At 38.0% G+C, this 144,179-nt stretch overlaps 1 long non-coding RNA gene across 1 annotated transcript; it reads right to left on the bottom strand.

The window, feature by feature from the left end:
- Positions 1-70,704: 70,704 nt before the first annotated feature.
- Positions 70,705-135,899, bottom strand: LOC135299265 (uncharacterized). The gene is made up of 4 exons (XR_010361279.1): positions 135,743-135,899; positions 73,166-73,239; positions 71,611-71,665; positions 70,705-71,495 (listed from the first exon to the last, which is right to left on the bottom strand). It is a non-coding gene; the product is annotated as an uncharacterized LOC135299265 (long non-coding RNA).
- Positions 135,900-144,179: the final 8,280 nt, after the last annotated feature.

Here is a 144,179-nt window from a genome sequence, read left to right as displayed (position 1 = left end):
ATCAAAAGTCACGAGATGCCGTCAAGTGCAGGGATATGGACCAAAGATAGCCCAATTGGTCCCCATTGAAATCGCAAGATTTCGTTTCCCGTCCCGAAAGGAAATGAAATTTCCTTTCGGGACGGGAAACGAAATCTTGCGTCCCAGGAAAGAAAGGCTTCCAAACACTCCGGAAAGGAGATACGATCAAACGAAATGCGACTGAAAAAAAACCCAAAAACTCAGAATTTTCCGAGATTCACTGACTACAAGGAAATGGTCTGGGAGGAAATGAGATGCAGCCCAAAAGACAAAAAGATGCCCAAACTAACCGGACAGATACAGCAAAACAGGGGAAAATATCAAGGAGGAGGACAAATCCCGCAGGGGAAAATAACAGAGCCATGGACTGGATCCTGAAATAATTAAAAAAAAAAAAATTATGAGATTTAGTGAAAAGAAGAAATGGACCGGGATGATAGGAGGTGCAGTGCAAAGGGCCAAAACATGCCACAATTAACAGGACTGATGTATCAAAAGGATGGGAAAATATCAAGAAGGAAGGCAAATCCCGGAGGGGAAAATATCAGAGCCAAGGCATGGATCCTGAAAAAATTAAAAAAAAAAAAATTTTCACCCCAGTCATAACCATCAAAAGTCACGAGATGCCGTCAAGTGCAGGGATATGGACCAAAGATAGCCCAATTGGTCACCATTGAAATCGCAAGATTTCGTTTCCCGTCCCGAAAGGAAATGAAATTTCCTTTCGGGACGGGAAACGAAATCTTGCGTCCCAGGAAAGAAAGGCTTCCAAACACTCCGGAAAGGAGATACGATCAAACGAAATGCGACTGAAAAAAAACCCAAAAACTCAGAATTTTCCGAGATTCACTGACTACAAGGAAATGGTCTGGGAGGAAATGAGATGCAGCCCAAAAGACAAAAAGATGCCCAAACTAACCGGACAGATACGGCAAAACAGGGGAAAATATCAAGGAGGAGGACAAATCCCGGAGGGGAAAATAACAGAGCCATGAACTGGATCCTGAAAAAATTAAAAAAAAAAAAATTATGAGATTTAGTGAAAAGAAGAAATGGTCCGGGATGATAGGAGGTGCAGTGCAAAGGGCCAAAACATGCCACAATTAACAGGACTGATGTATCAAAAGGAGGGGAAAATATCAAGAAGGAAGGCAAATCCCGGAGGGGAAAATATCAGAGCCAAGGCATGGATCCTGAAAAAATTAAAAAAAAAAAAATTTTCACCCCAGTCATAACCATCAAAAGTCACGAGATGCCGTCAAGTGCAGGGATATGGACCAAAGATAGCCCAATTGGTCCCCATTGAAATCGCAAGATTTCGTTTCCCGTCCCGAAAGGAAATGAAATTTCCTTTCGGGACGGGAAACGAAATCTTGCGTCCCAGGAAAGAAAGGCTTCCAAACACTCCGGAAAGGAGATACGATCAAACGAAATGCGACTGAAAAAAAACCCAAAAACTCAGAATTTTCCGAGATTCACTGACTACAAGGAAATGGTCTGGGAGGAAATGAGATGCAGCCCAAAAGACAAAAAGATGCCCAAACTAACCGGACAGATACAGCAAAACAGGGGAAAATATCAAGGAGGAGGACAAATCCCGCAGGGGAAAATAACAGAGCCATGGACTGGATCCTGAAAAAATTAAAAAAAAAAAAATTATGAGATTTAGTGAAAAGAAGAAATGGTCCGGGATGATAGGAGGTGCAGTGCAAAGGGCCAAAACATGCCACAATTAACAGGACTGATGTATCAAAAGGAGGGGAAAATATCAAGAAGGAAGGCAAATCCCGGAGGGGAAAATATCAGAGCCAAGGCATGGATCCTGAAAAAATTAAAAAAAAAAAAATTTTCACCCCAGTCATAACCATCAAAAGTCACGAGATGCCGTCAAGTGCAGGGATATGGACCAAAGATAGCCCAATTGGTCCCCATTGAAATCGCAAGATTTCGTTTCCCGTCCCGAAAGGAAATTTCATTTCCTTTCGGGACGGGAAACGAAATCTTGCGTCCCAGGAAAGAAAGGCTTCCAAACACTCCGGAAAGGAGATACGATCAAACGAAATGCGACTGAAAAAAAACCCAAAAACTCAGAATTTTCCGAGATTCACTGACTACAAGGAAATGGTCTGGGAGGAAATGAGATGCAGCCCAAAAGACAAAAAGATGCCCAAACTAACCGGACAGATACAGCAAAACAGGGGAAAATATCAAGGAGGAGGACAAATCCCGGAGGGGAAAATAACAGAGCCATGAACTGGATCCTGAAAAAATTAAAAAAAAAAAAATTATGAGATTTAGTGAAAAGAAGAAATGGTCCGGGATGATAGGAGGTGCAGTGCAAAGGGCCAAAACATGCCACAATTAACAGGACTGATGTATCAAAAGGAGGGGAAAATATCAAGAAGGAAGGCAAATCCCGGAGGGGAAAATATCAGAGCCAAGGCATGGATCCTGAAAAAATTAAAAAAAAAAAAATTTTCACCCCAGTCATAACCATCAAAAGTCACGAGATGCCGTCAAGTGCAGGGATATGGACCAAAGATAGCCCAATTGGTCCCCATTGAAATCGCAAGATTTCGTTTCCCGTCCCGAAAGGAAATGAAATTTCCTTTTGGGACGGGAAACGAAATCTTGCGTCCCAGGAAAGAAAGGCTTCCAAACACTCCGGAAAGGAGATACGATCAAACGAAATGCGACTGAAAAAAAACCCAAAAACTCAGAATTTTCCGAGATTCACTGACTACAAGGAAATGGTCTGGGAGGAAATGAGATGCAGCCCAAAAGACAAAAAGATGCCCAAACTAACCGGACAGATACAGCAAAACAGGGGAAAATATCAAGGAGGAGGACAAATCCCGGAGGGGAAAATAACAGAGCCATGGACTGGATCCTGAAATAATTAAAAAAAAAAAAATTATGAGATTTAGTGAAAAGAAGAAATGGACCGGGATGATAGGAGGTGCAGTGCAAAGGGCCAAAACATGCCACAATTAACAGGACTGATGTATCAAAAGGAGGGGAAAATATCAAGAAGGAAGGCAAATCCCGGAGGGGAAAATATCAGAGCCAAGGCATGGATCCTGAAAAAATTAAAAAAAAAAAAATTTTCACCCCAGTCATAACCATCAAAAGTCACGAGATGCCGTCAAGTGCAGGGATATGGACCAAAGATAGCCCAATTGGTCCCCATTGAAATCGCAAGATTTCGTTTCCCGTCCCGAAAGGAAATGAAATTTCCTTTCGGGACGGGAAACGAAATCTTGCGTCCCAGGAACGAAAGGCTTCCAAACACCCCGGAAAGGAGATACGATCAAACGAAATGCGACTGAAAAAAAACCCAAAAACTCAGAATTTTCCGAGATTCACTGACTACAAGGAAATGGTCTGGGAGGAAATGAGATGCAGCCCAAAAGACAAAAAGATGCCCAAACTAACCGGACAGATACTGCAAAACAGGGGAAAATATCAAGGAGGAGGACAAATCCCGGAGGGGAAAATAACAGAGACATGGACTGGAGCCTGAAAAAATTAAAAAAAAAAAAATTATGAGATTTAGTGAAAAGAAGAAATGGACCAGTATGATATGAGGTGCAGTGCAAAGGGCCAAAACATGCCACAATTAACAGGGCTGATGTATCAAAAGGATGGGAAAAATATCAAGAAGGAAGGCAAATCCCGGAGGGGAAAATATCAGAGCCAAGGTATGGATCCTGAAAAAATTAAAAAAAAAAAAATTTTCACCCCAGTCATAACCATCAAAAGTCACGAGATGCCGTCAAGTGCAGGGATATGGACCAAAGATAGCCCAATTGGTCCCCATTGAAATCGCAAGATTTCGTTTCCCGTCCCGAAAGGAAATGAAATTTCCTTTCGGGACGGGAAACGAAATCTTGCGTCCCAGGAAAGAAAGGCTTCCAAACACTCCGGAAAGGAGATACGATCAAACGAAATGCGACTGAAAAAAAACCCAAAAACTCAGAATTTTCCGAGATTCACTGACTACAAGGAAATGGTCTGGGAGGAAATGAGATGCAGCCCAAAAGACAAAAAGATGCCCAAACTAACCGGACAGATACAGCAAAACAGGGGAAAATATCAAGGAGGAGGACAAATCCCGGAGGGGAAAATAACAGAGCCATGGACTGGATCCTGAAAAAATTAAAAAAAAAAAAATTATGAGATTTAGTGAAAAGAAGAAATGGACCAGTATGATATGAGGTGCAGTGCAAAGGGCCAAAACATGCCACAATTAACAGGACTGATGTATCAAAAGGAGGGGAAAATATCAAGAAGGAAGGCAAATCCCGGAGGGGAAAATATCAGAGCCAAGGCATGGATCCTGAAAAAATTAAAAAAAAAAAAATTTTCACCCCAGTCATAACCATCAAAAGTCACGAGATGCCGTCAAGTGCAGGGATATGGACCAAAGATAGCCCAATTGGTCCCCATTGAAATCGCAAGATTTCGTTTCCCGTCCCGAAAGGAAATTTCATTTCCTTTCGGGACGGGAAACGAAATCTTGCGTCCCAGGAAAGAAAGGCTTCCAAACACTCCGGAAAGGAGATACGATCAAACGAAATGCGACTGAAAAAAAACCCAAAAACTCAGAATTTTCCGAGATTCACTGACTACAAGGAAATGGTCTGGGAGGAAATGAGATGCAGCCCAAAAGACAAAAAGATGCCCAAACTAACCGGACAGATACAGCAAAACAGGGGAAAATATCAAGGAGGAGGACAAATCCCGCAGGGGAAAATAACAGAGCCATGGACTGGATCCTGAAATAATTAAAAAAAAAAAAATTATGAGATTTAGTGAAAAGAAGAAATGGACCGGGATGATAGGAGGTGCAGTGCAAAGGGCCAAAACATGCCACAATTAACAGGACTGATGTATCAAAAGGAGGGGAAAATATCAAGAAGGAAGGCAAATCCCGGAGGGGAAAATATCAGAGCCAAGGCATGGATCCTGAAAAAATTAAAAAAAAAAAAATTTTCACCCCAGTCATAACCATCAAAAGTCACGAGATGCCGTCAAGTGCAGGGATATGGACCAAAGATAGCCCAATTGGTCCCCATTGAAATCGCAAGATTTCGTTTCCCGTCCCGAAAGGAAATGAAATTTCCTTTCGGGACGGGAAACGAAATCTTGCGTCCCAGGAAAGAAAGGCTTCCAAACACTCCGGAAAGGAGATACGATCAAACGAAATGCGACTGAAAAAAAACCCAAAAACTCAGAATTTTCCGAGATTCACTGACTACAAGGAAATGGTCTGGGAGGAAATGAGATGCAGCCCAAAAGACAAAAAGATGCCCAAACTAACCGGACAGATACAGCAAAACAGGGGAAAATATCAAGGAGGAGGACAAATCCCGGAGGGGAAAATAACAGAGCCATGGACTGGATCCTGAAATAATTAAAAAAAAAAAAATTATGAGATTTAGTGAAAAGAAGAAATGGACCGGGATGATATGAGGTGCAGTGCAAAGGGCCAAAACATGCCACAATTAACAGGACTGATGTATCAAAAGGAGGGGAAAATATCAAGAAGGAAGGCAAATCCCGGAGGGGAAAATATCAGAGCCAAGGCATGGATCCTGAAAAAATTAAAAAAAAAAAAATTTTCACCCCAGTCATAACCATCAAAAGTCACGAGATGCCGTCAAGTGCAGGGATATGGACCAAAGATAGCCCAATTGGTCCCCATTGAAATCGCAAGATTTCGTTTCCCGTCCCGAAAGGAAATGAAATTTCCTTTCGGGACGGGAAACGAAATCTTGCGTCCCAGGAAAGAAAGGCTTCCAAACACTCCGGAAAGGAGATACGATCAAACGAAATGCGACTGAAAAAAAACCCAAAAACTCAGAATTTTCCGAGATTCACTGACTACAAGGAAATGGTCTGGGAGGAAATGAGATGCAGCCCAAAAGACAAAAAGATGCCCAAACTAACCGGACAGATACAGCAAAACAGGGGAAAATATCAAGGAGGAGGACAAATCCCGGAGGGGAAAATAACAGAGCCATGGACTGGATCCTGAAAAAATTAAAAAAAAAAAAATTATGAGATTTAGTGAAAAGAAGAAATGGACCAGTATGATATGAGGTGCAGTGCAAAGGGCCAAAACATGCCACAATTAACAGGACTGATGTATCAAAAGGAGGGGAAAATATCAAGAAGGAAGGCAAATCCCGGAGGGGAAAATATCAGAGCCAAGGCATGGATCCTGAAAAAATTAAAAAAAAAAAAATTTTCACCCCAGTCATAACCATCAAAAGTCACGAGATGCCGTCAAGTGCAGGGATATGGACCAAAGATAGCCCAATTGGTCCCCATTGAAATCGCAAGATTTCGTTTCCCGTCCCGAAAGGAAATGAAATTTCCTTTCGGGACGGGAAACGAAATCTTGCGTCCCAGGAACGAAAGGCTTCCAAACACCCCGGAAAGGAGATACGATCAAACGAAATGCGACTGAAAAAAAACCCAAAAACTCAGAATTTTCCGAGATTCACTGACTACAAGGAAATGGTCTGGGAGGAAATGAGATGCAGCCCAAAAGACAAAAAGATGCCCAAACTAACCGGACAGATACTGCAAAACAGGGGAAAATATCAAGAAGGAAGACAAATCCCGGAGGGGAAAATAACAGAGCCATGGACTGGATCCTGAAAAAATTAAAAAAAAAAAAAATTATGAGATTTAGTGAAAAGAAGAAATGGACCAGTATGATATGAGGTGCAGTGCAAAGGGCCAAAACATGCCACAATTAACAGGACTGATGTATCAAAAGGAGGGGAAAATATCAAGAAGGAAGGCAAATCCCGGAGGGGAAAATATCAGAGCCAAGGCATGGATCCTGAAAAAATTTAAAAAAAAAAATTTTCACCCCAGTCATAACCATCAAAAGTCACGAGATGCCGTCAAGTGCAGGGATATGGACCAAAGATAGCCCAATTGGTCCCCATTGAAATCGCAAGATTTCGTTTCCCGTCCCGAAAGGAAATGAAATTTCCTTTCGGGACGGGAAACGAAATCTTGCGTCCCAGGAACGAAAGGCTTCCAAACACTCCGGAAAGGAGATATGATCAAACGAAATGCGACTGAAAAAAAACCCAAAAACTCAGAATTTTCCGAGATTCACTGACTACAAGGAAATGGTCTGGGAGGAAATGAGATGCAGCCCAAAAGACAAAAAGATGCCCAAACTAACCGGACAGATACAGCAAAACAGGGGAAAATATCAAGGAGGAGGACAAATCCCGCAGGGGAAAATAACAGAGCCAAGGCATGGATCCTGAAAAAATTTAAAAAAAAAAAATTATGAGATTTAGTGAAAAGAAGAAATGGACCAGTATGATATGAGGTGCAGTGCAAAGGGCCAAAACATGCCACAATTAACAGGACTGATGTATCAAAAGGAGGGGAAAATATCAAGAAGGAAGGCAAATCCCGGAGGGGAAAATATCAGAGCCAAGGCATGGATCCTGAAAAAATTTAAAAAAAAAAAATTTTCACCCCAGTCATAACCATCAAAATTCACGAGATGCCGTCAAGTGTAGGGATATGGACCAAAGATAGCCCAATTGGTCCCCATTGAAATCGCAAGATTTCGTTTCCCGTCCCGAAAGGAAATGAAATTTCCTTTCGGGACGGGAAACGAAATCTTGCGTCCCAGGAACGAAAGGCTTCCAAACACTCCGGAAGGAGATACGATCAAACGAAATGCGACTGAAAAAAAACCTAAAAAACTCAGAATTTTCCGAGATTTAGTGACTACGAGGAAATGGTCTGGGAGGAAATGAGGTGCAGCAGAAAAGACAAAAAAGATGCCCAAACTAACCGGACAGATACGGCAAAACAGGGGAAAATATCAAGAAGGACGACAAATCCCGGAGGGGAAAATATCAGAGCCAAGGAATGGATCCTGAAAAAATAAAAAAAAAATAAATTATGAGATTTAGTGAAAAGAAGAAAATGGACCGGGATGATATGAGGTGCCGTGCAAAGGGCCAAAACATGCCACAATTAACAGGACTGATGTATCAAAAGGAGGGGAAAATATCAAGGAGGAATACAGAACTTAGAAGGGAAGATGTGAGTCCCATGGCATGGATACTGAAAAAAATAATAAAAATTCACCCAAGTCAATGCTATCAAAAGTCATGAGATACCGTCAAGTGCAGGGATATGGACCAAAGATAGCCCAATTGGTCACCATTGAAATCGCAAGATTTCGTTTCCCGTCCCAAAAGGAAATGAAATTTCCTTTCGGGACGGGAAATGAAATCTTGCGTCCCAGGAAAGAAAGGCTTCCAAACACACCGGAAAGGAGATACGATCAAATGAAATGCGACTGAAAAAAAACCTAAAAAACTCAGAATTTTCCGAGATTTAGTGACTACGAGGAAATGGTCTGGGAGGAAATGAGGTGCAGCAGAAAAGACAAAAAGATGCCCAAACTAACCGGACAGATACTGCAAAACAGGGGAAAATATCAAGGAGGAGGACAAATCCCGGAGGGGAAAATAACAGAGCCATGAATTGGATCCTGAAAAAATTAAAAAAAAAAAAATTATGAGATTTAGTGAAAAGAAGAAATGGACCAGGATGATATGAGGTGCAGTGCAAAGGGCCAAAACATGCCACAATTAACAGGACTGATGTATCAAAAGGAGGGGAAAATATCAAGAAGGAAGGCAAATCCCGGAGGGGAAAATATCAGAGCCAAGGCATGGATCCTGAAAAAATTAAAAAAAAAAAAAATTTCACCCCAGTCATAACCATCAAAAGTCACGAGATGCCGTCAAGTGCAGGGATATGGACCAAAGATAGCCCAATTGGTCACCATTGAAATCGCAAGATTTCGTTTCCCGTCCCGAAAGGAAATGAAATTTCCTTTCGGGACGGGAAACGAAATCTTGCGTCCCAGGAACGAAAGGCTTCCAAACACTCCGGAAAGGAGATACGATCAAACGAAATGCGACTGAAAAAAACCCCAAAAACTCAGAATTTTCCGACATTCACTGACTACAAGGAAATGGTCTGGGAGGAAATGAGATGCAGCCCAAAAGACAAAAAGATGCCCAAACTAACCGGACAGATACGGCAAAACAGGGGAAAATATCAAGGAGGAGGACAAATCCCGGAGGGGAAAATAACAGAGCCATGAACTGGATCCTGAAAAAATTAAAAAAAAAAAAATTATGAGATTTAGTGAAAAGAAGAAATGGTCCGGGATGATAGGAGGTGCAGTGCAAAGGGCCAAAACATGCCACAATTAACAGGACTGATGTATCAAAAGGAGGGGAAAATATCAAGAAGGAAGGCAAATCCCGGAGGGGAAAATATCAGAGCCAAGGCATGGATCCTGAAAAAATTAAAAAAAAAAAAAATTTCACCCCACTCATAACCATCAAAAGTCACGAGATGCCGTCAAGTGCAGGGATATGGACCAAAGATAGCCCAATTGGTCACCATTGAAATCGCAAGATTTCGTTTCCCGTCCCGAAAGGAAATGAAATTTCCTTTCGGGACGGGAAACGAAATCTTGCGTCCCAGGAACGAAAGGCTTCCAAACACTCCGGAAAGGAGATACGATCAAATGAAATGCGACTGAAAAAAACCTAAAAAACTCAGAATTTTCCGAGATTTAGTGACTACGAGGAAATGGTCTGGGAGGAAATGAGGTGCAGCAGAAAAGACAAAAAAGATGCCCAAACTAACCGGACAGATACGGCAAAACAGGGGAAAATATCAAGAAGGAAGACAAATCCCGGAGGTGAAAATATCAGAGCCAAGGCATGGATCCTGAAAAAATTAAAAAAAAATAAATTATGAGATTTAGTGAAAAGAAGAAAATGGACCGGGATGATATGAGGTGCAGTGCAAAGGGCCAAAACATGCCACAATTAACAGGACTGATGTATCAAAAGGAGGGGAAAATATCAAGAAGGAAGGCAAATCCCGGAGGGGAAAATATCAGAGCCAAGGCATGGATCCTGAAAAAATTAAAAAAAAAAAAATTTTCACCCCAGTCATAACCATCAAAAGTCACGAGATGCCGTCAAGTGCAGGGATATGGACCAAAGATAGCCCAATTGGTCCCCATTGAAATCGCAAGATTTCGTTTCCCGTCCCGAAAGGAAATGAAATTTCCTTTCGGGACGGGAAACGAAATCTTGCGTCCCAGGAACGAAAGGCTTCCAAACACTCCGGAAAGGAGATACGATCAAATGAAATGCGACTGAAAAAAAACCCAAAAACTCAGAATTTTCCGAGATTTAGTGACTACGAGGAAATGGTCTGGGAGGAAATGAGGTGCAGCAGAAAAGACAAAAAAGATGCCCAAACTAACCGGACAGATACTGCAAAACAGGGGAAAATATCAAGGAGGAGGACAAATCCCGGAAAGGAAAATAACAGAGCCATGGATTGGATCCTGAAAAAATTAAAAAAAAAAAAAATTATGAGATTTAGTGAAGAGAAGAAATGGACCGGGATGATATGAGGTGCAGTGCAAAGGGCCAAAACATGCCACAATTAACAGGACTGATGTATCAAAAGGAGGGGAAAATATCAAGAAGGAAGGCAAATCCCGGAGGAGAAAATATCAGAGCCAAGGCATGGATCCTGAAAAAATTAAAAAAAAAAAAATTTTCACCCCAGTCATAACCATCAAAAGTCACGAGATGCCGTCAAGTGCAGGGATATGGACCAAAGATAGCCCAATTGGTCCCCATTGAAATCGCAAGATTTCGTTTCCCGTCCGAAAGGAAATGAAATTTCCTTTCGGGACGGGAAACGAAATCTTGCGTCCCAGGAACGAAAGGCTTCCAAACACTCCGGAAAGGAGATACGATCAAATGAAATGCGACTGAAAAAAAACCTAAAAAACTCAGAATTTTCCGAGATTTAGTGACTACGAGGAAATGGTCTGGGAGGAAATGAAGTGCAGCAGAAAAGACAAAAAAGATGCCCAAACTAACCGGACAGATACTGCAAAACAGGGGAAAATATCAAGGAGGAGGACAAATCCCGGAGGGGAAAATAACAGAGCCATGAATTGGATCCTGAAAAAATTAAAAAAAAAAAAATTATGAGATTTAGTGAAAAGAAGAAATGGACCAGGATGATATGAGGTGCAGTGCAAAGGGCCAAAACATGCCACAATTAACAGGACTGATGTATCAAAAGGAGGGGAAAATATCAAGAAGGAAGGCAAATCCCGGAGGGGAAAATATCAGAGCCAAGGCATGGATCCTGAAAAAATTAAAAAAAAAAAAAATTTCACCCCACTCATAACCATCAAAAGTCACGAGATGCCGTCAAGTGCAGGGATATGGACCAAAGATAGCCCAATTGGTCACCATTGAAATCGCAAGATTTCGTTTCCCGTCCCGAAAGGAAATGAAATTTCCTTTCGGGACGGGAAACGAAATCTTGCGTCCCAGGAACGAAAGGCTTCCAAACACTCCAGAAAGGAGATACGATCAAACGAAATGCGACTGAAAAAAAACCCAAAAACTCAGAATTTTCCGACATTCACTGACTACAAGGAAATGGTCTGGGAGGAAATGAGATGCAGCCCAAAAGACAAAAAGATGCCCAAACTAACCGGACAGATACGGCAAAACAGGGGAAAATATCAAGGAGGAGGACAAATCCCGGAGGGGAAAATAACAGAGCCATGAACTGGATCCTGAAAAAATTAAAAAAAAAAAAATTATGAGATTTAGTGAAAAGAAGAAATGGTCCGGGATGATAGGAGGTGCAGTGCAAAGGGCCAAAACATGCCACAATTAACAGGACTGATGTATCAAAAGGAGGGGAAAATATCAAGAAGGAAGGCAAATCCCGGAGGGGAAAATATCAGAGCCAAGGCATGGATCCTGAAAAAATTAAAAAAAAAAAAATTTTCACCCCAGTCATAACCATCAAAAGTCACGAGATGCCGTCAAGTGCAGGGATATGGACCAAAGATAGCCCAATTGGTCCCCATTGAAATCGCAAGATTTCGTTTCCCGTCCCGAAAGGAAATGAAATTTCCTTTCGGGACGGGAAACGAAATCTTGCGTCCCAGGAAAGAAAGGCTTCCAAACACTCCGGAAAGGAGATACGATCAAACGAAATGCGACTGAAAAAAAACCCAAAAACTCAGAATTTTCCGAGATTCACTGACTACAAGGAAATGGTCTGGGAGGAAATGAGATGCAGCCCAAAAGACAAAAAGATGCCCAAACTAACCGGACAGATACAGCAAAACAGGGGAAAATATCAAGGAGGAGGACAAATCCCGGAGGGGAAAATAACAGAGCCATGGACTGGATCCTGAAAAAATTAAAAAAAAAAAAATTATGAGATTTAGTGAAAAGAAGAAATGGTCCGGGATGATAGGAGGTGCAGTGCAAAGGGCCAAAACATGCCACAATTAACAGGACTGATGTATCAAAAGGAGGGGAAAATATCAAGAAGGAAGGCAAATCCCGGAGGGGAAAATATCAGAGCCAAGGCATGGATCCTGAAAAAATTAAAAAAAAAAAAATTTTCACCCCAGTCATAACCATCAAAAGTCACGAGATGCCGTCAAGTGCAGGGATATGGACCAAAGATAGCCCAATTGGTCCCCATTGAAATCGCAAGATTTCGTTTCCCGTCCCGAAAGGAAATTTCATTTCCTTTCGGGACGGGAAACGAAATCTTGCGTCCCAGGAAAGAAAGGCTTCCAAACACTCCGGAAAGGAGATACGATCAAACGAAATGCGACTGAAAAAAAACCCAAAAACTCAGAATTTTCCGAGATTCACTGACTACAAGGAAATGGTCTGGGAGGAAATGAGATGCAGCCCAAAAGACAAAAAGATGCCCAAACTAACCGGACAGATACAGCAAAACAGGGGAAAATATCAAGGAGGAGGACAAATCCCGCAGGGGAAAATAACAGAGCCATGGACTGGATCCTGAAATAATTAAAAAAAAAAAAATTATGAGATTTAGTGAAAAGAAGAAATGGACCGGGATGATAGGAGGTGCAGTGCAAAGGGCCAAAACATGCCACAATTAACAGGACTGATGTATCAAAAGGAGGGGAAAATATCAAGAAGGAAGGCAAATCCCGGAGGGGAAAATATCAGAGCCAAGGCATGGATCCTGAAAAAATTAAAAAAAAAAAAATTTTCACCCCAGTCATAACCATCAAAAGTCACGAGATGCCGTCAAGTGCAGGGATATGGACCAAAGATAGCCCAATTGGTCCCCATTGAAATCGCAAGATTTCGTTTCCCGTCCGAAAGGAAATGAAATTTCCTTTCGGGACGGGAAACGAAATCTTGCGTCCCAGGAACGAAAGGCTTCCAAACACTCCAGAAAGGAGATACGATCAAACGAAATGCGACTGAAAAAAAACCCAAAAACTCAGAATTTTCCGACATTCACTGACTACAAGGAAATGGTCTGGGAGGAAATGAGATGCAGCCCAAAAGACAAAAAGATGCCCAAACTAACCGGACAGATACGGCAAAACAGGGGAAAATATCAAGGAGGAGGACAAATCCCGGAGGGGAAAATAACAGAGCCATGAACTGGATCCTGAAAAAATTAAAAAAAAAAAAATTATGAGATTTAGTGAAAAGAAGAAATGGTCCGGGATGATAGGAGGTGCAGTGCAAAGGGCCAAAACATGCCACAATTAACAGGACTGATGTATCAAAAGGAGGGGAAAATATCAAGAAGGAAGGCAAATCCCGGAGGGGAAAATATCAGAGCCAAGGCATGGATCCTGAAAAAATTAAAAAAAAAAAAATTTTCACCCCAGTCATAACCATCAAAAGTCACGAGATGCCGTCAAGTGCAGGGATATGGACCAAAGATAGCCCAATTGGTCCCCATTGAAATCGCAAGATTTCGTTTCCCGTCCCGAAAGGAAATGAAATTTCCTTTCGGGACGGGAAACGAAATCTTGCGTCCCAGGAAAGAAAGGCTTCCAAACACTCCGGAAAGGAGATACGATCAAACGAAATGCGACTGAAAAAAAACCCAAAAACTCAGAATTTTCCGAGATTCACTGACTACAAGGAAATGGTCTGGGAGGAAATGAGATGCAGCCCAAAAGACAAAAAGATGCCCAAACTAACCGGACAGATACAGCAAAACAGGGGAAAATATCAAGGAGGAGGACAAATCCCGGAGGGGAAAATAACAGAGCCATGGACTGGATCCTGAAAAAATTAAAAAAAAAAAAATTATGAGATTTAGTGAAAAGAAGAAATGGTCCGGGATGATAGGAGGTGCAGTGCAAAGGGCCAAAACATGCCACAATTAACAGGACTGATGTATCAAAAGGAGGGGAAAATATCAAGAAGGAAGGCAAATCCCGGAGGGGAAAATATCAGAGCCAAGGCATGGATCCTGAAAAAATTAAAAAAAAAAAAATTTTCACCCCAGTCATAACCATCAAAAGTCACGAGATGCCGTCAAGTGCAGGGATATGGACCAAAGATAGCCCAATTGGTCCCCATTGAAATCGCAAGATTTCGTTTCCCGTCCCGAAAGGAAATGAAATTTCCTTTCGGGACGGGAAACGAAATCTTGCGTCCCAGGAAAGAAAGGCTTCCAAACACTCCGGAAAGGAGATACGATCAAACGAAATGCGACTGAAAAAAAACCCAAAAACTCAGAATTTTCCGAGATTCACTGACTACAAGGAAATGGTCTGGGAGGAAATGAGATGCAGCCCAAAAGACAAAAAGATGCCCAAACTAACCGGACAGATACAGCAAAACAGGGGAAAATATCAAGGAGGAGGACAAATCCCGCAGGGGAAAATAACAGAGCCATGGACTGGATCCTGAAATAATTAAAAAAAAAAAAATTATGAGATTTAGTGAAAAGAAGAAATGGACCGGGATGATAGGAGGTGCAGTGCAAAGGGCCAAAACATGCCACAATTAACAGGACTGATGTATCAAAAGGAGGGGAAAATATCAAGAAGGAAGGCAAATCCCGGAGGGGAAAATATCAGAGCCAAGGCATGGATCCTGAAAAAATTAAAAAAAAAAAAATTTTCACCCCAGTCATAACCATCAAAAGTCACGAGATGCCGTCAAGTGCAGGGATATGGACCAAAGATAGCCCAATTGGTCACCATTGAAATCGCAAGATTTCGTTTCCCGTCCCGAAAGGAAATGAAATTTCCTTTTGGGACGGGAAACGAAATCTTGCGTCCCAGGAAAGAAAGGCTTCCAAACACTCCGGAAAGGAGATACGATCAAACGAAATGCGACTGAAAAAAAACCCAAAAACTCAGAATTTTCCGAGATTCACTGACTACAAGGAAATGGTCTGGGAGGAAATGAGATGCAGCCCAAAAGACAAAAAGATGCCCAAACTAACCGGACAGATACGGCAAAACAGGGGAAAATATCAAGGAGGAGGACAAATCCCGGAGGGGAAAATAACAGAGCCATGAACTGGATCCTGAAAAAATTAAAAAAAAAAAAATTATGAGATTTAGTGAAAAGAAGAAATGGTCCGGGATGATAGGAGGTGCAGTGCAAAGGGCCAAAACATGCCACAATTAACAGGACTGATGTATCAAAAGGAGGGGAAAATATCAAGAAGGAAGGCAAATCCCGGAGGGGAAAATATCAGAGCCAAGGCATGGATCCTGAAAAAATTAAAAAAAAAAAAATTTTCACCCCAGTCATAACCATCAAAAGTCACGAGATGCCGTCAAGTGCAGGGATATGGACCAAAGATAGCCCAATTGGTCCCCATTGAAATCGCAAGATTTCGTTTCCCGTCCCGAAAGGAAATTTCATTTCCTTTCGGGACGGGAAACGAAATCTTGCGTCCCAGGAAAGAAAGGCTTCCAAACACTCCGGAAAGGAGATACGATCAAACGAAATGCGACTGAAAAAAAACCCAAAAACTCAGAATTTTCCGAGATTCACTGACTACAAGGAAATGGTCTGGGAGGAAATGAGATGCAGCCCAAAAGACAAAAAGATGCCCAAACTAACCGGACAGATACAGCAAAACAGGGGAAAATATCAAGGAGGAGGACAAATCCCGGAGGGGAAAATAACAGAGCCATGGACTGGATCCTGAAAAAATTAAAAAAAAAAAAATTATGAGATTTAGTGAAAAGAAGAAATGGTCCGGGATGATAGGAGGTGCAGTGCAAAGGGCCAAAACATGCCACAATTAACAGGACTGATGTATCAAAAGGAGGGGAAAATATCAAGAAGGAAGGCAAATCCCGGAGGGGAAAATATCAGAGCCAAGGCATGGATCCTGAAAAAATTAAAAAAAAAAAAATTTTCACCCCAGTCATAACCATCAAAAGTCACGAGATGCCGTCAAGTGCAGGGATATGGACCAAAGATAGCCCAATTGGTCCCCATTGAAATCGCAAGATTTCGTTTCCCGTCCCAAAAGGAAATGAAATTTCCTTTTGGGACGGGAAACGAAATCTTGCGTCCCAGGAAAGAAAGGCTTCCAAACACTCCGGAAAGGAGATACGATCAAACGAAATGCGACTGAAAAAAAACCCAAAAACTCAGAATTTTCCGAGATTCACTGACTACAAGGAAATGGTCTGGGAGGAAATGAGATGCAGCCCAAAAGACAAAAAGATGCCCAAACTAACCGGACAGATACAGCAAAACAGGGGAAAATATCAAGGAGGAGGACAAATCCCGCAGGGGAAAATAACAGAGCCATGGACTGGATCCTGAAATAATTAAAAAAAAAAAAATTATGAGATTTAGTGAAAAGAAGAAATGGACCGGGATGATAGGAGGTGCAGTGCAAAGGGCCAAAACATGCCACAATTAACAGGACTGATGTATCAAAAGGAGGGGAAAATATCAAGAAGGAAGGCAAATCCCGGAGGGGAAAATATCAGAGCCAAGGCATGGATCCTGAAAAAATTAAAAAAAAAAAAATTTTCACCCCAGTCATAACCATCAAAAGTCACGAGATGCCGTCAAGTGCAGGGATATGGACCAAAGATAGCCCAATTGGTCCCCATTGAAATCGCAAGATTTCGTTTCCCGTCCCGAAAGGAAATGAAATTTCCTTTCGGGACGGGAAACGAAATCTTGCGTCCCAGGAAAGAAAGGCTTCCAAACACTCCGGAAAGGAGATACGATCAAACGAAATGCGACTGAAAAAAAACCCAAAAACTCAGAATTTTCCGAGATTCACTGACTACAAGGAAATGGTCTGGGAGGAAATGAGATGCAGCCCAAAAGACAAAAAGATGCCCAAACTAACCGGACAGATACAGCAAAACAGGGGAAAATATCAAGGAGGAGGACAAATCCCGGAGGGGAAAATAACAGAGCCATGGACTGGATCCTGAAAAAATTAAAAAAAAAAAAATTATGAGATTTAGTGAAAAGAAGAAATGGACCAGTATGATATGAGGTGCAGTGCAAAGGGCCAAAACATGCCACAATTAACAGGACTGATGTATCAAAAGGAGGGGAAAATATCAAGAAGGAAGGCAAATCCCGGAGGGGAAAATATCAGAGCCAAGGCATGGATCCTGAAAAAATTAAAAAAAAAAAAATTTTCACCCCAGTCATAACCATCAAAAGTCACGAGATGCCGTCAAGTGCAGGGATATGGACCAAAGATAGCCCAATTGGTCCCCATTGAAATCGCAAGATTTCGTTTCCCGTCCCGAAAGGAAATGAAATTTCCTTTCGGGACGGGAAACGAAATCTTGCGTCCCAGGAACGAAAGGCTTCCAAACACCCCGGAAAGGAGATACGATCAAACGAAATGCGACTGAAAAAAAACCCAAAAACTCAGAATTTTCCGAGATTCACTGACTACAAGGAAATGGTCTGGGAGGAAATGAGATGCAGCCCAAAAGACAAAAAGATGCCCAAACTAACCGGACAGATACAGCAAAACAGGGGAAAATATCAAGGAGGAGGACAAATCCCGGAGGGGAAAATAACAGAGCCATGGACTGGATCCTGAAATAATTAAAAAAAAAAAAATTATGAGATTTAGTGAAAAGAAGAAATGGACCGGGATGATATGAGGTGCAGTGCAAAGGGCCAAAACATGCCACAATTAACAGGACTGATGTATCAAAAGGAGGGGAAAATATCAAGAAGGAAGGCAAATCCCGGAGGGGAAAATATCAGAGCCAAGGCATGGATCCTGAAAAAATTAAAAAAAAAAAAATTTTCACCCCAGTCATAACCATCAAAAGTCACGAGATGCCGTCAAGTGCAGGGATATGGACCAAAGATAGCCCAATTGGTCCCCATTGAAATCGCAAGATTTCGTTTCCCGTCCCGAAAGGAAATGAAATTTCCTTTCGGGACGGGAAACGAAATCTTGCGTCCCAGGAAAGAAAGGCTTCCAAACACTCCGGAAAGGAGATACGATCAAACGAAATGCGACTGAAAAAAAACCCAAAAACTCAGAATTTTCCGAGATTCACTGACTACAAGGAAATGGTCTGGGAGGAAATGAGATGCAGCCCAAAAGACAAAAAGATGCCCAAACTAACCGGACAGATACAGCAAAACAGGGGAAAATATCAAGGAGGAGGACAAATCCCGGAGGGGAAAATAACAGAGCCATGGACTGGATCCTGAAAAAATTAAAAAAAAAAAAATTATGAGATTTAGTGAAAAGAAGAAATGGACCAGTATGATATGAGGTGCAGTGCAAAGGGCCAAAACATGCCACAATTAACAGGACTGATGTATCAAAAGGAGGGGAAAATATCAAGAAGGAAGGCAAATCCCGGAGGGGAAAATATCAGAGCCAAGGCATGGATCCTGAAAAAATTAAAAAAAAAAAAATTTTCACCCCAGTCATAACCATCAAAAGTCACGAGATGCCGTCAAGTGCAGGGATATGGACCAAAGATAGCCCAATTGGTCCCCATTGAAATCGCAAGATTTCGTTTCCCGTCCCGAAAGGAAATGAAATTTCCTTTCGGGACGGGAAACGAAATCTTGCGTCCCAGGAAAGAAAGGCTTCCAAACACTCCGGAAAGGAGATACGATCAAACGAAATGCGACTGAAAAAAAACCCAAAAACTCAGAATTTTCCGAGATTCACTGACTACAAGGAAATGGTCTGGGAGGAAATGAGATGCAGCCCAAAAGACAAAAAGATGCCCAAACTAACCGGACAGATACAGCAAAACAGGGGAAAATATCAAGGAGGAGGACAAATCCCGCAGGGGAAAATAACAGAGCCATGGACTGGATCCTGAAATAATTAAAAAAAAAAAAATTATGAGATTTAGTGAAAAGAAGAAATGGACCGGGATGATAGGAGGTGCAGTGCAAAGGGCCAAAACATGCCACAATTAACAGGACTGATGTATCAAAAGGAGGGGAAAATATCAAGAAGGAAGGCAAATCCCGGAGGGGAAAATATCAGAGCCAAGGCATGGATCCTGAAAAAATTAAAAAAAAAAAAATTTTCACCCCAGTCATAACCATCAAAAGTCACGAGATGCCGTCAAGTGCAGGGATATGGACCAAAGATAGCCCAATTGGTCCCCATTGAAATCGCAAGATTTCGTTTCCCGTCCCGAAAGGAAATGAAATTTCCTTTCGGGACGGGAAACGAAATCTTGCGTCCCAGGAAAGAAAGGCTTCCAAACACTCCGGAAAGGAGATACGATCAAACGAAATGCGACTGAAAAAAAACCCAAAAACTCAGAATTTTCCGAGATTCACTGACTACAAGGAAATGGTCTGGGAGGAAATGAGATGCAGCCCAAAAGACAAAAAGATGCCCAAACTAACCGGACAGATACAGCAAAACAGGGGAAAATATCAAGGAGGAGGACAAATCCCGGAGGGGAAAATAACAGAGCCATGGACTGGATCCTGAAATAATTAAAAAAAAAAAAATTATGAGATTTAGTGAAAAGAAGAAATGGACCGGGATGATATGAGGTGCAGTGCAAAGGGCCAAAACATGCCACAATTAACAGGACTGATGTATCAAAAGGAGGGGAAAATATCAAGAAGGAAGGCAAATCCCGGAGGGGAAAATATCAGAGCCAAGGCATGGATCCTGAAAAAATTAAAAAAAAAAAAATTTTCACCCCAGTCATAACCATCAAAAGTCACGAGATGCCGTCAAGTGCAGGGATATGGACCAAAGATAGCCCAATTGGTCCCCATTGAAATCGCAAGATTTCGTTTCCCGTCCCGAAAGGAAATGAAATTTCCTTTCGGGACGGGAAACGAAATCTTGCGTCCCAGGAAAGAAAGGCTTCCAAACACTCCGGAAAGGAGATACGATCAAACGAAATGCGACTGAAAAAAAACCCAAAAACTCAGAATTTTCCGAGATTCACTGACTACAAGGAAATGGTCTGGGAGGAAATGAGATGCAGCCCAAAAGACAAAAAGATGCCCAAACTAACCGGACAGATACAGCAAAACAGGGGAAAATATCAAGGAGGAGGACAAATCCCGGAGGGGAAAATAACAGAGCCATGGACTGGATCCTGAAAAAATTAAAAAAAAAAAAATTATGAGATTTAGTGAAAAGAAGAAATGGACCAGTATGATATGAGGTGCAGTGCAAAGGGCCAAAACATGCCACAATTAACAGGACTGATGTATCAAAAGGAGGGGAAAATATCAAGAAGGAAGGCAAATCCGGGAGGGGAAAATATCAGAGCCAAGGCATGGATCCTGAAAAAATTAAAAAAAAAAAAATTTTCACCCCAGTCATAACCATCAAAAGTCACGAGATGCCGTCAAGTGCAGGGATATGGACCAAAGATAGCCCAATTGGTCCCCATTGAAATCGCAAGATTTCGTTTCCCGTCCCGAAAGGAAATGAAATTTCCTTTCGGGACGGGAAACGAAATCTTGCGTCCCAGGAACAAAAGGCTTCCAAACACCCCGGAAAGGAGATACGATCAAACGAAATGCGACTGAAAAAAAACCCAAAAACTCAGAATTTTCCGAGATTCACTGACTACAAGGAAATGGTCTGGGAGGAAATGAGATGCAGCCCAAAAGACAAAAAGATGCCCAAACTAACCGGACAGATACTGCAAAACAGGGGAAAATATCAAGAAGGAAGACAAATCCCGGAGGGGAAAATAACAGAGCCATGGACTGGATCCTGAAAAAATTAAAAAAAAAAAAAATTATGAGATTTAGTGAAAAGAAGAAATGGACCAGTATGATATGAGGTGCAGTGCAAAGGGCCAAAACATGCCACAATTAACAGGACTGATGTATCAAAAGGAGGGGAAAATATCAAGAAGGAAGGCAAATCCCGGAGGGGAAAATATCAGAGCCAAGGCATGGATCCTGAAAAAATTTAAAAAAAAAAATTTTCACCCCAGTCATAACCATCAAAAGTCACGAGATGCCGTCAAGTGCAGGGATATGGACCAAAGATAGCCCAATTGGTCCCCATTGAAATCGCAAGATTTCGTTTCCCGTCCCGAAAGGAAATGAAATTTCCTTTCGGGACGGGAAACGAAATCTTGCGTCCCAGGAACGAAAGGCTTCCAAACACTCCGGAAAGGAGATATGATCAAACGAAATGCGACTGAAAAAAAACCCAAAAACTCAGAATTTTCCGAGATTCACTGACTACAAGGAAATGGTCTGGGAGGAAATGAGATGCAGCCCAAAAGACAAAAAGATGCCCAAACTAACCGGACAGATACTGCAAAACAGGGGAAAATATCAAGGAGGAGGACAAATCCCGCAGGGGAAAATAACAGAGCCAAGGCATGGATCCTGAAAAAATTTAAAAAAAAAAAATTATGAGATTTAGTGAAAAGAAGAAATGGACCAGTATGATATGAGGTGCAGTGCAAAGGGCCAAAACATGCCACAATTAACAGGACTGATGTATCAAAAGGAGGGGAAAATATCAAGAAGGAAGGCAAATCCCGGAGGGGAAAATATCAGAGCCAAGGCATGGATCCTGAAAAAATTTAAAAAAAAAAAATTTTCACCCCAGTCATAACCATCAAAATTCACGAGATGCCGTCAAGTGTAGGGATATGGACCAAAGATAGCCCAATTGGTCCCCATTGAAATCGCAAGATTTCGTTTCCCGTCCCGAAAGGAAATGAAATTTCCTTTCGGGACGGGAAACGAAATCTTGCGTCCCAGGAACGAAAGGCTTCCAAACACTCCGGAAGGAGATACGATCAAACGAAATGCGACTGAAAAAAAACCTAAAAAACTCAGAATTTTCCGAGATTTAGTGACTACGAGGAAATGGTCTGGGAGGAAATGAGGTGCAGCAGAAAAGACAAAAAAGATGCCCAAACTAACCGGACAGATACGGCAAAACAGGGGAAAATATCAAGAAGGACGACAAATCCCGGAGGGGAAAATATCAGAGCCAAGGAATGGATCCTGAAAAAATAAAAAAAAAATAAATTATGAGATTTAGTGAAAAGAAGAAAATGGACCGGGATGATATGAGGTGCCGTGCAAAGGGCCAAAACATGCCACAATTAACAGGACTGATGTATCAAAAGGAGGGGAAAATATCAAGGAGGAATACAGAACTTAGAAGGGAAGATGTGAGTCCCATGGCATGGATACTGAAAAAAATAATAAAAATTCACCCAAGTCAATGCTATCAAAAGTCATGAGATACCGTCAAGTGCAGGGATATGGACCAAAGATAGCCCAATTGGTCACCATTGAAATCGCAAGATTTCGTTTCCCGTCCCAAAAGGAAATGAAATTTCCTTTCGGGACGGGAAACGAAATCTTGCGTCCCAGGAAAGAAAGGCTTCCAAACACACCGGAAAGGAGATACGATCAAATGAAATGCGACTGAAAAAAAACCTAAAAAATTCAGAATTTTCCGAGATTTAGTGACTACGAGGAAATGGTCTGGGAGGAAATGAGGTGCAGCAGAAAAGACAAAAAGATGCCCAAACTAACCGGACAGATACTGCAAAACAGGGGAAAATATCAAGGAGGAGGACAAATCCCGGAGGGGAAAATAACAGAGCCATGAATTGGATCCTGAAAAAATTAAAAAAAAAAAAATTATGAGATTTAGTGAAAAGAAGAAATGGACCAGGATGATATGAGGTGCAGTGCAAAGGGCCAAAACATGCCACAATTAACAGGACTGATGTATCAAAAGGAGGGGAAAATATCAAGAAGGAAGGCAAATCCCGGAGGGGAAAATATCAGAGCCAAGGCATGGATCCTGAAAAAATTAAAAAAAAAAAAAATTTCACCCCAGTCATAACCATCAAAAGTCACGAGATGCCGTCAAGTGCAGGGATATGGACCAAAGATAGCCCAATTGGTCACCATTGAAATCGCAAGATTTCGTTTCCCGTCCCGAAAGGAAATGAAATTTCCTTTCGGGACGGGAAACGAAATCTTGCGTCCCAGGAACGAAAGGCTTCCAAACACTCCGGAAAGGAGATACGATCAAACGAAATGCGACTGAAAAAAACCCCAAAAACTCAGAATTTTCCGACATTCACTGACTACAAGGAAATGGTCTGGGAGGAAATGAGATGCAGCCCAAAAGACAAAAAGATGCCCAAACTAACCGGACAGATACGGCAAAACAGGGGAAAATATCAAGGAGGAGGACAAATCCCGGAGGGGAAAATAACAGAGCCATGAACTGGATCCTGAAAAAATTAAAAAAAAAAAAATTATGAGATTTAGTGAAAAGAAGAAATGGTCCGGGATGATAGGAGGTGCAGTGCAAAGGGCCAAAACATGCCACAATTAACAGGACTGATGTATCAAAAGGAGGGGAAAATATCAAGAAGGAAGGCAAATCCCGGAGGGGAAAATATCAGAGCCAAGGCATGGATCCTGAAAAAATTTAAAAAAAAAAAATTTTCACCCCAGTCATAACCATCAAAAGTCACGAGATGCCGTCAAGTGCAGGGATATGGACCAAAGATAGCCCAATTGGTCCCCATTGAAATCGCAAGATTTCGTTTCCCGTCCCGAAAGGAAATGAAATTTCCTTTCGGGACGGGAAACGAAATCTTGCGTCCCAGGAACGAAAGGCTTCCAAACACTCCGGAAAGGAGATACGATCAAACGAAATGCGACTGAAAAAAAACCCAAAAACTCAGAATTTTCCGAGATTCACTGACTACAAGGAAATGGTCTGGGAGGAAATGAGATGCAGCCCAAAAGACAAAAAGATGCCCAAACTAACCGGACAGATACAGCAAAACAGGGGAAAATATCAAGGAGGAGGACAAATCCCGGAGGGGAAAATAACAGAGCCATGGACTGGATCCTGAAAAAATTAAAAAAAAAAAATTATGAGATTTAGTGAAAAGAAGAAATGGTCCGGGATGATAGGAGGTGCAGTGCAAAGGGCCAAAACATGCCACAATTAACAGGACTGATGTATCAAAAGGAGGGGAAAATATCAAGAAGGAAGGCAAATCCCGGAGGGGAAAATATCAGAGCCAAGGCATGGATCCTGAAAAAATTAAAAAAAAAAAAATTTTCACCCCAGTCATAACCATCAAAAGTCACGAGATGCCGTCAAGTGCAGGGATATGGACCAAAGATAGCCCAATTGGTCCCCATTGAAATCGCAAGATTTCGTTTCCCGTCCCGAAAGGAAATGAAATTTCCTTTCGGGACGGGAAACGAAATCTTGCGTCCCAGGAAAGAAAGGCTTCCAAACACTCCGGAAAGGAGATACGATCAAACGAAATGCGACTGAAAAAAAACCCAAAAACTCAGAATTTTCCGAGATTCACTGACTACAAGGAAATGGTCTGGGAGGAAATGAGATGCAGCCCAAAAGACAAAAAGATGCCCAAACTAACCGGACAGATACGGCAAAACAGGGGAAAATATCAAGAAGGACGACAAATCCCGGAGGGGAAAATAACAGAGCCAAGGCATGGATCCTGAAAAAATTTAAAAAAAAAAAATTATGAGATTTAGTGAAAAGAAGAAATGGACCAGTATGATATGAGGTGCAGTGCAAAGGGCCAAAACATGCCACAATTAACAGGACTGATGTATCAAAAGGAGGGGAAAATATCAAGAAGGAAGGCAAATCCCGGAGGGGAAAATATCAGAGCCAAGGCATGGATCCTGAAAAAATTTAAAAAAAAAAAATTTTCACCCCAGTCATAACCATCAAAATTCACGAGATGCCGTCAAGTGTAGGGATATGGACCAAAGATAGCCCAATTGGTCACCATTGAAATCGCAAGATTTCGTTTCCCGTCCCGAAAGGAAATTTCATTTCCTTTCGGGACGGGAAACGAAATCTTGCGTCCCAGGAACGATAGGCTTCCAAACACTCCGGAAGGAGATACGATCAAACGAAATGCGACTGAAAAAAAACCTAAAAAACTCAGAATTTTCCGAGATTTAGTGACTACGAGGAAATGGTCTGGGAGGAAATGAGGTGCAGCAGAAAAGACAAAAAAGATGCCCAAACTAACCGGACAGATACGGCAAAACAGGGGAAAATATCAAGAAGGACGACAAATCCCGGAGGGGAAAATATCAGAGCCAAGGAATGGATCCTGAAAAAATAAAAAAAAAATAAATTATGAGATTTAGTGAAAAGAAGAAAATGGACCGGGATGATATGAGGTGCCGTGCAAAGGGCCAAAACATGCCACAATTAACAGGACTGATGTATCAAAAGGAGGGGAAAATATCAAGGAGGAATACAGAACTTAGAAGGGAAGATGTGAGTCCCATGGCATGGATACTGAAAAAAATAATAAAAATTCACCCAAGTCAATGCTATCAAAAGTCATGAGATACCGTCAAGTGCAGGGATATGGACCAAAGATAGCCCAATTGGTCACCATTGAAATCGCAAGATTTCGTTTCCCGTCCCAAAAGGAAATGAAATTTCCTTTCGGGACGGGAAACGAAATCTTGCGTCCCAGGAAAGAAAGGCTTCCAAACACACCGGAAAGGAGATACGATCAAATGAAATGCGACTGAAAAAAAACCTAAAAAACTCAGAATTTTCCGAGATTTAGTGACTACGAGGAAATGGTCTGGGAGGAAATGAGGTGCAGCAGAAAAGACAAAAAGATGCCCAAACTAACCGGACAGATACTGCAAAACAGGGGAAAATATCAAGGAGGAGGACAAATCCCGGAGGGGAAAATAACAGAGCCATGAATTGGATCCTGAAAAAATTAAAAAAAAAAAAATTATGAGATTTAGTGAAAAGAAGAAATGGACCAGGATGATATGAGGTGCAGTGCAAAGGGCCAAAACATGCCACAATTAACAGGACTGATGTATCAAAAGGAGGGGAAAATATCAAGAAGGAAGGCAAATCCCGGAGGGGAAAATATCAGAGCCAAGGCATGGATCCTGAAAAAATTAAAAAAAAAAAAAATTTCACCCCAGTCATAACCATCAAAAGTCACGAGATACCGTCAAGTGCAGGGATATGGACCAAAGATAGCCCAATTGGTCACCATTGAAATCGCAAGATTTCGTTTCCCGTCCCAAAAGGAAATGAAATTTCCTTTCGGGACGGGAAACGAAATCTTGCGTCCCAGGAAAGAAAGGCTTCCAAACACTCCGGAAAGGAGATACGATCAAACGAAATGCGACTGAAAAAAAACCCAAAAACTCAGAATTTTCCGAGATTCACTGACTACAAGGAAATGGTCTGGGAGGAAATGAGATGCAGCCCAAAAGACAAAAAGATGCCCAAACTAACCGGACAGATACAGCAAAACAGGGGAAAATATCAAGGAGGAGGACAAATCCCGGAGGGGAAAATAACAGAGCCATGGACTGGATCCTGAAAAAATTAAAAAAAAAAAATTATGAGATTTAGTGAAAAGAAGAAATGGTCCGGGATGATAGGAGGTGCAGTGCAAAGGGCCAAAACATGCCACAATTAACAGGACTGATGTATCAAAAGGAGGGGAAAATATCAAGAAGGAAGGCAAATCCCGGAGGGGAAAATATCAGAGCCAAGGCATGGATCCTGAAAAAATTAAAAAAAAAAAAATTTTCACCCCAGTCATAACCATCAAAAGTCACGAGATGCCGTCAAGTGCAGGGATATGGACCAAAGATAGCCCAATTGGTCCCCATTGAAATCGCAAGATTTCGTTTCCCGTCCCGAAAGGAAATGAAATTTCCTTTCGGGACGGGAAACGAAATCTTGCGTCCCAGGAAAGAAAGGCTTCCAAACACTCCGGAAAGGAGATACGATCAAACGAAATGCGACTGAAAAAAAACCCAAAAACTCAGAATTTTCCGAGATTCACTGACTACAAGGAAATGGTCTGGGAGGAAATGAGATGCAGCCCAAAAGACAAAAAGATGCCCAAACTAACCGGACAGATACTGCAAAACAGGGGAAAATATCAAGGAGGAGGACAAATCCTGGAGGGGAAAATAACAGAGCCAAGGCATGGATCCTGAAAAAATTTAAAAAAAAAAAATTATGAGATTTAGTGAAAAGAAGAAATGGACCAGTATGATATGAGGTGCAGTGCAAAGGGCCAAAACATGCCACAATTAACAGGACTGATGTATCAAAAGGAGGGGAAAATATCAAGAAGGAAGGCAAATCCCGGAGGGGAAAATATCAGAGCCAAGGCATGGATCCTGAAAAAATTTAAAAAAAAAAAATTTTCACCCCAGTCATAACCATCAAAATTCACGAGATGCCGTCAAGTGTAGGGATATGGACCAAAGATAGCCCAATTGGTCACCATTGAAATCGCAAGATTTCGTTTCCCGTCCCGAAAGGAAATGAAATTTCCTTTCGGGACGGGAAACGAAATCTTGCGTCCCAGGAACGATAGGCTTCCAAACACTCCGGAAGGAGATACGATCAAACGAAATGCGACTGAAAAAAAACCTAAAAAACTCAGAATTTTCCGAGATTTAGTGACTACGAGGAAATGGTCTGGGAGGAAATGAGGTGCAGCAGAAAAGACAAAAAAGATGCCCAAACTAACCGGACAGATACGGCAAAACAGGGGAAAATATCAAGAAGGACGACAAATCCCGGAGGGGAAAATATCAGAGCCAAGGAATGGATCCTGAAAAAATAAAAAAAAAATAAATTATGAGATTTAGTGAAAAGAAGAAAATGGACCGGGATGATATGAGGTGCCGTGCAAAGGGCCAAAACATGCCACAATTAACAGGACTGATGTATCAAAAGGAGGGGAAAATATCAAGGAGGAATACAGAACTTAGAAGGGAAGATGTGAGTCCCATGGCATGGATACTGAAAAAAATAATAAAAATTCACCCAAGTCAATGCTATCAAAAGTCATGAGATACCGTCAAGTGCAGGGATATGGACCAAAGATAGCCCAATTGGTCACCATTGAAATCGCAAGATTTCGTTTCCCGTCCCAAAAGGAAATGAAATTTCCTTTCGGGACGGGAAACGAAATCTTGCGTCCCAGGAAAGAAAGGCTTCCAAACACACCGGAAAGGAGATACGATCAAATGAAATGCGACTGAAAAAAAACCTAAAAAACTCAGAATTTTCCGAGATTTAGTGACTACGAGGAAATGGTCTGGGAGGAAATGAGGTGCAGCAGAAAAGACAAAAAGATGCCCAAACTAACCGGACAGATACTGCAAAACAGGGGAAAATATCAAGGAGGAGGACAAATCCCGGAGGGGAAAATAACAGAGCCATGAATTGGATCCTGAAAAAATTAAAAAAAAAAAAATTATGAGATTTAGTGAAAAGAAGAAATGGACCAGGATGATATGAGGTGCAGTGCAAAGGGCCAAAACATGCCACAATTAACAGGACTGATGTATCAAAAGGAGGGGAAAATATCAAGAAGGAAGGCAAATCCCGGAGGGGAAAATATCAGAGCCAAGGCATGGATCCTGAAAAAATTAAAAAAAAAAAAAATTTCACCCCAGTCATAACCATCAAAAGTCACGAGATACCGTCAAGTGCAGGGATATGGACCAAAGATAGCCCAATTGGTCACCATTGAAATCGCAAGATTTCGTTTCCCGTCCCAAAAGGAAATGAAATTTCCTTTCGGGACGGGAAACGAAATCTTGCGTCCCAGGAAAGAAAGGCTTCCAAACACACCGGAAAGGAGATACGATCAAATGAAATGCGACTGAAAAAAAACCTAAAAAACTCAGAATTTTCCGAGATTTAGTGACTACGAGGAAATGGTCTGGGAGGAAATGAGGTGCAGCAGAAAAGACAAAAAGATGCCCAAACTAACCGGACAGATACTGCAAAACAGGGGAAAATATCAAGGAGGAGGACAAATCCCGGAGGGGAAAATAACAGAGCCATGAATTGGATCCTGAAAAAATTAAAAAAAAAAAAATTATGAGATTTAGTGAAAAGAAGAAATGGACCAGGATGATATGAGGTGCAGTGCAAAGGGCCAAAACATGCCACAATTAACAGGACTGATGTATCAAAAGGAGGGGAAAATATCAAGAAGGAAGGCAAATCCCGGAGGGGAAAATATCAGAGCCAAGGCATGGATCCTGAAAAAATTAAAAAAAAAAAAAATTTCACCCCAGTCATAACCATCAAAAGTCACGAGATGCCGTCAAGTGCAGGGATATGGACCAAAGATAGCCCAATTGGTCACCATTGAAATCGCAAGATTTCGTTTCCCGTCCCAAAAGGAAATGAAATTTCCTTTCGGGACGGGAAACGAAATCTTGCGTCCCAGGAACGAAAGGCTTCCAAACACTCCGGAAAGGAGATACGATCAAACGAAATGCGACTGAAAAAAACCCCAAAAACTCAGAATTTTCCGACATTCACTGACTACAAGGAAATGGTCTGGGAGGAAATGAGATGCAGCCCAAAAGACAAAAAGATGCCCAAACTAACCGGACAGATACGGCAAAACAGGGGAAAATATCAAGGAGGAGGACAAATCCCGGAGGGGAAAATAACAGAGCCATGAACTGGATCCTGAAAAAATTAAAAAAAAAAAAATTATGAGATTTAGTGAAAAGAAGAAATGGTCCGGGATGATAGGAGGTGCAGTGCAAAGGGCCAAAACATGCCACAATTAACAGGACTGATGTATCAAAAGGAGGGGAAAATATCAAGAAGGAAGGCAAATCCCGGAGGGGAAAATATCAGAGCCAAGGCATGGATCCTGAAAAAATTTAAAAAAAAAAATTTTCACCCCAGTCATAACCATCAAAAGTCACGAGATGCCGTCAAGTGCAGGGATATGGACCAAAGATAGCCCAATTGGTCCCCATTGAAATCGCAAGATTTCGTTTCCCGTCCCGAAAGGAAATGAAATTTCCTTTCGGGACGGGAAACGAAATCTTGCGTCCCAGGAAAGAAAGGCTTCCAAACACTCCGGAAAGGAGATACGATCAAACGAAATGCGACTGAAAAAAAACCCAAAAACTCAGAATTTTCCGAGATTCACTGACTACAAGGAAATGGTCTGGGAGGAAATGAGATGCAGCCCAAAAGACAAAAAGATGCCCAAACTAACCGGACAGATACAGCAAAACAGGGGAAAATATCAAGGAGGAGGACAAATCCCGGAGGGGAAAATAACAGAGCCATGGACTGGATCCTGAAAAAATTAAAAAAAAAAAAATTATGAGATTTAGTGAAAAGAAGAAATGGTCCGGGATGATAGGAGGTGCAGTGCAAAGGGCCAAAACATGCCACAATTAACAGGACTGATGTATCAAAAGGAGGGGAAAATATCAAGAAGGAAGGCAAATCCCGGAGGGGAAAATATCAGAGCCAAGGCATGGATCCTGAAAAAATTAAAAAAAAAAAAATTTTCACCCCAGTCATAACCATCAAAAGTCACGAGATGCCGTCAAGTGCAGGGATATGGACCAAAGATAGCCCAATTGGTCCCCATTGAAATCGCAAGATTTCGTTTCCCGTCCCGAAAGGAAATGAAATTTCCTTTCGGGACGGGAAACGAAATCTTGCGTCCCAGGAACGAAAGGCTTCCAAACACTCCGGAAAGGAGATACGATCAAACGAAATGCGACTGAAAAAAAACCCAAAAACTCAGAATTTTCCGAGATTCACTGACTACAAGGAAATGGTCTGGGAGGAAATGAGATGCAGCCCAAAAGACAAAAAGATGCCCAAACTAACCGGACAGATACAGCAAAACAGGGGAAAATATCAAGGAGGAGGACAAATCCCGCAGGGGAAAATAACAGAGCCATGGACTGGATCCTGAAATAATTAAAAAAAAAAAAATTATGAGATTTAGTGAAAAGAAGAAATGGACCGGGATGATAGGAGGTGCAGTGCAAAGGGCCAAAACATGCCACAATTAACAGGACTGATGTATCAAAAGGAGGGGAAAATATCAAGAAGGAAGGCAAATCCCGGAGGGGAAAATATCAGAGCCAAGGCATGGATCCTGAAAAAATTAAAAAAAAAAAAATTTTCACCCCAGTCATAACCATCAAAAGTCACGAGATGCCGTCAAGTGCAGGGATATGGACCAAAGATAGCCCAATTGGTCCCCATTGAAATCGCAAGATTTCGTTTCCCGTCCCGAAAGGAAATGAAATTTCCTTTCGGGACGGGAAACGAAATCTTGCGTCCCAGGAACGAAAGGCTTCCAAACACCCCGGAAAGGAGATACGATCAAACGAAATGCGACTGAAAAAAAACCCAAAAACTCAGAATTTTCCGAGATTCACTGACTACAAGGAAATGGTCTGGGAGGAAATGAGATGCAGCCCAAAAGACAAAAAGATGCCCAAACTAACCGGACAGATACTGCAAAACAGGGGAAAATATCAAGAAGGAAGACAAATCCCGGAGGGGAAAATAACAGAGCCATGGACTGGATCCTGAAAAAATTAAAAAAAAAAAAAATTATGAGATTTAGTGAAAAGAAGAAATGGACCAGTATGATATGAGGTGCAGTGCAAAGGGCCAAAACATGCCACAATTAACAGGACTGATGTATCAAAAGGAGGGGAAAATATCAAGAAGGAAGGCAAATCCCGGAGGGGAAAATATCAGAGCCAAGGCATGGATCCTGAAAAAATTTAAAAAAAAAAATTTTCACCCCAGTCATAACCATCAAAAGTCACGAGATGCCGTCAAGTGCAGGGATATGGACCAAAGATAGCCCAATTGGTCCCCATTGAAATCGCAAGATTTCGTTTCCCGTCCCGAAAGGAAATGAAATTTCCTTTCGGGACGGGAAACGAAATCTTGCGTCCCAGGAACGAAAGGCTTCCAAACACTCCGGAAAGGAGATATGATCAAACGAAATGCGACTGAAAAAAAACCCAAAAACTCAGAATTTTCCGAGATTCACTGACTACAAGGAAATGGTCTGGGAGGAAATGAGATGCAGCCCAAAAGACAAAAAGATGCCCAAACTAACCGGACAGATACTGCAAAACAGGGGAAAATATCAAGGAGGAGGACAAATCCCGCAGGGGAAAATAACAGAGCCAAGGCATGGATCCTGAAAAAATTTAAAAAAAAAAAATTATGAGATTTAGTGAAAAGAAGAAATGGACCAGTATGATATGAGGTGCAGTGCAAAGGGCCAAAACATGCCACAATTAACAGGACTGATGTATCAAAAGGAGGGGAAAATATCAAGAAGGAAGGCAAATCCCGGAGGGGAAAATATCAGAGCCAAGGCATGGATCCTGAAAAAATTTAAAAAAAAAAAATTTTCACCCCAGTCATAACCATCAAAATTCACGAGATGCCGTCAAGTGTAGGGATATGGACCAAAGATAGCCCAATTGGTCCCCATTGAAATCGCAAGATTTCGTTTCCCGTCCCGAAAGGAAATGAAATTTCCTTTCGGGACGGGAAACGAAATCTTGCGTCCCAGGAACGAAAGGCTTCCAAACACTCCGGAAGGAGATACGATCAAACGAAATGCGACTGAAAAAAAACCTAAAAAACTCAGAATTTTCCGAGATTTAGTGACTACGAGGAAATGGTCTGGGAGGAAATGAGGTGCAGCAGAAAAGACAAAAAAGATGCCCAAACTAACCGGACAGATACGGCAAAACAGGGGAAAATATCAAGAAGGACGACAAATCCCGGAGGGGAAAATATCAGAGCCAAGGAATGGATCCTGAAAAAATAAAAAAAAAATAAATTATGAGATTTAGTGAAAAGAAGAAAATGGACCGGGATGATATGAGGTGCCGTGCAAAGGGCCAAAACATGCCACAATTAACAGGACTGATGTATCAAAAGGAGGGGAAAATATCAAGGAGGAATACAGAACTTAGAAGGGAAGATGTGAGTCCCATGGCATGGATACTGAAAAAAATAATAAAAATTCACCCAAGTCAATGCTATCAAAAGTCATGAGATACCGTCAAGTGCAGGGATATGGACCAAAGATAGCCCAATTGGTCACCATTGAAATCGCAAGATTTCGTTTCCCGTCCCGAAAGGAAATGAAATTTCCTTTCGGGACGGGAAACGAAATCTTGCGTCCCAGGAACGAAAGGCTTCCAAACACTCCGGAAAGGAGATACGATCAAACGAAATGCGACTGAAAAAAACCCCAAAAACTCAGAATTTTCCGACATTCACTGACTACAAGGAAATGGTCTGGGAGGAAATGAGATGCAGCCCAAAAGACAAAAAGATGCCCAAACTAACCGGACAGATACGGCAAAACAGGGGAAAATATCAAGGAGGAGGACAAATCCCGGAGGGGAAAATAACAGAGCCATGAACTGGATCCTGAAAAAATTAAAAAAAAAAAAATTATGAGATTTAGTGAAAAGAAGAAATGGTCCGGGATGATAGGAGGTGCAGTGCAAAGGGCCAAAACATGCCACAATTAACAGGACTGATGTATCAAAAGGAGGGGAAAATATCAAGAAGGAAGGCAAATCCCGGAGGGGAAAATATCAGAGCCAAGGCATGGATCCTGAAAAAATTAAAAAAAAAAAAAATTTCACCCCAGTCATAACCATCAAAAGTCACGAGATGCCGTCAAGTGCAGGGATATGGACCAAAGATAGCCCAATTGGTCACCATTGAAATCGCAAGATTTCGTTTCCCGTCCCGAAAGGAAATGAAATTTCCTTTCGGGACGGGAAACGAAATCTTGCGTCCCAGGAACGAAAGGCTTCCAAACACTCCGGAAAGGAGATACGATCAAACGAAATGCGACTGAAAAAAACCCCAAAAACTCAGAATTTTCCGACATTCACTGACTACAAGGAAATGGTCTGGGAGGAAATGAGATGCAGCCCAAAAGACAAAAAGATGCCCAAACTAACCGGACAGATACGGCAAAACAGGGGAAAATATCAAGGAGGAGGACAAATCCCGGAGGGGAAAATAACAGAGCCATGAACTGGATCCTGAAAAAATTAAAAAAAAAAAAATTATGAGATTTAGTGAAAAGAAGAAATGGTCCGGGATGATAGGAGGTGCAGTGCAAAGGGCCAAAACATGCCACAATTAACAGGACTGATGTATCAAAAGGAGGGGAAAATATCAAGAAGGAAGGCAAATCCCGGAGGGGAAAATATCAGAGCCAAGGCATGGATCCTGAAAAAATTTAAAAAAAAAAAATTTTCACCCCAGTCATAACCATCAAAATTCACGAGATGCCGTCAAGTGTAGGGATATGGACCAAAGATAGCCCAATTGGTCACCATTGAAATCGCAAGATTTCGTTTCCCGTCCCGAAAGGAAATGAAATTTCCTTTCGGGACGGGAAACGAAATCTTGCGTCCCAGGAAAGAAAGGCTTCCAAACACACCGGAAAGGAGATACGATCAAATGAAATGCGACTGAAAAAAAACCTAAAAAATTCAGAATTTTCCGAGATTTAGTGACTACGAGGAAATGGTCTGGGAGGAAATGAGGTGCAGCAGAAAAGACAAAAAGATGCCCAAACTAACCGGACAGATACTGCAAAACAGGGGAAAATATCAAGGAGGAGGACAAATCCCGGAGGGGAAAATAACAGAGCCATGAATTGGATCCTGAAAAAATTAAAAAAAAAAAAATTATGAGATTTAGTGAAAAGAAGAAATGGACCAGGATGATATGAGGTGCAGTGCAAAGGGCCAAAACATGCCACAATTAACAGGACTGATGTATCAAAAGGAGGGGAAAATATCAAGAAGGAAGGCAAATCCCGGAGGGGAAAATATCAGAGCCAAGGCATGGATCCTGAAAAAATTAAAAAAAAAAAAAATTTCACCCCAGTCATAACCATCAAAAGTCACGAGATGCCGTCAAGTGCAGGGATATGGACCAAAGATAGCCCAATTGGTCACCATTGAAATCGCAAGATTTCGTTTCCCGTCCCGAAAGGAAATGAAATTTCCTTTCGGGACGGGAAACGAAATCTTGCGTCCCAGGAACGAAAGGCTTCCAAACACTCCGGAAAGGAGATACGATCAAACGAAATGCGACTGAAAAAAACCCCAAAAACTCAGAATTTTCCGACATTCACTGACTACAAGGAAATGGTCTGGGAGGAAATGAGATGCAGCCCAAAAGACAAAAAGATGCCCAAACTAACCGGACAGATACGGCAAAACAGGGGAAAATATCAAGGAGGAGGACAAATCCCGGAGGGGAAAATAACAGAGCCATGAACTGGATCCTGAAAAAATTAAAAAAAAAAAAATTATGAGATTTAGTGAAAAGAAGAAATGGTCCGGGATGATAGGAGGTGCAGTGCAAAGGGCCAAAACATGCCACAATTAACAGGACTGATGTATCAAAAGGAGGGGAAAATATCAAGAAGGAAGGCAAATCCCGGAGGGGAAAATATCAGAGCCAAGGCATGGATCCTGAAAAAATTTAAAAAAAAAAATTTTCACCCCAGTCATAACCATCAAAAGTCACGAGATGCCGTCAAGTGCAGGGATATGGACCAAAGATAGCCCAATTGGTCCCCATTGAAATCGCAAGATTTCGTTTCCCGTCCCGAAAGGAAATGAAATTTCCTTTCGGGACGGGAAACGAAATCTTGCGTCCCAGGAACGAAAGGCTTCCAAACACTCCGGAAAGGAGATACGATCAAACGAAATGCGACTGAAAAAAAACCCAAAAACTCAGAATTTTCCGAGATTCACTGACTACAAGGAAATGGTCTGGGAGGAAATGAGATGCAGCCCAAAAGACAAAAAGATGCCCAAACTAACCGGACAGATACAGCAAAACAGGGGAAAATATCAAGGAGGAGGACAAATCCCGGAGGGGAAAATAACAGAGCCATGGACTGGATCCTGAAAAAATTAAAAAAAAAAAAATTATGAGATTTAGTGAAAAGAAGAAATGGTCCGGGATGATAGGAGGTGCAGTGCAAAGGGCCAAAACATGCCACAATTAACAGGACTGATGTATCAAAAGGAGGGGAAAATATCAAGAAGGAAGGCAAATCCCGGAGGGGAAAATATCAGAGCCAAGGCATGGATCCTGAAAAAATTAAAAAAAAAAAAATTTTCACCCCAGTCATAACCATCAAAAGTCACGAGATGCCGTCAAGTGCAGGGATATGGACCAAAGATAGCCCAATTGGTCCCCATTGAAATCGCAAGATTTCGTTTCCCGTCCCGAAAGGAAATGAAATTTCCTTTCGGGACGGGAAACGAAATCTTGCGTCCCAGGAACGATAGGCTTCCAAACACTCCGGAAGGAGATACGATCAAACGAAATGCGACTGAAAAAAAACCTAAAAAACTCAGAATTTTCCGAGATTTAGTGACTACGAGGAAATGGTCTGGGAGGAAATGAGGTGCAGCAGAAAAGACAAAAAAGATGCCCAAACTAACCGGACAGATACGGCAAAACAGGGGAAAATATCAAGAAGGACGACAAATCCCGGAGGGGAAAATATCAGAGCCAAGGAATGGATCCTGAAAAAATAAAAAAAAAATAAATTATGAGATTTAGTGAAAAGAAGAAAATGGACCGGGATGATATGAGGTGCCGTGCAAAGGGCCAAAACATGCCACAATTAACAGGACTGATGTATCAAAAGGAGGGGAAAATATCAAGGAGGAATACAGAACTTAGAAGGGAAGATGTGAGTCCCATGGCATGGATACTGAAAAAAATAATAAAAATTCACCCAAGTCAATGCTATCAAAAGTCATGAGATACCGTCAAGTGCAGGGATATGGACCAAAGATAGCCCAATTGGTCACCATTGAAATCGCAAGATTTCGTTTCCCGTCCCAAAAGGAAATGAAATTTCCTTTCGGGACGGGAAACGAAATCTTGCGTCCCAGGAAAGAAAGGCTTCCAAACACACCGGAAAGGAGATACGATCAAATGAAATGCGACTGAAAAAAAACCTAAAAAACTCAGAATTTTCCGAGATTTAGTGACTACGAGGAAATGGTCTGGGAGGAAATGAGGTGCAGCAGAAAAGACAAAAAGATGCCCAAACTAACCGGACAGATACTGCAAAACAGGGGAAAATATCAAGGAGGAGGACAAATCCCGGAGGGGAAAATAACAGAGCCATGAATTGGATCCTGAAAAAATTAAAAAAAAAAAAATTATGAGATTTAGTGAAAAGAAGAAATGGACCAGGATGATATGAGGTGCAGTGCAAAGGGCCAAAACATGCCACAATTAACAGGACTGATGTATCAAAAGGAGGGGAAAATATCAAGAAGGAAGGCAAATCCCGGAGGGGAAAATATCAGAGCCAAGGCATGGATCCTGAAAAAATTAAAAAAAAAAAAAATTTCACCCCAGTCATAACCATCAAAAGTCACGAGATACCGTCAAGTGCAGGGATATGGACCAAAGATAGCCCAATTGGTCACCATTGAAATCGCAAGATTTCGTTTCCCGTCCCAAAAGGAAATGAAATTTCCTTTCGGGACGGGAAACGAAATCTTGCGTCCCAGGAAAGAAAGGCTTCCAAACACACCGGAAAGGAGATACGATCAAATGAAATGCGACTGAAAAAAAACCTAAAAAACTCAGAATTTTCCGAGATTTAGTGACTACGAGGAAATGGTCTGGGAGGAAATGAGGTGCAGCAGAAAAGACAAAAAGATGCCCAAACTAACCGGACAGATACTGCAAAACAGGGGAAAATATCAAGGAGGAGGACAAATCCCGGAGGGGAAAATAACAGAGCCATGAATTGGATCCTGAAAAAATTAAAAAAAAAAAAAATATGAGATTTAGTGAAAAGAAGAAATGGACCAGGATGATATGAGGTGCAGTGCAAAGGGCCAAAACATGCCACAATTAACAGGACTGATGTATCAAAAGGAGGGGAAAATATCAAGAAGGAAGGCAAATCCCGGAGGGGAAAATATCAGAGCCAAGGCATGGATCCTGAAAAAATTAAAAAAAAAAAAAATTTCACCCCAGTCATAACCATCAAAAGTCACGAGATGCCGTCAAGTGCAGGGATATGGACCAAAGATAGCCCAATTGGTCACCATTGAAATCGCAAGATTTCGTTTCCCGTCCCGAAAGGAAATGAAATTTCCTTTCGGGACGGGAAACGAAATCTTGCGTCCCAGGAACGAAAGGCTTCCAAACACTCCGGAAAGGAGATACGATCAAACGAAATGCGACTGAAAAAAACCCCAAAAACTCAGAATTTTCCGACATTCACTGACTACAAGGAAATGGTCTGGGAGGAAATGAGATGCAGCCCAAAAGACAAAAAGATGCCCAAACTAACCGGACAGATACGGCAAAACAGGGGAAAATATCAAGGAGGAGGACAAATCCCGGAGGGGAAAATAACAGAGCCATGAACTGGATCCTGAAAAAATTAAAAAAAAAAAAATTATGAGATTTAGTGAAAAGAAGAAATGGTCCGGGATGATAGGAGGTGCAGTGCAAAGGGCCAAAACATGCCACAATTAACAGGACTGATGTATCAAAAGGAGGGGAAAATATCAAGAAGGAAGGCAAATCCCGGAGGGGAAAATATCAGAGCCAAGGCATGGATCCTGAAAAAATTTAAAAAAAAAAATTTTCACCCCAGTCATAACCATCAAAAGTCACGAGATGCCGTCAAGTGCAGGGATATGGACCAAAGATAGCCCAATTGGTCCCCATTGAAATCGCAAGATTTCGTTTCCCGTCCCGAAAGGAAATTTCATTTCCTTTCGGGACGGGAAACGAAATCTTGCGTCCCAGGAAAGAAAGGCTTCCAAACACTCCGGAAAGGAGATACGATCAAACGAAATGCGACTGAAAAAAAACCCAAAAACTCAGAATTTTCCGAGATTCACTGACTACAAGGAAATGGTCTGGGAGGAAATGAGATGCAGCCCAAAAGACAAAAAGATGCCCAAACTAACCGGACAGATACAGCAAAACAGGGGAAAATATCAAGGAGGAGGACAAATCCCGGAGGGGAAAATAACAGAGCCATGGACTGGATCCTGAAAAAATTAAAAAAAAAAAAATTATGAGATTTAGTGAAAAGAAGAAATGGTCCGGGATGATAGGAGGTGCAGTGCAAAGGGCCAAAACATGCCACAATTAACAGGACTGATGTATCAAAAGGAGGGGAAAATATCAAGAAGGAAGGCAAATCCCGGAGGGGAAAATATCAGAGCCAAGGCATGGATCCTGAAAAAATTAAAAAAAAAAAAATTTTCACCCCAGTCATAACCATCAAAAGTCACGAGATGCCGTCAAGTGCAGGGATATGGACCAAAGATAGCCCAATTGGTCCCCATTGAAATCGCAAGATTTCGTTTCCCGTCCCGAAAGGAAATGAAATTTCCTTTCGGGACGGGAAACGAAATCTTGCGTCCCAGGAACGAAAGGCTTCCAAACACTCCGGAAAGGAGATACGATCAAACGAAATGCGACTGAAAAAAAACCCAAAAACTCAGAATTTTCCGAGATTCACTGACTACAAGGAAATGGTCTGGGAGGAAATGAGATGCAGCCCAAAAGACAAAAAGATGCCCAAACTAACCGGACAGATACAGCAAAACAGGGGAAAATATCAAGGAGGAGGACAAATCCCGGAGGGGAAAATAACAGAGCCATGGACTGGATCCTGAAATAATTAAAAAAAAAAAAATTATGAGATTTAGTGAAAAGAAGAAATGGACCGGGATGATATGAGGTGCAGTGCAAAGGGCCAAAACATGCCACAATTAACAGGACTGATGTATCAAAAGGAGGGGAAAATATCAAGAAGGAAGGCAAATCCCGGAGGGGAAAATATCAGAGCCAAGGCATGGATCCTGAAAAAATTAAAAAAAAAAAATTTTCACCCCAGTCATAACCATCAAAAGTCACGAGATGCCGTCAAGTGCAGGGATATGGACCAAAGATAGCCCAATTGGTCCCCATTGAAATCGCAAGATTTCGTTTCCCGTCCCGAAAGGAAATGAAATTTCCTTTCGGGACGGGAAACGAAATCTTGCGTCCCAGGAAAGAAAGGCTTCCAAACACTCCGGAAAGGAGATACGATCAAACGAAATGCGACTGAAAAAAAACCCAAAAACTCAGAATTTTCCGAGATTCACTGACTACAAGGAAATGGTCTGGGAGGAAATGAGATGCAGCCCAAAAGACAAAAAGATGCCCAAACTAACCGGACAGATACAGCAAAACAGGGGAAAATATCAAGGAGGAGGACAAATCCCGGAGGGGAAAATAACAGAGCCATGGACTGGATCCTGAAAAAATTAAAAAAAAAAAAAATTATGAGATTTAGTGAAAAGAAGAAATGGACCAGTATGATATGAGGTGCAGTGCAAAGGGCCAAAACATGCCACAATTAACAGGACTGATGTATCAAAAGGAGGGGAAAATATCAAGAAGGAAGGCAAATCCCGGAGGGGAAAATATCAGAGCCAAGGCATGGATCCTGAAAAAATTAAAAAAAAAAAAATTTTCACCCCAGTCATAACCATCAAAAGTCACGAGATGCCGTCAAGTGCAGGGATATGGACCAAAGATAGCCCAATTGGTCCCCATTGAAATCGCAAGATTTCGTTTCCCGTCCCGAAAGGAAATGAAATTTCCTTTCGGGACGGGAAACGAAATCTTGCGTCCCAGGAACGAAAGGCTTCCAAACACCCCGGAAAGGAGATACGATCAAACGAAATGCGACTGAAAAAAAACCCAAAAACTCAGAATTTTCCGAGATTCACTGACTACAAGGAAATGGTCTGGGAGGAAATGAGATGCAGCCCAAAAGACAAAAAGATGCCCAAACTAACCGGACAGATACTGCAAAACAGGGGAAAATATCAAGGAGGAGGACAAATCCCGGAGGGGAAAATAACAGAGACATGGACTGGAGCCTGAAAAAATTAAAAAAAAAAAAATTATGAGATTTAGTGAAAAGAAGAAATGGACCAGTATGATATGAGGTGCAGTGCAAAGGGCCAAAACATGCCACAATTAACAGGGCTGATGTATCAAAAGGATGGGAAAAATATCAAGAAGGAAGGCAAATCCCGGAGGGGAAAATATCAGAGCCAAGGCATGGATCCTGAAAAAATTAAAAAAAAAAAAATTTTCACCCCAGTCATAACCATCAAAAGTCACGAGATCCCGTCAAGTGCAGGGATATGGACCAAAGATAGCCCAATTGGTCCCCATTGAAATCGCAAGATTTCGTTTCCCGTCCCGAAAGGAAATGAAATTTCCTTTCGGGACGGGAAACGAAATCTTGCGTCCCAGGAAAGAAAGGCTTCCAAACACTCCGGAAAGGAGATACGATCAAACGAAATGCGACTGAAAAAAACCCCAAAAACTCAGAATTTTCCGAGATTCACTGACTACAAGGAAATGGTCTGGGAGGAAATGAGATGCAGCCCAAAAGACAAAAAGATGCCCAAACTAACCGGACAGATACAGCAAAACAGGGGAAAATATCAAGGAGGAGGACAAATCCCGCAGGGGAAAATAACAGAGCCATGGACTGGATCCTGAAATAATTAAAAAAAAAAAAATTATGAGATTTAGTGAAAAGAAGAAATGGACCGGGATGATAGGAGGTGCAGTGCAAAGGGCCAAAACATGCCACAATTAACAGGACTGATGTATCAAAAGGAGGGGAAAATATCAAGAAGGAAGGCAAATCCCGGAGGGGAAAATATCAGAGCCAAGGCATGGATCCTGAAAAAATTAAAAAAAAAAAAATTTTCACCCCAGTCATAACCATCAAAAGTCACGAGATGCCGTCAAGTGCAGGGATATGGACCAAAGATAGCCCAATTGGTCACCATTGAAATCGCAAGATTTCGTTTCCCGTCCCAAAAGGAAATGAAATTTCCTTTCGGGACGGGAAACGAAATCTTGCGTCCCAGGAAAGAAAGGCTTCCAAACACTCCGGAAAGGAGATACGATCAAACGAAATGCGACTGAAAAAAAACCCAAAAACTCAGAATTTTCCGAGATTCACTGACTACAAGGAAATGGTCTGGGAGGAAATGAGATGCAGCCCAAAAGACAAAAAGATGCCCAAACTAACCGGACAGATACAGCAAAACAGGGGAAAATATCAAGGAGGAGGACAAATCCCGGAGGGGAAAATAACAGAGCCATGGACTGGATCCTGAAAAAATTAAAAAAAAAAAAATTATGAGATTTAGTGAAAAGAAGAAATGGTCCGGGATGATAGGAGGTGCAGTGCAAAGGGCCAAAACATGCCACAATTAACAGGACTGATGTATCAAAAGGAGGGGAAAATATCAAGAAGGAAGGCAAATCCCGGAGGGGAAAATATCAGAGCCAAGGCATGGATCCTGAAAAAATTAAAAAAAAAAAAATTTTCACCCCAGTCATAACCATCAAAAGTCACGAGATGCCGTCAAGTGCAGGGATATGGACCAAAGATAGCCCAATTGGTCCCCATTGAAATCGCAAGATTTCGTTTCCCGTCCCGAAAGGAAATGAAATTTCCTTTCGGGACGGGAAACGAAATCTTGCGTCCCAGGAAAGAAAGGCTTCCAAACACTCCGGAAAGGAGATACGATCAAACGAAATGCGACTGAAAAAAAACCCAAAAACTCAGAATTTTCCGAGATTCATTGACTACAAGGAAATGGTCTGGGAGGAAATGAGATGCAGCCCAAAAGACAAAAAGATGCCCAAACTAACCGGACAGATACAGCAAAACAGGGGAAAATATCAAGGAGGAGGACAAATCCCGGAGGGGAAAATAACAGAGCCATGGACTGGATCCTGAAATAATTAAAAAAAAAAAAATTATGAGATTTAGTGAAAAGAAGAAATGGACCGGGATGATATGAGGTGCAGTGCAAAGGGCCAAAACATGCCACAATTAACAGGACTGATGTATCAAAAGGAGGGGAAAATATCAAGAAGGAAGGCAAATCCCGGAGGGGAAAATATCAGAGCCAAGGCATGGATCCTGAAAAAATTAAAAAAAAAAAAATTTTCACCCCAGTCATAACCATCAAAAGTCACGAGATGCCGTCAAGTGCAGGGATATGGACCAAAGATAGCCCAATTGGTCCCCATTGAAATCGCAAGATTTCGTTTCCCGTCCCGAAAGGAAATGAAATTTCCTTTCGGGACGGGAAACGAAATCTTGCGTCCCAGGAAAGAAAGGCTTCCAAACACTCCGGAAAGGAGATACGATCAAACGAAATGCGACTGAAAAAAAACCCAAAAACTCAGAATTTTCCGACATTCACTGACTACAAGGAAATGGTCTGGGAGGAAATGAGATGCAGCCCAAAAGACAAAAAGATGCCCAAACTAACCGGACAGATACAGCAAAACAGGGGAAAATATCAAGGAGGAGGACAAATCCCGGAGGGGAAAATAACAGAGCCATGGACTGGATCCTGAAATAATTAAAAAAAAAAAAATTATGAGATTTAGTGAAAAGAAGAAATGGACCGGGATGATATGAGGTGCAGTGCAAAGGGCCAAAACATGCCACAATTAACAGGACTGATGTATCAAAAGGAGGGGAAAATATCAAGAAGGAAGGCAAATCCCGGAGGGGAAAATATCAGAGCCAAGGCATGGATCCTGAAAAAATTAAAAAAAAAAAAATTTTCACCCCAGTCATAACCATCAAAAGTCACGAGATGCCGTCAAGTGCAGGGATATGGACCAAAGATAGCCCAATTGGTCACCATTGAAATCGCAAGATTTCGTTTCCCGTCCCGAAAGGAAATGAAATTTCCTTTCGGGACGGGAAACGAAATCTTGCGTCCCAGGAAAGAAAGGCTTCCAAACACTCCGGAAAGGAGATACGATCAAACGAAATGCGACTGAAAAAAAACCCAAAAACTCAGAATTTTCCGAGATTCACTGACTACAAGGAAATGGTCTGGGAGGAAATGAGATGCAGCCCAAAAGACAAAAAGATGCCCAAACTAACCGGACAGATACAGCAAAACAGGGGAAAATATCAAGGAGGAGGACAAATCCCGGAGGGGAAAATAACAGAGCCATGGACTGGATCCTGAAAAAATTAAAAAAAAAAAAATTATGAGATTTAGTGAAAAGAAGAAATGGACCAGTATGATATGAGGTGCAGTGCAAAGGGCCAAAACATGCCACAATTAACAGGACTGATGTATCAAAAGGAGGGGAAAATATCAAGAAGGAAGGCAAATCCCGGAGGGGAAAATATCAGAGCCAAGGCATGGATCCTGAAAAAATTAAAAAAAAAAAAAATTTTCACCCCAGTCATAACCATCAAAAGTCACGAGATGCCGTCAAGTGCAGGGATATGGACCAAAGATAGCCCAATTGGTCCCCATTGAAATCGCAAGATTTCGTTTCCCGTCCCGAAAGGAAATGAAATTTCCTTTCGGGACGGGAAACGAAATCTTGCGTCCCAGGAACGAAAGGCTTCCAAACACCCCGGAAAGGAGATACGATCAAACGAAATGCGACTGAAAAAAAACCCAAAAACTCAGAATTTTCCGAGATTCACTGACTACAAGGAAATGGTCTGGGAGGAAATGAGATGCAGCCCAAAAGACAAAAAGATGCCCAAACTAACCGGACAGATACTGCAAAACAGGGGAAAATATCAAGAAGGAAGACAAATCCCGGAGGGGAAAATAACAGAGCCATGGACTGGATCCTGAAAAAATTAAAAAAAAAAAAAATTATGAGATTTAGTGAAAAGAAGAAATGGACCAGTATGATATGAGGTGCAGTGCAAAGGGCCAAAACATGCCACAATTAACAGGACTGATGTATCAAAAGGAGGGGAAAATATCAAGAAGGAAGGCAAATCCCGGAGGGGAAAATATCAGAGCCAAGGCATGGATCCTGAAAAAATTTAAAAAAAAAAATTTTCACCCCAGTCATAACCATCAAAAGTCACGAGATGCCGTCAAGTGCAGGGATATGGACCAAAGATAGCCCAATTGGTCCCCATTGAAATCGCAAGATTTCGTTTCCCGTCCCGAAAGGAAATGAAATTTCCTTTCGGGACGGGAAACGAAATCTTGCGTCCCAGGAACGAAAGGCTTCCAAACACTCCGGAAAGGAGATACGATCAAACGAAATGCGACTGAAAAAAAACCCAAAAACTCAGAATTTTCCGAGATTCACTGACTACAAGGAAATGGTCTGGGAGGAAATGAGATGCAGCCCAAAAGACAAAAAGATGCCCAAACTAACCGGACAGATACTGCAAAACAGGGGAAAATATCAAGGAGGAGGACAAATCCTGGTGGGGAAAATAACAGAGCCAAGGCATGGATCCTGAAAAAATTTAAAAAAAAAAAATTATGAGATTTAGTGAAAAGAAGAAATGGACCAGTATGATATGAGGTGCAGTGCAAAGGGCCAAAACATGCCACAATTAACAGGACTGATGTATCAAAAGGAGGGGAAAATATCAAGAAGGAAGGCAAATCCCGGAGGGGAAAATATCAGAGCCAAGGCATGGATCCTGAAAAAATTAAAAAAAAAAAAATTTTCACCCCAGTCATAACCATCAAAATTCACGAGATGCCGTCAAGTGTAGGGATATGGACCAAAGATAGCCCAATTGGTCCCCATTGAAATCGCAAGATTTCGTTTCCCGTCCCGAAAGGAAATGAAATTTCCTTTCGGGACGGGAAACGAAATCTTGCGTCCCAGGAACGAAAGGCTTCCAAACACTCCGGAAGGAGATACGATCAAACGAAATGCGACTGAAAAAAAACCTAAAAAACTCAGAATTTTCCGAGATTTAGTGACTACGAGGAAATGGTCTGGGAGGAAATGAGGTGCAGCAGAAAAGACAAAAAAGATGCCCAAACTAACCGGACAGATACGGCAAAACAGGGGAAAATATCAAGAAGGACGACAAATCCCGGAGGGGAAAATATCAGAGCCAAGGAATGGATCCTGAAAAAATAAAAAAAAAATAAATTATGAGATTTAGTGAAAAGAAGAAAATGGACCGGGATGATATGAGGTGCCGTGCAAAGGGCCAAAACATGCCACAATTAACAGGACTGATGTATCAAAAGGAGGGGAAAATATCAAGGAGGAATACAGAACTTAGAAGGGAAGATGTGAGTCCCATGGCATGGATACTGAAAAAAATAATAAAAATTCACCCAAGTCAATGCTATCAAAAGTCATGAGATACCGTCAAGTGCAGGGATATGGACCAAAGATAGCCCAATTGGTCACCATTGAAATCGCAAGATTTCGTTTCCCGTCCCAAAAGGAAATGAAATTTCCTTTCGGGACGGGAAACGAAATCTTGCGTCCCAGGAAAGAAAGGCTTCCAAACACACCGGAAAGGAGATACGATCAAATGAAATGCGACTGAAAAAAAACCTAAAAAACTCAGAATTTTCCGAGATTTAGTGACTACGAGGAAATGGTCTGGGAGGAAATGAGGTGCAGCAGAAAAGACAAAAAAGATGCCCAAACTAACCGGACAGATACTGCAAAACAGGGGAAAATATCAAGGAGGAGGACAAATCCCGGAGGGGAAAATAACAGAGACATGGACTGGAGCCTGAAAAAATTAAAAAAAAAAAAATTATGAGATTTAGTGAAAAGAAGAAACGGACCAGTATGATATGAGGTGCAGTGCAAAGGGCCAAAACATGCCACAATTAACAGGGCTGATGTATCAAAAGGAGGGGAAAATATCAAGAAGGAAGGCAAATCCCGGAGGGGAAAATATCAGAGCCAAGGCATGGATCCTGAAAAAATTAAAAAAAAAAAAATTTTCACCCCAGTCATAACCATCAAAAGTCACGAGATGCCGTCAAGTGCAGGGATATGGACCAAAGATAGCCCAATTGGTCCCCATTGAAATCTTGCGTCCCAGGAAAGAAAGGCTTCCAAACACTCAGGAAAGGAGATACGATCAAATGAAATGCGACTGAAAAAAACCCTAAAAAACACAGAATTTTCCGAGATTTAGTGACTACGAGGAAATGGTCTGGGAGGAAATGAGGTGCAGCAGAAAAGACAAAAAAGATGCCCAAACTAACCGGACAGATACTGCAAAACCGGGGAAAATATCAAGGAGGAGGACAAATCCCGGAGGGGAAAATAACAGAGCCATGAACTGGATCCTGAAAAAATTAAAAAAAAAAAAATTATGAGATTTAGTGAAAAGAAGAAATGGTCCGGGATGATAGGAGGTGCAGTGCAAAGGGCCAAAACATGCCACAATTAACAGGACTGATGTATCAAAAGGAGGGGAAAATATCAAGAAGGAAGGCAAATCCCGGAGGGGAAAATATCAGAGCCAAGGCATGGATCCTGAAAAAATTAAAAAAAAAAAAATTTTCACCCCAGTCATAACCATCAAAAGTCATGAGATACCGTCAAGTGCAGGGATATGGACCAAAGATAGCCCAATTGGTCCCCATTGAAATCGCAAGATTTCGTTTCCCGTCCCAAAAGGAAATGAAATTTCCTTTCGGGACGGGAAACGAAATCTTGCGTCCCAGGAAAGAAAGGCTTCCAAACACTCCGGAAAGGAGATACGATCAAACGAAATGCGACTGAAAAAAAACCCAAAAACTCAGAATTTTCCGAGATTCACTGACTACAAGGAAATGGTCTGGGAGGAAATGAGATGCAGCCCAAAAGACAAAAAGATGCCCAAACTAACCGGACAGATACAGCAAAACAGGGGAAAATATCAAGGAGGAGGACAAATCCCGGAGGGGAAAATAACAGAGCCATGGACTGGATCCTGAAAAAATTAAAAAAAAAAAAATTATGAGATTTAGTGAAAAGAAGAAATGGTCCGGGATGATAGGAGGTGCAGTGCAAAGGGCCAAAACATGCCACAATTAACAGGACTGATGTATCAAAAGGAGGGGAAAATATCAAGAAGGAAGGCAAATCCCGGAGGGGAAAATATCAGAGCCAAGGCATGGATCCTGAAAAAATTAAAAAAAAAAAAATTTTCACCCCAGTCATAACCATCAAAAGTCACGAGATGCCGTCAAGTGCAGGGATATGGACCAAAGATAGCCCAATTGGTCCCCATTGAAATCGCAAGATTTCGTTTCCCGTCCCGAAAGGAAATGAAATTTCCTTTCGGGACGGGAAACGAAATCTTGCGTCCCAGGAAAGAAAGGCTTCCAAACACTCCGGAAAGGAGATACGATCAAACGAAATGCGACTGAAAAAAAACCCAAAAACTCAGAATTTTCCGAGATTCACTGACTACAAGGAAATGGTCTGGGAGGAAATGAGATGCAGCCCAAAAGACAAAAAGATGCCCAAACTAACCGGACAGATACAGCAAAACAGGGGAAAATATCAAGGAGGAGGACAAATCCCGGAGGGGAAAATAACAGAGCCATGGACTGGATCCTGAAATAATTAAAAAAAAAAAAATTATGAGATTTAGTGAAAAGAAGAAATGGACCGGGATGATAGGAGGTGCAGTGCAAAGGGCCAAAACATGCCACAATTAACAGGACTGATGTATCAAAAGGAGGGGAAAATATCAAGAAGGAAGGCAAATCCCGGAGGGGAAAATATCAGAGCCAAGGCATGGATCCTGAAAAAATTAAAAAAAAAAAAATTTTCACCCCAGTCATAACCATCAAAAGTCACGAGATGCCGTCAAGTGCAGGGATATGGACCAAAGATAGCCCAATTGGTCCCCATTGAAATCGCAAGATTTCGTTTCCCGTCCCGAAAGGAAATGAAATTTCCTTTCGGGACGGGAAACGAAATCTTGCGTCCCAGGAAAGAAAGGCTTCCAAACACTCCGGAAAGGAGATACGATCAAACGAAATGCGACTGAAAAAAAACCCAAAAACTCAGAATTTTCCGAGATTCACTGACTACAAGGAAATGGTCTGGGAGGAAATGAGATGCAGCCCAAAAGACAAAAAGATGCCCAAACTAACCGGACAGATACAGCAAAACAGGGGAAAATATCAAGGAGGAGGACAAATCCCGGAGGGGAAAATAACAGAGCCATGGACTGGATCCTGAAATAATTAAAAAAAAAAAAATTATGAGATTTAGTGAAAAGAAGAAATGGACCGGGATGATAGGAGGTGCAGTGCAAAGGGCCAAAACATGCCACAATTAACAGGACTGATGTATCAAAAGGAGGGGAAAATATCAAGAAGGAAGGCAAATCCCGGAGGGGAAAATATCAGAGCCAAGGCATGGATCCTGAAAAAATTAAAAAAAAAAAAATTTTCACCCCAGTCATAACCATCAAAAGTCACGAGATGCCGTCAAGTGCAGGGATATGGACCAAAGATAGCCCAATTGGTCCCCATTGAAATCGCAAGATTTCGTTTCCCGTCCCGAAAGGAAATGAAATTTCCTTTCGGGACGGGAAACGAAATCTTGCGTCCCAGGAACGAAAGGCTTCCAAACACTCCGGAAGGAGATACGATCAAACGAAATGCGACTGAAAAAAAACCTAAAAAACTCAGAATTTTCCGAGATTTAGTGACTACGAGGAAATGGTCTGGGAGGAAATGAGGTGCAGCAGAAAAGACAAAAAAGATGCCCAAACTAACCGGACAGATACGGCAAAACAGGGGAAAATATCAAGAAGGACGACAAATCCCGGAGGGGAAAATATCAGAGCCAAGGAATGGATCCTGAAAAAATAAAAAAAAAATAAATTATGAGATTTAGTGAAAAGAAGAAAATGGACCGGGATGATATGAGGTGCCGTGCAAAGGGCCAAAACATGCCACAATTAACAGGACTGATGTATCAAAAGGAGGGGAAAATATCAAGGAGGAATACAGAACTTAGAAGGGAAGATGTGAGTCCCATGGCATGGATACTGAAAAAAATAATAAAAATTCACCCAAGTCAATGCTATCAAAAGTCATGAGATACCGTCAAGTGCAGGGATATGGACCAAAGATAGCCCAATTGGTCACCATTGAAATCGCAAGATTTCGTTTCCCGTCCCGAAAGGAAATGAAATTTCCTTTCGGGACGGGAAACGAAATCTTGCGTCCCAGGAAAGAAAGGCTTCCAAACACACCGGAAAGGAGATACGATCAAATGAAATGCGACTGAAAAAAAACCTAAAAAACTCAGAATTTTCCGAGATTTAGTGACTACGAGGAAATGGTCTGGGAGGAAATGAGGTGCAGCAGAAAAGACAAAAAAGATGCCCAAACTAACCGGACAGATACTGCAAAACAGGGGAAAATATCAAGGAGGAGGACAAATCCCGCAGGGGAAAATAACAGAGACATGGACTGGAGCCTGAAAAAATTAAAAAAAAAAAAATTATGAGATTTAGTGAAAAGAAGAAACGGACCAGTATGATATGAGGTGCAGTGCAAAGGGCCAAAACATGCCACAATTAACAGGGCTGATGTATCAAAAGGAGGGGAAAATATCAAGAAGGAAGGCAAATCCCGGAGGGGAAAATATCAGAGCCAAGGCATGGATCCTGAAAAAATTAAAAAAAAAAAAATTTTCACCCCAGTCATAACCATCAAAAGTCACGAGATGCCGTCAAGTGCAGGGATATGGACCAAAGATAGCCCAATTGGTCCCCATTGAAATCTTGCGTCCCAGGAAAGAAAGGCTTCCAAACACTCAGGAAAGGAGATACGATCAAATGAAATGCGACTGAAAAAAACCCTAAAAAACACAGAATTTTCCGAGATTTAGTGACTACGAGGAAATGGTCTGGGAGGAAATGAGGTGCAGCAGAAAAGACAAAAAAGATGCCCAAACTAACCGGACAGATACTGCAAAACCGGGGAAAATATCAAGGAGGAGGACAAATCCCGGAGGGGAAAATAACAGAGCCATGAACTGGATCCTGAAAAAATTAAAAAAAAAAAAATTATGAGATTTAGTGAAAAGAAGAAATGGTCCGGGATGATAGGAGGTGCAGTGCAAAGGGCCAAAACATGCCACAATTAACAGGACTGATGTATCAAAAGGAGGGGAAAATATCAAGAAGGAAGGCAAATCCCGGAGGGGAAAATATCAGAGCCAAGGCATGGATCCTGAAAAAATTAAAAAAAAAAAAATTTTCACCCCAGTCATAACCATCAAAAGTCATGAGATACCGTCAAGTGCAGGGATATGGACCAAAGATAGCCCAATTGGTCCCCATTGAAATCGCAAGATTTCGTTTCCCGTCCCAAAAGGAAATGAAATTTCCTTTCGGGACGGGAAACGAAATCTTGCGTCCCAGGAAAGAAAGGCTTCCAAACACTCCGGAAAGGAGATACGATCAAACGAAATGCGACTGAAAAAAAACCCAAAAACTCAGAATTTTCCGACATTCACTGACTACAAGGAAATGGTCTGGGAGGAAATGAGATGCAGCCCAAAAGACAAAAAGATGCCCAAACTAACCGGACAGATACAGCAAAACAGGGGAAAATATCAAGGAGGAGGACAAATCCCGGAGGGGAAAATAACAGAGCCATGGACTGGATCCTGAAAAAATTAAAAAAAAAAAAATTATGAGATTTAGTGAAAAGAAGAAATGGTCCGGGATGATAGGAGGTGCAGTGCAAAGGGCCAAAACATGCCACAATTAACAGGACTGATGTATCAAAAGGAGGGGAAAATATCAAGAAGGAAGGCAAATCCCGGAGGGGAAAATATCAGAGCCAAGGCATGGATCCTGAAAAAATTAAAAAAAAAAAAATTTTCACCCCAGTCATAACCATCAAAAGTCACGAGATGCCGTCAAGTGCAGGGATATGGACCAAAGATAGCCCAATTGGTCCCCATTGAAATCGCAAGATTTCGTTTCCCGTCCCGAAAGGAAATGAAATTTCCTTTCGGGACGGGAAACGAAATCTTGCGTCCCAGGAAAGAAAGGCTTCCAAACACTCCGGAAAGGAGATACGATCAAACGAAATGCGACTGAAAAAAAACCCAAAAACTCAGAATTTTCCGAGATTCACTGACTACAAGGAAATGGTCTGGGAGGAAATGAGATGCAGCCCAAAAGACAAAAAGATGCCCAAACTAACCGGACAGATACAGCAAAACAGGGGAAAATATCAAGGAGGAGGACAAATCCCGGAGGGGAAAATAACAGAGCCATGGACTGGATCCTGAAATAATTAAAAAAAAAAAAATTATGAGATTTAGTGAAAAGAAGAAATGGACCGGGATGATAGGAGGTGCAGTGCAAAGGGCCAAAACATGCCACAATTAACAGGACTGATGTATCAAAAGGAGGGGAAAATATCAAGAAGGAAGGCAAATCCCGGAGGGGAAAATATCAGAGCCAAGGCATGGATCCTGAAAAAATTAAAAAAAAAAAAATTTTCACCCCAGTCATAACCATCAAAAGTCACGAGATGCCGTCAAGTGCAGGGATATGGACCAAAGATAGCCCAATTGGTCCCCATTGAAATCGCAAGATTTCGTTTCCCGTCCCGAAAGGAAATGAAATTTCCTTTCGGGACGGGAAACGAAATCTTGCGTCCCAGGAAAGAAAGGCTTCCAAACACTCCGGAAAGGAGATACGATCAAACGAAATGCGACTGAAAAAAAACCCAAAAACTCAGAATTTTCCGACATTCACTGACTACAAGGAAATGGTCTGGGAGGAAATGAGATGCAGCCCAAAAGACAAAAAGATGCCCAAACTAACCGGACAGATACAGCAAAACAGGGGAAAATATCAAGGAGGAGGACAAATCCCGGAGGGGAAAATAACAGAGCCATGGACTGGATCCTGAAATAATTAAAAAAAAAAAAATTATGAGATTTAGTGAAAAGAAGAAATGGACCGGGATGATAGGAGGTGCAGTGCAAAGGGCCAAAACATGCCACAATTAACAGGACTGATGTATCAAAAGGAGGGGAAAATATCAAGAAGGAAGGCAAATCCCGGAGGGGAAAATATCAGAGCCAAGGCATGGATCCTGAAAAAATTAAAAAAAAAAAAATTTTCACCCCAGTCATAACCATCAAAAGTCACGAGATGCCGTCAAGTGCAGGGATATGGACCAAAGATAGCCCAATTGGTCCCCATTGAAATCGCAAGATTTCGTTTCCCGTCCCGAAAGGAAATGAAATTTCCTTTCGGGACGGGAAACGAAATCTTGCGTCCCAGGAACGAAAGGCTTCCAAACACCCCGGAAAGGAGATACGATCAAACGAAATGCGACTGAAAAAAAACCCAAAAACTCAGCATTTTCCGAGATTCACTGACTACAAGGAAATGGTCTGGGAGGAAATGAGATGCAGCCCAAAAGACAAAAAGATGCCCAAACTAACCGGACAGATACTGCAAAACAGGGGAAAATATCAAGGAGGAGGACAAATCCCGCAGGGGAAAATAACAGAGCCATGAACTGGATCCTGAAATAATTAAAAAAAAAAAAATTATGAGATTTAGTGAAAAGAAGAAATGGACCAGTATGATATGAGGTGCAGTGCAAAGGGCCAAAACATGCCACAATTAACAGGACTGATGTATCAAAAGGAGGGGAAAATATCAAGAAGGAAGGCAAATCCCGGAGGGGAAAATATCAGAGCCAAGGCATGGATCCTGAAAAAATTAAAAAAAAAAAATTTTCACCCCAGTCATAACCATCAAAAGTCACGAGATGCCGTCAAGTGCAGGGATATGGACCAAAGATAGCCCAATTGGTCCCCATTGAAATCGCAAGATTTCGTTTCCCGTCCCGAAAGGAAATGAAATTTCCTTTCGGGACGGGAAACGAAATCTTGCGTCCCAGGAACGAAAGGCTTCCAAACACTCCGGAAAGGAGATACGATCAAACGAAATGCGACTGAAAAAAAACCCAAAAACTCAGAATTTTCCGACATTCACTGACTACAAGGAAATGGTCTGGGAGGAAATGAGATGCAGCCCAAAAGACAAAAAGATGCCCAAACTAACCGGACAGATACAGCAAAACAGGGGAAAATATCAAGGAGGAGGACAAATCCCGCAGGGGAAAATAACAGAGCCATGAACTGGATCCTGAAATAATTAAAAAAAAAAAAATTATGAGATTTAGTGAAAAGAAGAAATGGACCGGGATGATATGAGGTGCAGTGCAAAGGGCCAAAACATGCCACAATTAACAGGACTGATGTATCAAAAGGAGGGGAAAATATCAAGAAGGAAGGCAAATCCCGGAGGGGAAAATATCAGAGCCAAGGCATGGATCCTGAAAAAATTAAAAAAAAAAAAATTTTCACCCCAGTCATAACCATCAAAAGTCACGAGATGCCGTCAAGTGCAGGGATATGGACCAAAGATAGCCCAATTGGTCCCCATTGAAATCGCAAGATTTCGTTTCCCGTCCCGAAAGGAAATTTCATTTCCTTTCGGGACGGGAAACGAAATCTTGCGTCCCAGGAACGAAAGGCTTCCAAACACCCCGGAAAGGAGATACGATCAAACGAAATGCGACTGAAAAAAAACCCAAAAACTCAGAATTTTCCGAGATTCACTGACTACAAGGAAATGGTCTGGGAGGAAATGAGATGCAGCCCAAAAGACAAAAAGATGCCCAAACTAACCGGACAGATACTGCAAAACAGGGGAAAATATCAAGGAGGAGGACAAATCCTGGAGGGGAAAATAACAGAGCCAAGGCATGGATCCTGAAAAAATTTAAAAAAAAAAAATTATGAGATTTAGTGAAAAGAAGAAATGGACCAGTATGATATGAGGTGCAGTGCAAAGGGCCAAAACACGCCACAATTAACAGGACTGATGTATCAAAAGGAGGGGAAAATATCAAGAAGGAAGGCAAATCCCGGAGGGGAAAATATCAGAGCCAAGGCATGGATCCTGAAAAAATTTAAAAAAAAAAAATTTTCACCCCAGTCATAACCATCAAAATTCACGAGATGCCGTCAAGTGTAGGGATATGGACCAAAGATAGCCCAATTGGTCCCCATTGAAATCGCAAGATTTCGTTTCCCGTCCCGAAAGGAAATGAAATTTCCTTTCGGGACGGGAAACGAAATCTTGCGTCCCAGGAACGAAAGGCTTCCAAACACTCCGGAAGGAGATACGATCAAACGAAATGCGACTGAAAAAAAACCTAAAAAACTCAGAATTTTCCGAGATTTAGTGACTACGAGGAAATGGTCTGGGAGGAAATGAGGTGCAGCAGAAAAGACAAAAAAGATGCCCAAACTAACCGGACAGATACGGCAAAACAGGGGAAAATATCAAGAAGGACGACAAATCCCGGAGGGGAAAATATCAGAGCCAAGGAATGGATCCTGAAAAAATAAAAAAAAAATAAATTATGAGATTTAGTGAAAAGAAGAAAATGGACCGGGATGATATGAGGTGCCGTGCAAAGGGCCAAAACATGCCACAATTAACAGGACTGATGTATCAAAAGGAGGGGAAAATATCAAGGAGGAATACAGAACTTAGAAGGGAAGATGTGAGTCCCATGGCATGGATACTGAAAAAAATAATAAAAATTCACCCAAGTCAATGCTATCAAAAGTCATGAGATACCGTCAAGTGCAGGGATATGGACCAAAGATAGCCCAATTGGTCACCATTGAAATCGCAAGATTTCGTTTCCCGTCCCAAAAGGAAATGAAATTTCCTTTCGGGACGGGAAACGAAATCTTGCGTCCCAGGAAAGAAAGGCTTCCAAACACACCGGAAAGGAGATACGATCAAATGAAATGCGACTGAAAAAAAACCTAAAAAACTCAGAATTTTCCGAGATTTAGTGACTACGAGGAAATGGTCTGGGAGGAAATGAGGTGCAGCAGAAAAGACAAAAAAGATGCCCAAACTAACCGGACAGATACTGCAAAACAGGGGAAAATATCAAGGAGGAGGACAAATCCCGGAGGGGAAAATAACAGAGACATGGACTGGAGCCTGAAAAAATTAAAAAAAAAAAAATTATGAGATTTAGTGAAAAGAAGAAATGGTCCGGGATGATAGGAGGTGCAGTGCAAAGGGCCAAAACATGCCACAATTAACAGGACTGATGTATCAAAAGGAGGGGAAAATATCAAGAAGGAAGGCAAATCCCGGAGGGGAAAATATCAGAGCCAAGGCATGGATCCTGAAAAAATTAAAAAAAAAAAAATTTTCACCCCAGTCATAACCATCAAAAGTCATGAGATACCGTCAAGTGCAGGGATATGGACCAAAGATAGCCCAATTGGTCCCCATTGAAATCGCAAGATTTCGTTTCCCGTCCCGAAAGGAAATGAAATTTCCTTTCGGGACGGGAAACGAAATCTTGCGTCCCAGGAAAGAAAGGCTTCCAAACACTCCGGAAAGGAGATACGATCAAACGAAATGCGACTGAAAAAAAACCCAAAAACTCAGAATTTTCCGAGATTCACTGACTACAAGGAAATGGTCTGGGAGGAAATGAGATGCAGCCCAAAAGACAAAAAGATGCCCAAACTAACCGGACAGATACAGCAAAACAGGGGAAAATATCAAGGAGGAGGACAAATCCCGGAGGGGAAAATAACAGAGCCATGGACTGGATCCTGAAATAATTAAAAAAAAAAAAATTATGAGATTTAGTGAAAAGAAGAAATGGACCGGGATGATAGGAGGTGCAGTGCAAAGGGCCAAAACATGCCACAATTAACAGGACTGATGTATCAAAAGGAGGGGAAAATATCAAGAAGGAAGGCAAATCCCGGAGGGGAAAATATCAGAGCCAAGGCATGGATCCTGAAAAAATTAAAAAAAAAAAAATTTTCACCCCAGTCATAACCATCAAAAGTCACGAGATGCCGTCAAGTGCAGGGATATGGACCAAAGATAGCCCAATTGGTCCCCATTGAAATCGCAAGATTTCGTTTCCCGTCCCGAAAGGAAATGAAATTTCCTTTCGGGACGGGAAACGAAATCTTGCGTCCCAGGAACGAAAGGCTTCCAAACACCCCGGAAAGGAGATACGATCAAACGAAATGCGACTGAAAAAAAACCTAAAAAACTCAGAATTTTCCGAGATTTAGTGACTACGAGGAAATGGTCTGGGAGGAAATGAGGTGCAGCAGAAAAGACAAAAAAGATGCCCAAACTAACCGGACAGATACGGCAAAACAGGGGAAAATATCAAGAAGGACGACAAATCCCGGAGGGGAAAATATCAGAGCCAAGGAATGGATCCTGAAAAAATAAAAAAAAAATAAATTATGAGATTTAGTGAAAAGAAGAAAATGGACCGGGATGATATGAGGTGCCGTGCAAAGGGCCAAAACATGCCACAATTAACAGGACTGATGTATCAAAAGGAGGGGAAAATATCAAGGAGGAATACAGAACTTAGAAGGGAAGATGTGAGTCCCATGGCATGGATACTGAAAAAAATAATAAAAATTCACCCAAGTCAATGCTATCAAAAGTCATGAGATACCGTCAAGTGCAGGGATATGGACCAAAGATAGCCCAATTGGTCCCCATTGAAATCGCAAGATTTCGTTTCCCGTCCCAAAAGGAAATGAAATTTCCTTTCGGGACGGGAAACGAAATCTTGCGTCCCAGGAAAGAAAGGCTTCCAAACACTCCGGAAAGGAGATACGATCAAATGAAATGTGACTGAAAAAAAACCCAAAAACTCAGAATTTTCCAAGATTCACTGACTACAAGGAAATGGTCTGGGAGGAAATGAGGTGCAGCAGAAAAGACAAAAAAGATGCCCAAACTAACCGGACAGATACAGCAAAACAGGGGAAAATATCAAGAAGGAGGACAAATCCCGGAGGGGTAAATATCAGAGCCAAGGCATGGATCCTGAACAAATTTAAAAAAAAAAAAATTATGAGATTTAGTGAAAAGAAGAAATGGACTGGGATGATATGAGGTGCAGTGCAAAGGGCCAAAACATGCCACAATTAACAGGACTGATGTATCAAAAGGAGGGGAAAATATCAAGAAGGAAGGCAAATCCCGGAGGGGAAAATATCAGAGCCAAGGCATGGATCCTGAAAAAATTAAAAAAAAAAAAATTTTCACCCCAGTCATAACCATCAAAAGTCACGAGATGCCGTCAAGTGCAGGGATATGGACCAAAGATAGCCCAATCGGTCCCCATTGAAATCGCAAGATTTCGTTTCCCGTCCCGAAAGGAAATGAAATTTCCTTTCGGGACGGGAAACGAAATCTTGCGTCCCAGGAAAGAAAGGCTTCCAAACACTCCGGAAAGGAGATACGATCAAACGAAATGCGACTGAAAAAAAACCTAAAAAACTCAGAATTTTCCGAGATTTAGTGACTACGAGGAAATGGTCTGGGAGGAAATGAGGTGCAGCAGAAAAGACAAAAAAGATGCCCAAACTAACCGGACAGATACGGCAAAACAGGGGAAAATATCAAGAAGGACGACAAATCCCGGAGGGGAAAATATCAGAGCCAAGGAATGGATCCTGAAAAAATAAAAAAAAAATAAATTATGAGATTTAGTGAAAAGAAGAAAATGGTCCGGGATGATAGGAGGTGCAGTGCAAAGGGCCAAAACATGCCACAATTAACAGGACTGATGTATCAAAAGGAGGGGAAAATATCAAGGAGGAATACAGAACTTAGAAGGGAAGATGTGAGTCCCATGGCATGGATACTGAAAAAAATAATAAAAATTCACCCAAGTCAATGCTATCAAAAGTCATGAGATACCGTCAAGTGCAGGGATATGGACCAAAGATAGCCCAATTTGTCCCCTTTGAAATAGCAAGATTCCGTTTCCCGTCCCGAAATTTTCATTTGATCTCCAGTGCTCAGCATCCACCTAGACCCAAGCAGGGACACACCCTGGATCAGAAGCAGCACTTCCAACTAAAGCCTTTCCAAGTGTTTTTTTTTTTTGTTGTCCCAGTTTTACTTCTCAGTATTATAGCATATTCCTCATTCCAGACATCAATAATATTTAGAGACTCACCAGCATCTCACCCCAAATAATCCCCCACTGGAAAAAAGTTTCTAGTTTCCGTATGAACTTTTCACTGCTCATACTGTGTATTAATAATTGATAAACCTCAAGTCTTCTCTCTAAACTCCTAGCTCTGGTTGCAGTACATCTCTCTTTTTCATCTTCCTGCAATTTTAATCTGAGATTTTTGACTGTTTGCTGCAATGCAACAATATTTATACCTCTCTTGGACTTAAAATAGCAGAACTTTTAGCTGAACTTGTATTCATATTCTTGATAATTACTATATTATTTATGGGCTTCAATTTTAAATTTCCTATTAAAAAAAACTATATGCTGAACATTGGGGAGGATGACCACTTTATGAATTCAATATCCTATGTGGCAAAATTTTCACAACAGGGGTTAAAAGATGCACTCAGTGCATGTCTCTTCCAATTTTACACACCAGAATTTTCTACGGGTTGGATAACTTAATCCTTTACTTGAAATAAGCTATATCAGCCTTAAACACCTTTTGGTTTTAAATTCTAGTTTTTGCTTATTTTCCCATGCGTTTGAAGATAAACAAAAACAGGAAATAGTAATTCACTAAGCAAACTTTTCCCATGCCAGAGAGAATATGGAGTCACACATGGCAATAGAGATATCAAAGCAGTTGATTTGACAGTCATATGACTTTAAATATCAAAAACACTCTTAGTGTTTTTCATGGAAAAGGAGTCTATTTTCTTTCCATACTTTGGCAAGTAGAAATTTCTGCTGACCAGTACAAAGGGAAGGTTGAGACAGTGGCCAAGTGTCAGTGCATCATCTAATGCCTCTGCAGAGGCCTCACATCTCTCAGAGTGCCAGTACACAAGAAATTTTCCTCAGGGGAACCTTACATTTTAATGAAGCACAAGGCAGGGATAGCTTGATGACATGCCTGTGATCTATAGAAAAATTAACTATCTCATCTTTTTAATCTCTAATTCTACTTTGTAATTAAAACTGTCCATATGCTGGAATGGAGGGAGGGACAGGGAGTGGATATGTCCTTTAAAACCTAGCTGACACCTTCAGCCTGGCTGTGACAACAAATACAAAAAGAAGAGAAAAATAAAATACTAAATAAAGTCGGGATAGCTCCAGGTTCCTAGGGTTTAATGAAATTCTCTTCTGAATCCTGAGCTTATTGCCTTCAACAAACTCACAAAGAGTCTAAAGGGGATTTGAAAGATTTCATTAGCCTGCAAAAGGACAGAGATAAATTTACAGACAAGTTTCTCTTTAGAGGGGAAAAAGTCCCATTGGTTGTGTAAGCTGTTTGAAGAGAAGTAGCAAGTAATAGACACCACCATTTTTGGGAGGAATCAAGGGGAAAAAGTGGTGGGTGAGAGATAGATCAAGATAGGCCTTAGGAAATATGAATAAGGAGCCCAGGATCCTGACATATGTTCCTGAGATTCCAAAGTCTGATTCCCTGAAAGGCTTCTTAAGGAAGTGTTTACTCAGACATACAAACTGGTAGGAAAACTGGCTTTAATCATTAACACCACTGAGATCAAACCAGCCTCAATTCCTGACCAAATGGAAGAGTGGCAGCAAATGGCAGATATCTTTATATCTGCAATTTTTTTTAGCACTCTCACATAATATTTCCATAAGCAATGAGGGTAACAAATGCATTCATCTAGTTTCAAACAGGCAGTCATCTCTTTAGTCCTTATGTATTCAATTATCTGAGAGTTATCAGAAAGAGTGGATTTGATACATTTTTGGTCCAACACCACTAAAAAGTGTATTAATATTTGGATAATATTTTTATTTAGATTTTATAATCTGTTAATTTGAAAAAATTAACCGATACTTTAAGAACTTTTGGAGTGCAAAATTACAAAGGAAAATTTATGTTGAAAAATCAGAGAAAGAGCTCTAGAACATTCAATAGAACCCTCTCCTTTGCAGTTGTCATGGGACAATAAATGCAAGATATAAATAGAGGAAAGTTTCATAGACAAAGTATCTTCTTTGTGGATGAAGGGCTATACCTCAACAGAAGGATCCCACCTCTCATTTCTCATATACTCCTTAGTAATGAGGTGGTAAGAGTGAGGTTATATGGCAACATATGGAAATTGATACTGAAAACCAAGGAACAGCAATTTTAGAAGCAGCATATATTAAACATAAGCAGGAGTTGGTTCAGACTATCTTCTCAAGCCATTCGTGTTTCTCCCTACATTCATATATCACTCTAATATGATATATTTGCTCAGCCTTAAGCCACCCTTTGTTTTGTGCAAGGACATCACGTTTCAGAATTACTATTCCTTTGCACAAGATGGAAGGGCTTGATGCAATGTTGGTGCCCATACAAGCTGGACATTAGATATGTAATCCAATTTTGCAGAGGCCTGACAAAAACGTTAGAACAACTAAAAATACAAGAAACAAAAACCAGCCCCTCAGCCATTCTGGTGGATGTATGTTGAAATTACTACTAAAATTGAGCTCCACGGTTATAGAAGATTGTCTGCAGTAAATAATCAGAAATCCATTGTTTCCAGGCCTATGGCTCTCAATTCAGAAGAAAATTTGTTCTGCTCAGTTTTGATTTTCCTCCTAAACTCTGCAAAATTTTATACATTTTTGACACTATATTCCACCAAGTTCCAGTAACATATTTGTGATAACTCAAAATCTGAATTCACCCCTAAACTTAGAAGTGTCCCATACAATCTAATTTAAAATAAAACCTCCTAAGTAGAAGATATGTTAACTATTAAATGAACCAAAAAACAGTCTTATTCATGAAGCTTAAACCTGGAATCCCTCTCACCCTGACAACGTTGACAGAGTATCTTTTATCAATTGCTTGTAACAGGTGAGGTAAAGTAAAACAAATTTCCAGGTTAGAAGGTATGAGCAATTGATGGAGTATATCATAAAATATGGTGACTTCCTAGAGTTCTGTGTTTCATATTCATTTAGGAGTCATTTTGTGTGAACAAGTGAACATGAATCAATTTGTCTGATGAGTAAAATATCTTTAGAAAAAAATATTTTAGATCTTTAGCAGGGGAAAAAGAGCATGTTTGGAATGACACTACTGGCTGCTCATGTGAATGAGGGAGATGGGACTGACAGAAGATAACACTGTTTACAATAGGAGCACTTCTACCTTTAACAACCTGAATCGTTTTTTCTATGGTATGTTTTTCTGTCACCCACATCTACCAAAACCAGTTCTGTTTAAATTAATTATTAATTTTATTAGTTAATAATATGTTAAACATGCATCACCAGAGTATTGAACTGCAAGAACATCATAAGCACAGCCACACTGATGTTAAGGAGGGGAAAAATTAAAACCAAAACAACATATCTGAAATGAGGAAGGATATTCAGAGATATAGAATGATATCTGGTTAAGCATCTTTCTTTCCACACCCTCCAGCCACCCTTTCCTTTCTTTTATTAAAATGCTTGATTATAGCTACAACTACTACATCCTGAGGAACTTAAGGGAATAAGAGAAGTCAAACTGCAATGAATTTAAAGCAGATAAATTGTGAGTACTTACATTTCACTTAGGAAAACAAAAATACCTGCATAAGCTTGGAAGCCCTGAGCCTTAAAGATCATACTTTTCTATTGCATCATTTTAATGGCAAAAGTAGTTAACAAAGTAGAGCAAAGGAAATATAAATCACAATGGACTCCAGTATTTTCTTCTCTCTGAAGGGTTAGTAGAAAATTAGTAAGGCAAATGAAAAACACTTCCAAAAAGAAATGTTGCTAATGGAAAACATGGCTATGTTTTACAGATTTAAGCATCTTATATTTTTTGAATATTTATGCATCAAAACAAACCCAAAACCTGTTTCTAACAGAAAATAAGCTGCTCAGGCACTGCCACATTAGGTTTATAAGAAGGTCACAGTAGAGAGAATCTTCTCAGTTATTTCAGCATCATAAGGAGAGGAACATCACAATCTCTCAAAAGATCAGAGTGTCAGAGCAAGGGTATAGAATCAGAGGACAGTGGGAAGAAATACAAGACTCAGTTTTGTTGATATTATGCGCAACCAATGCAAGAGAACATGCACCTGTCTGCCTGACCAGATATTTCAGTATTGGGGCATTAAAGTACTTCCATTGTTTCAGAACAAAAAGCATAACTCCTTCAGCAGGAAGAGAGAACCTTGAAATAAGGGCAGTATGCACACTCCTGTATCAGTGCAGAAAGGAAATAAAAGAAAAGAACTATATTTGAAGATTGTATATCGTGCACAGATACATGAGTGTCTACAGATCAGGAAAACACAATTTTGTCGGAGTGAAGAAACGAGAGTTTTCCTTGAAATAAAAAAATGCTTCAATAATACAAAACCAACTTGCCAGCCTGATGCTAGTCTTCCTTCTGAAAAAAAAAAAAAATCAATTTGCTTTTCCATTGGAGTCAACACACATCAAATCAGTCTTCACATCTAAGGATTGGACTCATTATATCTAGAGCAGATTTCAGGGAGGAACTTATACAAGTGAAAAAAATAATCTGAGGAAAAGCTTAGCACTGAAATTGAATAGAACTAGAAATCTTCCTCTCTAAGTAGCCTCTGTGGCAGCAAAGTTCCACTGGGGAGTTTTATAATTTGAAAAGAGATTTGTAACATTTTATTTAATATTTTTTCTACAGAAATCATCATTCTGAGACCAAAACCAAATTGCATTTCAAAGTACTAGAATTAGCTAAAAATAAGGTATGAAACCATGTAGAGAAATAGAAATTTTTAAAAATAAGAAGGTTAAGAAATCCAAGTTCTCACTCAAAGATTGTTTCTATACAAGGTTTTAATGTACCTTATCTGATTACCAGTAGTAAAGGCATAGATGTCTTTCCACTGCTTCAAAAGGTAACCCAAGGTTGTGATAATGAGCCAGGCTACTAAAACACAAAAAAACCCATTAAGTATGAAAAAAAGTGTCAAAAGAAGTAGCCACAATTGTTCATATTCAAGGAAATAGTATATACCAGACACTGACCTGACCTCAATTCCAGACTTTTTTATTGCTTTTTTTAATTGAATTGGTTCAAGTTTGCACCAAAATCTTCTTTTCCTCAACTTCCCGTTTGTGTTGACATCTGTCACGAGGCACTTTGCTTTTTAGAGATGACAAGAATTCAGAACAGCTTGATACTCTTACTTACGAAGTCAAAGCCAAGTATCTTAATTATAAAAGATAAAATGGAAGGTCAAAAATCTCTTTTTCTCAAAGAAAACTCATGTTTTTACATAGAAGTTATACATTTCCCTCAAAGTAGAGAGCAACAGGCCTACATGAATACCACCATCACAGTTCCCACTGTCTTATTTCTTCTCCCTTTCAATAACCCAAGGAACGTAAATATTAACTTAATGTTTTTGAACAATGACATCCAAAAAAGAAGAGCCCCATCTAAAATCCAAGGATTTGGATTATAGGTTCAGCAAAGGTTTAGGCATAAATTCCAAGAAATATGCAACATTTTGGACATGAAAACTCCTAACAGCCTAGCAGAGACTGGATCTATAAGTGCTTCTGTCTCACACAAGTGAAAGCACAAAACAATGAATGACAACAGTTTTTATACACTGATGTCTAGCTGATTGTCATTTACCCACTCTTGACTCCTGGATGACAAGAAGACTTCCTCCATAGCCTTCTCCATGGCATCTAGTCATGCCACATGAAATAGAGGAGTTTTATGTAAAACAGAAACATCTGAAGGTAGAGGTGAATAAGCAGTCTCAAATACTTTAAAAAGCACCAAGTCACCATGTTGCACAGTGTGGGATGCTTCTGAGATTGTGTCTTCATATATGGCAACACTTCTATGAGCAAGTAGCAGCAGGGCCTTCACAGAGTTCTGGGAAACTAGTAATGAAGTCTTTCCTACAAAATGTAAAAGCTGCAAATAAAAATATCTGTTAAAAATTTCTTTTCTCGTCTCTCTCCATGCACAAGGAATAAATACAACCAGAATCAGAGAGATTTCTATCAACCTTTTTTTTTCTTGTCTTTGTCTACGTAGTATAGCTGTGCTAGCTCTCCACAGAATAAGAAAGCACATAAAAATCAGAAAGGATGAATTAAAATGCAAGCCAGTAGAACAGAATATTTTTTTTTTAAATGGAAGGATGTTAGAATGTATGGCAAGTGGAAGTGTATGTGCTAACATTACATTTTATGTATACAGCACCTGAAACAGTTGCCACAAATGTAGACATGTCTTTTCCATATTGAAACTTGCTAAGTTCATACCTTGCTTTGTCTGCAATTAGAACCCAATCCAGGGATGTTTTACACCCTAATAATGACAGGAAGTATTATAGATGAATCTGAAGGAGAAGTTTTAGGTAGTACATTTACAGAGTGTTTTTAAGACACAGACTACTTCCTGTTTAGAAATGAGTGAAAGAAAGAAGGTAGAGATGTATAAAAATCAGCAGTAGTCATAATTCCCATAGCAAAATAGCCCAAGGGAAAAATTCTAGTGCAACAAAATCAGGCATATAAAAATAAATGAAAGTGTTGTTTGTATTCTGTTTTCCCTCATATGGTAAATAATTCTTTATTCTTGCAAGCAGAGCGGTAGCAATAAACTTCTCACCTTAGAAATTGAATATTATTAGCTAATTCATCTTCTAAAATTTCAAGTTATGATAGTTAGAAAAATTCCTCATTATTAAGTCCACATGAAATATAAACATGCTTAACTTTTACTAAAGTAATTCTGTCAATATAAAATATTCCCCATAAAAGGGAAAGGTAAGCACTTTTATCTAACGAGCGGTATGCTGAAATAATTCACAGCTTTGCCAAATCAAAAAGTTTTTCGATGTTATTTCAAACCACAAAGCACCAGCTTTTTCCATGTCTAGGACTTTGAGAAATGCTCTTTAATACTATATCACAGATCTTTATCTCCCAACATTGAAAGTATTTCTCTTCTGAACTATGCAGGCACAAAACCTATCCACAAGGACTGAAGCAATTTCACCAGCATCACATCAGCCTTTCTCCATGGCTGAGTACAGTGCTATGATTATTGGCATGTTTCCTCCTCTCTCCCATCAATGTCAGACTTGAAGGGTAAAAAGTCATAAAAATGAATCAAGCAAAGAAGCTACATTCTGTTGTACATATTCAATACTTTCATCTACTGGAGATGATCAGAGAACCAGCCATTAACAAAAATCCCAAACTGAACATTTCTCTTTTGTTTTAATTCTTATTCTCAGACACCCATCCTCTCCCCCCACACTTTTTCACCAAATCCAGGGTCATGGCACATATGTGCAAGGACTATGCTTGCCTGCCTACATAGCCTGTCTCAAAGGGCTGGAGATTAATTACATTTCTTTGTCTACAAGATTTCTTCAAATAACAATAAGGCTATGGAGTATAGATTCTAAAACATTTTCAGGATCATGTTTTAATGTGGATTGTGTAATGTAAAAAGTAATGCTGAAATTTGGGTTTATGTGATACTTTGTACACAGGGACACATAAATGCTTATGCTTCAGTCTAAAACAATGTACTGTTGAAAAGTCAATTCTTTATTTCTTGTAGTATAAACACAATACATTTCTCAGTTATAGCCTGTCAGTTAGTTGCTTGGAAAAGCATAATAATAAGATTTTGGGAAAATATGGTCTGTTACAGAATTATAAAAGCACACATTCCGTATTTGATGTACCTTAATTATTCTGAATCTTAGTTTCCTTTCTTCTGCTTGTGTTACTAAGTCATTATTTATTCAAAGATTCAGCTTCTTCAATAAACAGTATTTTAAGAACTTTTTTTAAATACAGATTTTCAACATCCAAGTGCTTTTTAAATTGATCCATGAGGCCTTTATTTCATAAGTAGAAAGCATGGTTTTATCACTAGTTTTGCATTGTTTGAAATCTAATAAATTATTAAATTCAGGCCAAACAAAGGTCAAACAATGACTCATTGCTTTTGATCTAGAAAGTGTTGCTCTTTGACTTATTCTGTAATTGCTAACAGCTTTTTGATGTAAGTGATCATGGTATGAAGAATTGATGGCCATGTTCCTAGGGATTTGGATTTGTTTGTCAGTAGTCCACAGAGTTCCAGTAAATATATTATCCAGTGGATTTTGTAATCAGTCTACATTTCTGCAAAATAATATTGCATTGTTTATGTAATTGCATCTTTTGTGTACTTGAAAATATTAACTTTAAAATATGTGTAGTTTAAAATATTACCATCTTGATTATTATGAGGTGTTAGGGAGAAGCAATAAATCAAAACTTAGATCAGAGTACAGGACATTCAGCTCTGGGTAAATTTAGTTTTAATCAGAGCAGATGTAAAACAGCCTCCAAAAAATAATCTCTAAATGGCTCCATAGACAGAAGCATATGGAAACACAGCATAACAGCAAGGAAGAGTCCTTCTTAGTAATCTCATTTTTAAAAAAATTAGGAAAATAATAGATTAAGGCAAGTTTGATGGCCTACTTTGATCACACCTTCCTCCCAAAATTTAAATTTGAGAGGTGTGCCACAGTTATACAGAATGGATTCTGCACTTGTTGCCCTTTATTCTGTAGCTTTGGCTACAGAATTTCTCTGTACAAAAAATCAGAAACTTGGCCTACTTTGAAGTCCAGCATCCCAGCATCACAATTCTGCAGAGGGACAGTAGTCACAACTGCTCTCACAGCGCAGATCCTCAGTAGAAACAACCAGCTAGGATAATTCACTGCAAGTTAAGTTAAATTCATATCTGCATTTATTACTCAATATCCCTGAAACTGGAGTAATGAAAAAAAAAGGATAACCCTGACTTTTAAGGTTTTACCTCGAAGTTGCTGCCAATTTCCCAGATAACAAGAGTGCTTTGAAAAACAGCAAATCAAAGACTACTTTCATGCCCACCTGTAGTCCTTGCAAGACCCTCAACATCAAACTTTCCATTATAAAATACCTGCCACCATAACAATATCACAGAAAAACACCAAGAAACTGAACAGTTCCTGCCACATAAGAGCCAAATTCGTCAGTTTATCGCAGTGCCATATTAATTTGCCACATTTTTAAAGCTTTGGGCATCGCAATATGTATTATCTGTATGCTACAGAATAATAACCCTTAAATGGCAGGGAAGTTTACACCTGTAAAAATAAGCTGCTCCCCCTGGCAGTGCACAAGCTCCTTCAAGAGGAAAAGAACTCTACTTTTAAAATGTGTTTAATCCTGATTAGGAGGATTATCTTTTAGAAACCTATCTACTGAGAATATAAAGAAAAAAGTAAGAAGAAAAATATAAAAAGAGCACAGTCCTTATGACTTTCACATTGGAATAAAATCTCTTAGTTAAAAATCATTACTTTCCATGGATTGTTTGCTTGCTAAACAAATAGAAGAAGCAAATGTATTGGTTTTACAATACAGAGAAAAACCTCTAATGTCACTTTTTACACTTGATTCAATATGACTCTTGACTTCTGCAGGTTTGGGGGTTTATATTTTGCTTTAGTACTTTTTAAAAAATCACTCAATTGCATTATTTTTTAATTACGCAAAACTTAAATGACAAAACACTCACTTTTCTCAATGTGACCTCATCAGCCACAAAGCTGTCTGAATTGTTGAGTCATTAGATGTAACTGTGGAAGATTATTTCATGCTACAAGCCTTACAGCGCCATGGGCTACTTCTTATTCATCCCGTTATGTCCTTTACACATTCTGCTTGGCCAGGGAGGGTGTGGGGTGTCCATCCTGAGAACTACTCTAAAGGCATAGTCAGTCTGGACACAGTCAGTGACCCTATTTGAGCAGGTGGCCACACCAGATGACCTCAAGAGGTGCCTTCCAATCTCATCTGTTCTAAGACAGATATGACATTATAAAAAATATTTCTCATTTTAATAGCAAAAATACAAAATCCTTTTATCATTGTATTTCTAGCTATAATTAAAATACCCTTCATCAGGACATTCAAAAAGAATTGGGCCATTTTAGGAAGAGTATGAATTTTCTTCTTTCCATCCCAAGCTGCAAGCTAAAGCAGCCTATGACAATAAGCATAAGTGTTTTGGGGAAAGAAAGCAATCTGGAGCACATGTACTGGTAAAGAAAACTTCAGTCTTTAGCACTGCTGGATGTTAAGACTAAAGACTAGACCTAAATTCTTTAGTAAAGAAGCTTTGCAAACAGTAAGCTAATTTATATAAGCAGGTAATCTGCCAAGACACGAGACCAAACAAAACCCAGAATGAAAAGCCTACAAACTGCAACAACTGACCTTAATAAATATCTCAAATTGTGATGCAACAGACCTACCAGTATGTAATTTGTATTGCTGGCTTAATACCTGCCGGGGTCGGCTGTCAGTTGTCTCTGCCCCAGCACAGGAAAAGGTGGTTCTGGGCAGGCCGCGCTTTCAAAGAAGGAGTCTGGACTCTTTCTTTTGGTCTTCAGTTGAATTTATTGTTCCTTATCTACAAAGTTTTTCTGTCTGTCCAGCCGAGGTCTGATCAGCAAGACAGCCAAGGGCACTCCTTCCCGCCCACAGGGCGGTTGTCTCTTTTATAGTAAAAACTACGTATAAGATATTTACCTTCTATTTCCAATACTTTTCACCCTTGTTGGCAAGTGTACCTTCACCATGAACCAACATCATCCTGAACATGGATGCCAAGGAGAAGAAAGAAGGAGGACAGGGCATACCCAAATCCCTCCATCTTAGAACCCCTGACCCCCATGTATAGAATTCCAAACTCCCCTGTACAACATACAAAACCCCCCTGCACAGTGCTCTAAACTTTTTTCCTTCACCCTGTGATTCCTACTACTGTGCCACTTAAACTTTTGTGGCCTGTAATTCTTCATATAAGGTGGGCAATTTGCTCCATGAGTTAAGATCGAATGGAAATTGTGTCTTTGGCTTCCTGACAGGGTCTCCGAGCCCCTGCCAGGGCTTTGAGACATCCAGAGAGATGCTCTGGGTTCCGACAAATACCTGTTTCAGAACTTTCTACTCAGTATATTTTCTTCTGTGGATATACTGTATACATGTATCCAGGAATTAGGTACATAGATTAGGAACCAATTTTGTAGGCTACCAATCCTAACAGGTTTTGTTTCATAATTCTTATGAGGGGATACAAATGATTAATTTCAAAAGAAAATTAACATTAAAGACTCCTCAAGACACGAGAGACATGGCTCCTGGAGCAGGTCCAGTGAGAGCAACAGAGATGGTTATGGGACTGGAACATCTCCCTTAGGAGGAAAGGCTGAGGGAGCTGGCCCTGTCCAGAGAAGAGGTGGCTGAGAAATTCTCATCCATTTATTTAAGTATCTGAAGGGCAGGTATCAAGAGGACAGAGCCAGACTCTTTATGGTGTCCCACAAATGGACAAGAGGCAATGGGCAGAAACTGATGCACAGGATGCTCCACCTTAACAAGAGGAAGAACTTCTTTATTGTGTCAGTGCTGAGCATTGGAAAAAATTGCCCACAAAGGCTGTGAAGTGTCCCACACTGGAGATATTCATATGGACACAATCCTCTGTCCTGTGCTCTAGGATGACCCTGCTTGAGCAAGGGGTGTATACCACTGCGGTCTCTGCCACCTCACCCATTCTGTGCTTCTTTGATATAGAAAAGACAGAAAGGGTTACAAGAAAGACAACTCTGTCTAGTTTTTTTAAAAGAAAATTTCTATGAAAATAATTTGGTGTTCTAAAGATAAAAATCATATTGAAATTAAATATAATTCTATTAGGTAGTTGTTTATCTCTAGTACAAACACTGAGAAAGTAGAACAGCATTCCAGCTCCCTCTACTGGATTAGATATGTTGTATTATTAAAACTGTACATGTAAAGCATTTTCCTTCGTCAGACTCTTGGACATATTGAGCAATTTCTTTCAATAAATTATTTTCATTTGCTCTAACACAGCATCTAAAAAAACCAGTTTAAATGGTATTGCAAATCCTGAACACCTTCTTTTTCTAAAAGAAAACCTATAACTGAAGGAAACAACAAACACAGATTTTATGCAACTATTCAAAGTGAAAATTTCTTATGAATTATTCTATACATAAGTATCACAAGTCACTAAATGGTTCTTGTATTATTGTCCTTATAAAATTTATATAATTTTTGCCTCTTGCATCTGGTGGGTAAGCTGTTTCAGAGACGAAAACCAAAAAATTCAGTAGAATGTGCAAGTCACCAGCTCTAGAGAAGAAAAACCAGATGACTGTTACATAACTGACAATCTAAAATATATATTTCTGTACACGGAAAGACTTTTGAAAACCCAAAACAAAACCAAAAACATCCATTATCTTACACTGCAAACTCATCTCCATCAGCAACCTAGATCACAGGCTTTTCCTCTTCTTCCCCTGTCAGGAATGAAACAATCATTTCGTTATTTTTACATGTGCATCTTTCAACACAAATACAATATGACTGCATCTCCCTTAGAGACAGTTTGTCTAGGTGAAATCTTTGTCTCTAAACCACTGAAACAACAGCATTTCGTTCTGTGGCCTTCAGTTATCCTTTTTCTAACTTAAATAATTGCTGACAGCGAATCTGCTTAGGGACAAGCAGACAATAGACATCACTACCTCAAGAGATGAAAATTCAGAGGAGAAGCCCTATCATACTTTAGCTGGCTTTAGCTCTACACTTAAATCCCGATCCACTTATCTTGGTGGGGAGTTCAAGACTGAAAGACAATTAGCACAGATGGAGGGATGCCAAGTCTAAAAGGGAGCCTGATCCTCAGAAACTGCCTGAAACTGTATAAGTTTTAACTTTAGTATAAGTATGGAAGATGCTTTAATTTTCAGTAATGAAGAACTTGTTTTCATTGAGCCTCCTAACAGTTGAACAAAAATCACACACAATTGCAGCAAAACACAACAGACATAAGAAAATAATTCTTCTCAAGTCTATTGTAGTGTCTTGCAAGTTCTTTCCCTTTCATTTATTTTACTAATTTTCATTTTGTAACTAAAGAAGAAAAGAAGAAATCAGTTCAGAATAAATACATAATTTAACAAATATTTCAGTCAGAGAAAAGACAGGTATTTCAGCCAGCATGGAAACAGAGAACACATTGCTGTGAGTAGAAAATTTTTTAAAATAAAATAGTTGAAAGTTATTATTACAAATCCCAAATTACAGCATGTGAAAGAAAATGAGGATGCCCACGTAGCCAATACAGACTTGAGTAGTGATATTTACAAACACACTACTGGAAAAATATATATTGTTATCAAATACATATAAAAATTAACAAGAAATTTGAAAGTTATTTTTAACCACCAACACACACTGGACATTATTATTATTATAACTTCAAGCAGGGAAGAAAAAATAAAGTGAGAACAAGAAGTAAATTTTGAGACCTTACTCTCCACTTCTTTACAGCTTCTCCTCATGTTACACACAGGCACTATATTGTTTTTTTTCAAAGTATTTTACTAGTAAGAAATAGCATTTTAAAGTAAATTAGTAATAAGTGTCCTAAAAAAACCCTTGTACCACAATTTAGAAGACTGTGAGTGCGGCTATATAATCACATCAGGAAAATAATTTCTCTTCTTGGGTCTATGTACTTGGTTTGCCAATATGGTCTCAACCTGTTCAGAGTGTCTGACAAACACATATAGCAAAAAGGTCAAAAGGTACTGCATCCTAAGCAGCAAAAATTTAGAAAATTTAAAATATACAAAGCCACATGTTTATATTATTACTAGAAATTTCACAGTTATTCAGATATTAGTTTTGGGGAGAGGGCAGGAGAGGCTGTAGAGGAAAGATGGGAAGAGAAAGAATTATGAGAACTGCCAGGGAAGGACATAAAAATGGCAGAGAGTATTGAGATTTCTCACCTCGACTCTTTAAAATTTTCACTGCTTTCCATCCTGCTTTCCTGTAGATAAGATCAAATACTTTTAAATGTTTCCTGAGGGAAAAAAAAAAGACAGAGTACGTGTTTATATGCACACACATTCATGGAAAGAAAGGGAATACAACTAACTTTTTCTATAGACCTGAATACTGCTAATAATTGTGAATTTAAAACAGCTAAACTCTAGTTACTTTATATGAGCTTAATGAAAAAAAAAAAAAGTACTTTCACTTCCCAATCCCCAATGTCCCCTATATGCTAAAGTGAATAAATATGACAGAAGTATGTTACACCTTTGGGTAAGTATCTTCAAATACTACTAAATCTTCATTTTTTTTCTAAATAGAAAGACCCAATACAATCTCTTATCATGTGGCTGAATTCCTCTCTGTGGGTATTTATATCCATTTCTTTCACACAGAATATAAAGCTGCTTTCTGAACTGATAGAGCGCAAGTATGCTGCATAGAATTAAAAGCCTATGAACTTAAATTAGCAGCATGTCTGATTTACAGAAACACTATAACAATGGACAGTAACTTTACCACGCTTTCAGCAGCAACTGAACAACTCTTCCACACTTTTGAAAAACCTGAATAAACACTGAGAGTAAAATCACTTCCCAACTCCAAGGTCATATCTCCCACAACTGCATTTGATATGAACTGCATTTCTTTTTAATCAGCATGTGACTTTCAATAATACAACAAAAAGTTGAGCCTCCTAATCTCTTTCATCCTTTCCCATCAAAATCTTTATGTACACATTGGAGGCCTGCAGGAGTATTCCCTGAATTAACTACATTGGCTAATTTATGAAGAAAGCATGTCTCTGTTATGTCAATAGGGAGAAGTTTTAGACAAGGCTAGACTGCTTTTTATTGTGGCAGTTCATGATTTATTAAATTTATGCAAGTTATTTCACTTTGAAACAAAAATTGTAGGTAATTTGTTTAACATGACAGCACAGTCATGATGAAGAACCTACTTTTACTAAGGAAAGAGAAAATCAGAACAATGTTTTAAAGGTTTGTTTTTTCTAAGTGAAGCAATTTTAATGAAAACTATCCATGGCAACACATTGTTGATGAGTTTCTTTAATTTTCTTATATACAAATATGGGTAATTCCAAACTGCAGCAAGCATATGTTTCTACATTTGAAATCAAGCAGAAATAGCCCACTTTTTTAAAGTCACCTACTCTTATCAGCTTGCAATTTGCTTCAAGGTGAAATCAGACATCTGTCATGAAAAGCAGTGAGGAAAAAAGTTGTATCATAGCAGCATTTACATGACAACCTTCAGGAACAAATATCACATTGTCCTTTTTGTCACCAGCACAGTCATACATGGACAGATATGACATGCCTGTAGCTCAGAAGTCATTATGTACTAATTATCCAGAAAATGTCTTAGAGGGTTGAACATGTATATGCTCCTGAGTAATTGTGAAGTGCAGCCTAGCAGATGTGGATGAAGCCTAACAGGAAATTCTCCAAGTGTTTCGGAAATTTTCTGTCATCTGCCTTTCTAAAATCCAAGTCAAAGAGGAAGAGAGGAAATGGCACACAGATTTAAATAAATAACAGAAATTTATAAAAACCAATAATGAAAAGTGACATTACTCATATTGAAATCCAGCCAATTACTAGGCTAAAACATATTTTTAAAAAAATAATCATATCTATACTAAAAAATATGTTCCATTTAAAGGATGTCCACATGGGTTTAATTTATACACAAGCATATGCTAACTTCACTAGATCTGCAGCTTCCCTAAAGGAACATAACACTGACTGCCTGTCTGGACATCATGCTCACGCTGCATTAAGGCAGAAGCCTTTTACCTTCCTGGCTGTCTACCAAGACACCTACTGATATTTATTCCTGAAAATTTTCAAATTTTCATCTGGGCAATGTTATCAGGCAGAAAGTTCTTTTTTGTAAGTTCTTTTTGTTTGACTTTTTGTTTGTTTACTCTTTTGGATAGTATCTGGGATTAAAAGGAAAGAATTGAGCATGTAGAGTTAACCATAACAAAATTAATTGCATGCAAACGGTATTACACATTTCTGGTACATTTTTATTTTTCAGGTTTTTCTGCCAGAATCCTAGAATTGTGCAACTACTCAGAACTCTTCCTGCCACAGAAACATTTCTGAGTGCCACCTCCCAGCCTAGTGGGGGAAGTAGGGTGGGAGAGAGGGAGGGAGGGAGGACAAAATGCTGGAACTAACTTTGTGCTGCAGCTCAGAACATTTTAATGGTAATAAAAGGGAAATTATTTCATCATCGTTCTCTACTCAAAAGAGAGATGAAATTGTCACAGTACATCTTCAGCAAATATTTCCTTTCTTCTCATAGTCCTTTTACGTTTTGGTGATGGCATTCCCATTCAGTTGAAAAAAAAGTAACAAAAAAATGTTTTGTAAGCAACAACATTCTACTATGGTGAAGTGATACTTTCCCATGAAATATGAAATCTGCAGACAGATCTGCCGTGCTCCATGGAAGTTATCCAGATCAAAGAATATTGCTGACCAGGCTTCACAACATCTTTAGTTTCCAGCTCCATTGCCAAGTAAAAAATGGCTGACAGACAGAATAGGATTGAACTCTGTTAGATAATTGATACAGCTGCAAAAACCAGAGTACCTAAAGGGCTACACTGCATAGTGGGTCTGAGCTGAATTATGTCACTCAAGAAACTTCATTAGCTACAAATATGGGAGCACAAAGATTGGGAAGGGGTGGGGGGAGCAAACAAACTGAGATAAAACAATTGAAGGCATTTTGAGTGCAATCAAAGAAGGCACAGACAGATGGGCTTTACTTTGCAAATGTTTCACTGTGCTGAAGAGCCTGGAGGATTTCTGAGTAAAGTAACAGGGAGATTCTGAGAAACAGAACCCCCACACTTCTTCAATAATAAAAGCAAAATTCAAATCAAACATACAAGTTTCATTCCACAGTCTGTTCATTTTATAGTAATGTTAAGTTTGTCTGTAGAGGACAAGTGGAAGTAAATGTTGTGGTGGACTATTGAAGTTTTCATAATTCCCCAAGTAATACTAGAGCTGACTTCAGTAATCTGCATCAATTACCTGCACTTAAAGAAATACTGTATTTTCAAACATTTTTTCATATGCTGGTGATCAGACACCAGATGTCTCAGGCTCATTGGAGTTAATTTGGAATTCCCAATCAGGAAGAAAATCCAAGGATATGTAACATTTTTATAGAGCTGGAATCATAAATCACTTCAGTCTGCAGATACATTATCAGTCTGTTGTGATAATATTTATATTTCTAAGTGAAAACTCCCCATTAGGCAGCTAGAGACACCTCATCATTTCTTATATAATTTTTTGTTTCACTGGTTTGAAAAATGGGCATGTCTTGAAAGTGCAAGAATTTTACACATGCCTCTAGCTTACCCTGACACACAGAAGCCAGAAAGTCAAAACCTATGGTGTCTAAACAAAGCCATTCAACTTCTATTTTGCATCTCTCTTCACAATGACTAGCCAAGGTCACACAGAAAGCATGTAGAGCTGGGAATAAGACTTAGCCTGCCTTTGGTTTAAACCAAAAGAAAGCAGTACTTTTACCCACACAATATCTTACCCAAACAATTTACAAAACAAATATGCACAGGACAGAGGATGTGGAAAACACAGGAAAGATCTAAAAGATTCATAGATTGGTTGTACAAGTCTGTAGGAGGTAATTATGCACCATAGCTGGCCTTTCACCATTAACTCAGAAAATTACTGATTCATTAATTGCCAGAAAAAGCAAGGATGTGCTAGCAGTTGGATCATTCCAAAATGCCATTTTTCTTTACAGTTTCCCTAAGCATCTTCTCCTTGTCACTGTCCCACACAAACATGACTGAAAAGATTATTTGAACTCTGTGGTTATAATGGCCACACAGTGACAAAGGAAATCAAAATCAGACAAGCCTTATAAGCATGACCACAAGACTATTTAAATGCATTGCAATCTACATGAAAGCTCTGCAAGTGTCAGCACTCTAAAGTTAAAAGAAACTTTTTCCTTTAGTGTAAGTGATTCTGCCTCGCAATGGCTTGTTCAGTCATTCTTCATTTTAGCAGTAATAACACAGGAGGCAGTATAAGAAGAAATAAGCATCTTCGTGCCAGTATGCAAGGCTTCCAGAGCCAACACTGGCACCACTGTTCCTATGAACCCTTTGAAATCAGGGCTCCCTACAGCAGAAGTGGGAGAAGCGCAGCTATATGACTTATTGATGAGTTTGGTGCCAGCATATTCTTCAGCCATTGAAGAGAGACATCAAACAGTTGTCACTGTCACAGCCTGTATTTTATGGAAGAGGACAAAAGCAAAGTAATAGACCATGAAGGTTGGATGTGAACTTTCCGGCTCAATACAGGCAGAAGAAACTAACTGTACAAAGCAGAAGAGAAGATAAAGCCTTGGCTGCACTGCAGAGATTAGAAAAGAATAATAAGGTAAGAAACTTTAAAAGGGGAGTTTCACTGGTTCCCAGTTCATTATTTACTTGAAATTCCAGATTAAGTCATTGCTAACAGGGCGGTAACCTCAAAAAATAAGCTTTACCTTTCATACTGTTATCAATTATAGTGAATTCAAATTAAACACATTTTCTGTATACATTCTTTTTTTTTAAAGATAGTCAGGACTACTTGATCTAATGAAAATATTTGGGTTGTATTTTTCATCCCTAAAGAGAGAGAATAAAGATATTTCCTTTGAAAATTCAAGGTCTTTGAGAAAAATACTGAATTGTCTATCACAGCTAGTTTCTCAAGACACTGAGGCATTAACCTTTTCTGTTAAATAAGAACAAAGTTATTAGGATCAAAACATTTTCTAATAAGATTCCTTCTGCCTGCTTCTGCCTTCAAAACATCTTACAGGTTTAATAAAACAAACTTTTATTTGAAATTTTTTTCTCTTTATTAAACTAATCCTTCATGTTCAATATAAAATGCTATTTTAATGAGCAGATATGTTATTGGAGCCTTTAAAAAAAATTAAAAGACCCATTTTTCCGGAGAAAATATTAACCTATCTCTTAAGACAGTTGGTTATTATTCATTATGAGTAAAGTTTTCATTGACAAAGGTTTTCAGGTTTTACTTTTATTTTTAAATTTTGATGTTATTTAGAAACAGTTCTGCCACAGAGAGCGGCTTTGCTTTGCAATGTGAAAGTCCTCCTGGAGAGAAAAGAGTTGGATTTTTTAAATATTAATGTCAGTATTAATATGTATTTCTACATGGTTCAGAAAAGAAATTCTCACCCTCGTTACCATAACACTCTACTGAGGAAAGTTAGAGAGGAAAAGACACCCAACTGGAGACAAGTGCAATCCTTTTTTATGGCAAAAATTGCTCTAAAAATTTTGCAAATATTTGGGCACAGCTATCAACTTAGGGTAAGCATTTTTTGTGCTTGAAAGTCCCATTAAAAGACATGAATAAAACATTCACCTTCAAAAAGGTAAAATTTCCTGTTCAGTTAAGCACTGCTATGAAATGCTAGTTGTACAACCAAAACTACTTCATAGGCGTCCAGAGGGTGTAAGGACTATCTGGCATGCTGGAAAGCAATGGAGCAGAGGCACATGAAGGGCTTACTTCTTTGACAGACACATTTACCACCACAGAACAGAGATGTTTGCCCCAACATAAGAGAAAATTCCAAACACAGTCTGAGTCAATCAATTTGATTTCATTATTCCTGCCTTCACCTACCAGCTTAGTTTCCATTACCTAAGGGCTATCCTCTTGCCATCTCCCAGCACAGCTTTGTGGTGCTGAGCCCCTGATGTCCAATGACAAAAATGAGCGTATGATCTGCACAGTGCCTCAGAGTTATTAGTAAAATACTGAGTGTTTGAGCAAAGGCACTCTAAAATTCTATATTTGTTGTGTATTTAATCATCATATTTGTTCACAGAAAGAGAACTAATAAGTAAAAATAATGATGTTGCTATTAAAACCACACACAGACATTTGCTTTCCTCAATTAATAGAAACATTTTCATTGTGCATATGTGCATGACAATTAAAACTCTTTTTTGTTCACCATGTTTAGTAGGCCTCAGAATATTAATGTTATCCTTGAAAGAGCATGATCCAATTACAAAATTGCATGAACAATCTGTCACTAAATATTGCTTAAATAATACTAACATTAAAAAGTCTTTGTTTAAGTGGGAACGGAAAAAAAAGCAACACTTGAAAACCAGCTAGGATTAGTCTTAACACTGTAACTGAATAAGAAATGCTGATGTTTGCCTTGTCTGACTTCACTATTCTTCCTAGGACATATACTACGCCAAAGATTATTTCATCAAAATATAACTTTTTTTTTTTTTTTTTTTGCAAACCTTCATTCTATTTTAACCTCACAGAACAAAGAAATCAAATTTTATGTTTGAGTAAAGAAAAAGTGATTAACCAGCAACAACATGAGAGCAGAGCATATTCTGGTGTACTCTGCAAAAGGAAGCAATCTCTGCTTCCACTACTCCATGAGCTGGCCTGATGTGATGGGCACAATGGAATCTGGGTTCTGCTTTTACAACTTGCTGCACAATTTCTGCAAGATGAAACCCTATTTTATTTTTCTTGGTATATTTTATACTCTGAATATATAAAAAACATTCTACCACATGAATAGTTATTTAAAAAAAACATTACTTTCTCATTTATTTTTGTTTATGCAACATTTTTTAATCAAGCATGTTTTTGCCTTGATTTTATTTTACTCTGAAATGTTTTACTGATGTCTAGTTTGCATTTACAAACCAAAAATACCTAGATAACATTTCTATAGCTTTAGTACAAATACTGCTTCTAAAAGACCATGTCTTGTGGTAGAAAATAAGAACAAACATTAACAATAATAGTATATTTATAAAGTAAAGAAAGACAGTATTTTAGCAACCCACTAGCGCTATAATTTCAAAAAATATATGAGTTGCAAACAGAAGTCATCTTCCAGAAAACACACACAAAACAAGTTTGCTTAGTCTAACAGCAATTCCAGTGTTTCAGGAACATAGACCTATTCTTCATTAAAAATAAAAAACAAATTAGAAAGATAAGCCAAATTAGACTGACAGTAATAAGTGTGAATATTTCCAGCCTGATTTAGTAGTAGTATTGGGTTCTTTTTGTTCCAACAATAACAAGGCAGAACAGAGAAAACAACAAACAAAGGTGTTTAACAAATTCTCACCAAAACCAGAACATGGCGAGTCCTTGATTCAGTGCAGTTCAAATTTGTAATCCACCTACTTGAAACCAGTTCCTATGCTAGAAAGTTTGTATTATATGCACTACCAAGCATTTCCAAACTTTTTGAATGGAAAATCTTGAAGGCAAGGAACATGAGTGAATAAATACTCCTCAAAATTTGTGGATAAAAGTACAATAGAAGACCAGAAAGAGACAGATTTGCTATTTCTTGCCTAAGAGTGTCAAGAAGTAGCAAAAGTGTCTAATTTCTGGTATTGAGTACACATGGAACCTTCAGAGATCCACAAAATACAGAACAGAATCCTGCTCAGAAATAGTAGACAAAAGCTTCCACTCCAATCATGGACCATTGGCCAGCAAAAAGAAATTAAGAAGGTCAAAAAGTTACTGAGTTTCTAATATTTGCGAAGAAAAAAGGTTTTCTAGAACTAATTGAAAGAATCATAAGCTCTAGAAAACAAGAATATATATCAGTATTTAATTTGAATGCTGCATGTGCATTTTGAATGTTGCTTTACATTTTTTTCTATTTCCTTCTAGAAGAGAACACAGAAATATTAGTAAGGAAACAGTACTGGACTATTTGAATCAATGAAAAAGAGAGAATAAAGAAAAATAGATGCAAACAAATCATACCTAGAGATAAAGAGTTAAAAAATGCATGCTAAAAATCTAGTCAAAACCTGCATCTCTGTTTGAGTTTTCAATTTTTATTTATCATTTTTAAAGATGCTGAGAGAAACCTGTCTCACAATGGGAGTCTTTGGTTCAAATGAATTACTTTCACACATTAGAAAGTAATGTCACACTGCCTGTCTTAAGCGGTTTTGATACCTGCTGAATCAAGCAAGCCCCCTATTAATTCGAAAGATTTTCAAATGCTCCTGTAAAGTGGAGATGTACTTCAATGCTCTCAAAAGTAAGAGTATACTTCCTTCTTTTTTCTTTATCTTTTTTCTGCAGAAATTACACATTTTCTGCAGAAAAGACAGCTTTGTTGTAATCGTGGAAGATGTTTTCTAGGTAGTTATTATCTGACCTTCCTGTCACACAGGAAATGAAGCAACACTGTTCTTTCCCTCTGCAGAGAAAAGTGGTAATCATTATAAAGTCATTTCCAGGAATGCTAGTATGGATCTTGTCAAATGCACTAAAATTCTGAATTCAGTATATAAATAAATAAACCCCAGAATTTTGCTTTGCTTACTTTGTGTCATTGTAGAGCTATGGCCCTGATTTATATCATTAAATAGCACCAATTTAGAAAAATATTTCTCAATGAAAATCTTACAAGTAAATGGGTCAGTAACATACTACAGAGTTCACTAACTCACTTTCATTTCCTTTAATTAACAGATACTTGCAAGCATAAATAAGGTATTAGCAGACTGATATTTCCAGTCACAGCTCCAGAAGAAAATTATCTTTAATTACTTATTTTTATTTATATGAAAGAGCACATGGATCATTAAAGTACAAAGAAAAACAGTTAATTTTACTGATGGAATACAGCAGTTATCCATTGAAAGAGAAGGCATAAAGCATGAATATGGATTTTGAGTAGAAGCCTGCAAAATAAGGCCTGTTCTGGTATCAGAGTTTTTGGGGTTCAGACTGAGAGACAAGCACATGTGAGTCACAGAAACACTATTCACTACAGATATTCAGCCAGTACATTTACAGACATTTTCTAAGCATACCATTCACAAACTGTCATCATCCTAAATTCAGACAGATACAAATACTAATGCTGTCTTTAAGGGTCTGCTCTGTAATACAATTAATTGCTGTCTGGAAGGTCTTTAATTGCTCCACTACTGCCAATGGTTACAAGATAGTGCTTGACTGCTCTTTGCTCTTTCACAAGTAATGTCATCTTGCATTTCAGAATCCTTACGTATATATTATGACCGCTCAACACATTAATATTTCCAAACACTGTCTTTTTACAGAAATTTCAAGGCAAGCTTTTTGGTATTTCTCAGTTTACACAATCTAGATAGTTGAATTTACAGCTATTCCCTCCTATAAATATATAAGTGAGGTTTGCTTTTCCTTTCATTCCTTCACGAGCTATTCAAAAATAAATATAGAAATCCTTTCAGTGACTGAACAAGAAATTCATTAGGCAACATTCTATTACTCCAAATTGCCAAATGGTTTTCACATTTTGTTTTCTGAAAATATATTGAACATTTAGAATAGAACACTCTGCTTGCCTATCTGATACTTTTGAATTCACATACCTTTATTCATTTTCTTTTTCTATGGTACAGCTTGGAGTTCACAGCACACCTAAAACTCACCAATGTTGTGACCGGTTCTCTTACAGACATACTTCACATGATGAATTAACTTTATTCTATAGTCATGCAAAGCCATAAATTGCTTGGTGTAACAAACATATTTAGTTTGATCAAAGATAATTAATAATTCTAAATTTTGTGGTGATTGCTCCACATGGATGCTTTCATCCTAATAGGTATCTGTATATTTCTAGAGATGTCTGTCTTTAAGATTAAATGCTGTCCCATGGTCAGTCACCACATTCAGATCAACCAAGATTGTGAAATCCTGGTATTGATTTGGAGCATATCTGAAGGGGAACAATACCCTGCAACACCTTTCTGCACCATTATTTCGCAACATTAATAGCTGCAGAAAACACAATGATGGCTCTGTAGAACAGCAGACAAAATGTCTTAAGAGTGCCTTTGGTTGTACATTGGAAATTAAACATTCCCCCAGTAATCACAAGCTGCAAGGTTTGTGGCGGCCATGAGTGCAGTCTTTTAGTGGACTGTGCCCAACTCACAGAAGAGATTTGGATTTTTGCCTTTACCCCAGGCAAATATCCTGACCACTGAACTTCTAGAAACTGGAATGAAAAAGCTCATTCTCTAAACTGTTCTTTCAAAGGACACTACGAACAATCAAACCTTCTAGAGAATTAGGCCTGAAAAAGTAAGTACTAAACATTTGCAAGATGAGAAAAAAAGTCCTTCTCTTTCCCTTTGGTTCAAATTTAAGCCTAAATTTAAAGATTTTTTATTAACACCTGATTCATCAGTCATCATCTATTGTTAGTTTAGGCTGATTTGAATGGAATTTCCACACAGCAGGCAAAACCAAGCCTTCTTATTCCATATTACTGCTCTTAGAGAATTCAGTGTAAACTGATGAAATGACAAAGCACTAGGAGCAGAGTGTGGCAAAGGGGCAGGACACAACAGTGAAGCAAGCAAAATGAAGAACATAGAGCATGTTTCAATATCCACACATTTTAATCCCCAGAGACAAAAGAAGAAATAAAAATAAAACAGAGACAAAAAAAGAAAAATTACATAAAATTATCAAAACACCTCAAATAAACAGGAAAGTGGAAAGTTAAATCGAGATACTGTGAAGCAAGTTGAACATTACTGGCAGAAGTATAGTTTATACAATGCCAAGCAAGGTCTACTATGTTCTTAAAATCAGGCTTTGTCCTTCTCATGTCATGAATCTTGTTGTGGGTGTTATGAACTGATATGTTAGAAGACCACTTATTATCTATCACAACCTTGCTTTTACCTCAATCCAGATCAGAAAGCAGATGTAGAAAAGTCAGATTAGACTTTATCCATAAAAAAACAGGAGCCAGAAACTTAAGTCTTTGTTTTCATTTGCAACTTACCCAAAAATAACTCTATTGTTTTCTGAGGAATATTAAAATCTGTCTCCATTAAATAATTATGCTAATGAAACTATTCAGTTCTCCAACTGCAATTTAACTAAGGTTAGAATCGATCATATGTTTTGTGCATTTCAGAAATAATTGAAAGAGGCAAGCATCAAAATAATACTGCAGTTTCTGGGGGCAAAATGGACTGAAGGAAGCAGGTTTACTATTTAATACAGACGAAGATGGAATTTGGGGTTTTACCTTTTAGCAATAGGCACTGCAAAGCATTCAATTGTATACAGATGTATAGAGACTCCAATAAATAAGGCAGAACATCAGACCCTAAATTGACGAACTTCATTGGTAGTAAAGGTGATAGTAAACTGTTTTATCACTGAGAGCAGCCTGCACTACATATACTTGTGGCATGCTTTCATGCACTTATGCTTTTTCATATTCAGACACTATATATCTGTCCTTTGAAGCAGACTATCCAATTCATCATCCAGCTTCCCATTCACAGTTCTAAAGATACCTCAGGCAAAGGGTGTTCTCTCAGTTGATCTATGTGTTGTTGCTGCACCAGTACATTTTCTATGCATAATACATTACTTAGGGCCAAAAGAATAATATAAATAATAATAATAAAAAATTCTTGTACAGCATTCTCCAGGATCCTCATAAACTTATCCAGCTGCATCACAAGCAGTTTTCACATGCCTTAAAGACAGCTCTACATTTAACAAAGTCTTAATACAACTGTATATCTAACTGACTCACTTTGAAAAAAGTAAGCAAGAGTGTTTCCTCTAACAGTACTAAGCAACATCCACAAAGCAGCTACAGAGCTCAATTGTTTTGGGCAGACATGATTTCACTAATAGTTTGAGCATGTTTACAATCTTTCTTTGATGTTCAGTTTAATAGTTGCATGTGACTTCTATTTTAGATTATCCAACAAGTAACGCTTATATGCAAATATCACAGACTTTCATCAGAGAAACAAAAGAATAAAGAAGTTAAAACAAATTTCTATATTTTCTCCAAATTCTAGCTTACATTTAAAAGACTGCTGTCACAAACGTTTATTCACATGCATACATCATGCTGGGATCCCAAAGATTTGTCTGTTGAGTTCCCAAAGTTATATCTCCATTTCATGTAGTTTTACATCAATCATAAAAGTGGTCCTGCAAACGTATTACCCATTATGCAACTGCTCATGACTTTGCAAAATTGCCTAACACATACCACAAAGTTAAATCAAAAGGACAACTTAGGGCTGTGCAATAAAATAATTTTTCTTGACAGTTGACAATATTTTTTTGACAAAAGATCCTTTTGCTAAAAGTTCAAGTTTCCTTCGCAGTGACACAGAATGACCAAATTTAGCATTAATCCTTTTTTAAGTGGATTAGGACTAATAGAAGCTTGACTTAGCTATCCAGAGGAACTGTAATTTAAAACTAGTGTTATCAAATTACTTATGGATTACATCTTTTTCTGAGTTTATTTTTCCATTCTAAGGCTACAAAGAGAAGCACCCAATACACGGAATTCTCTTATTTAGTGAAAATGGAAGTGCAGGTTGAGGTTACTCCCTGTGTTACACCAGTGAAGTTGATTGCTAGAGAATTAACCTGTGCAACACACAGGAAAGAATAACTATTCCTTTAACCTGCCCTTTAATTAGGACTTGTGACATTTCCACCACTGCCATCAAGAAACAGTGTTCTTGACTGATGCAAACATAGGCAGTGTTGCAGGATTTTCACTCATTCAGAGATTAGGTCAACTCAGAAGTTCCAATTCATCACCAGATTGGACTTCAAAATTAAAGCATAATTCAAAAGGTCCAAAGTAATGAGCAATAGTTAACTTGGTATTTAAGTCAAAGCCCAAATTATTAAACAATAGTTCATTTCTTAAAAAAAAAATAATTGGTTCACTTCCATGTATCTCAGCTTCCCCATCAAAAAAAAAAAAATATTGCAGGTAAGAAAGTTAGTACCATTATTTAGATATTTAATTGCTTATTTAAAATAAAGGAGGGGGATGGAATTAGATAACTCCATACAAACTTTTCATATTAATCAAACTATTTTATTTGTGAAGTTCTAACGTGGTGGTGAAGATTAGGTGAGAGTATTTTCTTAAGAGCCAATAATTTCTGCAGGCTTACCTTACCCACAGTTACCTACCTTAACTTACCTACCATTTCTGCTCATAGTCCAATAGCTACACTTACAAACTAGTGTCAGAATACGCTTCCCACAAAAGCACAACCTAAATGAGAATCCTCTAGCAAACAAGAGCGGCATTTACTTCTTTATTTATTTTTTCCCCATTCATACATGTGTTAGAATTCATGCTTACTAGCATGTTTTGCCACTGGTGTTTATTTATGTTACTATATTTTAGGAAAAATGATTTGTATATGCATCATTAAAACAGATTATTCAACAATATTACAGTACTCAGAATTAAGAGTTATTTAAATCCAAATAAATGCAACTTGTACAGAAAAAAAATCCTCATATGTTTTTAGCTAATTTCTATTCAGTCTTAATGTCAGCTTTCAATCACAGACAATACTACCCAATTACCTGAACCTATATGAGGAAATTTCTTTATTCTGTCTTCACTATATGTCATATTTCCTTGTTCTCACAGGAAACCAAGAGAATTGTTCCATGATCTTCCCAGGCACAGAGGGGAGGCTGACAGGTCAGTAGTTCCCAGGGTTGTCTTTTCTTCATTTTTTAAATGTGAGTACTACGGTTCCCTTTTAGTCCTTATCCCACTTTCTTGTATCTTGGTGTTCTTTTACTCGATGTAAAAAAGTAAAAGAACATATGCTGCCAGTTGTGAAATTTGATAATAAGCAGTTGACTAGCTATGTACACATCTATGTACAACTTAAATGACTTTAAGTTGGTTTATATGCACGCTTCCTAGCTCACAGAATTTGCACTTGTAAAAATAGCTGCTCCTCCTATCTTGTAATGGGATCTGTGTAGTGGGCTCTCCTACAAACTATCTTATTGAAACTTAATTTCTGTATAAACAGATCTCTTTTGGCTGAATAGTCTTCACATGCATAATCTGTGCAAGGGAAAGAGCATCTGTAAATAGAAGTTGAAACCTCCTCTGGAAAATTCAGAAGACAATGAACTGTCAATTTTTCCCTTTTTACTTCTTCACAAAACAGCTCAGGATGTTGAATTCAGGACAAGCACAGGAAGAGCAAACAGACAGATCTGCTGTTTCCCAATGATAGTAATGGTTTCCAATTCAACCCCACAATGTTTAACATTAACATCTGCTTTGTAAAAACTGAATTCAGTATAGAGACGTGGGTTTTAGCAATCCTAATGGCTAACAGTATGTTTTCTAATGCTTAAAAGCATGTTTACTTTAAGGCAAATACGAGTAAGTTTTTCTGGTTAATATTGACTGAACTCTTATTCACCTAATGTTATACACAACCCAAAATAAGTCGCATTCATGTTGGTTGGGAACATAAAAAATGTGAAAAAAGTATACAGAAGTTTTGAAATGTCAAAGATAAATTTAAATTGTATGCAATTTTTGCCTTCTTTGCCCCCAGTAATTTTAAAATTAGCAGTTTTGTTTATGTTTTCCAAGAAAAAATGTCACCAAAAAAAAGTCACATACAATAGTATTAGCTAAGATTGTAAGGGATTATTGAGAGAAAACTGCAAAGCACTAGGGAAAAAAAAGAGATGAGTCATAACTTTATGTTGGAGTTGAGAAATAAAATTCATAAGGTGGAATGAATTGTAAACATTCTGTATCTAGGAAAAAAAAGGCGGAAAGAGCACAGAGATAACTGGAATTCATCAAAACAGTACATCTAAATTGAAAAAGTTGTTATTCCTGTTACTGGAGATAGCAATCTAACAATAGCCTTATTCATGTATTAAGTTGTTATATTTTATGTTTTATTAACTTTTTAAAATTTGGTTTTATTTTGTTAACTTTTGTATGCTGAATTCATATTTTATTGTCTTGATGTTACCCAGCAAGGAGCTAAATACCATACCAGCTTCTCTCCTCTCCCCAGACTACTCCTCATCATCTTGGCACCTACATGTTCCTAAGAGTAAAGAAAGAAACAATTGAGTAAGGGAAGAAGAATACAAAATATTCCCAATCTGAAGATGCCTGCACAGGTCAAATTTTCCAGATATCTGTCAGAAAAGGAAAAAAAAATGCAGACCAAAAATTTTGTCTGTTTATTGACAAAGCTGAGCTGCAGGAAAGGAGGAAAAAGAAGCATTAGCTATTTTTTAAATTCTTCCATCTTTATCTAGGTTTATTCATAGAATACTGTTCTTCCAGAAATAAGAACTTGTGGTTTTCACACAACAAACTCAAAAGTGATACATCTATTAAAAAATATTCCTTTTTTTAAGCAAAAAGGGCAAAAAATTTAGAAGTAGATCCTGTCAAATATGTTAATATTAATAAAAGTTTAGATCTTATTAAGATAAATTAAGATAAATTTGTCTTTTCAAAGAACTGGAAAACATATCAGTTCTATATTATTAGGTCCAGTATCATTAAGTAATATTTTATAGAGATATGCCTACCAAACATTTTTTCTCCTTCATAAATGACACTAATGCAGATCCAAAAAAGCCATGATGAATTACAGACCACAGCTGGCAATTACTTATTTAACATTTTCCATGAGAAAAATCCTTCAAGCACACTTCATGAAGTTTGGGATATCCACTATTTAATTGCTTTTTGGCAAGGACTACTGACTTCTAGAAGGTACTTTGGGAAGCTGAAAATATTTAGTAAATTTTAGGGTATCACCTTGGAAATCAGTTGTCACTTGAGGAAGATTTTAATATTATTATAATAATGTAAGCACAGATGTTAAGAGAAACAAGAATACTGTAAATTCATTCAAAGGGCAGAGAGAGAAAATAGCAAATATAATGAAGTCAGAAGTTAAAAGCTATACAATTACAGGGCAGCATTTCTATTTATGTGAGCTCAAAAAAACATTACTTTTAGGGTTAGACATTCAATTCTATTAAGGTATTACTGAAGAAAAGTCCAAAATTAAGAGGAAAAATAAGTTCTACTGTATGCTTTCCCATAGTATTGGAAAACCAGACAAGGAACCAAACAAAGCAATGAACTGAGAAAAACAATGTTGAAAAATCCAGAAGATACATATTGACATTATGACACAATATTTAGATATTATTCCCCTGTGCCTTCTTCAATTACATGTCTTTGTATACTGAAGAGATGCTGAAGAAAACAAGCTGCACAGGCTAGCCCAACAACACTGCTAATATCTTTCTACAAACTTGATATTTTCATCTAATCTCCAAAATTCCCACAGCCCATTCTGGATCAAAATGTCACCAAAGGACAATTAACATGTTCTTAAGGAAGAATAGGCAGATATATTTTTCAAGAGTTGACACACATTTCCTCAAAGGTATTTCTGCTACACAAGGGCAATAATTAGATGCCACTTCAAAAAAGCATAATATTAAACAGAAGGTAATCAATGTCTCTCTATATCAAGTAGATTAATCTTCATATGGTTCATCTTCATGCAAATATCACAATGAGTATCTGGAGGGTCATAATTTCCTCTGCTGCAAAATCTGTGAAAGTATTGTGTCTCAGGTCTAACTTCATGAAGAAAAACAGCAGCTTCCACCACATCAGCTGGCAAATCTCATAGAGAATGAATTTTCCCTAGTTCTACATTACTGTCTATGTAATACATTGAAAAAATTCCTTTTATCCATTACTTAGAATTTTAACTACATAAAATCAGTAACTTCCAAAATGCATACAAGTACTATCACTTTAGATTAAACTCTTCTTTTTAAAAAAAAAAAAACCTTTAAAAACCTTGCTACTCTTTCAAGTGTCCTAAAATTTCTCACAGCTTTAATCTATATGATAGCACAGATATTTATACAGGACCGAGTAATTTATTTTGGAATCCAAATAAGTGAACACTCAAGTAGATACTCAAGTAATTCTAATAACTAAGAATTGGCTTCAGAAAGTAAAAAAAAATTAAATTTCTTTCATTGTCAGGTGGACAGAAAACCCTACATGAAAAAAGATAATAGGACAAAATTAAAATCCACTACAATACTTGCTTTCCTGATATTTTTAAATATTTAGATATCGTTTGTAATAGCAGATTATTATACCCTGTAATGGTACATTTTTGTCTTTTCAAAATAATTTCTTTAAAATTTTTATGAAAGGGTTTTCAATTTTCCTACATCCACATAGGAAGGTTTCAGAATGCCCTGTCCTTTCCTGAGCATGCAGATGAGCACAGTTCTAATTCCTTCCTTGCAGGGGGAGCCTTAGAAGCAGGACTCGCACAACAGGGAACTACATGATCCCCAGGTGACAAAAATGACACTTTGTGCTTCCCACTCTGACCTTTTACCTTCATATTCACTAATTATGTAAAGCAGGAAAAAGAACAAAATAAAAATGTTTTCTCATGCCCAAAAATCATGGAGTAATGGAGCTTTATAGCAAAAAAAGCAAACTGTTGTAGCCACTTGCTAGCAAGTCTCTCATACAGTAACTGCTGTATCCAGCAATGCCTCCTTCTGCATCAAACCAGGTCAGCATCTACCACACAGAGTGAATACACTGCTCCTTTACAACTGGAACTTTCCCTGCAAAAAAGAATTAATATTTCTATTACCTGCTATTGGGTTGATGCCAACAGGCATGGAATTGTATATTGAGAATACACTTGAATTCAAATAGGTCAGAGGAACATAAAACATGATCAACTACAAGTATTCAGCTACTTCAGGGAAAGAAAATTTAAAATAAAAAAAAAATCCCAAACAACAAAAAACACCCCAACAAACACCTCACCATCCAGATCTTGAGAAATATTTTATTAACCACAGTTTGTTTCATCATATTCCTGTTCAGACTGTGAATATAAAATAGAGAATAAAAATAGAGCAAATTATTCTTGGGGTTCATCTTTTTGGAATTTGTTACTCAGTTTCTCATATTCATTTTTCTTTATCCTTTTGATCAGAATTTTGTTGAGAGAAGAAAACACATACAGGAACATTAGAGAATGGATACAGGAAGGAGTAAGAGAAAAGAGGAGCTGAAGCAGAGGTTTCAAACCTGATCTAATGGACAGCCTCAGAAATCTCATATCAGAGATTACTAGCTCAAAGGTGACAGAAATTAATTACTACCATGATTTTATAGAGTGGAAACAAGCAAAAAGTCACACTAAAATTTTTCACCAGAGTTAACATAACCACAAGATACCTAGTGTCTGCACCAGGGGCTCCACACAAGACAAAATATATATTTAAAATGCTTTTTTTTTTCTTCTGTAGAAAGAAATATAAATCTAGGATTCACTGATTTTGTCTAAAATGTTCCCAGTACCATACAGGTGAGAGATGGTTATGTTCTGTGAAGAAAGCATTTTAATAAACTTTCCAGAGGAAAATAATACTTTGCCAGAGGAAGGATAGTTCTCTCCCCAATTAAAAATTATGGCAATTTTAAGTAATGTATACCACACTGATTCTTCATAGGATAATGCTGACATCTTTTTTAGAAAACACAAAAACATGTCTTAAGTATATTTGTCCCAATCTTGTCATCTAATCTATGTAAAATAAGTTGTCGCATGTTTTCTTTTAATAGAAACATGATATCAAATAGTTATTAAATCTTCCAGGCAATAATTCATCTTTTTTTGAGGTTTAAAATTCTTTAAGCAAACCAAGTTAATTATTATAGGCACCAAAAAAGCCCATTTTTTTTAAGAACTCTGCATCTTCCTTCTATTTCTCCATTGCAGAAGCCTGATCATTCGTCAGCAGTGATTGTAATGGCAGGATACACTTACAGATGTGAGAATTACTTTCAAAACAAATCCTGAAATATGCCCTTTAAATGTCTTAGAAAAGTAAGAATAAATTTAATTTGCATCAATAATGTAAAATTTCATGTGAAAATGTGAAATCACACACACTTACTTTCTAGTACATCAAAGGTATATTGATTAGAGTATTAACTGTGTGTATAAGTCACAGCTTCCAGCATGAGCACATACTCAGCAACTCCAAGCTGGTAGCAGCTGAGATATCTTGCAGTCAAAGAAATGGAATATGCAGCCTCCTCATGGTGTTGATGACAAATGAAAAATAGCATAAAAAATATTCTCCCTCTCTACCATTTAGATCACTACAGAGAAGGGGATGAAAAAAACTCAGCAGAGGAGAACAGTGACTGCAGGCACATTGATACTCAGCTATCCCAAACAGTTAGTTTGAAGTTAGTTTGGTGCATTAAAATCAGAAGAGCAGTCTCACGGGGTAATAAGAATGCAGAGAAATGTGATTTTTATAAGCGAGCTTCAGAGAAGTAAAGACATTTACTTTACTTTGTTTAGATTTATCACAGGGAATTGTGAGGACTGCTGTGCTCCCTTCCCTGTGGGAAGTCTCAGCAACGCCTTCCTGCTGCCTACTGCCTGACTGCTGCAGAGCCAGGGAGGCGCCCGACCTGCACCTAGCAGCAGGACCCATCCCTCCACTGGAGACCCAGCACTGCCACATCCTCACAGTGTGAACATCTCAAGAGGTCACAGAGGATGCTTCTCTCCACTAGGGTTGCCAGAGCTTCCACTTCCCCAGTGACAGAATCTTTCCTTCAGGGAACGTGCTATTTTCTGTCTGCAAATTTTCCTAAGGCTTTTTTGTTTATCCTTTCAGCTGGCAGCAATGTATCACTCTAAGTTTCATACACATCATCTTCACAGACACACAAAATAGGTCTAAGGTGAGTAGTCCATAGTTAAATAAAGATTATCCCAATGAACAACAATTTTCTGTGCTAGAAGCAAGTACACTTCTTGACAAAAAAAATCAACTGAAATTCAGAATGCTGTGCATGAGGTGTGTAGAGAGATTATACCCAAAACAATAATTCTTGAACTACATTTTGAAAACTGCAATATTTTTATGGTAATTCTGGTAAGAAATATTTTGGGGTTTTTTTCCCCATTTTACAAAATTTGAGCATAAATTTTCATCTTATTAGGAAAATGTCTTGTATGGCACCACCATTCCCTCAAAGTTAATTGTCATTCTGTATCTTCCACTACAAGTGCTGTGTGATGTACAAAGATGACACTGAGTTTTCAAATTAGATTTTCAACAGCTAAGAATCAGTATGAAAATTAGAAAGTCTATTTTCTTAACCATTTCACATTCTCTTGCTGGGAGTTCTCAAGCCAACCAATACCCTAAATTGGATTTTGTTTAAATGGATGTATAAAATTGGATTTTAGTAGTATAAAAAACAAACCTTAATTGGTTTAAGCTAGACCATTTTCTTCAGAGAAGCATAAAGCTGGAACATTATTTCTTTAAAGAGGAAACATTAGATGTGTAGTATTGTATTGTGCTGTCACTTAAAGTATAAACTATTTAACCATTACTGCACTTTAAGTTCACAGTTTTACAAACTAAATAATATTTCCAGATTTATAAAAGACGAACATAATAGTTCACAGTATATTTTCTTTGTAATAAATCAAAAAGATTAAAAACAGCTTAATATCAACTGTAATTCATTAATCTAGACCATGTTTTTTTTAAAGTTAGTAGAAAAGTAAAGATACTGACACAGAGTAGCATCTTGGAAAGATTCAAGGGATTGCTGAAGAATGACAGTTAGTGCCAGAGTGATGAATATCATGAAGTCAAACTATTAAAGACAAGGTGATAATCATCAAACTGCAGAAAATAAAAGCCTAAACAATATACTTGCACCCAGGTACTTCTTCCTGATTTAGTGACTTGATCTAAATGGTCCTGGCACCGTGGGACTCACAGTTTGTTTATGACATCCTCTTGTCATAAAAAGTGAAAGATAATGTTTTTGCTACTTGTTGGAAGAAATTGCTACCTGTAGGGCAAATTGGTTATAAAGTGATCTCATATTAAAATACAGGGGTCTGCCCTGCCTTAGCTGAGCCACCTCAAATATGCCAGCTATCAGGTACATAAAAGAGAGTTTATTAGATTCATTTTTGTCCTTCACAGGCTTGCCATCAATACAAATCTGAAATTTAAATTGGCAACACTACACTTTTTTAAAATAAACAGTCACTTTATAAAGACCAGTAGTTTGCCTATTCTTACAAGCACTCTAAAATAAAGACTCCCTTTTCCATCCAAGGTACAGTCTTTGTGTGACTATTTCCCACAATGCTCAGTACATATCATCAAAATTAAATTTGACAGATTATTCAGAGTTTTTATTTTGTTGACCATACAAGAGCCTTCTAAAGACTGGACTTCTAATTTAAACTCTCAACTTTCAAACTTAGTATCAGGTAAGACAAATATCCCATTCTCTTACTACTAAAATGGAACAAGAATGTAGGTTTTGGCCACACAATCTCACATTACTTCTTTTCAATACATTTCAGAATGAAGGAATAATGAAGATCAGAGAAGAAATAACTGAGTAATGTATTGGGCCCACTTTACCTCAGAATAAAATAGCCATTCCAGTGGTTCAGATTTATACCAAATTGACATAATTTGGAGGAGTGATATCATGTAGCTAAACCATAGAATCAAAGAATAATTTAAGTTGAATAGTACCTTTGGTCGTCTGCTGATACTTCTACTCAGACCAGGGCCAAGTTAAATCAGGTTGTTCATGACCATGTCAAATCAAGTTTTGACTATCAAGGTTGGATAGTCAAGACTCTCTGGGCTACATATTTCAGTGTTTGTTCATCCTTATGATTTAAAAAAAAAAAAAGTAATCTGAATTTGTTACTCAGAAGTTGTTCAGACTTGCTATCCAGTAGAAGCCCCAGCACCTATTTTATAGTTAGTTCTCTGTCTATTGGTGCACAGGGCTGGTCTGTACTAGCAGTAAGAATTTTTGCTTCCTCTCAATTTTTTTCTTAACAAAATTTGGCCCATTATCTACTTACATGAACTAATAATCAGCTTTCTGGATTATTTTCCCACTTGTCCACTAAGAGAGAAGATTTCCATTTTCTCAGGAACAGATGGTGAGTACTTACTAACTGCTCATTATAAGCTGAAAGTAAACATTGGCTGGGGATCAAACAAGTCTCAGTATAACCTCTGAGGCATATGGCTGATTGAACCATTATAAAGACAATTAAATACTTAGAGTGTTAAATTAGTAAAACACACCTAGTGTAAGAGTGCATTGAGTATGAACAAATACAGCCTCCTTTTCCACCTACAGAGAAAATTATAGCCTACAGAAAGCTTAAGAAATATGTGCAAACATTCCCCAAATACTTTCCCCAATATCTGTGTTCAGGGCAAGTCTCAAACAAAAAAAAAAAATTGAAAATTATTTCTCCTGTATACAATTGGAAGTTCTTTTAAAGCTGTGTATGAAGTCTTTGACAGAGAAAGCAAAGACCTATTTCTGATGTTGCAGATTCTATTAAAGACAGTGATTGGAAACTGATAGAAAATCTACTTGTGATTCATTGTTATAAAATGCAGGTTACCTTAGATAAGACTTCTATGCTCAAAGAGTTGTCCTATCATCTGACATAAATTTCTTTGATTCCAGAAACAAAATTGTTTTTAGAATTTGTGTATGCTTGTTCAGAGTGCCATCAGGTGTAAAGATTGTACAAATTGTACCATCAAATAAAGCACAGAAATAAAGACTTAACTTCTCTTGCAGGGAGCATAGCAAGAAACAATAGAAGGCCTGAAGAAAACATTTCCAACAAAATTATTCATTTTTTGTTGTCCTCCTTCTCTTTGAAATGTGAATAGTGATTTAAAGCTTTATTCCATGTAGTGGTGGAGTTCTTGATTCCAACAGAAACTTCATATAAATGTTTAAGGTGCAATTGATCCTGCTTTATGGTTTTGGCATGATAATAACAGATGTTACTAATTTTTTTTTAAGGTGAATCTGATTAAATACTTTAGCAAAACATCTAATAAAGTCAACATGCATTATTCTTATATTAAAACTTCAGTGTTTATTCTGTTCTCATTATTATCCTGTAGGGCAGTATTATTTATTTGCCCTGTTAGAAAATATTCAAGTATTCATGATGATGCTGCTTCATTTTACTCCCCCTATTTGGAGTACAACAATATATTAAAATTAAAGTGTTATTGCATTAATTACTCCATATTTCTTTTTGGAAATTGGCTAATATATATGACTAATATTTTCATTAAAACACATTGAAATATGCACTTTTATATTCATACTTCAAAAGTTTCTTCGTTTTTCCTTATATTTATTATGAGAGTGATAAAAATTAAAAGCATTATAAAGAACAACATTAAATTTTCACTGAGCCATCTGAATTACTTGGTTAGCAGAATGCAGTGAAAAATGTAAAATTAGCAGAGCCAAATACTAGCTGGAATTAAAAGTATACACTTATTTATAAGATCATAAAGATTCTCCTTCAAAAATAAAACTTAGCTCATAGATTTGGACAGCTTTCAGTCAATAAGAAAACAAGACACTCATCCCCTGTTTGCTGTTCAGCCAGAGACAAACATGAAACAGCAGAGAATTCAACTTAATTGAGAGAACTCCAAAGTGTAAAGACATTTTCAAAACAGAAATGCTGCAGTCTGATTTAAGAAAGGTAATTATAGTACAGAGTCACAGTTAATGTTCCACAGAAGTAATTCCACCCTTAGCAATATTTTCTCTACCCTTAAATTTGAAAAAGTCCCTATTGGGCTGAAATTTCTCAAACATAGTCTCAGCCCAAAGGGTTATTTTAAAGTTTAAATTAAAATGTTAAGAAAATTGAGTTACTAAATGAATTTTTGCACTAAGAAAAATGTTCTAATTTGTAGTCTTCTAAAACTGTCACAACAACTCAGAATAATATATTTTACTTCCCACACAGACATGAATTCAACTTATGAACAAAGCTTTTTAATATGGACTCTGACTTCAGCTATGTTTGTACATGATCTGCCAAGAGCTCTGAATGTTGTACAATAAATATTATCCTGGGGTAGAAAAGCTGTCACTGTCACTTCTAGTTACTGCTCTCTGAATTATTTGCTTCAAAGTCAAACCAAGTGTCACTTCTTGGGCGAGGAAAGAGCAATTAACAGTGCCGGGGCAAGAGGGGAAACATTCTGTGTGTCCCTGTAGTGACACTGTATCTGGCAGTGACACAAACCAGTGCTCTGCAAAGAATGTATAAAGGAGATGGTCACTAGTGAAATGAATGCAAAAACAAAGACAGCTATGCTGGGAACTAAGGACTGGTAACTGGAGAGAAAACTGATGCTTTATACCTAGCCTCCCAACTATAGATCACATAGATCAAAATCCACTTCAAGATTAAGTATTTTATACAGTTCCTAGCGTTGTAATCTGCTTCTTTTTCAGGACTCTTTAGGAGATTAATAAAGATTCACCTAGTGGTTGATCCAGACCATCATTCTTCAAGCAATTAACTACTAGTTAAAAATAGTTTAAGAAATATGTCAGGTGTCCAAAGAGATAAAGAGCCCACCACACCTTGTACAAATTACTGCAACAGTTTGTCATTCTTCCTAGAGAAAAAAGGTACATTAACCTGAATTTGCATGTGTTCCATTAAAAGCCTTTAGATAGTGTTAGGTTCCATCTGATATATAGATGTCTAATATTAGAAATCTGTTTCCTATAAATGTACTTTTAGCTGCTAATCTGACATTTTGAAATATCTCTCTTAAATCAAATTGATGGAACTTCCTTGATCAGGCAAACAGAGACCTAGAAGCACACTGTGTTTGACATATAGGCCAAAATGAGATTTTTTTTTTAGTCAGAAGGCTTGAAAATTAAATGGAAAACAATTTTTTTTAACAAACAAAGACCTTCATTTTACTAGGTCGTATTTTAATTTAATTATACCTTTTTGTTAAGATTCAACTTCAAGTATAACTAGTAGCCAGTGAAGATTATTGTATTTAAAAATCTGTTCAAAAGTGGTGACTCCAGAGAAGAAGCTATTTTTCTAAGTATAGCAATGGTGTGAGAGGAGATACAATAGGAGACCAAAGATACAATATGAAGGAGCAGAGAGAAAAGGAAGCATAAAGTATGGAATACTGCAAAGCATAGACCTTGGTGAAGGAAGAAATCAAAAGACTTTAAATGCAATCCATAAAGATAAGCATAATTATTATGACATTTTCTGTGAAATACAGAATTATTAACTATGCAATGGAATATCTTATGTGTCATATGAGAAATACTAAATCTGAATTAGAGCAAGAACTGAGATACATGGGCAGTAACTTGCAGTTCTCATACCAACAGATTAAATGTTTATTGTAGTCAAAGGGTTATTAATTAATGACATTCACTTAACATGACACATCACTTTTAAAAGCTGCTCATTTTATGGAGAAGTGTAAAAGCATTCTGCGATGATTAAATTACAAGTCAGTGTACCTGTACATATCTTTTAAACTACAGCAGACATCTTTGGCTCAATTGCCTGATATTTTTATATGATTCATTTCACCTCTAAACAGCTATCAGAGACATCCCCACCTGCATCTACTTAATTCACTAGAAATGTAACTTCATTGCTTGCTACAAGCCATGAGATCTTTTTGGTATTCTTTCTCACAAGGACCTTCAGGAGTGAGTGATGGCAATTGTCACTGAAGAGGGTAGGACACTTCTAGCCTTTGGCAACAAACCTGGAAGATGAGATTGTCAAATAAAATAAATACAGGAACAAAGCTTAAAAAAAAAGAGAAATAAGTAGCTCCCATGCCTTGGGAAATTACCTTTATTCACCAGCTGACTCAAAGGCTTTTTTGACCTACTGAAGTGAAAGACATTCCTGAAAAACTATTACTGGCACCCTTTTTCTACAATGTTTGTTCCTTCCAATATGTGTAGAGTAGAACAGTCATTAAGAACATGACTACTTTTATTCATATCCATCAAACGGAATTTCACATGTCACTACACAAAAGGTAGGCAGGTATGTTTATAAACTGCATCTTTTTTTAGTGAGGATCAGGACCAAGAAATTTTCAGAGTGTAAGAAAACTTTTTGCTTTCAATATGAAAGAAGGGTAATGGGCTTTCTTCATTCTAAGAAATATGCTAACTTAGCTATCTGTAATATCTTCCAGACTAGGAAGATGAAGTGAAATAGGAAACCAAAGCACACACATTCCGTGAATACTAGAGCTATGAAATGTGAGACTCAGCAGCCTTCTGAAGAACATCATCAGAATATAACCATGACATGGATACAGACTCTGTAGCTTTTGAGAAAGCGTGGAATAGTTCATCAAGAGCTATCCTTTGCATGGCTATAACATAATACAGCATCCTTGGTTTACATTAATAGTATGGCACTCTCATAAGTTAATTAGATTTATGGAGTGAAAGTCCTGGCCCATTCCATGTCAGCATACAATTATAGCTTTTATGGTTTAAACAAGCTATGAAAATACAAAGGAAGCATTATCATTGCATTATAATCAAATTAAAATTAGCAGTCACAAATCACATGTGAGTTAATCACTGTAAGAATGTGAAAAAGCATGATTGCAAACCTGAAGCAAATGGAAATAAAGTATAAATAAATTATAAAAAATAGGACTAGGGTATTAATTAGCATATGAATACATCACTCATTTAAGATATCTGGGAAGGTTCATGGTTACTACAGTATATGACATGGAAGAAAACCTCTGTGGGTCAATATGTTAGACTGCCTAATACTTTTCCCTAGGAACAGTTTGCAGCTCTAAATAATGCCGAAGAAAAGCCTGCAGTTACACAAGGTCATTAAAAGTGTACTATTTTAGCCAAATACAGTGCCCAAATACCTACTGAAAAACAAAATTCATCTCAATGCTTAGAGAGTTTGTGATCTGTTAAGGATGAGTTTAATGGGAGAGGACTCATGAGGGATGTATATCAGGAAACACACATAATTCTGGTATCTGCAAAGAATACTACATGCTTAAAGTCTCTTGCAAATTCCAGCTCATGCCATCAAGGTTTATGTACAGTCAATCAAGGGGAAAGAACTAAGGTTCAATAGTCAAAAATATCTAAAAGTTGTACCTATGAATAATAAGTCAATGCAAAGTACACCTGCAACAGGAAAGGGGGATTGGCCAAAAATTTTCTGGTGACTAGAGACAAGGAATAAAGAAAGAATTTCATGTTCAACAAGGTTGAAAAAGATAGAACTCAAAAAAAAAAAAGACTCTAAAGGTTATTGTTGGTACATTTTTAGGACTCAAAGATATTAAATACTCCTCATTAATAATAAAAGAAACTAGCTCAGGCAAATCCTAGGTGGTCTAAGGCACCTGTCTTTTTTTCAGTTCCATGAAAGGAACTGTTATTTATGCCATGTTCAGCACAGTAATGATGTAGATCTACACAGAAAAATAGACTGCAACTAACTTATGAGTTCTTTTCCAAACCTGAGTTCCTCTGTTTGCTTCAATATGACTTGTGTGTACATCAATTACCTGGTAAATGAAACTTGCAGATGCTGATGCAGAAGTGACCAGCACATCACCATTTCTGGCCTTGAAAGTACAGCGCAGAAATGTTTGGCTTTCATTCCCAAAAGAAATACTTATAAGCTATTTCCACAATATGGAGACCCCAAATATCAAAGATCAAAGGCTCATTAAAATATATTAAATTACAGCTGTGCAATGAGCTATTAGAATAGTATTTGTACATGCTCAGTGCTGGAAAATGAAGAACAGTAATGTATCATCACTTTAATTCTTATTTAGTCCATTCAGCATTTATAGAGGCAAAGAATCACATTAATCAAATATCCTTAAAGGTCCACCAGGTCTGCCTCAAGGGTAAAAATGCACTTGGGATCACCTCCTGTAAATCTAACTGGGGGGAAGGGGAGGGTGTAATGAAGTTCTAAGTTTGCTATCATGAAGTAAAAAGCACTGAAAACATCAACCGATGTCCAGAACTTCTCTCACAGAAAAACATCCTTTCCAAATGTTCATGCAGCCATCCTTCACCCAATCACCTATTCATTTCCTCCAAGTTAACACAAATCTTTCACTTTGTATTTACAATATAAATTATTTTTACAGGATCAAAATCTTGCTGGCCAACAGTCTCAGTTATGAAAATTACCATAATGATCATAACAGTATGTCTAGCACGCCTTTTGAAATTAAATGGAATGTAATTTTTTTCAATCTAATGAAAAACCCCTTGTTTCTATTTCAAAATGCAAATTTAGAAGGAATACATCTGCAAACCCATTGGCCCCCAAAATGAACACACACATTGAATTTTAAAGGCAAATAAACTTTTCTTTTAAATTAAAAAAATTAAAAAAAAACACTGAAGAGTTAAGTTAGTTTACCATCTCTACAAAAATACAGGTAGGTTCAGGATGTCTTGCTGAAATGGAATAGGTAGGAACCAAGCTTATTAGCTACTATTGGATGTTCATATGAAATACAATTTGTTTCATGCCGAGTTCTTTCAGTCTCTCATATTATGTCTCACAAAGTGTTGCAGGGCATATTAGGCTCTCAGATAAGCTTGAAAGTTTGTAGTATCCCTGCCTAGGACATTAAGACTTGAAAATAAATGGGCAACCTTGAGTAGCAGATGAAGCAAGGAAATTATTATGATATAGCTGAATAATCCCATATTGTGTGGTGTCATTAGACAGGTTTGCTCATTTGCAGTGTGAGATCACCAAGTTAAAAGCAGCCACCTTCAAGCAAGACTTTTAATGAAAAAGCTTTGGTTTCATCCTGGTTCCTTCATATCAGAGGCTTCTGTTTTTGTCCAGTCATCCCAGATTCAGACACCAGTGCCTCCTGCCTTCCACCTGCATGTTTTGACTTTGTCTTTCCACCTAGGTTCTGTCTTTTCATCCCATCTTATCACTAAGATCTGTTCTCATTTTATCTCTGGTCTGTGGCTTACCCAACAAATTTTCATGGATATATTTTTATTCACTTTCAACAATTTTATCTTATTTACAATAATTACTCACCTGGGTAGAGCAGCAGTGTAGTAAGTTGCTTTTTTTACAAAATGTCTTGAAACCTCTCTGCTTACAGGAGGCAGAGAAAATGAAAATTACAAGAGTGTGGGTAAGTGCCAGAGATTCTTACAGTTAGCCATAGTTCTCTCTTCCCTAGTAATTCAATATCATCTCTATAAGGCACCTAGTAGCACAGATCCCACTGCTTCAGGAATATGGCAGATCAGCACTGGCTTCCAGCATAAATCAGATCTCCAACTGGAGAAATTAGCTGCATGTTATTCAATTCACTGCACCAGCATCTTAGTGGGCACTAATTAATATTTTATATCTGTTAGCATGGCTTGAGTACAATACATGCATTTTCATCTCCTCTTAACTATCTTTGCTTTCAGGGAACAGTCCATGATAATGATACTTTGAGTTAGAAAAGTTTTATCAATAGTGTTATAGGTCAGTATTTTACCTGCTTAATGAATGTCATTGTGATTGTTACGAAATGGATATATGCTGCTTAAGTCATATAATCTATGATAACCATTTTCTTCCACTGAGTAACCAAGACTATTTCTCTGTGATAGTGTAACTAACATTCAAATTTTAAAAAATGCTTTAAATTATGCTGTGTCCACACAAAATGTACTCTGGCTCATTCAAAACCTCAGACCAACATTTAAGTTCTTACTTTCCAGACATACCAGGTCAACTCCTAAGAACAAACCTTAACATTTCAGATGGCAGAAATAAAAACCACCAAGTGCTGTTCACTTTTTAATTGTGTAAAAATCACTCAGAAAATAGCTGCTGGCATTGTTTCTCATGGATACATATTAAACTGCTTGCAAACATCAGACCCTCTGATCTCAGAGTCCCACCTTCCCCAACCTTCTGCTGCATGGACCAGCACAAGGGCTAATTTACAATTCTCATATGTAGTATTCTCCAGATCATTATTCCAAGTTGCTTCTCCAGACACAGACAGCTGAATCAAATCACAGAACTGCAAATAACACCACAACTTCTCAATAGTTTCAGAGTACTTTTAAAGGGGCTTGTTATATTTAAATACCTGTGCAACTGAACTGTCTTTAAATATTGTAAGTTTTTCAGCAATTTTTGGTGGAGACAACAGAAGGAAAGAAAATATATGATTAATTTAAGTGTATTACATTCCATTGGGCCATGCTAAAAAACAGTAAGTTATAAAATTATAAACAGCTTATAAAACTTGAGCACAGAATCCAAAATCCTGTTCCAGAATCTAAAGCTAGAAAGGTCTTAAAAAGCCTAAAACCTGCCCCCAGTGGTATCTAAAAACACTCTTTGCCAATACCTAGCTATTTGTCTTTTGCACTTACTACAGAAAATGTTGAGTCTTCCAGCATACATTAGAAGGGCAAAGAACCATAAACTACTTTCTGCACCTTGAATAGGCTGACTTGTGTTGTTATAAGGAGGTCCCCCAGTGAAATTAAGTAGACTTCACATGGAAATACATGTATATCAGGGCTTGGTCCTATGTTCAAAACAGAGTGAGAATAACTTTAAATATTATTAAAATCCTTTTACAAGATTTTTTTTTAAAATCAGCTAAAATCCATTTATCAGTCATTTGTAGCTCATACGCAATAAATACAAGGACTTAGTAATTTCAGGAAATTGTCTGAGTAATATTTTTCCTCTTTACTCACATGTTAGAGTCTAAACCATTAAGAGAAGCAGATGCAGCTGTTATTCCGGGTAGCTCACACTAAGCTCAAGTAGCACAGGAGCTGTAAATCTCCAGGAAACAGGCTTACTGGAATACAGACAGAGAGAAGGCACACTGAATGTAAAAGATTGTGGGCAAATTACACCCTGGCTGGAGTCTGCCAACAGCTGCAGCCATTTTAAACTTAGCCCATTGCTGGGGCTTGGTTCAATGCTCAATGTGAGTGCAAAAGCTAACACAAAGTCCTCAGGGAGTTCTTATGAGAACATTTTCCTTTCCTCTTGTAAGGACATGTTTATACCTCAAGTATTTTAGCAAGCCTTCTGGGCAAAAGACAGCAAATCATAACTTCATTTATTTATTTTTTAAGATTTCAGTCATGGTGAAGTTTTCAAAACAGCACGTTTTACCAGAAGGAATCAGCAAACATAGCATATCTTCTTGAGAAGATGAAGAGTTATCTGAGGGCATCACATAGTTGGATTTAAACCTTTGTTTTCTCCATCCTTATGAACAACATTGTTTTTCCTTCCTATGTGATTTATAGCAGTCTCTTTATGGTCTTCATGGATCATTAGAAAGTGCAATGGCATTCAGTAGATGTTTTGTTATAAAGCCTGATATGTCAAATAGTCCAACCATACTCAGGATACCAAAATAAACAGTTTTAGGCAGGTGTTGAGTTTTTTTAAGTAATTAAAAAAAAAATTCTATTTCAAGTGAGCAGTAAGTTAAAACTTTAAAACTTTGCATTGTGTTTACTGCAATGATATATCTTAAAAGTTAATCTTAATGGAGTAGAACCATTTACTTTATAAATTTCAAAAATCACTTATTTTCATGACAGATTAACCATTCACAGATTTCTAGTCATTATTACTTTCCTTAAAAGCTGTTAATCATTGTAGACCTTCTCTGGTTAAATTTAACAATAAAATGCAAGCATTTTATCTATTCTTTGCTTAATAAAAAGGAAAAAAAAAGCAAAATCAAGTGAGTAAGCTCTTCTCAAAGATGGTGGTGGGGGCTGGAAGAAAGAAGCCATATTTGAGCACTTAAACTACAATATCTGATTGTTTTGGAAAGTGAGGTGGAACATACCCACATATATGAGAAATGTATTGGAAGAAAGAATTGCAAAAGAACAGCATCTGAATCTTCGTGTTTTTTGACCCACGCTCCAAAATGAAGCCCAAAAAGGTAGCAGCTATTAAAATATAAAGATATGCATTATTAGTGTATTTATTGATTAATATTTAGAAGGTATATTAATGATAGGACATACAGTATCAGAGCTATTTCCCATGATGTAAAAGTCTTTATCTTCCTGAAAGACTTGATCAACAAATAGCAGTGGTCTCATCAGCAAAAATATTCATGGATTATATTGGAAAAGAAATTATTTGAAGAAAATTAGTTCTTTCATCAAAGCTCAGACATTTAAATATAAGAGATGCATCTCCAGCTCATGAATCAATCATGTGAAAATTTGCAGTCTATGATATTGAATTCTGCACTGGTTCTTAAAAAACAACAAAAAAAACCCTAAAGTCAATAAGAATAGAGTGGAAACTATTTTTGATTTATCAGTAAATCTTTTCGTGTTCTTTGGGGAGCTCCTTAATGTTATGTGAAGTCTGCAAATCACAAAATAGATTTATGTTCCATTTAATTTGTCATCAGAATTCCAGGAGGTTATTTACTAACTTTTAAAAAATATGGAAAATTGAATATTGGCTAAGAACCCAACAGTCTCTGCATCAGAAGAAACCATATTTTTTATGTCTAGCAATGTTGACCATAATAGAAGAGATTAAAAAGTTCAACTATGCTATGATGATAATTTTTTAAAAAATGAAGATAACACGATCATATGACCCTTGCAATTGCAAGAAAATGTGCAATAAAAATTTTTCATAAGTGGCCTATAGAATGTCATATTTCAAGGAATTCACATACGCTTGGACTGTATCAATGTGGAAGCAAATCTTGAGGAACACACTAGACACTGCAGAAAGCACTGCTCATGAACACACCAATATATCTGAAAATATAAGACATGAACTGGCTTTGATCTTATAAGGAAGCAGGGAAAAAAATAAATACCTCCAACAAGGAAATGTGATTTTGTAAATCACTGATAATATCAATTTTTGCACTTTAAGCTTTTAAAAAAACCAAACAAACAGGACAGTCAAGTAATCAATTCAGGCCTCCCAGTACATCAGTGCTTTCTCACTCATGATTCTCTGCAGTCATAGTGATCTAATATGTGTGAACAGGTCTGTGGCATTTGACTTCGTGTTAATCTTCCCTACATTTTAGTACTGCAAAGAAACAGAAGGAGCTTTGGGAGGATTTTTATTGCCTAGAAATAAAGGGGCTAAGAAGAGCAAAGATCATCCCTGGCAGAGCTTTAGTAATGGGGTAAGTGCAACTGAGAAGTAAGGCTGAGATAAAGACAAATCTAGAGAAAGCTGGGAAAAGGACTAAAAGGACTAAAGATCCCCTACAGGGATAACTGGAGTTAAAGCAGTCGCTGGGAAAAAAAAAAAAAAGAAAAAAAAAAGAGAGAAAAGCAAGGCTGTGTGCCTTCTGGCAGAAGAGATGAAATTAAGGATGTGGGAAAGACAGGACTAGCTCTAGCTAAAAGTTGGTAAGAAATCTTGTACTCAGGAAACCTAATGCATGAAAGCAATGTCTTAGATTGAAAGATAGGAATTTGTAAAAATCCAACCCTCCTGGAAGGAAATTAATGAAAAGTCCATTCTCTCCAAAGTTCAAAAGCTCCATTCCCAAGCTTGGAGAGAATTCCAAATACCTGAACTTCAATCTTTCTCTGTAGATATATTTCTTAGCCTATGCAGCATGAATTTTTGTAACAACAGCCAAAATAGTTCTGAGGCTCTATCCTAGTGTAACAGTAGTTCATTGGTAATTAGTAGAACCAAGGCACTAAGGAGACATTTTGCTGCAAAAAGTGGAGTACACCAATACACCTGAGGTGCATCACTTGCAAGACTACATATTGTCCCACCTCACTGAATATGCAAATGAAACCAGCAGCAAGTTACTGCACTTCATGCCTGTGAGTTCAACATATTGCTGCACACATTCCCTGCTCTGAAATCACAGTAACTTTTTTTTTCTATTTTTATTTTTTCCAAAATGATCAGCATTATTTGCACCTGATCTTCTCAAAAATCTTAAATATTGAATTACCAGTGAGAGCTAAGTGAACATATTGCTATCTTACAAATTGGAAACTGTGGCTAGCAGAGCCAAAACCATCCACAAAACCATTACATTTAACAGAGAACTAGAGTTCATATTCATCATCCTCTTTGGGGGAAACACCAACCACCATTCATAGAAGGAACAAAACCCCATAAAGTGCATTTTTATCACTTTTTAGGCAGAACAGAACAAAGCTTTTCAGTTTCTCTCAGTCTTTACTTTAAAGTGTTTGAATGTGAAGATTATGTCACAGAGTAAGGTAGAAGATATAGCAAAAAGGAGGTGTCACACTTGTCATGTCAAGGTAGACTCCAAAAACAGGATTTGATTGCTTTATGAGAGAGGATTTGGGGGGGGCGGGGGGGTGGAAGGAAAGAGGAATAGACAGCTGTTATGTTTCAGCAGTTTTTAACCTTGTCAGTAGCAAGCATGTTTCAGGTGAAGATCTGTACACAAAATAAAATTCCATTAATTATCTCTTTCTCCTTCAGTACAATTTAGAACTGGAGTCCAACTCAACAGTTTTTAAAAAGCATCCCAGCTTCAAAGGAATCAAAGACAAACCCCAAAAGAAATTTGATTCAAGTAAAATCAAAACCATAGGAAGCAACCCTGCTAAACTTTAATTCAGAGTAAATGAAAGTGAAAGGAAATACTAAAAAAATTGAGACAAACTTCCATTGATTTCAGCAAGCTTTGAATTTAAATCCTTCAAACCAAGATATTTCAAAATGAACAAACTAAGTTAAAATTGAGGAACTAGATTCTCAAGTTAGAAAGCAAATCTATGACTGTTCTAACTTGGAGCTTAGGCTGAACTATTTTTCATGATGTGCAAGATCTTAATTTATCTGAGTATATACTACATTTTGTCACTGTCTAGATGGAGAGTATAGTTATTGATTACCTTGCCAGAAGAGTCAAGATAACAAAAATTAAAATTCTCATATAACAGATCTATTCAAATTAACTTGTTTGATGAGAAACAGCATCAAGATCATGGTTTGCAAAAGCCAGAAATATCCCTTGAAGTAATTTAGAATATATAGTTGCACAGTACAGCATCTGTGGTCTGAGGTAAAGACAGAGAAAAGTTTAAGCTAGTGAGGACAGTTCCTATTTTGATATGTAAGATTAAAATAGTGTTCCTCTCCCAGATCCCAAATAAACTCAAAAATCTTTAAATAAAATTTTTTCCTTAGTAATCAACTCACTATAAAACTGATCAAAAAAATATTATGGTATTTGGGGCTAAAGAGAACATGTGAAAAATGCATCACTGTTTCCCCTCCCTATGAAAGTATCACTGAATCCAGCAACAGGATAGTGGTTAGACAGATTCAGAAATACAAAGAAGTTCAAGTCATAGAGGAACAGAAGAAATACAGGAGAAAAAAAAAAAAAAAAAACAGCAACACAACCCCACAGTCACGGAGCAAAATTAAATAAAGCACAAAATAAACCATCATGGGAAAGCAGTTTGAACCCCAAGTAACAGATTTTTTGTTTTTCTGTAGCCAAACAATGGGGAATTGTGCACCAAGAATGCACTCAGGTGGGTTTTTTTTCTACATTTGAATGCAGCTACTGGTTCAAGTATCAGATAAATTTCAACCAAAGCATTTCTGTTAAGACTATATTGCACAGAGATTATATTTACACAGCCCACAATTTTACTTATTAGCATGATAAGGCAGCTCTTTGAATCAAAGTCACATTTATGCCTCATTGAATAAAGTCTTAACTACTGCCAGATATTAAAATGCTATTAACACTTGCATAACATGTATCTGGTACATAATTATATTCATTAAGATGAGCTCACCCAAAATTCTGCATTTGTAATTTTTTATTTGTTCATCAAGGGCTGAAAAGTAGAAATTAATATCCTCCTATATACCTTCTATTATTAATCCAAATATTATAAACTCCTGTGTGAATTAGATCAGTTCTTTAGCAGCAGAGACTTTCAGAGCAACTCAATGCAGCACTTACAAAATGTGCTGATAAAAGAAACTCATTTCTTCAGAGTAACTCAATCTGGCAAAACAAAGCCAAGGCAAAATGAAAAAAATATATTGTCAGGAAGACAACACAGATGACCCCCACTGGCAGAAGCCACCAACGCTCACAATTTCCTGAAAGCATGGGTCTGCATCTTTTACAGCCAAGTGCTTCCTGTACGTACATACTCACCACGCCAGCAAGTAACAAAAAGTTAGGAATTACAAAAAGCAACTTAAAAGTAAAAGTCTCTTCACAATTATCACTTCATTATTGTGCAGGTACTACTTTATCACCTGCATAGCTATATAAGCAGACTTTTTCTGGTGACAAAATGCTTTTCAGTATCAGTAACTACTTCGATATGTTATTACAACATCTTAATAGATAAAAGTGTAGAATGAAGACGTGACCTACTGAAACCAGATTTGGAAGCATGTTTGATGTTTGATACTATAACTAAGGATTTCTAGGTGTTTAATCAGCAGAGTCTAAACTTAAAAAGCAAAAAATAAACTTCATTATTTCCTTTTCTCAGTTGAAAAATCTTCAATACTAGTTTGTTCACACCATCTGAAACATGTATTTACTTAATATTTAAGGATATTTGGTAAATAAGAAATGCGAGTCATTCTAAATTTCGCATTAGCTGCAAAATCGTGTCTAGGGAAAGAGTATAAAATTTAGGATGAATTGTTCACATCTGTCACTACTTACATGAATATTGATACTGGTTGGTAACTTGTACTTATATAAAGTATTATACAGAAAATTTAGCTCTAAGAGATTTCAGTTGCAGTGTCTGTTACCTAATCGTAAGTTCATTTAGTCAGCTCTGTAAATAATAATGTGACAAACAAATACCCATTCAGGCTGACTTTAATGTCATGAATAACAGTTAAAAAGTGAGACTAAAGAAGGGAATGTAAATGTTTATTCAAGATATGTATGCTTCACAGACACTTTACATTCAAATATATATGTATTTATTATCAGATATAGCACTTTTACAAGGGGATGTAATAACTCTTTGCATAAAAACATTGTGAATACAACTCTACACAAGTCAAGAGGAAATATGTCACCAGTCCAGAGGAATTTGTTCCTCTGATGAATAGTACCATACTTCACTATTAGGAGCTCATATCTAAGCTACTATACACTTCTGCAAAAGCTGCAGAACAGAGGAAGAAAAAATAATCCAGAAAGTAAGGCAGGAAATCAGTAATCTGAAAACATAGTTTTCCTGATCATTAACCTTCCCATTTATTAGGGCTTGCATTTCATAACAGCAGCACATGCATGCTTCAAAAACAACATCATCAAATTCTGAAAACCTACATTAGTTATACCTCTACAAAATTCACAAAAACACCTACTATGTGTATGTGGTGAGTCACACAGGCACACAAATTGAGCTATTTGCTGTAGTACTCTTTTTATTGTAGTACCTGTTTGGGAGTTTTCCATCTCAACATTACCAATCAATTACCCACAGCAACACAATGAAAGGCCTCCTATTTAAATGAAAGAAGCAGACTAAGTTTCAGTCCATGTTACAAGTAAATTGACTTTTTAGAAACTCAAGGAAGTTCTTCTCTGGGTTTCACACTAAGGCCATAAAAATAAGCACTGTCAAACATCAAAGGATGTGTCAGCTCCTTCTCTTCATGAATATACTTCCAATTCAAATATATCTTTTTATATGAGCTTTAAATTTTAAGTCACTCTATTGTCACTGAGGTTATTTTGTTTGACTACTAAGGAGATGGCCTATACTAAAGGTCAGCTATCTTTAACTCCAGAAACCTCCCTTGAGATTAGCCCTGAATAAGCCCCTATACTTCAAATGTTATTCAGTGGAATTGCTCGTCATCAGTCAAGGCAATATGGAGTATCCTGCCCAGTAGGTGATTGTTTTCATAATGCCAAAACCAATATGTAGTTTGTCACTGGATGTAAAATAAGGAAAATTTGTTGTTGCTTTCCAGCTTAAATAGTTCTAAAACTATTAAACAAATAGTTAAATAGTTCTTCTCTAGGCAACATTACCCTTTTTGCAGAGCCTTGATACTTATAGCAGAGCTAATGATTGTTCTTCTCTCCAGAAGACTGACACCAACGAGAAGGGGGTTCAGAATAAAATGCACAGATAAAAAAAAACACCCAGAGATGTTTTCTGAGTGCAGAAAGTATTACAGCACAACAGGAAACATAAGGGTACACTCCACTTTCTAAAACAATATTCAGAAACTGGAAAAGAAATTAGGGATTTCAGCTGAAACTAAAGTCTATTAAAGCTACTATAAATTCTTCTAATGCTTCAGTAATCACTTCAATATATGTCTTTTTAAGACTCCATTAAACACATTGTGAGAAAATTTTGAAATATAATCTTAGCATTAGCTACACATTCTTCATCTCTATTTTAAAAGTATTCAGAGAAGTAGAAAATGAAAAGGGGATTAAATAGTTCAAAGACATTTAGGTCCAGGCTTTTAAACTTTTGGTACCTCTAACAGCAGAGAAAAATGACAAGTGCCACTAAAATCTGGGGGAGAATAGATTACTGCCTATATTTGAGTTTGCAAACTCAAGGATTTGTCCAACAGAATGCAAGATGTCAATTTCATACATCTCATCTGAGCTACACACAGTGCCTCTGCATCAGCACGTTGTCTCTGTACATCATTATTTTTTATTAATTAAGTACTGGTTTGTGTGCCATGTCATTAACCAGATTCAGATACCACGTCATCCCATGGAGAGGCTGATTCAATATCGACACAAAGGGGCACATTTCCATCTACCCAATTACCAAAGATCTATTTGTTTTAAAAAGACTAATGAGTGATGGAGAGATCTGTCAGTAAAAAGAGAAGATATAAGCTGTTAATGCAGTCGATCATTCAGTCCTCTGAAAATGTAATTAGAAAATTTCTATGGACTCCTCTACATAAGCATGAAAAAGCTGAAGTCACATAGCTTATAATGCAGCCAAGATTTAGCTTATAGCTCTTCAAGCATCACTATGCCACCGTGTAGTTATAAGTTTGGGTTGCTTTTTTTTTTTTAAATAATAGCTGTGTTCAAATAATTTTATCACTGCCCTATCTGAAACGGTATTGCTGTTTTCTCAGTAGCCTGGATGTCTTCCTTGAAGACAGAAATGCCACAAACCCTCCAACTGCAGTTGTTGCTCTTAGAATTTACAGTAGCACTACTTTCTTTATATGTAACTTCCTGCTTCTGCTCTGAAATGAAAAATGCCTATGTTAAAAAAAAAAAAAAACAAAACAAAAACAACAACAACAAAAAAACCAAAACTGTGTCTTTTTTTCTGTGCAGACTACTTGGCCTTCACTTTTCCCTCACCTTTACTTTCTGCCATTGCCTCTGTTAGATACTTCCAGATTTCCAATAAACTCCTGCCTGTTCACCCATGCGCTGAACTCCATTCATTATGATTGCTGCTTACCTGCTGCCTGCATGTTTCCTTTCTGCCTCTGGTCACAACTTCTGCAAAGATCTGCCTCCTCTGGCCCCTTTTGTTGTTTTGTTATTTAAAAAAAGTATCACACAAACAATGGCAGAAGTAGTGCTGAAAACAAAGATGAAAAAGCACCTGATAGCTGGAAGCAAGGTCAGCAGGAATTGCTTTTCTAACATCCCAACTGGGCCCTCCCTTAGGAGGCAGAAATCTTCGGTCCTTATCAACTCAACAAACAACAGAACACCAATAAAATGTTTTTGTGGATTTATCTGGGAAACACTTTAGTTCTATGAATTACATTTCTGGCTTCTCAATCTATACCCTCTATCTCTTACAGTAAAACACATTGCATTGGAAATAGTAGCATCAAAGTTAGCTGTCAAGTCCATTTTTGGAATAAGTCAGTTCTTTTCCACACTTCCTTAGTTATAATTGTGTACTCCGCACTACTTTTTAAAAGTCTTTCCAAGACAAAAGAAACAAGCAGTAAGCTCATTAACAAGCTGTAGAGTAGTAGATATTCATAAATTTCTACAATTTCTTGTAAAGATTAAATCTGATCTAACACAGACACTCTCTGTACCCTTCAAGAATTCAGTGGGAATTTTGAATATCATCTCCTGTTGATTTCCATGCACAGTTCAATTCACTTAAGTACATTATACAAATATCCTTTTTTTTCTATAATCACAGAAGCTAGGTTGGTTTGAGTATAATAATTACCTTTTTCATTTAAATTTTCATATAATTACAAAAAAATATGGTTGGGAATTATGCCATGCATCTTTCACATAAAGGGAATATCTATTCTTTTCACTTTATACTCTGAAAAATGAAGTACATTATAGCCACTGCTATCATTAGTTCTTCAATATGTTGTTTTTATTCTGCTGTATTAAGCCACCATTGTTATGATATCTAAACAAGAACTAATGCAGTTATCAGAACATGGAAATAAAATAACAGCCCAAAACACAGATATTCTTCGCACTTACAGTATAGAAGTCATGTGAGCTACATGAACGCACAGTTGCTAAAGAGGTATAAAAGAGAAATCACTAAAGAATTTACTTCAAACTTCGGGCCATTTATTGTCTCAGCCACACATATCCCAGTTTTGCCCATAAGACAAAGGCAGCTAATTAAATCATGGCCTGGTACAATACTGCTGTATTGATATTATCTGTCGTCCTTTGGGGATAATTTGACTTCTGTAAAAGCATAGGTAGGGCCAGTTCCTATTTTGTCTGAAACTACTTGTACTCAGGAGGCAGACAGAATAAAAGACTTTGATTTTTTTATGTAATTTTTCGTTTTGAAAACTGATGCTGCCTGAAGGCTACGGGGCCCCGAGTGCTGCTGTTGCTGTATTTAGAGAGCTTGATAGAACTGCCCATTCTTAAGGCTTGGTGCTGCTCATGTGGAATTCTTCTGCTCCATTTAAACTTTTGCAACTCTGGTCTTAAAGCACTTTTTTAAAATTCAGAACTTATCTGAAGATTTCTTTTTTCTGTCACTTCACTGAAGCTTTGCAACACCTTTTTTGTTTATTAGAAATGTTCTGAAATCTTCATTGGCATCACTGGATATCTGTCACTTTAGCCTTTCAGGTTCCAAGAACCAGATTTCCTCAGTACCTCCCTCTTACAGCTATTTTAGTTTCAGCTTAACTAAAATACTAAAAATGCTAAAATTTTTCCTCGAATAAGCCTGTGATGGATACTCCCAAAGTGGAAACTGCATAGCTTAGGTCAAACCCAGCCTTCTCTGGCCCTTTCAGCCTCAAGTACAAGGACTGCAACCATGTGGAGATGCTGACTATAACAATTATGAAGAGTAATTATTGTTACTTTGCTGTATGCTCAGCATCAATTTGTTCTTATCACCTGTTCTGCCAGAAGAAAAACTATAACTTAATTTCCTTTCACCTGAGAAATAACTATATTGCATTTTTATTCTCATTTGCTTTTGCCTCTTTATCTTGTTTCTAAGGAAAAAAAAAAATTCTATCTCCAAAAAAACAGCACCTCCCTTTCAAATGTATGATTATCTCCTACTTTTATTACTCACTCAGCCCTACTTAATAAAATCAAAGTTTGCTCCCCTAAGAGATATTTAATTCTCAAATAACTTCCAAGATTCAGGAAAAAAACCCCATCACAACATACACTGCAGAAAGGTTTTCTAGTTCACAAAACAGTGAATGATCTTTTACAATTTTGAACAAAAGGAAAAAGCTTGAAGTTATGCAAAAGTACTGATTTTGCCCCAGTTGTTTTCCACAACTTCTGGTTTTTAAAAGGTGAAAATCTTTAGTCAAGGCTAAATTTTAGCACCCCTCCTAAGATTCATCACAATCACAGCAATTTAAAAAGTACTTTTTTTAAATGATCTTTTTTTTTTCCAACTAGCTAAGCAAATCCGCTCCATACAGATGTTGCTTTTCTGTATAATATTTGAACTGCTCAAGTGATGGAGACAGAGGTGGCTAAAAACTAAAGGTGGCAGAAGATAGAACTTTTATAGTAGTTGCCACTGGACTCTTCACTATGCTGACTCTTTCAAAAAATGACATTCTGAAAGGAGTCTCCTGATCAGTCTTTGAACCGTTTGACGTTTCTTTGCAAGGACTATGCTCTTCATGCAACAGCCAATAATGTACAGAAGAACAAAGAATGCTATGTTTTGCACAGATCAACAGAAGTCAGTCCTCCTCTCACACACACTAAATGATAGACTCTAAGTGTCAGTAATCTGACCACTATTTAAACAGAGATTTCAGAATCAGAACTACAGAGTTCAGCAATTCCTAATGTAAAAAATAGCTATGAGGTACTTTGGAAGAAAATGAAACCTTCAGAATATAGAGCAAGGATTCCCCCTAATGGAGAAAATGTACACTTTCCACAGACCACATTTTGGCTTTAAATCATCAGGGAATGTTAGTGATATTTTTAACGTATGAGGAGTAGTTGCAGACTTACTAACATAACCAAGAGCTGCTGAAAATAGCTATTACTAAGCTTGAAGGGAAGTAACTGCAGAAAAAAAAGTCTGGGGAAAAAAGGTAGAATGTTTTGTCATAAAGTCAGAAAAATTAACATGTGACTAAGAACTGGCCATAGCAAAGCATTATACCTGCTCTCCTGGCCTCATATTAATTATTTTACAAGCAGAGAACTTCTTAAAAGATCTACTGGACATAATTTTGATTCCATAATGCTGCTCTTAAGGTGATATCTCATACCCACAGCATGGTCTGCCATGCAGGTTGGTCCATTTGCTACAATCATTTGATTATCCCATAAGATGATTCCAAATAACAAACTAGAATCCAGATAAGTCATCCAGATTTTAAACTGCATATATTACCAAATATGAAACTATTTATCTTTGTACTTGAGTTTCATATTCTATTTACTTGTGGCTGGATTTTTTTAACTCTTCTTATTAATATTATTAAAAATTTAAAGCTGAAACAATGATTGCTTTGGGGTAAAAAAATATTTACACTTCATTTTGGAAAGCTATGTTCTACAGGTAAATATATAAAATATTTTGTAGATTTTACAAACAAGTTTTTCACTATGTAGACTTTCTTGAAAGCAGCTATACCTACAGAATAATTCTCCTTAGTAGTATCAGGTTATCATGTAACCCTGTGTAAGGTAAAGCCAGCCCTAATAAGAACTGTTAGGGTTTTAAAGCTATCACCTGAACAAAAGTTAGGGTTTTAAAGTATTTGTTAGGGTTTTAAAGCTACAACCAGAACAAAAGTTTTCCAGACTTACTTCCATAAATGAAACTAATTTTTTGACACTATTCATCTTGTTCTTTCACCTAATACAATCACAGTACAAAATAACAAAAATATTTTAATGAAGAAAAAGATAGTTCATCCATAGATGAAAATAACCTTATTACTTTATTCAATAAGGCATTCTTTAGGTTTTTTTAGAAATGGTAGTTATTAAACATAGCTACTTTTTTTTGCCATTTTTGTCTGTATAGAAAATAAGGATGTTTTAATTAAAAGCAACTACCTGAGGGATGATTTTTCTCTTCCTGTGAATGAGAAATGTGACTCCTTTGAATAAAAACATAAGGGCAATGAGAAGCTGGTTGATATGATGGTCACATGACACCCTGCTGGACTCACACATTCTTCCAAAGCATGGAAAAGCAGTTAAAAAAAGCTAAGCTTTAGTAATCTAAACTTAAAATTAATAGCTTTAATATCCAGTAACACTGCAAATAACAGGCTTACTTCTGAAAGAATTATGACTTATGGATGTGCCATTTTCTCCCTGGCCATTCTATTTTAAAATAGAAAATAAATGTAAGCAAAATTTTCCAAGGTTATCACATACTTTGAAGGAAAAAGCTACTCAAGCTGTGTCTTTCCCAGAATGCTAAAGACATTTCAAAGGACTGCATGTAAACCAGGGGAATTCTTCAGTCTCCATAACTATAGAAGGACCTGTTTAGTCAGAGATGCTGTCTTTGGAGGCACAAATTTACTTGCTTTATTCCCCAAGAACTTGTCCTTGGTATCAAACCTGGCTGGCAACAGCATCTACTGGACCTCCTAACAGTTCTTTATTAACTGCTTCTGAATCAAGTCATACAAAGCACAACACATCCTGCACTCTGAAAAATCACACCTAACAGGATAATCTGATGGATTCCACAGATTTGTATTTCATGTGTGAGACTCAAGCAGTGTTTGCAGGCAGGTATGTGGAAGTTTATAAATACAGCCCTGGGGAAAAGAGACCTTAATATCTGATAGACTGATTTTAAAATTTTTCCATCAAACATACATATCATGTAAAAAATATTTACATTTGGATTCTGATTCATGGCTTGAGCCCAGTTATGATCCTATTTTCTTCACTTTTTTTAATAGAAGGAACTTCATTCTCTGATCTTCTCTCACCGCAGAAAGTAAGAATTTCCAAAGCTGTGTGTTGAGAAATCTACATGATAAGAAAAAAACTCCTGTAGTCCATGAAATCTTTCAATGGCACGACAGGTGGAGGAAGATATTTTTATCTTTGCTAGCTTATGATTCTTGCATTGATTCACAGCTAAAGATTTTTCTGAAAGAAAAAAAAAACTTCTTGAAGGCATAAAGGAGAAATTATAATAAATGTCTATGAAAATTTAAAACAGCATTAAAGACCTACAGGAAAAATCAGAGGAAAATCAAAGCAATTATTATGCTATGTTGTTTTTCCCTGACATCAAAAACAAATTGTTTAATAAACGTAGAGGAGAAGATCATAGTATTCACATTTGCATTCTCAATAAACTCTGTTATTTTGCAGATTAAAAAAAAAGGTTGAATGATTAGAATATTGGAAATTCAGCTTTCTCTGTAGACATGAATTCATCATACAGCATGATGCTATGGATTATTATTCAATTGGATGATTTCAAGGCTTAAGGGAATATTGGTTTTCATTACTACATCCTGCATAACTTTGTTCTGGGGAACTAATTTGCCTGAAATTGAATCATTTCATTTGCAGCAAAACAAAAGAGGTGAGATCCCTTCTTTGGCTTTTGGAGTTTATGTTCACAGCACAAAAGTGCAGAAACATCTCACCTGGTGTGACAGGACAGCCAGGGAAATGTGTGTCCCACTAGCAGTTGAAGCTCAAGTTCAGTTATCCTTGAGGTCTCCAGTGTTGGTCCTCTTCTGTTGATCTCACCTCTTAATCTTTGAGATGCCTTTTAATCCTTTCAGATCACCATGATCTGTGGCCTTTTGTACTTTCACACTCTGTCCAGGCTGACTGTTCATTGTTCCCGGTCAGTCAGTTCCAAAGCTGACCCAGGGATAACTGCTCACTTTGTGCTTGCTCTGCAGCTGTCTTAATGGCAATGTTTGTCACAGTATTTACCTTATGGCCTGCTAAATGTTAAATCAGCAATTTGCTAAATATGCTTATGCTAAATCCATACAACCATAAGGCAGCAATCAAACAGTTGATTTAGCAATTCAGCTAGTATCCATCTTGCCATTGGAAATGCTAAATATATCTGTGCAAGGTTGGCAATTCATCTCAGCTCAAGTCTCCTTCCCTTTGCCTTGGTCCATAACTTCTTCCTGCTTTCAGATCTTTGCAGATATATAAAACCTGAATAGGCAGCTACCCGAACATAGTGCAAGTTCAAAGCACCTTCTTATTTTGAAGGGTTTTTACCCAAAATATTTTGTAAAAATACAAACATAGAAGCCAAAACAAACTGCTGATGGCAATCAAATCTCTGGCGGAGTAAAACGTTTATAACTTCCACACCCATGACTATATACAAGACCACATACTGCATGTAAATGGAGTCATTTTAATTCTCCTGAATACAAACACAAAAGAAATGGAAAGCAAGCAGAAAGAGCAGGGGCAGGGACAGCAAGATGTCCAGAAAGAACAACAGCAACAAAAGCAACAGAGAAGGAGAAGAAAATGGGATGAGAAGGGATTTTGATTTCTCAGAGAAGGGTGCGTGTGCAGAAAAGGTTCCTAAGAGGCCACTTAGGTATATGTCCGAGGAAAATTGAGGCCAGCATGTCTCTTTGAAGTTTAACCCACAAATAAGCACAATGTCATTTTCCAGAGTTCGTTGTGGGGATGAAGGAAGGATGGAAGGGGAGGAGTCAAACTCGGATTAGTACAGAACTCTTTCGTGTGAAAATGAGTCAGTGAGAAGACAAGAACTGTTACAAATTATTTTGACTATCACCATAATACTGTTTCATAATTAGAGTTATTTTACAATATTTCCAGGATCACAGCTGAATCTTAGTTTTCTACTAAGTCTGTATTTCTTTAGCTTGTAGGAATATGGAATGCAAGTGTGCAAATCACACAAGATAAAAATAGTCAAAATTTGCTTGCTTCATGTAATTAATATATTTCATAATAACTGAATTTTTATGCAAGGCAATTTCTCAAGATGTTTTATACACAAAATAAAACCCAAAGCAAACAAAAAACAGCCAAAAAAAACCCAAAAAACCAACAACCCAAAAACAAATCCCCCCCCACCCCAAAAAAAAAAACCCACCACCAACAGACTAAGTGGGAAAAAACTGATGAGACTGGCAAAGCTGTGACATATTTGCTTTGTGCTTGTGGCCCCTTTTGGAAACAAGCATTCTGTTTCATCTGGTGATGTGTATTTCAGGCAGCAGAGGGAGTCTTTTATTCAATGGAGCGACATTCAGGTCATTTACTCTGGAGCCTGGTATTTGGGGGATAATTGATTTAAAGGTCAAGGCCAGCAAACCAAGAAAAGATTATCCAGCAGAATATTTGCTCTTTCTTCTTATTCAGGAGGGATGGAGAACTAAGATCCTTTGCCATCTAATCGTCACTAATGTTTTCTTCCAAAAAGAAGAAAAATGTTAATCCATGCTTATCTTTCCTCATCTCAGCATTGGTTTGCAAAGGCCTTGAATGTTTTCAACAAGAGGTAGTAAAGATTTGGCTGCAGAAGACAGGATTTCTTTTTTTTTTTTTTCCAGGACATGAAACAGCAAGTCTTGCAAATAATGGCTATTTACCCCCAACTCTTTGCACTGTTGCCTCCATCTATGTACTGTTGCCATTAGTATTGAGAGAGCCATTGTTCATTGTAAGAAAATATAAAAGAACTTCTTTATAAGTTCACATTTCTACAGTGGCTTTCTGGATGGGTTTTGATCAATGCAGAAGGACTGCCTGAAAAGAGAAACACTCTCCAAGAGGATGTATTACACAGAAAGAGAATGCCCTGACACTGAAAGGAACTGGAGGGAAAAAACCATACCTACCACTAGGCTAGACAAAGGGCACAGGTCGAGGCCTTTTCTTTGAAAACACTGATTAATGTGAGGTCCTGTTACCTGCTATAATCATCGTTTTGTTCTGAGTGAAAGGTTTTCTACATTCCTAATTTGTCTTAGGGATGGTAAAAAAGAAAAAAACTGTCTACCTCAGTCCAAGAGTGAGACAGTTTCATTTTGCCTTCAGTTCAAAGTGATGGATACAAAGGATGCATGTTGTCGTACAAATTTAACCAAGTGATTCCCATGACAAGCAGCCCCTATGGCTCACATAATTCAGTTATTTAATATTTAGCTTGATAAGAACAGGCATTGAGGTTGTTTATAAATAAAATGTTATTGTGGTAGAGTTAGCAAGAACAATTACATTCTGTAAGAGAAAAATTTATACAGTACAATACTTTAACTCTTATCAATGCCCCTTTAAACCTAACTTCTAGAGTGTGGGCAGCCATAAACTTTTAAACCAAAATGGAATTTAAAAAATAAAAAGCATTTTCTTATGCAACTCAATGTTTGGCCACCATTTCATACTTTGGACATTCCCCAGGCAATTCATGGCAAACAGTGACAAGTAATAAAGATTAAATAACATTTGCCATTTTATTTTACTTTAAAAAATTGAGAAAATGCCCCCTGTCTAGGTTGCTGTAAAACCTCAACTGTATCATTTAAAGCCAACCAATCATGATAACATAACAATGCTTTTTTCTTCCCCTCTCTCTCTACACACACATGTATATATTTAAAGTCAATTATGTATCTTTCTCATACTTAAAATTCTGTTTCTCATGCAGATGACATCTTTTTCAGATACTCTGTCATCTATGAACTTCATCACAAACTGCAACTTGCATGGAAGTGCCCCTTATGCCATGCAAATCTCTCTAGTCACTTCACTGAAAAATTCCCCCACATTTTGCCCACTTAAAAGACCAGAGAAATCATTTGGCTCATCCACAACACACACTTCATAGCATTTAGCTGCTACAGCCAGTACCTGAGAGCTATGCAAGAGAGATAAATATGCCAGCTTATATACAACAAAGTAGCATTGAATCAAGTAAGTGACCCATTCTTTCTGACTACGAAATAGAGACAAATGAAAAATGAGACCAAGGAAATTAAACAGATTTCTACTCTGTACTGAACCAAAGGTAAAATCCTGATACAAGTTACCCCATATTGCCAGTAGGAAATGTAGATTTTGGGTTGTCTTTTTCTGCATTTCGCATTTGTGATCTCATGTCACTGCAACTGAGTTGCAGAATATTGTAACTCATACACTCTTAAAAACCAATTACATGCTTAGACAGGGCTCCGCTGTGTTAGAAAAAAATTGTGTGTACAAACTAACATTACTGACACAACATAGAAAACATGAAACTTTATTTAATGCATCCTGCAAGTTCTATGATTTTTTTTGCTGATTTTAAGTTTGTGTATGAGGTTTTTATTTTATCAGTTAAAATATTTTCTGATAAGACTACATGCTACCTTTTACCAATTTACACTGATTTACATTAATCTGCAGTGAGGTGGAGCATAGGAAAACAGATATAAGCCTATGACATAGTAAGTCTGTTGTATCCTCAACTTGCCCTGACGGAAGACATTTCCTCATGATGTGTAGACAGCTCCGGACTTTTAAGGGGAAGGCACCCTTCAACAAGGCCAGATCGAGTCACAAAAATGTGACTACAGCTATCTGCAAACCTAAATGCCATTTTCTATCCTTTCATTTTCACTGAAGCTTTGAAGTAAATACGAAAAGAACCAGAACTGCGCAAATTACCTGAGGACTGAAACATTTTTGACATAAGTCTCAAATGCTGTTCAAGCCTTTATACTTGTTCTTCGTTGTTCTAGTTCTGTTTCATCTCAGAATGTGAGTGATGGCAGTGATGATGGAAAGATTGGACAGCTGGCCTCTATTCCCTATGTTGGATACAGACAAATACTGTGATATGCCCTCTTTCAGGAGCCTCAGAGCCTGTGCAGTAGAAACTTTTAACTATTTCTTTCTGAAGGAATTGTGCAACAGGAAGGATTCATTTCACATCCACTACTTCAGCAGGTTTTGTATGCTAAAAGATTTCCTCTCAAAGTGAAAAGGCTGTAATTTCAAACCCAATTGCAAGTAATGTGCCAAATTTGCTGTGCCAACATAAAAATTCCCAAATCCTCTTACTGCCATAAGTCCCAGTAAAAAGTTGCTAAGCAATCTCTATTTTGACCCATTCACAAAACATGGGAAGATGGTTATATTTTTAAAATTATGCACTAAGTCTAGGATAATGAAATTTGCAATGAAACCTGAGAAGTCAAAGCAATTACTTATTCCAAGTATCATCCTCTAGAAAAGTTTTTAATTAATTCTGTTTCGTTACTACTTTACCAGACTGATTTTGCTTCAACTACCATCAACCATATGTCCTATGGCATAAGAATAAGTACTCCATCGCAATACAAAAGGATAGAACCAAGACTGGACTGTCATATTTTCTGCCTCAGCTCCTTTAATATATGTACAGTAAGGTAACTGGTCTAAGAAACCAATTTATATTTCCCCATTGCATCACTTACAGGTTGAAGCAAGAAAAAGAGCCTATCCACACTCCTGCACAGGCAACATAGGGAAATACAATGAAAATTTATCAATTTTTTATAAAACTTTGACTCATATTTAAACCACCAGAGTTTAGGACTTTTAATATTACCTATAAAATGTGAGCAAATATGTAACACTTGATGGATAGGGGAGTGTTATTTCAACACTCTTAGTAATTACACATACTTCTAGAATAATAAGATATAATTATTAAATACCTTATTGTATGCCATGCTAGAAGTAGCAAGAATGGAGCTGTTCCACAAGAAAAGGCCACTGAAGAAGACAGGACAGTGCCCTCACTGTCAGGACACAGTCCTAGGACCTGAGTATGGCATGGGTTGTGACTATAAAATACAGGCAAGGTCTGAGATCGGACCAGAAAAACCATTCAGCATGAGCAGGGACAGGAAAAGAGAAGACACAGATCTGCCCTTCACTCAGGTAAGGGCTGAAGCCCAAGCCCAAAATAGTCCATGGGTTCTCGTAAGGGCTGGACAGTGCAGTTGAGGTCTGTCTGTCTCCCTAAGCTATCAATTAGAGCACTGTTTGCACTAATACTTAACCACAAAAGGCCACAATATTTCACAGGTGAAAATGAGACAGATGTTAAGTATTATTTAAGAAACAAAAATGCCAGCAAAATCATCTCCTTTTCTTATTCAAGTAATACCAGATAATAAAAATTCTCAACAACAAAAAAAAGCAACTGTTCAGATAGAAATTTTAGTAAGTTATTGTGACATCTTTCTCTCCTGCTTTCAATTTTTAATGTGGCTTCTGAAACCAAAAAGGCAGGTGCATTATATTCAGCCTCAGTTTGCTAGCAAACAACATCTAGAGCATAAGAACAGATATTATATAAGAAAGCAGAGATAGACAGAAACGTAAAAGGAAAAAGGATAAAAATCATGACTACACAGAGGCCTCTTGCACAGCTGGCACCTAAGAGCCAGATTCAAACTTTGATAAAGAGTGCAATCCAAATTCCTTCATTTCACTGTGATGCCAACACCTGACATCGTAGGCTTTCAAAGATTGTGATCAGTTCTTTTATTCTTGCAGCACATCAATCTTACTTCAAAAAAGGTGTGGCTTTTTGGTTTTTTTGAAAGTCTATATTGACTATTTAATACTGACATTCTATTGACAAAACAACTAACTTCATGTGCAAAGAATCTATATGCATAGTGTTCTTATTCCTTTTGAAATATCATCACCTCTATGAGTTCTTGGACCTGCATACTAGTAATAATACACCACAAGGTTACATTAACTAAAAACAAAATAGAAGAAAGCCCTACTCCAAGGAAAGTATAGTCTCTATACAAATGTAGGGCCAGCAAATGGGTAAAATACCAGATTAGAGGACTACATTGCCCCAGGAAATGAAAGAACTTTATCACTTGAAGAAGCAGAATAAGAGACATAAAGGCAGAAGAGGTTGTGTACTGATTGTGCCAGATTCCCTGTTATATCCAACTTGAATTTTATTTTACTAGGGTTACTCATTTTACTAGTGTTATTATGAGTAACACTAGTAAAATAAAATTCAAGTGATACATGATAAACTCTTCATACTCTGCTCTCTGTTGCTTCTAACAGGGTTTGTCACTGCAAAATATTAAAGCAGGCTGTTTTATTATTAATTTTTATAACCTTTGCATTTATAGCTTCATAAGCTATAAATGTAAAGCCCTCCATGTCAGAGAGCTTTACCAAATCAAGTTCAGATTACCTGTAATTTCTGAAGCATACACATATTAAATCATAGATTAATAGGATGGTGTGGGTCGGAGGGTACATTGAAAGATCATTTAGTCCAACCCTCCTGCAATGATCAGGGACATCTTCAAGTAGATCATGTTGTTCCAAACCTCATCCAAACTGACCTTGAATCTTTCTAAGAATGCAACGCTTCTGGGTAACCTGTTCCACAGTTTCACCACCCTCATTATACAAATCATCTTCCTTATATCTAGTCTTATCATCCCTCTTCTAGTTTAAAATCATCATCCCTCGTCCTATTGCAACAGGCCATGCTAAAATCGTTTAAGTACTAAATCATTTTTATAAGTGCTTATAAGTACTTAACAGTTTCTCTAAATCCTAAAAGGCCATAATCAGGTTTTCCCAAAGCCTTCTCTTCTCCAGAGATGCTTCCCACCCTTTGATCACCTTCATGGTGCTCCTCTGGACTCACACAAACAGGACTCCAGAGCAGAGAGGGAGAAACCCCTGGCAACCTGCTGGCCATGCTTTTGATGTAGCCCAGGGTAAGGCTGGCTTCCTAGGTTGTGAGTACACACAACCAGCTCACGTCCTGTTTTTCATCCACCAGCACCCCAACCACTTCTCCACAGAGCTCCTCACAACACTCATTTTCTGAGTGCCATACAATGGAAATTAGAACCCAAATTTCCTAATTTTTGATCCTAGGATCTTAGTCCAAAAGTAGGCAATTCTGAACAAGCAGGACTGGAAAAATTAATAAGAAAAATAATTTAACAGTTAGTTGGAATTTGAACTGAGATCATTGTCCAGCTGACAATATTAGATACTCTTTTCTCCATTCTACTCATGAAGAGCCATGCCTAGATAACAAAATTTAGTTACTAACGTGCCAAGAAAAAGCCTTTAGGTTATAATTTTTCATATTTCCTACAGCAAATTGTGTCATATCTTCTAGAGAATTGTGGATGTCTTAATTTACCAGACATTGCAACTCCTAATTATGTTAAAGCCCAATCATGAGAGAAAAGGATATGTGTTGGATCAAATTCCCTGGAGCAAAATGGACTTGCAAATATTGCATGGAAAAATAATCACACCTAAGCTCTTTCTAGAGATGTAGGAATCTCAGCAACTGGGGTCCAGTTTTCAAAAATATGTTACCCCTCAAAACCAGTAAGTAGATTTTTTCCTTATGAGAAGCCATACAGGACAGAGAAAAAAGAAAAGGAAGAAAATTAAAGGATGGAGACTTACTGATAACACGCCGTGGGAAACAAATACTTTGTGGATTTCAGAAAGGCAGGTGGCCAGACATTCAGATGAAGATTTGGCTAAGTCTGCTTTTTTAACTCAAGAACATTGTTTCATCATGTCCTGGTTTTGGCCAGGATAGAGTTAATTTTCTTTCTAGTATCTGGCAAAAGGCTGTGTTTTGGATTTAGGATGAAAACAATATTGATAACACATTTATGTTTCAGTTGTTGCCAAGTAGCATTTATACAAGTCACAGACTTTTAAGTGTCTCATGCTCTGAGGAGGTGCCCAAGAAGCCATGAAGTAGCATAGCTAGGAGAAGTGACCCGAATTACCCAAAAGGGTATTTCAAAGAGCAGAACAGAATGGATAGTAACTCCCAAATGAGGGATATTTGTTACTGCTCAGGATGGAGAGAAAAGAAACCACTTAAAAGGGCATAAAGACAGAATTTTCTCTTTACCTCCTCCAATGATTCTGTGTCTTCCTTCAATTCCAAACACATCTGCCAGAGGCAGAAACCACCAGGAGCAAGACATTCCTCATGTCTTTGCCATATCTCCTCTGTGACAATGGCTAGACCCAGAAGAAAAAAGTTACATGGTAAATATAACTCAGGCACTGTTGCCATTTTGTTGCAAAGGTTTCATACCTTCTTGATGATTTCCATGAGCAGCTCCTCAGCCATAGCACTGACTCCTTCTCCTCTGCACAGCCAACAAACTCCATCTTACATCTCAACCAGCCAACCTGCTCTTTTACAATACCCTTCTTAATTTGATCCAGCTGTGGCCTATTAAGGGCAGGCTTGTTCTTAATGCTTGATAATTGGCACAGCTGTAATTCCTTAGGGGCCAGATTACCTTCACCACTATCTCTATTCTCCTACATTTTATCTGTCCACAATTCCCCCTTTTTCTTTTAATTACAAAGTTATTTAGACTTGTATGTCACAGTGAAACTATATGTCTCTAAATTCTAATTCAGTTTTGCTTTTTCACAGTATAGACTTGATTCATTCTCTAAATTCACAGAGTACTTATCATCAAAATCTTTAGATCTATGCCTAATTGCCTAACCAAAGATTAACTCACAAGAATGAGTTAAATTAATGCTGTGTTTACTATCTTTTGCAGGGTCCTTGGCACAAGATAGTAAACGTAATATAATCATCTTTTGTGTTATTTGTTTAACTTTAGAATGCATTTGTGCTGACTTTGATTCGTTACTCAAACTTACATTACATACAATCAGAAACCTTTATATCTCTAGAATATTGACAATATCCACAGGTGCACAACTTTAGAAGGTAACTCACAAGAATAAGTTAAAGGCTATCTATTAAGACAGCAACAAATCAACAGCCACATAACTTCATCAACAGCTATAGAGCTTTGAACAACATTGATCCAGCATCTGTCCAGTCCACTTATGCTTATGGAATATAAACTTTTACACTTATGCCTAATCAAAGATTCATAGTTGCAATTCACAAACAAAATGCACATGTTTCATCAGCAAACAAATACACCATAATAAATAATAGAGTTACTCTTTCCCCAGTCCCCACTGCTGTTTTAATAATTCTCTTCTTCTTTCTACAGATTTTGTTGTATTAGTTGATCATTGTAAGCCTCTCGTCTTGCTCTGTTTTCCATTCTTTTAAAGTCTTTTAAAGTGATTTCCAGATGGCAGCCAAACCTGCAGCTGCCTTGCCCCCTTTTTGACACTATATTTCACAGTCTTTGTTTTTTAAATCTCTTTCCACGTATATCAAACAATCTTTCCGGCACTCAAGATGTTATTTCTCATTGTGTCCCCAGCAGCTCACTTGTACCTCAGGTGTCGAAACCTGTCAGGTCCGGACCAGGCAGTTTCCCCTGCTGCTCTCAATGCTGCGCTGGACTCCATCTCAGGCTGCACTTGCCCTACAGCCCACTCCCAATCACGTTGGGTTACTGTGGAGATGGCCACTATACAATTTTAGAAGGCTTCTCTTACATGTTGTCTGTGCACGCCATATGTTATTTCTCATTGTGTCCCCAGTGGCTCACCTGTACCTCAGGTGTCAAAATCTGTCAGGTCTAGACCAGGCAGCTTCCCCTGCTGCTCTCAATGCTACACTGAGCTCCATCTCCGGCTGCACCTCGCCCTACATCCCACTCCCAATCACGTTGGGTTACTGTGGAGATGGCCACTATACAGTTTTTGAAGGCTTTTCTTACATGTTGTCTGTGCAGCCCTGACTCTGCCTCTCAGAGCTCCATATTACTTTTGTTCCAGTGCTCCGGTAGCAGTGACTTAGCAAACCACCCCCCGTACTCCTCAGGGGCCATGCTATTGCTGAGGCACCCCCTGCTGCTGTGGCTACGCCAATTGCCACTTCTGTCACACAGCTCATGTCCTGCTGCACACACTGCCATTCAGGGGGAAGCCAGCACCATCCTGGGTCCTTGATCACGTCGGGGGTCACCAATTGTTACTGTTTTGTTGCAAAGGTTTCATACCTTCTTGGTGATTATCATGAGCAGCTCCTCACAGCCACAGCACTGACTCCTTCTCCTCTGCACAGCCAACAAACTCCATCTTACATCTCAACCAGCCATCTTACTCTTTTACAATACCTCTCTTAATTTGATCCAGCTGTGGCCTATTAAGGGCAGGCTTGTTCTTAATGCTTGATAATTGGCACAGCTGTAACTCCTTAGGGGCCAGATTACCTTCACCACTATATCTATTCTCCTACATTTTATCTATCTACAAGGCACAAAGGTTGAAAGAGAAGAAAAATTATCTACATGCCGCTTAGGGCATAGACCTAGGACTTCTATAAGAAACCTAAAAGGGAAGTTAAACATTGTCAAAACAGCTCCTTTTCATAAATGAAACAAAGCAGTTAATTTATGCCATGAATTCTAGCTGAATTTTGATTTACTGAATTGGCAGCACAATAGGTTCACCAATTCCTGGCAAGCCACTTATTTAATGTACTTAGACAGCAGGATAAATAAAAGTACAAGCTTATCCTCCAGCTTATACAAAAAAAGAGCAAAGCCAGTTCCAAAACATTTCTCCATATTGGATGGTCTTAAATCTGTTATTTTAAAACCAGCATATTTTAGGTTCAAATGCATTTTTTAAGAGATCATAACTGGAATACAAAAATTAATGAAGAATGTTATAAGTGATCTTATGAATTGTGGATCTATTATAGACAGCTCGAACTGCTCTCAGTCCGGACACATTTAGTGTGAAACAAAATATTTCACTTAGAGATGACCTATTCTTAAAGGTTTTTGACAATAGACAGCTCTATAATATTAAATCCAGATACTTTTCTATCCATTTTTATTGCCACATGATCACTGAAAATAGCTGTTAAGAGTCATCTTGAGCTAATTTATATTTCTTATTTTAACTTCCACATTTCTTTCAGCAGACACTAATCACTGACAACCCTGTAGTTTCTTTCCCTTTCTGTTCAAACTTTTCTGGCAATAAGCTAAATCTCTTTGCTTCTTTTTCCTTGCTGTGCACAAGTCCTCATGCCCTCCAGCATTAAGTTATCTTAGCTGCCTGCTTTTGATAACTTGATTTCACTTTCTAAATTTATTTTTTGCCATACCAGGTTATTCCTAACATTCAATGTTGCTTATTGTGATACACCTAGTAATAAAATATTTAGCTAAAACAGACTGAGAAATTCTATAGTCCTGATGTAGTGTTACTGACCTTTTAATTTTTCCTATTATCAATAGGTTTACTGATGGCTTGCTGTAGAGGAATATAGAAAATACAGGTAGATCTTCATCCTCTCTTAAGTAGGACTTATCATTTCTTATAGAAGTTGTACTATATAAATCAGATTTTCATTTTATCAGTTAAGACTCATCTCTTTCATATATTCCATGCAACATACTCTCAAGTATTCATCAAATGCTAAAGATAGCCAAAATGAGTGATCATAACTTCTAGCACAGACAAAAAAATTAAGCAAATAATTTGTTGTGACCAAAGGGAAGAGTTCAGGGTTTTCTTGCAAATTCTCTATGCATTCTCTTTTTTCTGGTCATGCCACTTTTGTTTGTCTAGTCTGCAAGACTGTTAAAGCCAAAATGCTGAAGTTGGTAGTATGATCAAGCCGAATTGCTGCCTGCAGTCTTTTTCTCAATTATTTGAAAGATGATGTTTATAAAACAGATTTACACTTGGTAAATTATGTATTTTATAGCATGTGCCATAAAACAGATGGGTCTGACTGGCACAGTTAGAATTAGTGACAGTGAAGCATATGGTAAATCACTCAAACAGTAGCAACTCAAAACAGTCAATTCAACTAACCAGGGCCCTATTAAACCTTTTCAGACTGAAATTTGTATTGCTAGCATTACCATTAGCATTTCTAGCTAAATGCCAGATCTGCTGTTACATTTTCATGCCCTTGAAAGTAAAACTGCATTTATGGCCAAAGCTCCGAATGCAAACTTAAACATTCAGGGATTTGCTCAGTTAGTATCTATAATTTGATAAGCATTTATCCTTCAAGCTCTACCCTGAACTTAGAGATCTCCAGCTGTAAGTTTCTGTTAAACTGGCTATGTGCTTAAAACACAGGCTTGGAAATCACCCTTGTTTTCATTGATATCTTGTTTTTGAAACCTGATATTTACTGAATAAGAATTTGCTTCAAATAGCTCAGTGCAGTTATCAAGCAAATCACACAAATACTTTTGCTGCTACTTCCCATGCAGCTTTGGCAGCCTTGTCTCCATCTGTGACCAGAGGGTGCAGAGTGCATTCTGGATTGTCCATGGGTGAAAATTTTTGCCCCACCCCAAGGCTTTCAAAGCCTTAGCTTGACTTTTTTTGTCAAATAAAACTATTTTAATACTTGAAAGATCTTGAAGGAATGAGGCTTATAAGGTAAAACAGACATCAAACTAAGTAATGTAAGGGCTACTCCAAAGATGTTTTATTCCATGTTTCATTTCAAAACCTTTTTCCCCAAAATGGATGTCAAGTCTCCAGATTTTTTATAGTATTTATAGTTAAATCTTAATTATGATACTGAATCCAAACACAGAACAGGCATGCCTTTCACCATTCACCAACATTAACCATACAGCACTGACATCAATAATAATTTCTATTCTTTGACTTACAAGATATAATAATGCTGTAAAAATAAGAATGATACTGATACTGTGTACTGCTTCATCACAGACAATGAAGAATATTACAAAAATGCAGGTTTACTGTAAAGCTCTGGCTCTAAATCTTTGAGACAATTACTTTGTCTTTAAGAACACTGCAATAAATTGGGATTTCGTTCAATTCAAAATTAAATTTACCATTGCAGCTAAGAAGGGATTGAATATAGCTCATAGGTTCATTAAGTTTGGAGCTTTGAGGCTTGTTATTAAAAAAAAAAATAAAAAAAAGTCAAAAAAAGCAAGGTTCTGAGAAGGAAACTTTGCTAGTAACTGGTCAAACAACATTACCTGGCAGGACAGGAAATCAGCATGTGGCAACAAGCCAACTTCTAAAGCTTTCATCAGCTGTTTTAATCACCAAAGATTATTATTCCAACTTTAAGAAGCTTATGTGATTTATCTTCGTGGGTCTGACAAAAGAAAGTCAACAGTCATCCTAAGAGAGGCACTACTATTGTGCTCTGTGATATTTTAGACTGTCAGGAAGTTGTACAATGTACATGATATACTCTGTGTAATCCTTACATTCCTGATTGTATAAGCCTCAGGAGAAAAGCTCTATGTGATGATGATCACATACTTAGGAAATTGAACATCATGCAGAACCAGCATTCCTCACATTTCTTTAATAAAATAAGTACGTTATTAAAATACAGAAGAATCTATGACTGAAAGAAGAATGTTTATTCTTCCTGTGGAAAGGTTCCCACAGTCATGTTTTCTTAGTAGACTGTTCATCCCTTTTTTGAAAGGGCTACTGTAAAGAATTAATTTATTAAGAATCTTGTAAGAGAAATAACTCATGGACTTTTGGTAAAGACTACATTAGAATTTGTGAAGAAAGTCTGTCAGCTTTCGCAGCTTCCCCTATTTTTATATCAACCACAGACAAAACTTTCAAGAATATTGTAAAATCTGTAATTCAGTGACTGTACAAAGCCATCTGGCCATTATTACAAAATTCCTACACTTCTTCTGACAGAATACTGACTTTGATAGTAATGTCTTTTAGGGTATGGGTCTACCAACAACCTTCACAACCCAGAAAACAGACAATTCTTGCATCATCCCTTATCAGATCAAATAGCCGACTGAAAGCCAGAGCAAAGGGACCGCACACAGTGAGCTGCCTGTCGACACCTTGCTCCTTTTAGGCTAAAGTGTCTGCAGATAAAACTCCTCTGTCACTCATAAATGAGAAAACAGTATACAGTAAAACAAAAATCATATCAGACCATTGAGACTCAGTCTGTTTAATAGAGTAACAGCATGAACAGGAACAGCTTAACTGAGAATACATGACAGAACAATATCTGTATTTTGAAACTAAGCATTTGGCCTTTCCCCCTTTATTTCAACTTCACACTTTTTCATCCTTGTTTGCCCCGCTCTGTTTACCTCCATCACACATTCGTTTTATTTAATTACAACTCTAACTCCCCACATAAAGACCTTCAGGCTGATGTTTCCTAGCATCATACTGCTCCATCTGTTCACCCATTATTACTCTTTCTAGATCAGTCTACATCCTTGTTCCATCAGAAATTACAGGACAGTGAGAGGGAGTGGAAATAGAGTGTGTTTAGATGTTTTGCATTTGATAAACACTGCTGCAATTCATATCTATTGTACAGATTTACTTTTGCCTATCCTTTGGACTGTTGAAATATTTCTTCTCTGTTGATTCCCTCTTTCAACTGTGGTTTCATCCCCTTTCATAAGGTGTGGGGACACTGCTCACATACAGGAAGATCAGCTCCAAAACTGATAGCTTGCATTTTCCACCTGTTTTATACACATGAATACAACTCCCTTTACAGCAACTGCAGTCTAAAGAGAAACAGTGTATATAAAAATGTGCCCACACTAACAGGCAGAAGCCAAGGTGGTGACTAAAACAGTTCATCTCTCCTTTTTTTGAATTGTTTGGCAGCAATATTGTAAACACTGTAGTCACAAAAATCTCTGCATGTATACCTTACAAAACATGAAAAAGAGGAATGGAAATTTGTGGACCCAATTTCTTAATCTCTTTAGCAAAGAGATTACCAGTAAACAAAGGAGGTTTTCACAAAAAAGCAAACCTCTTTGTAGTTAAATTTCTGTAAATCTAACATAAAACCATTACCTTACCTGAAATTGTTCAGAATTTACAGAATCTGGCATAATCTGTTGTTATGCATTTTCCTGGAAACCTTCCAAAACATTCAAACTTCAGCTTCAAATTATAAAAAGTAAACTACTGGGAAAAAAAGAATTATAAAACTGAGCAGGAATAGCCCTTGCTATTTTTCTCACAACCATTGGTGCTACCATGATTGCATATCTCATGGACATGGGGAGAGTAAAACAATAGCAAACCTGATTATATCCTTGGTCAATGTCAAGCGCAAATGCCAGACCCTCCCCTTTGAACACTCTCAGTATGTGCAATTTAGTGTCTAATTGGCATTCATTATCCCTTTATGTCCCCTTGTTCCCCTACAACAGTGAGGAGGCCTGAAACAGAGCTACAGCTTAATTATATATTTCTGATTAGAAAAAAATAATTTACTGGCTTCTATTTAATATGAGAGTAAATAAGTAACATTTGTCCTGAGTGTTATATTTAAATTATAAAAGGTCTACAACTACAGAATTAAGTTGTACTGACATATTGTTAACATCCTTTGTTTCATAGAATTTACTTGAGATAGTCTGAGTAGAAAAAGCACAAATTCACATATAAAGGGAATTATAATATATATTTTTAGGATATTAGAACTTAAAAATTTCTCATATACACCAATGTATGACACATTGTTTTCTCTGTGTTTGTATCAGATTTCTCACAACCAAAATCATCTAGGATTACCACTAAACATGTACATATTTTTAAAGGGGGCTAATCTTACTTCAGTTTAAAGTAGATAGGGTTAGACATTAAAGTCTGCATGAATAGTCCATTTCCTATTAGGACTCATGCAAGCTACCTGTCCTCTGAGGCTCCAATTTTGCAGCTGTCATCTTTCCCAGCATTTGGGCAATGAAGGAATCTTTTGTTCTACTGAAAAGCGGTGCATTGTTCCCTGCTCAGGTGCCCAGAATAAAATGTATAAGGCAACACAACAAGCTTCTCTCCAGACTGGCCTGAGGTTGGGTCTTTTCCTTTCTCTTGTGGAAGATTTTTCACCGAATGAAACTTTTCTTGCTCAGGTGAAGAAAAGCAGCTTCATATTTAAGGTCTTGAAATAAACAATATAGATTTCAAAATATTTTTAAATAGTATTAAGTGTGTAAGCCATACCTCGTCTCTTTACAAACATAACAGTAGATTGAATGGTTTCATTTTGCTTTATGCTTTTCAATAAAAATATCCAGGTAATTTCCATACATTTACAAAACACTATTTATCTGTTTTTCTTTATTCTAACACCTAATGAGAAACCCAACACTGCCCATTTCCCTCTGCTTGATCCCTTCTAACTGTTGCAGGAAAGGTTTTCATAATTACTATTGCCCATTTCATATACTCTTTTGATCTCCTTATAAGATGGGCTGCCCCATCACCTCTAACTCATTTGGGCTGTGGAAGAAATTCCCTGTGAAACACATTCTGTTATTAATTTCTCTACAAGGCAGAACCCTCTAGAAAGAGAAAAACATTACTCTGAAGAACAACTGTCTTCATTCTCAAGAGAAAGCAAATATCCAGCCACAGATATAATAAATGAATAAGCGAGAGCTCAAGGAGATAAGGATCTGTAACTCACAGACAGCGAGTCTGCATTGGCATATTTGCTTTCATTACAAATGCCCTTTCAATGTAAATATCTTTACTTTCCTCAGTTAACATGCTTCTATTTGCACCAGAGTTGTCTCAGACCACATAAAATCAATCCCTTTATGTGAACTAGGATATGTGCACCCTGATAATGCCAACACAAACTTGGGTCAGAGTGCTCCAGCCACTAATTGGCATAGAGACACAGGGACCAGACTAGACATAGCCTGAAACAAAACATCCAATACATGCACAAGATGGGCTGTGGGTGCTCAGAAACAATTGGTTTTCTCTCTAGAACTGTTTCTGCTTTGCTGCATATTACTCCAGACATAGTGTAAGAGAAGCAGGCAATAGGCCTTACTAGACCAAGTATACTTGCAGCAAAAAGTGTTGCACATCATTTGATGAAACTGTAAATGCCCCACAACTACTGAAGCAGAAACATACTGCCTATCAAAAATACAGTTATCAGGAAGAAAGTTAAGGATAAGCCACCTCTATTTCTAGTCTGTCTGGGTGTTCCTTTCTACTGAAAGATTCAGTTATTCTTGTCATTTTAATTAAAACTGACCCTCTAAGTGAAAACACTTAGAGGCTTTTAAAATCAGGAACGCACTATAAAGCAAATATTTTTGTATACCCATCTCAAAGTCTTACCTGACCACAGAACTCCTTAGACAAGAACTGCCATGGAATTACTGTATCAACTTCAAAACAGCACTCAAAAGTCTAGGGACGCCTCCCACATGGCAGAAAGTAACGAGAAGGAACACAAAGGACATAACTGATACACACAGCATTAAGCTCTTTATCTAATTTACACCCTTCTGAGCTCCACCCATGCAGGTGTGTATGCTCTGAATTAAAGGGCACATCATGCAAAAGCACTTGAGATGTAAGTTGTGGTTAAATACAAACTATCAACTGGGTTCCTAAATAAAATGAAATAAATCACTTTTAATGTAATATATTCTGAACATAATATTAACCTCTGTGTCAGGAAAATGTGGTGAGGTGCTCTTAAAGATTATTGCATGTATTTCTTAGCTGCAGGCTAAGCATAAGTTCCTGCTCATCACTGCTTTGCCTATTTTGTGCAGAGGATGGTACAATGCATGGTGTGTAATGCTATCAGCTCAGAACAGCAGTGTACTCATCTTGACCTCAGCCACATGAGAAACAGAAGGTAGACACAGGTCATTAGGTAGTTAAGGCTAGCACTTACTGCTAGCAATATTTAGTATTTGATTATATTTATCCTGACAAGCTAGAGAGGCTATAAAATGTAGTTATCAAGAAAGCACTTTTGAAAGATGCTTTCTGAACTTATGATAATTAGCTTCATTTACCAGCAAATATAGATAGAATTTATAAAACTTTCACAGTTCTGTGAAGCGATAAATGGCTTCTGCATCTGTTACATTAATTAAAGTCCTTAGATAGCTGTAGTTACTTAAGCTCTGCAATGGAGTCCTCTGTGGAACATTTCAATAACAAACAGTCTCAGTGAAGAACCTTCCTGTGTTATCCTACAGTGATCATGTAGTTAGAAGTACGATGCTTTTGCTTACAGGGTATTTATTTCCCATCCTCTTCCTGTTGTTTTCCAAAAAAACTGATTACCCATGCAAACTACTACGTATTTTTCCTCCCTGGCTGCTGTTGTTTTCTCCCAGCTTGCAAACTGCTTATTGCTGGATTTGCTTACTTTTGATGCCTGGCCTACAGGTGCTCAGGAGGTTTTCTATAGCAATTAGTGGATTTGTCTTTTAACTCATTTAATGTTAACACTAACTAACCCTTCTTATTAATTGCCACATTACATATCTCAGATCATGAATTCTGTAATGTTCATTAAAATATTGGAAACATAAAGCTGGCAATATCAGCCACAACGATACATGGGAATGGTAGCTGGGAGAAAAATTCTCCTTCAGCTGTACAAAAAAGATAATCATCTGCTAATAGAATTTGGGAGAAAATTTCCAATTAATACAGGCTTTTAGTAATCCTGCCTGACAATGTTTCTTTTGTAATACACCATCTGAATGGATGGACCAGCTCCTAATGGAGCCTTTCCTCTTGGCATTTGACTGTTACATATCTACAGGGCAAAAAGCAGATTAGTTAGACTGTCCCTCTGGCACACGCTGTTTTCACTCCAGATCTAGTGAATGAAATGCAGAGAAATAAATTTGTCTTCTGCTGCTTAGGAGCAGCAAGTTCTGTGATGTGTGGTATGAGAGAAGCAATCTTCTTGCAGTTTTGGCTGTCAGAGAGGGCAGATTCAAACTGGGTGAAATCCAATCTCATGGCCACCAAAAGGGGTTTTCTGCTCCTCATTTCTGTCTCCATTAGTGTGCTCCAGCCCATTTCTTTGCATTACTGGCTGTGTGGCTTCAGGATGTTTCAGCTCAACTGATTGATTTGATAGAAATCAACTGATCAATTTCATAAACTGATAAATCATCAACTGGAACAAACCACTGAAAAAATTGGCTTTCTATCAGCAAGGTAACTAATTCATCCTATGAACATGACTCCAATTAATTGATTCATATTGATACAGACAGCAAACATCAAAGATGTGCCCTTCTGAAACTGCTGTAGGGAGTGAGGTGTCAACATGTAGCTAGCAATAAGAAAGAGACACCTGTTTGGAAGAATAGCAGATAATTAATTGACATTTGAAGACACTTCAGGGTGATTTTAGCAAGTTACCAGTACAATGAACTTACATTCTCAGTTTGCAAGGAAATGCAAATAAAACATTTATTATCTATTTTTGCCTAGATAATGAATGTCAGAAAAAATCGCAAGGAAATAAGAAAAAATGTTTTTAAAATTGTTTGTACTTAAACTGGTGATTGCTACAAGTCTTACTCTTGTAATTTTCTAGGGTGCTTGTAGCATCTTTGAATAAGTATGGCCCTGTTGATGTTTGAAAGAAATCTCGGTTCATCTAAACATTAAATATTCCAAGAAACTTAGTAAGTGCTAAATATACACAGAGAACTAGTTGCTATAAAGCTCAGGAAATTACCACAGTTTCTTTTAACAGACTGATGATGGGTATGTCTTTATTTTTCATTAATATTTTGCATCTCATCTTTCAACATATGAATTTTCCAAGAGATACAACACTTTTTAAAATTTATTAAAAACCATAAATAATAATTTATAGAACATCTGCCCTCATGGGAATATAATCCTGTTTATAACTCCCCTAGAAAGACACAGTTTTTTAGCCTTTAATATTTGTGATTTTGTCTACAAAATTAAAGCCAGGGAAAACAGGAATATTGGAATACAGAAATGACACTTCAATTAGACTATTCGTACATCCTGAGAAGCTTTCAGTTATAATAAGGAAATAGTATTAATTCATTTTACAGGAAAAAATAAAAGTCACATTTCAGCCCAAGAAAGAAGTAAAAAGGAGAGAAAATTGGCTTCTGGCTAATTGTACCCTGGCCACATTTTCTAGCTTTGTCTCTAAATATGTGATTTAAAAATATTTCTGATTAGACCCATGGGCAAAAGCATATTTCTTTCATCTCTTGCACCACCACATAAACATCATTCTGCATTTTGCAACCTTCAGGTGATACACTTTGTTCTTCTAGGCTAAAAGCTCAAAACTATCCAGAAGGGTGTGCATCAATCTCTGTACCCCGTTCTGTAGGAGAAAGTCTTTGTAAGAAAAGCTACATTCATGTGCTCAATACAGAGAAGAAACAACATATGCTCGCCACTTTGTTTCTTTCGTTCATTTCACTATCAAACTGGGCTTTTAATTTGCATACAATCTTCTGGAGAAAATATTCACCTTACTCGCTTTTACAACTTTTATGACCTATCAGGTTTCTATGAAAAGCAGCTTACAAGAAAGGAAATACTACTGCAATGCAAATAATTTGGCTTAGCTCTAGTGTTTTACAACCCCTTCCTTTGAAGAGAAATATATGTAAATCTACTGAAGACTTAGAGTTGTCAGTGAAACGGTTTTGAGGTTAATAAGTTTTTTTGTAACCCTATCAACTTGCAATTCGCCTCCATTTCAAATGTTGGCAGGTAAATTTTGTGCGTCTCAATAGTTTTGCACTTCCAGGGCTTTAGCTTGAGCTCCTGTACTGTCTAAATGGTTAACCATTCTTCTTTGATCTCTGTGAGGCCCTGTCAGGTGGAAGTTTTCTTGAATCCTCAAGCATATTTGGGCTCTCTTTGGCTTTACAGCAACTTCACCGGGAAGTGTACACATGCATCCCCTTTCTTTACAGAAATGCTTGCAGAGTTAAAGTTAAAAGTACAAAAACCTCTAGCTTACCTCTACGCAATATAACACTTGCCATAAAGAAGATATTAATCCTTCTTGCAAAAGGATTAAATTAATATAATAAAGTATATAAAATATAAAATATAAAAATTGCCTTCACAAGCACTCAAGCAAATAGCATCACTTTTATTATTGTAGCGATAACACAAGGAAAGAATTCTAGCTGTATTTATCTTTCTAAGCCCCTTAGATAGACTACCAGAGAAAGCAACTATGCTGATTTGGAGACTTTTGGGGTTAGTATCTCTTACTCTTTTTTGTGCAATAATTTTGGAAATGCAAGACAGCAATAAAGAGTTTATGTACTAATTCTAGGATTACAGTTTACAATCTACTGTATTTCTACTGTGTTATTGCCATTGGAAAGCAGTTTTTCCCTCAAGTTGTAGGAGATTTTCTCATTCTCTGTTTTCTGGAGGTAGGTTTTACACACACACATGGACAAATACTTTTAGCCAGTTTTCAGCAGTATATTTCTACTTATCTGCTTTCATTTTGTAGCATCAATGTGCTCTTATGTTTTATCACTTTTCCATTATCCTTCTCCAAGTTGTCACAATTCATTGAACAACAATAAAAAGTAACAGATTCATAAAGGACAGAAAAGGGATAGTAGTGTTATCTCCAATTCATGTGTTAATGTTTTTCCACATTTCTGCCTTTAAAAGATTTGGCCACAGTAATTAAACTAGAGGAACTATCCAATTTGCTTTCATCTCTAAAACTGACCACTAACAGCTGCTTAACAAGAATATAAAGGTGTGGATACTTATAGACTAATTTACGCAGAGAAAATCTCTGCACCACGTTAACAAATATGTATTAAAATCCAGCTGGAGAAGTTTCTGGATAACAAATTACAGAATACTTCAGATTTACAGTAACAAACAAACCTTCTTCCAGCAACTCAGAGATTTGCCTTCATTCAAAACAATGACTCTGTTGCTAAACTCAAATATAAAATAAAATTGCTCACACATAATTTGTGATCTGTCAAGATACAAGAGTTCTTAACTAAGCCAAAATCACCTGTTACTTGAAAATCTACCTTTTGTTCACAATTTTCACTCCACAAATACAAAAGCTGCCATGGATTTGAAATAATTCTTCAGAGATAAATGAACAATACAAGTATTTTTCCTCTCTTTCAAAAGAACATACCTATGAGAATAATTTAGTGATTCTTTAGCAGCTCTTTAATTAGGCAAGATAATATTTATTTAGAAAATTGAGCTGTTCTGTGGTTGAATTTTCCATGAGACTTAGCTGAGGAGTGTACTGGTTCTGGCTAGGATGAAGTCAATTTTCTTCACAGTAGTCCATATGGTGCTGTGTTTGTACTGATTATTGCCTACTGCACAGGATATGCTCCAATCATTCTGCTCTCTATCAGTCATAGTTTACAGGCTGAGGCTTATGAAACAGAATTTACAATGAAGACGTCATCATGGGAGTAGTTACAAATATACTTCTACCCATACAGTGTTCATCATTGAGCAGAGTCCAAATAACTGATTATTATTATCTAAATAATTCTGATTTAGATACTGTAGAAAAGGTGGCGGAAGGGAATGCTGCTGACCTCGTGAGCCTGAGCTTTAATGCATTGGCAAAGAATATTGGTGTACGGTCAAAAGTGCTAAAAATTGAAACATTTATGCTGCAATAAAAAGAAAAGCTGCCTTTTCTTTTAGCAGCTAATGGTATTTCTATGGATTTTACACAACTTTGTTTTCTTATCCCAGAGAAACATTCATGAACATAAACATACCACAAGCTCCAAAGTTAATTGTCTACAATCATAGATGAAATCTAAATCTCTTTCAAACAAATTTAGTCTGCATTTTCCCTGTTCCTAAATGTTATGGTAATTTTTACTAATGTTCTCTGCCTAGTTCTGTTCAAAACACTGGTTTGTATGTGTACTATTTAACTTCCTTTTCATTTCCTTTGGCTTGCTAATTTGTACATGTAATTTTTTTAAACCCTGCCTCTCTATTTCTCTTACTACAATCCATGGGAGGTTTTGCAGAAAAAGAAAGTGAAGGCTAATTGGTATAATTCCATTTCCTGGGCAGCTCTTTCATTTCACCAGGAAATGACTAGGGTTTATGCAACAAAAGCCAGGTAAGAACTGTTATTCCTTTTCAAAAGGGGTGTCATTTGTACACTATGAACCAAGTCAAAAGGTTTACATTCATTTTCTTTGTTAGCAAAACGATTCATGCTACTCTATTATTCTACCGGTATTCACATACCGTTTTCACACCCCTAAATGACCATCATCTCTCTAATCACTGCAGATTAGAAGCTGTTCTGCAAACTGAGGAAAGGAGCTCCCTGCTCTTGCCCAGCTGCAGAGGAGGCCGGTCAGGGAGCGTGAGGCCAACACCGGTGCCAGGAACCCGGGAGGAGGGCGAGCGAGCTCCATCCCTGCCCCAGCTCCCCTTCCCGTGGCTCCAGAGGAGCTGGGGCCGGCTCCAGGGCACAGTGCCAGCGGCTGCTGCCTCCGGGACAGGGAGCTGGGGCCCACCTGGCACCTGGCTGGCTGAGCAGCGCCTGGCCAGACGAACAGAGAGGAGCAGGGCAGCTGGAGTACCCAGCCACGGGCACTGGTCACCTCCAGCGGGCAGCCAGGCCGGGCCTGCTGGAAGGATGCACCCATCGGGAGCCTCGGCCGGGCCGGGCTCTGGGTGCTGGAGACGGGTTGATGAGTTTCTTCACTGAATAGCTAAATGCCAGAGAAAATTTTCTGCAAATCACAGGATGAAATCCCCAGAAGAGAAGCAGGATAGCCCAGGCCATGGATACGCACACATTACTTCTAGGTCCTCAGTGTGGGGACTGCTCTGCAGCCAGACCATGGGGAGTCACTATTGCACCCGTGTGTCATTCAGCTGCCTGGTGATGTCAACTTTTACAGTGTAGTAGAACTTTTCATTTAACATGGATTTATTAATCTGTTAATCATTTTTTTTTTTTTAATTTTGAACTGCAATATGATCTCATGACATTTTTCCATCCCTGTTACTTACTTGGGAATATTTATATTGAAGAGATGTAGCATTTCAGATATATCTTCATCTGAAACATTTCAGATATATCATTTTGTTTAATAGTTGTTGAAGGTCAGCAAGTAGCATCAAATCAGGGACATACCATTCAGTTTTAAAAATGGAAAACTTAGAAAATGTTGATTTTACCAGAACAATATAATAGACCTATATATTTTTTTTTCTCTTCAATCAAGCATCATTTGTACTGTGTCTATCTCAGAACATAAGTTTCACCCAGTCTCCTTTCACCAGAGGCTGAGCAGAATCCTCAAAATTTCTTTTTCTTTTGGAGAAGAGTTTTGTGGCTGCAGTTAATATTTTTTATTAAATAAATAAGTAAATACATATATATAAAAATATAGAGTTTACTCAATACAAAGATATCAATATTCAAAAGAAATTCTAGAATTTACTGAGATATTTTCCACAAGGTGTCTGTTACTTCATTAAAAAGCATTGCAATTTTCTGTATGTCCTCCAGGTATAGCATTTCCACAGTTCATGAACAGTATCTAGCTCTTACCACTGAAAACTCTATGAAAAAATACAGTATAGTTTTAACTATACCGTTTTAACAACACAGAGTTTTAACTTGCATCCAAACAGTCTCAATGACTTCAAAATATTTGTTTAGGGTTTGTATAGAGATGGGATCTGGCCTTATATCTATATAAAACCACTAATTTCAGGCATTTTACTAGAGATGAGTTTAACTAAATCCTGCCCATGGTCTTTTCGTAACTTCAGAAAAATGATCTATCAAAGCACATTCATGGAATTTATACTTCTCTTGTGAATATATTGCTAGTTCTTAATTTTTGAAAGTGATACTGCAGTACCTTTACTAATAATTTATTTCATGTGAGCTTGCAAATGTGTATCATAGCTTATCTGAGATCCTCAAAATTTTTCCTGATGTTTCCAATTTTTATCGTACAATATCTTGTGAGTCTGAGGAATGAAATACCCTAGTTTTAAAGGGAGAGGAAATGAATCAGGTAGGTTAAGGAAAATACAAATGTTTTAGGTATCCTCTAATTCCATATGACTCAGTGTTTGGATACCCAGATGGGACTGCTGCAAACCCTTCTGTTCCAGTAATTTGACACATATACACAGGGTATTTTGCTACATCAGACCTGATAGTCCTAACATACACATATTTGTAGGCATTGTTTCCACCTTGTGGGAGCAAGAAACAGGAAGGCAGAAGTGCAACATTCTTTCTTTTCTATTAAAACTCCAGAGGAAAAAAATAAACTGACAGATGTAAGCTTATTTTTCCTAATTAATTTCACAAATACTCATGATGCAGATACAGCAGTTTAAAAACTGTATAGTAACAAAAATTCAAGCAGTGTGTACCTTTCTGATAACTAATGACAGCATTAAGGGAGTTTTTTGAGTTATTAGTGATGGCAACATTAAGAACAATGGGGTTGTTATTTGGTTTGTTTGATTTTTGATCAGTGAAGTTAATAAGATGTTTTAAAATTCCTTAATATCCTTCAAAAAAAATACTTAGGAATACATTAGGCTTAGCCCGTGCATACAACAAATCATATCTCAAGGGAGAGAATACTTCTGTGATGTTTTATGCTAAAATGCAATTTCACAGGTGGGGTGACTTCTTGCCCATATACTAGCATTCAGAGTTCTCAGTCTACCTGTTGAGTTGGATCCTTCATCAAATTGAACAATG

The sequence above is a fragment of the Passer domesticus genome, chromosome 4 (assembly GCF_036417665.1).
Source record: "Passer domesticus isolate bPasDom1 chromosome 4, bPasDom1.hap1, whole genome shotgun sequence".
NCBI classification, from domain to species: domain Eukaryota; kingdom Metazoa; phylum Chordata; class Aves; order Passeriformes; family Passeridae; genus Passer; species Passer domesticus.
This window is presented reverse-complemented; position numbering and strand designations above follow the sequence as displayed.